Source organism: Harpegnathos saltator, unplaced genomic scaffold, assembly GCF_003227715.2.
Source record: "Harpegnathos saltator strain DR-91 unplaced genomic scaffold, Hsal_v8.6 scaffold344, whole genome shotgun sequence".
NCBI lineage: Eukaryota > Metazoa > Arthropoda > Insecta > Hymenoptera > Formicidae > Harpegnathos > Harpegnathos saltator.
Genome location: NW_020230144.1, coordinates 87,939 through 232,117, shown reverse-complemented (window position 1 = coordinate 232,117; position 144,179 = coordinate 87,939). Strand labels below are relative to the sequence as shown.

Sequence of the window (144,179 nt, the reverse complement as noted above, 5' to 3'; positions counted from 1 at the left end):
TCCTAAACATCAACAACAGACGCGTGCTTTTGAAGCATGTCCTTTCTTCATACGCATTCCAGTGAATGTTTAAAGAGTGAACTCGATCTATTCACCTTGCCGCCTACACAAACCAGCATTGAGAGTTCACAATGGATTCACTACAAACCCGTGTCTTCTCTCACGGACGACGCGCCCATCGAATTCGTCGTACCTGGGCATGGAGAAGAATACATAGATCTTGTTCACACCATGCTGTTGCTACGCATACGAGTAGAAACGAAAACCGGAGCAGGAGCCGCAGGCGCAAAAGTAGGCTCAGTAAACCATATACTGCATTCGATGTTCAATCAAATCGACGTATATTTCAACCAAAAGCTCGTGTCTCCTCCAAACAATGCTTACGCTTACCGCGCTTACATAGAGGCGTTATTAAATTATGCTTCACCAGTAAAAACCTCCCACCTGGCTTCGTGCCTGTGGTACAACGATACGGCGGGGAACATGGACGCTCTACCGGGAGCGACACCATGCAATCACGGACTCGACAAGCGAGCCGCTTTTGTACAAGGAGGACGAACACTGGATCTCATAGGTCATCTTCACTGCGACGTCTTCAATCAAGATAAATTCTTGATCAATGGTGTCGAAGTACGTATGAGGCTTGTTCGTTCGAAAGATTCCTTCTGTCTTATGGAAGGAAATACTATGTCACGGATAAGCGTTTTAGATGCTACACTACTCATCAGAAGAGCTAGAATAAATCCAGGCATATTACTCGCTCATACACAAATGTTGACCAGGACTACTGCTAAATACCCGCTCACGAGAGTCGAAATTAAATCATTCACGATTCATAGCGGCGTCGCGTCGTAGGAGAAACACTGGACAACGTCATTCTTGGACAAATACCGAAGCGTATAATTGTCGGTTTTGTCGATAACAAAGCATTTAACGGCGCCCGCCATTTAAATCCGTTCAATTTCCAGCATTATGGAATAAATTTCTTTTCACTGTATGTCGATGGAACTCAAATCCCTAGCAGGCCGTTACAGCCGAAATTCTCTGGTAACGAGATGCTCTACACCGAGGCGTATCACACCCTTTTCTGGGGAACGGGTATTCACTTTTTGAATGAAACTAATTCTATATCCAGAGAAGATTATCCTACTGGTTATACTCTTTTCGCCTTCGATCTCACTCCTGATTTATCGGCTAATTGCGCAGCTCAATGGAACCTTGTGAAACATGGTAGTTTGCGAATGGAAGTACGATTCGAAAAAGCTCTCACAACAACGATCAACTGCTTAGTTTACGCTGAATTTGAAAGCGTGCTGGAAATAGATTCTTCTCGTCAAGTCATTGTAGATTATAGCGGTTAAAACGAGTCCCCCACTTTTCTTTTCGACGTCATTCCCCTTCCAATGTAAAGATTTTCAACATCAAAGTCCTCCTGAGTAAAAGTTTTGAGAAAAGAGTCTAGTCGCTTTCGAGGCGTGAAAAGTATAGTTTCGGGGGAAGCAGAATTGCGTATACAGAGGGAGCATGGATGTCATTATCGAAGTACAATGTTTCCGCGATAGCAACGATGTCTACGTGCTCAAGGAGGTGGCTATTATCGGTATTAATGAGCCATTCATCGGTCATTGGATCTTAGCTCTAGAGTATTCATTTGCGGGATTGAATGAAAAATCAAGGCGTATAAATAACTGGCTTTCGCGGAATATCATGGTATCGAGTGGTACAACGGGGAAAGTAATCCGAAATATTTTTATCCGCGGTTGCGTGAAATTACGAGTCATATTCGTGACTTCATGACAAAGGGTAAGAAAAAAGCGAGCTACTTGCAAAATTTACTAACCCGAAACGTGTATAATCTGGAGAATATCTCGCCGATGTCCAGTGATCTTTCATCCAGCGAGCGTATAGAAGCTTGCTCATTCCACGCATTTAGAAAACACGGTCGTTATCATTGTGCATTACGCAACGCATACAAATTGAAACACTGGTACATCGAACAAAGCCAAATCAACATCAGGAAATGTGACAACGTCTATGCGACTCAGTGCTTGTCCTCGAAAATTGACGAGGAAAAGAGCGAAAATAGCTATTCCTACAAATCGGGAAGTGAAGAGTCATCGACTGAAGAAGAGGAAAACGAAACAAATACCGAGTTGGAACATTCAGTCGAACCGTCGAGGACTATAATAATCACGTTACCAGAGGTAAAACGAAATTATATAAAATGAATTCGCTCGAAATTCAACATGCTCTGCAACGTCTCAACGCCAGATACACAGGCGTCTATCCAGCCGACAGACTACCGAGGGTGTGGACGAGATCGACGGCAATGGTCGCTAATACGGACAATCACAACCGTCCAGGACTGTACTGGGTCGCATTCTACATCGATCAGAATGGAGCAGCCACGTACTTTGACAGCTACGGAATGGGACTCACGATTTTTCCTGCGTCTTAGAAGAAATTGTGCCACTTACCGATGGAATATCTCTCAGTTACAGGGTCTCTTATCGACGACTTGTGGCCATTATTGTTGTGTTTTTCTTTACTTTATGCGCAGGGGTTATAACCTCAATGCCTTTAAAAATTTGTTTACCAATGATTGCGAACGAAACGATCAACTAATTGTACGAATGTATAAGAAAATCTTTTGTCAATGTAACCGTAAATCACTAGATCATCATCATATCCCTATATACCAGGTTCAATCCTGTATTAGAAAAATGTATAAGAATAAAATGTGAATTTATTCTATAAAAATTTTGTATATTTCTTTCTTTCCGCCTCTTCTCTTTTCCCTGTGATCTCCAATTTGCGGTAACAAGACCTGTTGTAAACTTTTCGAGTTCGAAAACGAATGGACACACACACACACACACACAGGTAAAAATATTGAGATAGACAGAGCGGAGGTATCGTCTTCTAACAATCGCTGAGTAGTTTTTATCTTCGAAATTATCCTTAGCTGCTCGAACATGTGCACGCACGCTCGCACGCCTCAAGAGCTGGGGCTTCAGAGCCACGAATCCGTAGGGCTTAGAATTTTCGAAATTTTTCACGCGTGACGTCAATACTCTACGTATATATACAATATATCTAGTTTTCATCAGAATATAGCAATAACGTAGCGTATAAGACGCTTGACTCAAAAGCCAATGGACTCTTCGAATCCGAGGAGGACCTCTACAGGATTTTTCCAGAGAACACACATGTGGGGATGACCACGCACACACACACACATACACATATACACACACACACGCACGCACATCTCAGCCCGTTATACGACTACGTCGTAAAGACTGTTTCTACCAGAGAGCAGCAGTAGCACGGTGGAAAAACGGTTTGACTTCGAGAGCTAGAGGTCTCCGGTTCGAATCCAGCAGAGGCCCTTACACGGTTTTGAAATTTTGTGACGTCGATACTTTCCATATATAGACGATATAGCTAGTTTCCATCAGGGTATAGCGGTAGCGTAGTGGTAAGACGCGTGACTCAAGAGCCAGAGGTCCCCCAGGTTCGAATCCAGCAAGGCCTATACAGAATTTTTCCAAAACCTGTGACGTCGATACTTTCCGTATGTAGGCTAATATAACTAGTTTCCATCAGGGTATAGTAGTAGTAGCGTAGTGCTAAGACGGCGTGACTCAAGAGCCCAGAGGTCCCAGGTTCGAATCTAGCAGAGGACCTTTTACAGAGCTTTTCCAAAACCTCTGACGTCGATACTTTCCGTATGTAAGCTATATAACAAGTTTCCATTAGGGTATAGCAGTAGCGTAGTAGTAAGACGCGTGACTCAAGAGCCAGAGAGGTTCCAGGTTCTCGAATCCAGCAGAACTCCACAGAGTTTTTCCGCAAATGCAACATGCAAATTAAGTAGTTGATCAAGAGCCAGAATTGCCAACTCCTCTAATAATGTCGGCCATAATTTGCTTATTTCAAAAGTCGCTTAGTTTTTGCCTGTGGGGAGGTATGGCCCGTCAAAACATTCCCTCTCCACTCGACCCGCCGGCGCTGCTAAACCACGCCTATCGGCGCCGGCGGGTCGAGTGGAGGGGGAATGTTTTGACGGGCCATACCTTCCCACATACTACTTAAATGCTTTAGTGTCCTAGATAAAAAATGCAGCATAATTTCCCAGGCTAGTATATATTGTGTATCTAAAATACATGCGGTGCGGCGTTACTTTCTTGCCGTCGTCAAATTGCCGTTGGTCCGCGCGTCACGGTCTCTCACCAAAAGAAAACCGATGTTGGGCGCCAGGTGCAGCGAGCTGCACCATTCATCAACGCGAATGCTCTAAATCAGAGCTGGCCACAATCTGCACATTTCGGGCGAAATTCGTTGCCCTTCGCCGCGCGCGCTTGCCCACCGCCACTCGCTGACTCCGCCTTATCAAATGTTTATGTGCTTACTGCGGCCGCCCTCCGCTCTCTACGCGCTCGTTGGTTCATATGTTTTAATTAATAACTCGATAACTATTGGCAATTTGACATTATGGTACATGACTTTTCTTCTCGGCTACACCCAATCTATCTCCAACTTTCGTCTGCACGATCAGCTATCAAACACCCTGTATATATACAGGGTGTCCGGAATGTGATCATTAATATTTTGTGTACTGGTAGACTGGGTGTAGCCGAGAAGAAAAGTCATGTAACATAATGTCAAATTGGCAATAGTTATCGAGTTATTAATTGGAACATGTGAGCCAATGAGCGCGTAGAGAGCGCTGGGCGGCTGCCTCTTGTCGCTTGCGATCGCTCGCTCTACGTCGCGCGCGCACGCCTCTTGTCGCTTACGGTTGCCTCTCGCCGCGCGAGGTAAGCCATTTTCTTATTCACAGAGCCTGTCCTGTCGCTTTCTCGTACGCTCATTCGTTCACACATTTTAATCAATTACGGAATAAATATTAAAAAAATTGTAAAACGGGACTTTTTTAATTGTTTTAACGAGTTCTACCAGTACACAAAATACACAGCCACACAAAAAAAAAAATGTCTTGATCTGGGGACGAGACATGTGTATTCCTATGTATTTTGACGCGCTGAAACCAAATCCGCTATCAGAAATGGCCCAACGGATCTTGGTTCAACCCTAACCTCAAAAAACACCTAAAAATCACAGAAATATGCGATAAAATTGTGATATACTGCCTGACAGGCAAATTTTCACCTAAAAACCAATGTCTGCAGAGCCTTAACCTTACAATTAACCTGACCTAACCTAACCTAACTTAACCTAGCCTAATCTAATCTAACCTCACCTCACGTAACCCAACCGAACCGATTATACTCTACTGCCGGGCAAGCCAATTTTGACACGAAACCATTGTCTGCGAAGCCTTAACCTACAAAAAATCTAACCTAACCTAACCTTTCTCGGTTGAAGTTGACATGACCGTCCATATGGTCAGCACATTCCTGTACGTTTTCGGGGTATTCGAGTTCAATTTTACGGTTTTGTGAAACTTACTTGTATCCCCAACTTCATGACCATTGAATCTTACTTTAAAAAATACCTCTGATTTCTCAAAATTGCTCATTTTGCAATTAAAAGGACATGTGCTCAAAATATGTATATATATGAGCATGACATATCAAATGTTTCTCGCGTCGCAGTTTATGAACTCGGGGTCACAATTTATATTCTTTTTCATGTTCAAATGAAATCTAACTTGTCATTCATATCAAATTAATTAACAAATTGTCTTCAATCTATTTTATTTCTACTATACCGTGTTCTTTTTTCTTCGAAGGATTTATGCAAAAAGTTTCGCTTACGTTTTTTCCCTTTTACATTCGTTTCTCTTTTCAGCATCCAGCAAAAATTTTTGCTGGATGCTGAAACAGGACAATGGTTAATTGTAAGGTTAAGGCTCCGCAGACATTGGTTTTTAGGTGAAAAATTTGCCTGTCAGGCAGTATATCACAATTTTCTCGCATATTTCTGTGATTTTTAGGTGTTTTTGGAGGTTAGGATTGAACCAAGACCCGTTGGGCCAATTTTGATAGCGGATTTGAATTCAGCGCGTCAAAATACATAGGAATACACATGCCTCGTCCCCAGATCAAGACACTTTTTTTTTGTGTGGCTTTATTGATATTAATGATCACATTCCGGACACCCTGTATATATCAGGTGTAGTAAAAAGAAATCCATTATTTTTGCATGTAATTGAAGGCTTTAATTACCATAGTTAGAATGGTCCGATTTAGGTCAAATATGCGCCATTTTATTCGATAACTTGTTGCCATTTTGAAGGTAATTTCATTATGCCTCTCTCATAGAAGCCCTCGTCCCTATTGGCAAAAAATTGAGACAGTCGATTTTCACAAGCCTCTCTTGAAGCGAATTTTTCACCAGTAAAATTGTTCGCCATGGACAGGAACAGATGGTAATCACTTGGTGCCAGGTCCGGACTATAAGGTGGATGCATAAGAACCTCCCAACCAAGCTCCCGGAGCTTCTGGCGAGTCACTATCGATGTGTGTGGCCTGGCGTTGTCCTGAAGGAACACAATTCCTCTCCTATTGGCCAAAGCTGGCCGCTTCTGGGCGATTGCTTCCTTCAGACGGTCCAATTGTTGACAGTACAGTTCCGAATTAAGAGTTTTGCCGTAGGGGAGCAGCTCATAGTAGATCATTCCCTGCCAATCCCATCAAACACACAGCAAAAACTTCCTGGCCGTCAATCCTGGCTTGGCCACCGTTTCCGCCGGCTCACCGCGATTCGACCACGACCGTTTTCGCTTGACGTTGTCGTAAGTGATCCACTTTTCATCACCAATGACCAACCGCTTCAGAAATGGGTCGATTTTGTTGCGATTCAGCAGCGATTCGCAGATGGAAATTCGGTCCATGAGGTTTTTTTTCGTTAACTCGTGCGGCACCCATACATCGAGCTTCTTTTTGTATCCAGCCTTATTCATATGGTTCCAAACGGTTTTTTGTGCAATCTTTAGCTCTTGGGCAATCGAAACAGTGCTTACATGACAGTCGGACTTGACAATGTCCATGATTTTATCGATATTTTCGACAATTGGCCTTCCAGTGCGTGGTGCATCTTTGACATCGAAATTACCGGAACGGAATCGACAAAACCAAAATTGCGCGTGATTGGCTGTTACAGTATCAGGACCATAAACACTATTCACATTTTCAGCCGCCTAGCTTACGTTTTCGCCTTTATCGAAGAAAAACTGTAAAATATAGCGTATTTTCTCTTTGCTAGTATCCATCTTTGACGCGCGCTCAAACAAAACTGAGTTAACTCATCACAAAACTGTCAGAAAAGTTTTTAGTACGAAATCTCATCTTTCTAACGCCATCTAGTGGAACCCGATCGGACTTATACAACGCGAGATACAGATAACTAAAGCCATCTATTGGAAAAATAATAGATTTCTTTTTACTACACCTGATATATATATATATTGTGACGTGGCAGCCGGAAAGGCGCCCGTCACAGGCCGACCTTTCGGCCCTTAGGCGAGACTCTCGGGGGGGGGTGTCGCCTTGCGCTCTCCCCCGTAATAATTAGCGTTAGTAGTCGGAGCGCGCAGGTGGAACGGTCCCGCGTCCCCGTGCTCTGTGCCCCTGGACCTCCTGCGCCGCACATCAGGAGAGGAGGGATCGGTGGAGGAAGGAAGAGGATGACACCCCCTCGGCAAGACCGCCACCCCAGGTGAATGCACTCCTTTAATAATGCTAGTATCGGTTTCGTATCGTCGTGAAAGGTTCTCGCTGTCGCTTCCGTTGTCCACAGGCCTGCAAGGATATCGCGCCGAACGGTCGGCGTTCCCGTGCTTGGCGCGTGAACGCCGGCTAAACAAAGCCAGCCTGAACACTGAGATCGGGCGAGTGTGAGCAAGAGAGAGAGAGAGTGAGCAAGAGAGTGAGACCGAGCACCCGTCCCGCGGATCGAAAAACAAAGATCCGCGGAAGGATTCCCGTATAGGGAGATTTTACCGAGGAACGGGGGAGAGGCGGGTAGCACGAGACAACACCGACGGACAAGGAAGTCTGTCCGGGGAGAAGGAGATAAAAAGAAGAGACTCCTGTTGTCGCTCTCGAATATCGCAGATCTGCCTCGATATAGTACCGGAGAAAAATCAGTTACCGAAAAAGGGGAGATACAAGCGAGGGGTTTAGTGGGTGGAGTTGTTGGCGTCAGCAAGCGGAGGAGACGTCGGTGGCAGCGTGTGCCAGAGCGAGCGAGAGAGGGAGACGAGAGGAGGACCACGTCGCCGGGAGGTTCCCGATTGTGTAAGACCTTCCACCTGCATTATCGTTTCGGTGTCGTGAGAATAGAAAGTCTCGTTAAAGTTACCGGCGTAGCGGGCAATCTCGAATTCGCGAGAGCCCAAGCGGAGTGTATCGTACCGAGGGGGTCGGACCGTTCCGATTCCCGAAAGAATAAAGCTAACGATAGTCGAAACGCGCCTCGTTATTTTTGTGTTTTCCCGGTCGTTCCCGACTTCCGACGAACCCTTCCCGTCTACCGACTTAAATACCGCAGGGCTACCGGTCCCGTCGACTTCGCGTGTCTCGGCCCTTGGGTGAGGTGTCGCGTAGCATTGGTGAACGGTGCAGCCCGCTGCACCTGGCGCCCAACCAATTTTGGTGAGAGCTAGGTTGGCCGAGGCGCGCGGACCGACGGCAGTTTGCCGACGGCGAGCGATAATCGAGTCGCAATATATATATGTATATATATATGTATATATTAGGTGCGCAACTAAGTTCCCGCTTTTCAAGAGATGGCTCCAGTAGTAAGTGCTGGTCGAATGTGACATAACCAAAACGTCATGAACCAAGCTTAGACATATGGTAAACAAACCGCTTTGACACATTAGTGATTTTGTTTTTGCGTCATATACTTTTGGTTGTGTGAAAATGTCTGATTTTGTGCCAAATAATCGTCATTTGCAGGAAGTGTTGCTTTTCTTCTTTCATTCGAAGAAAACGGCGGCTGAAGCGCATCGAGAACTCCAAAAAGTTTACGGAGATGCTGCTCTAAGTGAAACAACGTGCCATGATTGGTTCCGTCGCTTCAAAGACAGTGATTTCAATGTTGACGACCGTTCGCATAAAGGAAGGCCAAAAACCTTCGAAGACGCTGAATTGGAGGCATTGCTCGATGAGGATCCGCGCCAAACGCAAAAAGAGCTTGCTTCAGCATTAGGAGTTACCCGCCAAGCCATTTTCAAGCGATTGCATGCGTTGGGAATGATTCAAAAACAAGGAACTTGGGTTCCTTATGATTTGAAGCCAAGAGACGTTGAGCGTCGTTTTTTCGCCTGTGAACAACTGCTCCAGCGGCAAAAAAGGAAGGGTTTTCTTCATTGCATCGTTACGGGTGATGAAAAATGGATTCATTACAGCAACCCAAAGAGAACAAAATCATGGGGACTGCTCGGTCATGCTTCTACGTCGTCGGCTCGGCCGAATATTCACGCTGCGAAGGTTTTGCTGTGTATTTGGTGGGACCAGGGCGGTGTTATTTATTATGAGCTGTTGAAACCGAACGAAACCATCACTGGGGAACGGTATCGAACTCAATTGATGCGATTGAGCCGAGCACTGCGCGAAAAGCGGCCACAATACAAGCAGAGGCACGAAAAAGTGATTCTACAGCATGACAACGCTCGGCCTCACGTTGCCAAACCCGTTAAAACCTACTTAGAAACGCTCAAATGGGAAGTCCTACCCCACCCGCCATATTCCCCAGATATTGCGCCGTCCGATTATTACTTGTTCCGTTCGATGGCACATGGTCTGGCTAATCAGCAGTTCCGCTCATATGAAGACATCTCAAAGTGGCTTGATTCGTGGATAGCCTCAAAAGACGAACACTTCTACCGTGACGGTATTCGAGCTCTGCCAGAAAGATGGGAAAAAGTTGTCGCTAGCGATGGGCAATATTTTGAATGATTCATTTGTAACCATTTTTTCACAATAAAGTTGCATTTTCATCAAAAAAACAGCGAGAACTTAGTTGCGCACCTAATATATATATATATATATTTATAAAACACGTAAACATATTTATTTTAAAGTGATTATTAAACGAAGAAACAATTTTAATGATAATATGTTGCAAGGGTACGCCTCAGCCGATTTCTTATACAGCGACGGGCCTGAGCGCATCACGATCGTCGCCCTAGCCACTGAGCGCGGAGTGGTGGGAGGGGGACGGTAGGCGTCACTTACTGAATTTCGCCCGAAATGTGCAGATTGTGGCCAGCTCTGCTCTAAACAAAGAGTTGGCGACCGCGACGCGAGAGCCCGCGGGACCGGTAGCGGGATAAATTTTAGTCGGTAGACGGGAGGGATTCGGTCGGGAATCGGGAAAAACAAAGAGAAACCACCGCGTTTCCGTTACGAGAATCTGAATTTTATTCAGCGGAAGCGGGTACGTTCCGCGACTATTCGAGACGGTACAAGGCTTCCGTTCCGGCGCTTTCCCGCGAGATCGAGGCCGCTCTTTGCCACAAAACGCAAATGTACGACGAGATACGCAAACGATACCGACAGTTACAGCAGGTGGACGGTCTTATAATCTCGGGAACCTCCCGGTGGCGTGGTCCTGGTCGCTGGATGGTCGCGCTCTCTCCTCGGTCGCAGATCCCGGTAGCTAGGTCACGCAACCCTCCTCGCTGTCCTTTTCTCGCTGATTCGCACACGGTAATCCACTTGATCGGTAGTTTTGGAAACGGCCGGAATGCACGAAAACTTATCCCTGCGAGGGCGGGAGGAACACCAAACGTCTCTTCGTCGAGAACGGAACCGACTTTTCGTTCCCGGGAGCGATCAAATGGGACGAATCTCTTCGGCTTCGAGTGAAAAAAACCAATTTTACTTCTTGCGAACGACAGAATGAAAACTCTCCCTCCGAGCGAACAACAAATCTGCTTCTTATTCCAGCGAAAAACGGAATCTGCTCCTTTTCCTCTTTCTTTCTCCCGTCTCTCCGGTTTTTGCGAGGGGTTCCTCTTCTCCCCGTTCCTCGCCTATTCCCACAGTACGGCAATCCTTCCGCGGATCGTTGTTGTCGACCTGCGAAACGAATGCTCTATCTCTCTCTCTCTCTCTCTCTCTCTCTCTCTCTCTCTTTGTCTCGCCAGTGGTTCCGCGCCTTGTCTTCGGCCCGAGTCTGTCTAGCCACTCTTTTGGCTAGCGGGCCATGCGTCGGGAGCGTGCTCGTCGATACCTCTTCTATGTTGCCATTGTAGCCTGCCTGACAACAAACGCGGCAGCGGTAATACCTTTCGGGACGACACATAATTCGGTAATAGAAAAAGAAAATCGAGAACAATCACCTGATGCCGTGCCTGGCAGCGAGCGACGTTCTCTTGATCCTCTGGTCCTAGCGGTCGGCTCGGGAGGTCCAAGGACATAAAACTCGGGAGCGCGAGACCGTCACACCTGCGTGCTCTCAACATCAATTGGTGACCTTAATTTTAATCAATCCGTGGGGAGGCAATTCGAGTTCCCCCCGCAAATCTCGCGCGATAATCTCTTCCCTCCCCGCAAATCTCGCGTCGTGACCGAGGGTTCGCACTGTGACGGGCGCCACGTCACAGCGGTTATTATGAACAACATAGTGTGCATTTTCTATAGTTTCTCATTCTTCATTCTATAATAGTGTCAACGGTCCTGATAGGTAATCAGAATAAAATTGGAGTAAATTCTGAGATTTATACGTCGTAAATATTTCAAAGAATGGTTGCATGTTGTGAACAGCAATATTAGTCTTAAAAGCAGTAACATTTTGGAATTTATTTTGAACGAATGATGCCTTAAGTAAAGCACAATCTACTTCAAGACACGACTTCAATTTGACGCAATTTGAACTATGATGATAATTCAAAGCTTCTGCATGATTCGAACAATAGTTCACGCAATAACACTTCATAAATCCTCCTACAAATTTGAAGGTTACACTGTTCATGACAGATAAAACATGATTTAGCAAATGTTACGTCCTAGAGGAGGAGCGCAACCTTTTCGTTCGCGAGTAAGGCGAACCTCGTTCGTACACGCGTGTCAATGAACGGGTCAGGGACCCGACGGGTCCCTTTACTCGGACACCGACGTACGACGAGCGGTCTGTTTTTCGGTCAAGGACGCGAGTCCCTTTACCGGGGATAGGACCATGAGTTGACTGTTGGAAGGGTGGGTGTGATTTTGAAATTAATTGGTGATAATAACTATTAACAGATTTATTAAAATAAAGATGACAAAATGATATAACGGCACGGTTTGAATTAACAAATTTATTAATAATAGGATATAACGGTGCGGATTGAATTTTTACAGGTTTATTAAGATGAATAGCGACCAAAAATGATGTAATTGAATGGTTCGAACATGACAATTTATACTTAGATGAATGAGTGTATGTGTGTGTGTATGAGTGTATGAAATGGAAAAAGAAAGGGATGGGAAAGGGAACGAATATGAATAGGAAGTTCAAGAGTGGAATAAATAAAATAGAAGTAGGAAGATAAAGTAAAGAAAATGAAACTTGCTACTGATTCAGGATGAGTTGACACAAGCAGAAGTGAGAATGGCGCAAATCTGCGTAGGTGTTCTCGTTTACAATATTCGTATTCCGATTGAGGCACCAGATAGTCGTTCACTTATATAAAGAGGAAGCCCGCACTTTTTCCAAAATCCTTGAATATTTGAATACTAAATATTTGAATGAACTGGAATTCTGAAGATTTGAATCTGAGTACTAATGCTCAAGATCTGAATATCCGAGTTCTGAATATCTCAGTTCTGAATATCTGCGTGAGAGTGCGAGTCTGAGCTTTTTCGTTTCCGTGTTCTTCTGTCTCTCTGAATAGTGTCGCGGAGGCGGATTACCGCGGTTTTTACCGATAATCGGAGGCAGAAGCTATCAGGGTGGGTAGAGAGATGGCCTTTGAGGAAGGGGTGAATTGGTCTTAGTGGGAAAAAGTCTCAGCCATTAGCGAAGTTAAAAGACATCGTGGGAGGAGACAGTTAGTTTTTGGAGATATGAATATGGAAGGGCTAAAGGATGAAGCGTGGGTGTCTCATAGTTTTAGGTGTATATGATATGATTGGCTGAATGAATTAGGCGCGACAAGCGTGGAGGTGGTGGATTCTTGAGATAGAAAAATGTATATAAGTGGCCGGCTGGAAAAATCAAAATGCCGTAAATCAAAGGCTGAGATCAGATTTTACGACTATCAGTGAAGTAAACTTTGTTGGTTAACTGATAGGGCACATATGGTTTTGGATTGGGAAGATGTAAGTTTCAAGTTTTAGAGCAGAAATGCTCTGAGTTGCTTTGTTTTACTGAAAGTTTGTTAGCGCGGAGTTTCAAATTTTTATAACTAGGACGACGGACACATTTGGCGAACACTACCCAGATATAAACTTTAAACGAAGACGTAGATTTTTACAACAGGGCACTGTTTCCTGTTATGGAATTTTCCCGAATCGCCTTTCATTTGGCGTGACGGCTGTTCGCCAGATGGGTCTGTTTCCTAATTTATATTTATATTTATATGTATATATTCCTATTATAGTTATATTAGGAGAATATAAATCCGCGAGAGGAAAGAATTTTTGCTAATTAAATCTACAGGACGTAACACAAACATGATCATCTGTATTTCACACGGCATCATATCACGTTTTAACTCCTCTTTGATTAAACATAAAAAGTTCTTCCTCGAGTCGATCCAGTCCTTCTGAGTGAAACTTTGAGTTTGTCATAATTCCGGATAATTATGTAAAAGTTTTTCTAAAATTTCGCAGATTTCTTTATGAGTCTTTTTATCTTTTAATTCGTCATCGCTGCTACAATCATAAATATTGCACCAATGATAAATATTTGGATTGAAGAAGTTACGATAAGAGTTAATGCTAAATAACTGTTCCTCCATGGTGAGAAAAGCGATGGTATGTCAGACATGCCGATATGGCGATTCTCTTGTTGATAAAACGTAGACTTTTTCTGTCGAATATATATCAATATTTTGATGCAATGGATATTTACAGAAATGCATTATTCGTAATATTAAATTATAAATAAGATGCGGAACTCGTTACCTTTTAGCGGGAATAACAAAATTCTACTTTCACAGTTTACGCGTACATTTAGTGACTGTTCGGAGAACGCCAATGAGATATATCTACATATTACGTATGTTATTATATTTATGTATTATTATTAGGAGTATAAATAAGTTTCCGCCGTTTTCTATCAAAAATTAGAAATTTATTGTGAAAGAACGGTACATTACGTTTTATTCAAAGTATTGTCCATCATTTGCCATTACTTTTTCCTATCTTTCTGCCAGCATTCGGATACCATGTCGGAAGAACTCTTCATCTTTTGAAGCTATCCATGAATCGACTCAATTTTTAGTATCTTCATATGATGTAAAGCGTTGCTTAGACAGGCCATGTGCTATCGACCGGAACAAGTGATAATCGGAAGGGGCAATGTATGGTGAATATGGCGGGTGGGGTAGGACTTCCCAATTAAGTGTTTCCAAATAGGTTTTGACCGGTTTTGCAACATGTGGCCGAGCGTTGTCATGAAGGAGAATAATTTTGTCGTGTCTGGAGTAGTAATGGGCGCGTTTTTCCTTAAGTGCTCGGCTCAATCTCATTGTGTTCGGTAGAGAGCTCCAGTAATGGTTTCACTCGGTTTGAGCAACTCATAATACACGATATCAAGCTGATCCCACCAAATACACAGCATAAGATTTTCCTATGAATATTCGGTTTGGCTGTCGATGTTGAAGCATGGCCAGGTAGTCCCCATGATTTTCTCTTCTTTGGGTTATCGTAGTGGATCCATTTTTCATCACCAGTGACTATACGATGCAGAAAACCCTTTATTTTATGCCTGGCAAGCAGCATTTCACACGTGCAAAATCGGCGTTCAACCTCTCTCGGCTTCAGTTCATATGGAACCCAATTTCCTTGTTTTTGAATCATTCCCAACGATTTTAAACGATGTGAAATTGCTTGTTGAGTCACTTCTAATGTAAATGCAAGTTCTTCTTGCGTTTGGCACGAATCTTCCTCCAATAATGCTTCCAATTCCGTGTCTTCGTACACTTTTGGCCTTCCACTACGTTCTTTGTCTTCCACGTCAAACTCACCGTTTTTAAACTTTTGAAACCACTCACGACAACTTCTCTCACTTAAAGCAGTCTTATCATACGCTTCTACAAGCAATGCGCCTCAGCTGCAGATTTCTTCAAATTAAAGAAGTAAATCGAAAGGTCCAGCAAGGACGCTTATTCGGCACAAAACTTGACACTTTTGCACGAAAAAATTATGTGATGCTGATACGGAGTCACTAATATTTCAAGGCTATGTTGTTACCAGATGTCCAAACTTACGATATTACGTTTTACATCTGACAATTTCAACATAACCTTCTGGTGGGGCCATCTTTTGTCAAACGGCGGTAACTTATTTGTACTCCTAATATATATTTATTTACTTACTTATATGTCTTAGGAATCATCAAACGGAATTGATTTTGAAGATATAACGAACCTATATTTATCTTTTGTTAAATATTATTACATAAATTTCTCTGAACCTTACCATTTGCAATCCCTATTGAAACCCTTCATAAATATCATGATGCGTTTTCTAAACGTGAGCAATACAGGCATACATCTTCTGAGACATATATCAAACTGGCTGCGACTTCCAGTCAATATAAACGTACAGGGTGTAACAGAAACATACAGGTCAGTATGACGGGTTGCTTGCCCTTATTCGGATGATAATGCAGAGGTTTCCGAAAAAAGTCACTCGTTGACTTTGTTGATAATGATATTTACCGTATTCCCAGTTATGACAAATGCAACTAACTTTGCACTGTTTGTTATGACAGTTTATCGACCATTTATCGACAGAAGTCGAGCCTCATTGAATTAGAAAAAATGTTTAAAAAGTGAAACTGAGAAATAAATATTATGGAATAAAGCAAAATAAGTAATAAGTAATAATAAAGAGATAAATAATACAACATATTTCCTGGTTTCGCATAATTTCTTTCTCACGTATTCTCGTTCTCACGTTTTCTGACGTTGGAAAGTTTGATAGAAATTGGAGATTAGGAAGAACGATACAGAAATATTTAAAAGTCTTATATATTGTATTTCATCCATGTTTCTACAAAAAATTGCTGCTGCAAAAGTATAAATAGACTACAAACGCAATACCATATATTAGGTCAATCGGAAAGTTCCGTCCGTTTTCTTGCAAAACGTATGGCTTTATTTAAGAAACAAAATGAAAAAGTATTGCATCAAAGTAATACATCAATCAAAGTATTGTCCATCGTTAGCGATGACTTTTACCCATCTTTTGGTCAGCAAGCGAATTCCGCGGCGAAATAATGACTCATCTTTAGAGGCTATCCAGCCAGAGACCCATTTTTCGACGTTTTGATAAGAATTGAAGCATTCCTCAGCAAGTGCGTGTGCCATCGACCGAAACGAATGGTAGTTGGAAGGGGCACAGTCAGGTGAATAAGCCGCATGGGGTAGCACTTCCCAGCGAAGTGCTTTTAATGTTTCCTTGACAGATTTTGTGATGTGAGGTTGAACGTTGTCATGAAGCAAAATCACTTTATGCTGTCTCATTTCATATTCTCGTCGTTTTTCGTGCAATGCTCGGCTCAAACGGATCATTTGTTCTCTGTAGAGATCCCCTGTGACTGTTTGACCACTTTTCAACAGCTCATGGTACAGCACGCCCTTCTGATCCCACCAAATACAGAGCATTGCCTTCTTTCCGTGGATATTCCGCTTTGGCATCGATGTTGAGAGTTGGCCGGGATCGCAAATAGTTTTTCGACGTTTGGGATTGTCAAAATAAATCAATTTTTCATCCCCAGTGATGATACGATGTGAAAATCCCTTTCTTTGTTGCCTAGCGAGCAGAATTTCGCAGGTGGTTTTTCTCCTTTCAAAGTCTCTTGGCTTCAGTTCATATGGGACCCATTTTTCTTCTTTGTAAACCTTTCTTAAGGCTTTTAAATGGTTGGAAATAACAGATTGAGCATAATTTAATGCTTGTGCAAGTTAATTTTGCGTTTGACATGGATCTTCATCCATCAATGCCTGCAATTCTTCGTCTTCGAATACTCTTGGCCGTCCAGAACGCTCTTTGTCCTCTACATCAAAATCATCAATTTTAAAACGTCGAAACCATTCTCTGCATGTTTTATCGGAAGGAACATCATCACCATAAACTTCTATAAGCATCGATGAGCTTCAACTGCAGTTTCCTTTCAATTGAAGCAAAAGATTAACACTTCGCGCAAATGATGCTTATTTGGCTCAAATTTTGACATTTTCGATGCAATGAAAAACATTGTTATTGATGCAAACGTATACTTTTATGTACTGAATATTATTGACAGATATTAAAACAAACTATTAAGCTTCGTTTAGACATTACAGGTTAACAACAGTTCTAGCTATAGCTACTTATCGCTAAACGGACGGAACTTTCCGATTTACCTAATACATATTGATTGCAATTTAATCGACCGCAACTATCAAGCTGCAAAAAATTTCGAAAAACAGGCCCTATTTTCGATAAAATATACAAGACTATAATGGCCTTATAGATTATAAAAGGCCCTATTTTCGATGCCAAGATACAAGACTATAATGTACCGAAAATATGTCGCTTGATAGCTGCGGTCGATTAAATTGCAACCAATATTTATACTGCGTTTCTAGTCCATTCATATTTTGCAGAAACGATCTTTCGTAGAAACATAGATGAAATACAGTATGTAGACCTTTAAATATTTTTGTTTTTTATATTTGTTTTTTATGTTTATTTGTATCGTCCTTTCTAATCTCCAATTTCTATCGAACTTTTCAACATGAGAAAACAATTAAGAAATTATGCAAAACCAGGAAATATGTTATATTATTTATCTCATTAAGTATTACTCTTGTTTATTCTGCTTTATTCCGTAATATTTATTTCTCAGTTTCATTTTTTAAACATTTTTTCTAATTCAATGAAGCTCGATTCCTGTCGGTAAACGGTCGATAAACTGTTAAAACGATCATAGTGCAAAGTTAGTTGTATTTGTCATAACTGGGAACACTGCAAATATCATTATCAATAAAGTCAACGAGTGACTTTTTCAGTAACCTCTGCATTATCATCCGAATAGGGGCAAGCAACCCGTCATGTTGTACTGACCTGGATGTTGTTGTTACACCCTCTACATATGTATGTTATGCGTGTTATGCGGGCGTATGAGTGCAAATATATATGTATTTGATTTACATTGGACGGCCGAATTCCACGAGTGATTTTTTGGTTTATGAAATACATCAAAGTCGAGCGTATTTACAATGCGAATAATTATTATTCGCTGCTACTCATCCACTCGAACCCCTTCATTAATTCTCCAACAGAACGAACATATTTTCTGACTGAAAAGAAGATTAACGAGCAACAATTTCGCATTGACACTTTCTATATTTCTTGTCTTCTTGAGATAATAGTGTTACAATCATATTTGGAAGAATAATATCTTTCTTGAATACAATAAATCCAGTGATCGTTTTATTATAGAACTCCATAATGAACATTATATGATTTTACATAGTAGATATAATATAATATAAACGATCTTCTCCATCAAGTACGATTGTGGAATAGTTTAAAAATTTTATAATCATTGAAATAGGAGAAACAAGTACGAGAGTTAAAACATTATCTCTTAGTAAAAGAGAGACGGGTGAGAGAGAGAAAGAGAGAGAGAGAGAGGGCGCAAGAGAGAGAGAGAGAGAGAGAGAGAGAGAGAGAGGGAGAGAGAGGGGGGGAAGAGAGAGAGGGGGGCAAGAGAGAGAGAGAGAGAGAGAGAGAGAGAGAGAGAGAGAGAGAGAGAGAGAAAGAGAGAGAGAGAGAGAGGGCAAGAGAGAGAGAGAGAGAGAGAGAGAGAGAGAGAGAGAGAGAGAGAGCGAGAACGGAGCGAAGGAGAAGGAAGAGAAGGAAGTTTTAGGTCGCCGACATTCGCTTGTCAATTTATGATTCCGTAGTCAGCGAAATTGCAAATCGGCGATTGCATTATTGATAGGTTTATGAATGAATTGTAGTTATTTGCAGTATTTTCCACGTCGTGACTACCGTGTTAATCGTAAACATGAGAATTTGGCGGCGCGCGATTCTCGCGTCGGAGATACACTCGTCACTACAATCCATCGATCATGCTGAGATGCTTTCGTTTCGTTACATCGGTCGCATGATGTAACTGAATTTTATTTCTTCGTAAAATACAATGTACAACGGATCGAATACACAATACACAATGACGTTAGTCAGACCGGTGGTACGACCGTGTTGGAGATCACTTGTTACAGTACAATGGACTTCAATAGGTGATAACAGATAATTATAAAAATGGTGATTATGGCAAATAATTGTGACTACTTATTCGCAAATATCTTATGACGCATAGAGTTTTACTTCTGTGAAGACTGTGCTTACACAATGTTCGCCATCTACATCTAAATAGGTACTGTCAAGTGGGATAACTCTCTACCTTTCATAAGATGCCTCATTTTTCTATCGCTTGCCGAAGAATAAAATCCGAGATGTTGATCGATAATTTTCTTTTATGTACTTCAGCTTCTTCGATTATCTTATCATGCGGGAAATGAATCCGTCAATAAACGAGCGATCACGACGAGCGATGGTTCTCGAATTGACTTTCTTATCGTTCCTTTTCCTATGATCAATAAAGTAATGAAATGAAAATTATGTACTCTGCCACCGGCATAAGAAAGAAATAGTAACGATTAAGAAAATAAATAATTTAAGCTTCTGTTGATATGCAATTAAAATTGATTTAGTAAAAGACCCATATATACATACCCATCGAAGTAGTTAATGAAGAGCCCATAAATCTGAATAACTTTATCTTATTTGTGACTTATCCTGTATGGACTTATTTCTTACTAGCCTGATTTTTATTAGCGTGACTTATTATCTTTTATATTATTATCATTTTTTATTAGCCCGAAAATTTTTTAGTGATTGAATATCTGAAAGCCTTGATATTAATCGTAAATTACTTCAAGAGCTAACAAAATCTGTGTGGATAATTTGTGGAAGAGTTTTATAATGTAATAAAAAGCAAAGCACAACAAAAATACTGAGATTAATTAAGACGTATATTTGTGAATATGAGAGTAGATCAATAAGTATTCGTGTTTGAAGACAGGTAACGTTACCGAGAGAAGTTGGCATCGTGTACTACCATCCTTCAAACACGCCATATAAAAATTTCAGATGATTCATGGATTAGTTTTGATTTGACAGCCATTTATATTAAACGTGTTTGGTGGTTTTCGATACAATGGAAAAAGAGCAATATCGATCTATAATTGGCTTTTTATTTTTGGATGGAAAAACGTGCGAAGAAATAAAAGCGAAGTTGGATGTTGTCTATGGGGACCCTCCATCATATTTGATAACCGTGAGATATTGGTTCAACGAATTCAAACGTGGCTGTACATCTGTTTTTGATGAGGAGCACACAGGCCGTCGTGATTACTGAGGCAGACGTGATTGACTGAGGAAATCGTCAAAAAGGTCCACGACATGATTCTCGCTGATCGCTGAACGAAAGTGCGTGAAGTGGCAGAGGCCGTAGGCGTATCGTACGGAATGGCAATTAATATTTTTACACGATAAGTTAAGAATGAGAAAGCTGTAGACCCGATGGGTGCCGCGATTGCTTACGGTGGACAACAAGCGGATACGGCTGTCAATTTCGAAGCAGTGTTTGGACCTCTTTAAGCGAAATCCGTAAGAGGTTTCGCGTCGAGTCGTCACTGTTGATGGAACCTGGATCCGTCACTATATGCCAGAGACTAAGCAACAATGGACTTTTCCGGATGAATCTGCTCCGAAGAAGGCAAAGACGGTCCCATCGGCTGGAAATGTCATGGCTACGATTTTTTAGAATTCGAAGGGAATAATCCTCATGGGCTTTTCGGAGAAAGGAAGCACAATCACGGGATAATACTACAGTGAATTATTGGACCGATTTGATGAGAAATTGAAGGAGACACGACCCCATTTGACAAAGAAAAAGGTTCCACCACGACAATACACCAGCTCACCTAACCAGCTCACTCATTCGGAATCGTCGCGGCCAAATTGCAAGAATTGCTCAACGAATTGCTACCGCACCCACCGTACTTGCCCGACTCCCTCGTCCCTGACTCCCTGCGACTTCTTTCTGTTCCTCAACATGAAAACGTGGCTCGCAGGAAAAAAATTCAGTTAAAACAAAAAGGTCATTATCAAGTCAGAAGCATATTTTGAAAAGTTTAACAAATCGTATTTTTGGGAGGAGTTAAAGAAATGGCAGGGACGTCGGGAAAAGTGTATCGTTTTAAAAGGAAATTACGTTGAAAATAAAAAAATTTTATGAAAAACTTGCGTCTTTATTCCTAACACGGGTACTTATTGATCAACCCTCGTATATATACTAATCGAGATATTTGATATTTAATTTAATTGCATTTAATTATAATTTAATTACATATTTAAAGTTTATACATATATACATTGCTCAAAAGAATTATAGCATAGATAATTTATTGCCGAAAATCGGCCAACTGACTGGCGATTACTTCGCGAAAAATTATTGTAGACTAATGATTTTTTTTCAAAATAAAGCTTGAAGTCTCTACTTTAAGTATATGTTTCTATTTTTTGCATGCGATGCACTTCTAACCCTGTAACCCCTGACATTTGAGGGCATGTTTGGTATATTGAAAATTGTAAAGTTTGACGGAATGCACGGACGTGGGCAATTTTTTTTCGGGGATGCCGTTTACATCGTCATAAAGTTTAAATCTTCCCTTTCAATTTGAAAAAAAATGGAGTCGCTACAATTTTTTTTCGCAATGTTACAGTAATATATAGTATCTAATATATATAGTACCTAAAGTGTACCGCGCGGTACACTTGCATGGTCGGATTTACACCTCGCGTATGTGTGTATGTCACTACAGAGATCAGGACCCTATGGATCGTTATTCTCGCAGTATTTAAAAACTCCAAACCCTCTCCGTAGTGTGTGTGTGTGTGTGTGTATGTAGGTAACATTTTTCAAACTATTGTTTTTTATTTTTTCAATTAATCAAATGTTCAAAATGTCTTCCTTCTACTGTTTGGTAATGAGCTAAACGTTCATAGAAACTATTGATCACATGGCTTATTTGTTCTAAAGTGCAAAGTTCAGAGATGCTTCCTGCATTATTCGATTCTTCAAATCTTCCAAATTACATGGTTTCGTCGCATAAATTTTACTTTTGATGTGTCCCCAAAAAAAGAAATCAAGAGGAGATAGATCAGGTAATCTAGCAGGTCACTCAATGGCACCTCTCCTACCTATCCATCAATTAGGAAAAGAACGGTTTAAAAATTCTCGAATTCGTGCAAAATGAGGTCCTTCTTGTTTTTTTTTTTACGAGGAGGAATTCCATCATGGATACCCCAGACCCTCGGGGAAGGGCCTAGGATTATGCCGGACTTCTACCGGCTAAAACCTCCCCGGGTGGCACTGCGAAGGGACTTCCTCGGGGCCTCGGCGCCGCGTAACTGCAATTGGGGTCCCGAGTCCGAGTCCAGACGGGTATACCGTCGTCTTTCCCTGAGGGATAGAGGGAGGCGAGCCGAAGCTCCTCCTCAACCGCTCCTCCACTCCTCACGCCTCGTCTATGGTGCTGGGAAGGAGAAAGCCGGCCGAAGCCGGTTTCAACCGCCGTTCCCAACCAGACGGGGCGCCGCCATTATGTTGTGCGATTAGGTAGGCCACTGTCACCTAGTTGCTTCTTCGTTTGGAGGGCTGGTTGAGATTTCGGGAACCCTCGCCCGGAACTCCATCCTTCTGCTCGGCGGTTACGGGGGAAAGGAGTAGGAACTCCTTTCCCTAGCCGCCGGGCCACGCTCACCTGTAAAGCATAGGGGGCAGTCAACGACGACACCCTTCTTAAGGCTCACTAGTGGTGGGCTGATCAGGCAGGGGGGAGGTGGTTTGCTGGTGAATTGTCACCTCACCCTCCCCCTTATTTTCACCCAATCCCCGTTCTGGGAGTCGAAGGAAGACCGGGGGGCAGGTGGTCAACTCCCCGTTTTTGTGCTCCCGGTGTTGGCGTCGGAAGTAACGATGAGATTACTCCCGTTCCCACTCATGTGCCTCTTCCGCGTTTCGCTCTCTAGGGTATTTTGACGCGGATAGGAGCCCTCGTAGGGAGTGGTGATGGTGGAAGTGGAGGTGGAGGTGGTCTGATAGCCCCCCTTATAGCTTCCTCCTCAGATGAGTTTGCATTTCTCTCCTGGACCTTGTTCTTTGCCGGCGGCGCTGTCGCGTTTTCTGCCACCTTCCCCGGCCCTCCGCTTGACGGCGGATTTCCTCCGCTGCCTTCTTCTGTGAGATAACCATCTCACAGGAGGAGGCAAAAACCCTCTATTTCTTCTCACTCCCTATTATGATACTGATTACCTTAGGGAGTGAGAAAAATAAATGGGGGGCCTTCCCCGAGAAAGAGGCCCGACTCTCCCTCCATCGGTGAGGAACCGATGAGAGATACCTACCGTGCCGGTCCCAGAAGGGGACCGGCCGTCCCGCCCCAGGGAGTATCCCCGCAGCTGTGCCAAAACAGGACCGCGGATCTCCCCCCAGATTGGGGCTATCCCACCCTAGTGCGGGAGGAAGGTGTTCCCCTTGCAACGAAGTCGGCCCATCTCCTTCCGCTCCCGTTCGGGCTATTTGCTCCCCCGCGCGTGAGTGTCCCGGGAGATAGCTTACTTGGCTTCGACTCCCCGGCTACATCCCACGCGCTTCGGGCTATTTGCCCTCCCGTACAATAGGTGTCCCGGGAGGGAGCTTGTATGGCTCCGACTCCCAGACACATCCCACGTGCTTCGGGGTGAGCGAGTGTACGGGGAAGCTATCCGTACCTATCCCCATAACTTGTCTAACCCCGCCTCTGTGAAGAAGGAGCATGTCGCCGCGACTTCTTGGTTGACTACGTCCTCTGGTACTTCCATCGGTACACTATCCTGCACTGATGGAGGTTCCGGAGCAGGGGGAGCAGCCGGTACTGCTCCCTTTTTCAGGCTTGCCGGTTTTATCGAGGGCGGAGGTGGTGGAAGCATTTACCCCCTTGCCCTCTTCACTGCCTCTATGGCTCTATGGTCGATGAAACTTTTTTCGCTGTCGCGTTGGAGGGCTGAGGTTGCGCGCTTCCTTCACGCGCGACCTCCTCCCTCCTACGCGACGCTCTAGAGCCCGGTTTATGGCGCTGCCGTTTCCGGGGGTTCCTACCTTTTGCAGCCTGGAGGATTGCGGTACATGCCTTGCCACCCATGCGATGGCAAGGGTTTCTCCCTAACTTATCGCACAGAGGGCACCGCGGCTTTGCAGTGCAATGTGAACAGTCCCTCCGCAGTTGAAGCAGCGGCCTCCCAGGCTTTCGTTAGCCTGGCAGTCCGCTGCCATGTGCCCGTAGTCCAGGCATCTAAAGCACTGGAGGGGTCCTAACAAGCGAACCTGGTTCAGCCGATTTACAGCCCCCGGGCTGCTAATAAACTGTGTGCCGCATCGAGTGAGCACCTGATCTATATGGAGTTAAGTCCTCCGACAGACCTCCTGACTTCTCCAGCCTGAATGTTTGTCGGAAGACACTTCGTTGTGGCGCTGATCGCCCCTGGTACCACATCCCAGGAGACGGTGCCGTCCAGGCCGACGATTCGGACCTCAATCCTCTTCGTCGGCCTGGCAACGATCGCGTCTCCGTAGTGCGTCCTCTAGATCCTGAGCGAGGCGGTCGGCTTTCGCCTTACCGCCAACGCCCGGGACCTCGAGTAGTATTACTCCACCATTGCGGGCCTATTTGTATTTAAAATCTCCGGAGGCTAGGCCGAGCTCTCCGAGGTCGATTTTTTGCTTTGTCTTAGTCATTACTTCCGCTAAGGTTTTCCCCGGCAACGCCGTGACTGTAACCACGGTGTTGCGCGAGGGAGGCCTCAGCTTCACCTACCGGGCAGGAGGGGACCTCTATGAAGGGGCCCCCTCCTGCCCGGTTTTCTTAGGAGGGACTGCCTTCTTCGCGTCTTTCGCGGTCGCAGTCGCGGGTCTCGCGTTCGCGGGTTTCGCGGCAGTGGTCGCGGCTGTTTCCCCCACTCCTCTCGACGTCGGCGGCGGTGGTTTCGAGCCCGCGTTGGCTCGATCTCCTTTTTTTCTTACGGATGGACACGGTAGTCCAGCCATCGTTCCCTGTCCCAGCAGGTTGGCCCTGCTGTTGAAGGTGCGGAGAGTGGAGCCCCGCGCCCGCCATAGCGGATACTGGAGGGATTCGAGATCCCTCCAGCAGTCGCCTCAGGCGGGCGATCTCCGCCTTGAGGCCACGGGTTTGGACCTCCATGGCCGCATCGACTCCTCCCTCCGCCATAAATATAAGCTCGGAGAGAGCATACTCAATATCCGCAAGACCCCGAGCAGACTCATCTCCGAGCTTATGTAAGGCAACTCCTTCATATCTCCAATCAGCTCTCCTGCCAACCCGTTTGCTCGGTAGCACATGGAGCGACCGGAGGTGTTGGAGACCGTCAAACGCGGGTGCCGCGATCTGTTCAGCAGTGATGGGATTCGCTACCGGCGGTATCCCCCCACTACTGTCTAACTCCTTTTCCCCGCGGGTTCCGGCGCGGTCCCTCATCGCACCCGTAGAGAGAACCCTCCTCCCCCTCTGAGAAGGCCTCTTCGGCCTCCAGAGGTAACGGGTGGTCCCCTCCGTCCCTCCGCGGTCGAACGGTGGCCGGTGCCTCCACTCTCCTTCTTTTGCGCGTGTCTGCCGAGACCACAGTAGATAAGCCACGGTGGCTTGGTCCTGCCCTCTGTCTCACCAGACACGTCCCTTCGGGCGGTAGTCCGTTCGGGCGGCACGCCTGCCTGGCACGCGCTACTTAGCCCGTCGCAGGATGACGATGAGAGAGGGCCGGGACTGTACATCTCCTCCCGCCGTTTTCCGGGTCCGAAATCCGGAACACCTTCCTTTCTTTTGCTCATACTGCTTCATAATTATCGGGGTTTTACGAGCCCCGACACACTCGGGTTTATAATCGGGGTTTTCTTCCCCTAGACTAGCTGCCTACCCAACGAGCCCACTCTACCTGCGCTGTAGGGACCTTTGGATTGCACAAGTGCGACCCTCCAGTCCCTAAGTAACTCCTGAATGCAGCTATCCATCCAGGAGTGGGTGTTGGACGCTCTTAGTCCCGTCTCTACGTACAGACCAGCATGGTAGAACCTGCCAGGGGTCGAAACCCCCGCCGGTACAGTTCTGTACTTCATTGGGACCCTCAAGCCCCCCCACCACGACAAAGTGGCGTCCACGAGGGGGGGGGGGGCAAAATGAGGTCCTGCTCCATCTTGTTAGAACCAAACGTTTTGCATGTTTGCGTCAAATAAATTTTCAATTTCAGGAATGATGTGATCTCGCAATAAATTTTCATATTTTTCAACATTTAAATCACCATCTATAAAAAATGGACCTATAATACCGCGACTACAGATCCCTGTCCAAACATTCAATTTTTGTGGATATTGTGTGCGAAGATCACTCATCCAATGTGGATTTTCGTCACTCCAATATCTACAATTGTGGCGATTAACAGCACCATTTATTTGAAATGTGGCTTCATCAGAAAAAATAATAAAATTCAAGAAGTTAATATTATCATCATATCGATGCATCAGTTCTTCACAAAACTGAATTCTTCTATCAAAATCATCTTCCATAAGTTCTTGAACGATAATAATTTTATACGGATAATATTAAGCTTTTTTAAAATGTTAGAAACGCTGCGTTCATTGATATCACGGGCTTGTGCTGTTTTTGATACGGATAAATGAGGATTTTTCTGAAATGATTAGAGAACATCCAAAGTCTTCATTAGTCGCGGATTTTGGCCTTCCGCTGCGAGATTGGTCTTTAACTGTTCCCTTTTCAAAAAAACGAGTCACTGTTCTGCAAACGGTGGATTTAGAAATAGGATCGAGATCAGGATGTGTAACATTGAATAGATGAGCTACTTCTTGATATGATCTAATACGGTCACCAAATCCTCGATGAATAAGTAGCAATATTCTTTCTTTTTCGGTCAACATTTTTTAGAGGAAAATGTGATATTATAATCGGAAAAAGAAACAAAAGAGACAAAGAGCGAGATACGAGCGAGCGCAATTCATTTTTAGAATATGTGGATCGAGAAGCATCTTTGATCGCACCTCCGCACGGTATATTTTAGGTAATGCTAATGCCGGCGGTACTGTAACTTTCAAGCGTCATAACTCGGAAAGAACTTAATAAAAAATGACTTCGTTATAGTGTTTCGGAAAGCTCTCGAGATAAGCTACAAGAATTTCCAATAAAAAATAGGGGGTTCCATTTAAAAAAACAAAGTTGACCTTCATATTTGGGGATTCACCCCCGTGGGTAGGAGGTTAGGTTCCCAAAATAAACCTATGCGTATTCTGATATCACAAATACAGAGACTTTATTTCTCATGTGCGTGTGTCAACCATAGAGCACATGATTCACAGATTCCTGTGTCTTGCGCGTGGTATAGTGTGTGTTGCCCGTGTAAAACACGCGTAATATAATTTGCACTCGTAAAGAGAAACAGGCAGATGCTGATATACGTGCTTGTTGCAAATTTCAGAGAATTTGAAATCACTGGCTTACGGTTGAATGATGAGGAAAGGAAAATATGTCCTATCAGTCGGAAGGCTTACAAGGAGATGACGCAACCTGTTTCATCGATTTCAACACGAGTCATAGTACACTCGATAGCGATTAACGGACAAAAACATTTTATTGTAATTAATAAAAAAGTTATGTTCATATTTGAAAGACCTGACTCTCCTAATTAGCCTTGATTAATAGCGTAGAAACAAAAAAAGGAATTATACATAAGAACAATATAAAAATATTTATTACATGTCTTTACATACGAAAAAAAAACGACCCAGTCATCGGCGGGACTCGAACGCCGTCGTCGGCGCAAAAGTGTTCGCGGCGCGGAAGCCTCTGTCTGCTCAGCCACGCCGCCTTCGTGAAAGAGTGTCGTAACTTGCGCCCTATGTGTGGCAGGGCTCCGCGAGCCAAACTTTAACTGCAAATTACTCGTAAACAAAGACGCATTCACGCATATTATGTTAGGGCGTTTATACACAGCACCATAGCTATCGAGTGTGCTATGACTCGTGTTGAAATCGATGAAACAGGTTGCATCAACTCCTTGTTAGTGAACAAGGATGTGTGTGAGCGGCAGCTCGGCGCGAGAGCTGCGCGCTCTTCAGCGCTGCGCAGACAGATGCGCAGATGGTGGGAAACTCAAGGTCCTCACAGTACTCCCCCTTCAGTGCCTCTCTAGAGAGAGGAACGAAACATTTTTTTTCTTGCGTGCGTAAGTTTTGACTTGCGGCGCGGATAATGTGGACGGACGCGAATCATTCGTTTGCGATTATCTGGAGACAAAGTCTTCTATTACCGTAAACGCAAGTTTTAGCGATTCCGTTGAGTGTTTTTTCTTCGCCATTAATATCAATAATAAACACGCGGTCAGTTACGCGTCTGATTATTCGGTGCGGACCCGAGTATGGAGGGTCAACAGAACGACGCACAGAGTCAATACGACGGAAAACGTGTGTACATGTATATAAGTCTCTGAACACGAACGGTTTCGTATTAGTGTGGTGAGCAGTCGGAGTCGGACGGATCTTTCGAATGTACTCGCGGAATTTTTCTAAAAAGATGAATGGATCAGACGGTGGATTCTCGTGAACGAAAATTTCACCCGGTAGTCGTAATGTTGTGCCGAAAAAAAGTTCCGCTGGAGATGTTCGCAGATCTTCCTTCACACATGTCCTTAGTCTCAGAAGAATGGTTGGCAGGATGTCAGGACTTTTTTGTTCCTGTCACTTAGCTCTATGTTCTTACGGAACCCGTGTCCCAAAGTTCTGAGACACCCTGTAAAGCAAGGAATGATAAGGCCATATATATGTCTGTTAATTTTTGCTCTATAAATATAACTATTAAAAATCTTATAGTGGGATATAAAAGATGAGAAAGCAGTTCCCAAGCATTCACATATCCTATGTCATGGAAAGTAGATACTATTATATTGTATGAATCAGATATGTAGATGTAAATGGTTCTATTAGGTACTTAAATTAATTCTCGCTGTTGACTATAATAGAGGTCGTAGTTGTGCTATTTCAACATGGCCTAAAGTGATCGTTGATGTATATGAAAGTATTGTCAATAGGCTTTAATAATCAGTGTGTGACATTAGATCAGAGTGCAAAGAACACAATTTTTTATTGCATTGAAGATGCCAGGTTTTGTACCAAAAAAGAAGATATCCCACATTTGCGGGAAGCATTACTTTTCTGCTTTCATTTCAAGAAATCTGCTACTGAAAATCATCGTTTGCTAGTGGAGGTTTATAGGGAGCATGCTTTATCTGAAACAACTTGCAGGGATTGGTTTAGACGATTCACAGACAACAATTTTGACGTGAATGACAAAGAGTGCCCTGGTCAATCAAAAAAGTTTGAAAATGGTGAATTGGAGGCGTTACTGGAGAAAGATTCATGTCAGACGCTCAAAGAGTTGTCGGAAATATAAATAATACAACATATTTTCTGATTTGGCATAAGAGCATCAGATCCAGGAACATCAGATTTAACATAGAGTGCAAAAATGATCATTTTTGACATATTTTACTTTTTTATTTTCGTAAAGGCAAGAAAGCGACTAAGGCTCACAAAGAGATATGTAAAGTTTATGGTGTTGATTACATGACAGAACGCACGTGTCAGAATTGGTTTAAAAAATTTCATTCTGGAGATTTTTCACTTAAAGATGACTAACGTTCTGGCCGACCTTCTGAAGTTGATGAAGACAAAATGAAAGCCATAATTGAATCAAATCGTCATATAACTGTGCGAGAGATTGCAAAAAGATTAAATGTGTCATACAGAATAATTGAAAATCACATAAAACACCTTGGACTCATTAAGAAGCTGGATATTTGGGTTCCGCATGAATTGAAAGAAATTCACTTAACACAATCAATATTTGCGATACTCATTTGAAACGTAATGCAATCGATCCTTTTTTGAAGCGAATTATCACTGGTGAAAAATGGATCGTCTACAACAACATTAATCGAAGAAGATCATGGTCCAAGCAGGATCAACCGGCACAAACCGTATCGAAAGCTGATTTGTATCAAAAAAAGATCATGCTGTCAATTTGGTGGGATTACAAAGGTGTTGTGTATTTTGAGATGCTTCCAAGCAACCAAACGGTCAACTCAAATGTTTACTGCCAACAACTTATGAAATTGGAGGAAGCAATCAAAGAGAAAAGGCCAGAATTAGCAAATCGTAAAGGAATCGTGTTCCACCACGACAATGTGAGGCCCCATACATCTTTAGCAACACGTACGAAATTATTGGAGCTTGGTTGGGAAGTGATGTCGCATCCTCCATATAGCCCCGACCTTGCACCATCGAATTATCATTTATTTCGAAGTTTACAAAACTTTTTAAACGGTAAAAATTTCAACAATAACGATGATCTCAAATTGCACTTGGTTGAGTTTTTTGCTGATAAGGACCAGCAGTTCTATGAGCGCAGAATCATGAAGCTACTAGAAAGATGGAAAAAGGTCATCGAACAGAATGGAAAATATTTAACCGATTAAAGTTCATTTTTTGTATAGAAAAAATTGAGTTTTATTTCACACTAAAAAACCGAAATTACTTTCTTGCCAACCCAATACTATCCTGGTTGCTGCTCTCCGTTAGAATTATTAAATTTATTATGCCGAATTCGCTAAGAACGCTTCCTTAGCCTATTATTGTGTCGCGTCGTACCTAAATTCGCGGTTGCCGCATTATTGTCTACCCGCGGTTGACTATAAAATTGTAAATATTTTCATTTTAATATAACTGAACTGTTTAGGCGACACTTTGGCGCGGCTTTTATCATTGTAGCATTCGGGTATCGAGTAACTCGCGTCTTACTCCGACACAAAGAAGAAGGACTCCTCGGCCCATCGCTGAGCCGCCCGCTTTTTCACTCTCGTTGAGGCCGTCACACGCGCGTTTCGGACGCGCGCTCACAAGTCTCTCCTTAACTATTGTATTTAGAAAATTTTCAAGTTCCATAATCTCGTGACGGTCTCTTATATTCTCTCATATCTTCCTTTTTTCTTTTCTGGTTCTTTCTCATTACAATTGTTTGCAATCAAGTATCTAGCTCGTAGTTTTGTAGTGTTGATTATTCGTCATTTTAACCAATTTCTCGATTTTCTTAATTAACTCGTAAAAGAAAGGAGAGTCCCGACTTTCGGAAGCCGGGAGTGCGATTATTGCGAGCGTTCGACGTTCCGCCATCTCAGCTGGAAGGAACGCGGGCACGTACAAGGGCTCCTTCTCCCGTTCCATCGGACGCCTAAACAGTGACGTTCCAGCTATCCGATCAAAGTAAGCCTTTCGATACCCAAGTGTATAATCAATATTTACCTTCTTCTATGTTGTTCGATGCGTTTCGCAAATTGTGTTATAGTCTCCGCTCAGAAACGCTTTTCTCATAGTCATATCCACTTTATCAAATAAATTCTTTTGAATCTAATATCTTATATTTCTGTTTATTTAATGTTCCTTCAAGGTTAAAATCGCGTGCGAACCTTACCGTCAGCGGCTCCCTCACGGCGTGGGCGAGTGAGCCACTTGCAATCATAACAAATTTATTTTCTTTTTCTTTTTCTCAAGTGATACGCTCGGCATATTACATTCTGCTTAGTTACGCCCCCAAGAAATCCAAAAAATTTCATACGGGACGTAACAATATATATAGTATAAAGTATAAAGCATTATTGCATACAAATTATATTATAAATGATGCTGCAATGTTACACTGCAATGTTACTGCAATATTTCATTGCAATATTGCTGCAAGCGGACATTTTACCTTTGCTGTAAGATTACAGCAACATTGCAGCAACATTTCGCATCGTTTCTGCAATGTTGTAATTTTGCAAAACAACGTTCCTGCAATGTTGCTGCAACGGTGCTGTGCTATATGGGTTCATTCACAATAAACTTAATAAAAAACTTCGAAGCTCAATCTCTTTGACATGTTTATTGACTATATATCTTAAGCTTCGGATATCTTCGGTCAAATTCGTTCATTAGCCGACGGTATCCTATTGTAGAAAGAGACAATAAGTGAATAAAGAAAGAGAGTGCTCTCACTCCCCTTACCACAAATTTCCCAACCCGCTTGCCCCAAAGCTTACTTTGCGCTCCGTCCATAGATTCTTAGGTCCATGGGGGACCCATATCAATGAGTAGCTCCAATGGGGATGCGATCCCATGAGATCCTTCGATGTGGCTCGGCCCTGTCGGTGTGCCGGTTGCCTGCTCGGGTTCCCTAGACGGAGGAGTGTGATGTAGCGACATTTGTCAACGCACTCGCGAAGAAGGCAGACACGAATGCACGCGGCTCACCCGCGACACTGACACGATTTATATAGTCATCACTAGGTAGCGAGGAGGGTACGAGGGCACATGCGACCCCCGAAACACGAGTCTTTCACCGTTGCGGAACTGCACGTGTCATTCTCGCGATGACTGCATGCGCGGAATCCAGTCTCGGCCAATCAGCGTTCGTCGCGCACGCGCAGTTGGCCGTCACACGCATAGTACAGTGTTCCTGCCTATGAGCAGTTGGCTGTCGTGCACACAGCAGAGCGTCCTCCTCCAATCATGTTTTGACACGGCTCTTCGTTGTGCTGAATTTGCCCGATGATGGCGAAGCAGCCCGAGGTAGACGAGTGTTTAGCGCCCGAGCTGTTTGAATCTCAGCTGACCGGGAAAGTGACCTTAGACAACAGGTCCGTTGAAACGGGCAAGAATGTCTTCCTTCCTTCAAAGCAAGGCAGCCACGACTATCACAAATGCACCTTTCTTTTTACATACACTCACACTTGCGACCACAAAGATCACGTCGGGGTCACCAATTTGGTGTTCACCCCCGTGGATAGGAGGTTAGGTTCTCAAACTAAACCTATACGTGTTCTGATATCAAGAGGTACGGTAGGGCCTCGCGCTAAGTTTCACAAATATAGAGACTTTATTTATTTCTCACGTGCCACAGTGGGTCGAAACCAGTCAAAAGCTGGACAAAAATCAAGAGTTCGTATAAATGAGAAAATACGTTATTATAAAGGGTTTATATGGTTGCTGAATTCGAATTTGATATTAAAAAATGTCTGTTGAATACCCGCTCTTAGCGATACCAAGATCAACGACGTGGATGTGGCGGGCATTTGATCCCTTTGTGTGTGTGTGTATATATATGTTGTGTTCGTGTGCGTGTATGTGTGTGCGTGCGTGTATATGTCAGCAGAGATAAGGACCCCACGGTTCGTCACTGCCGTAGTATTTAATGACTCCAAACCCTCTCTGCTCTGTGTGTGTGTGTGTGCGTGTGTGTGTGTGTGTGCGCCCGTGCGTGTATATATATGCACGGAACAAAATATACATGAAAGTCTTTTAATTTTCATCAGAATTATTTTCATTTTCTACTTCTTCAGACGAACTCTCGTCTGAATTCTCTTGTTTGAATTCTCTCGTCGATTGTTCTTGTAATTTTAAAAGAGCGATAACCTTTTTTGGAATTGAATACTATTGAATACTGCTCTTGAGATATTGAGTTTTACGAAAGTATGCGAGTACTATCAGATATCATCAGACAGAGCTCTTGTTTAGACAAAACAAGATACAACGAGCCGTACTCAGAGCTGCCGGATTCTGACGAATTTACATCAAGTGGAGAGGAGGTTCTCTCGTCACCCAAATGAATCGCGTGCTGTGTACATATGAGCTTTATAGTGAGAAAAAGGTAGTGGGCAGAGACTACTTTGAAGAAAAAAAGACGAGTGGCAATGGAGACCGATAGTCATCCGTTTGTTTTCACCGCTTTCTTAGCCCATTTGAACCTATGGCTAACTCAGCTAGGATATCATCCAAATGATATATGGAATCCTCTAGTATAATAAAAGTAACAAATTCGGCAGAAAAAGTTACAAAAAGAATTTGTTTATAACAAAATTGTTTAAACAATTTATTTAAAAAATCATTGTTTTTGACATAATTCCCAAAGCGGAATCGATTGGCGGCATTAGATTTTCACAACTCATTTTTTAAATAAATTATTTAAACAATTTTGTTATAAACAAATTCTTTTTTCAACTTTTTTCGCCGAATTTGTTATTCTTATCATACTAGAGAATTCCATGTCATTTGCATAATATTCTAGTTGAGTTAGCCATGGGCTCTAATGAATTAATTATCATGTTATTGTTGTTATTTCTAAAAACGCACATAAACGCACGCAACGAAGTCGTGATTTTAAAGTTTAGGTCTCACCTGAAAAAATGCGCATGGTCACTAAATTGAAGGATATTGAATACTCAAAATATATTAAAAGAAAAATGATAAATGTTCTTTTTATTATGTATTACATTAAGAAACTAAAGTTTTTTTTTAATATGACCACATAAGTTATAACTTTGTATATTAAAAATACTTAGTTATATTGAAAATATTGTTAAATATTAATTTCAAGGCATTTAATTATCAAATACACATATATATTGTTGTGCCCACGCCTTTGGGGAATGTATTGTTCCCACGCTCTTGGGAGAAGACTGTGAAGAAGGCATATAGAGAATGTTTGACAGCTGTTCGTATCGTTGTCGTATCGTTGTCAAGGAGTTTGTTTACTAACAACTAGAATAGAGAGTCGCTCTAGTCCTGTCGCGGCGTACGAACGTAAAACGAATTCGTGCGATTATTTTGAGATTGATTAAGATCCATTTTTCTTGGCTGTAAATAAAGCTTTTCTCGTTTAGTTTATCCCGAGTTATTTCTTTCACGCGCGGGTACAACAATATATTCTATATAAGATACTATGTGAAAGTTATAGAATTTGAGTTTTAATCTACGTTGATAGTATTAAATAAAAAGAAAAACATTATAGAAGACGTTATGTTTATACAAATTATTATTTCAAGAAGTAAAGAAAACAAAAATACATTAGAAAACAAATTTGGAAATGAGTGCAAAAATTGATTTTTGTCCTGCACTTGTTTGGCCCACTGTGCGTGCTTGTGTTAACCACAGAGCACGTGATTCACAGATTCCTGTTGCTTGCGCGTGGTACAGTGTTGCCCGTGCAGGCACACATAATACAATTCGCATTCGTAAAGAGAAAAGGCAAATGCCGATTCACGTGCTCGTTATAAATCTCAGAGAATTTGAAATCACTGGCTTACGGTTGAATGACGAGGAAAGGAAAATATGTTCTATCAGTCGGAAGGCTTAGTGAACAAGAAGGATGTGTGTGAGCGGCAGCTCGGCGCGAGAGCTGCGCGCTCTTCAGCGCTGCGCAGACAGATGCGCAGATGGTGGGAAACTCAAGACCCCCACATATATGACCTTAGCAACGCCACCTATGATCAAATTGATATGACTAGTAAATAGATCTTTTTAAGCCCTATAACTTTTGTATCAAAACATTTTTTCATATCTTTCATATTTTTCGAAATATTTTAGCGTTCCTGGACTTTTTGAGGATTCTGTATGTATTAGGTTGTTCGGAAAGTTCGTTTCAAATTTTTGAAATAAATTAAGAGCGCAAGAGCGCATTTACACAAAGAGGAACTTTATTGAAGCAAATATGTACCGTTTTGTTCAACAACCTTGGCCCATCTTTCAGGAAGCTGCATGATGCCTTTGCTCCAAAATAAAGGTTTCTTATTGGCGAAGAATTTATCAAGATGACTTTTGAGGACTTACAAAGACTCGAATTTCTTGTCCCGAAGAAAATTTTTTAAAGAAAGAAATAGATAGTAGTCAGATGGGGCAAGGTCGGGAGAATATGGAGGATGAGGAAGAACGTCCTATTCGAAGTCTAACAGCTTCCTACGGATAGACATTGCGACGTGAGGTCTGGTGTTATCATGATGGAAAACAATTCCACGTCTGTTGGCCAATTCAGGGCACTTCCGTGCGATGGCAGTCTTCAGTTCGTCCAGTTGAAGGCTGTAATTCGCCGCGTTGATGGTTTCGTTTGGTTGAAGAAGCTCATAATATATCACGCCCTTAAAATCCCACCAGATACTCAGAAGAACCTTTTTTGCGTGAAGCCCCGGCTTGACCACTGTTTGCGTAGACGCGTCGCTGGTTCCCCACGACCTCTTGCGGCTAACATAATTGTATAGGATCCAACTTTCATCGCCTGTTATGATCCTCTTCAAGAACGGTTCTTTTTGTTGCCGTTGAAGCAGCATATCGCAGACGTTCACACGTTCCAGCAACTGCCGTTCATTCATTTCGTGTGGCACCCACACATCCAGTCGACTTGAGAATCCTAGCTTCTTCAGATGGTCATGCATGGTGGAACAGACTTGTGCAGAGTGTCGGCGAGTTCTCTAACTGTCACTCGAGGATTTTCGTGCACGAGATCCATAAGAAGCGTTTCATCAACCTCCTGAGGCCGGCCTGAGCGAGCTTGATCTTCCATGTTGAAATCGCCAGCTTCGAATCTTCGATACCATTTTCGAACTGTCTGGTGAGTGACGCAGGCATCTCCATATACTGAGAACATCTCATTCAGGGTCTGCGAAGCCGTGACGCCACGTTTAAAGCAATATAGCATCACAAGACGAAAATGGACTTTTTGGTTCTCCATTTTTCAAACTGATTTCTGACGAAATAGTTGCACTTAGGAAGATCTGCGAAGTTTCCTTAGCGGGCTCATAGATCCGGGAATGTTTGTTGACAAACATGAAATCGTTTAGAGCGCCCTCGTTCTTACTGATTACGTAGAAATGTGGAGCGCGCGAAATTTGAAATGAACTTTCCGAACAACCTAATATGAGGATGTTCCATTTTAAGGGTACACCTAAAATATCTCTCTTATTTTTGATTTTAGAGAAAAATGGTTCAGACACGTTTTGTATGGTTACGAGGGGGCCATAAGATGGTACCATCGATTTGACATTGAAATGTTATTTGAAGGTCACGTGAAGGTTAACTCAATTTTATTAGATGGCAATCCCTATCATTTATTACATATTCTTATAGCAGACCTCAAGAGCTTCCCAAAACACTATAATCAAATGTTTTTTGGTGAAGTGCTTTTCGAGTTATAAAGCTCCAAATTTACAAAATTTTGATAAAAATACAAAATATTTCGTAAAACATTCACTTTCCGATAGTATTATCTTACATGATCCAACCAGCCAAGGCAAGATCCGAGCATGATCCAGCCAGTCAAGGCAAGATCCAAGCATGATCCAGCCAGTCAAGGCAAAATCCGAGCATGATCCAGCCAGTCAAGGCAAGATCCGAGCATAATCCAACCAGTTAAGGCAAGATCCGAACATGATCCAGCCAGTCAAGGCAAGAACCGAGCATGATCCAGCCAGTCAAGGCAAGATCCGAGCATGATCCAGCCAGTCAAGGCAAGATCCGAGCATGATCCATCCAGTCACAGCAAGATCGTCTTTTGTGTACAATTACTTAAAGTGTTCAAAAACTTGGCCATTTACTTGTATGCATAGCTCTAGTCTATGGTGAAAGTCGTCCCTAACTTTTTCAAGAATACCTACATTAATATTTCTGCAAGCCTGTCTGATCCGATTTTTCATATTTTCAATGGTTGTAAGTTTTTGCGAATAAACTATATCTCTAATGTAGCCCCAGAAATAAAAATCTAAGGGTGTCAAGTCGGGTGATCTTGGGGACCATTTGAACTCAGTTGCCTATACCAATCCACCTATTCGGGAATCTATTGTTTAAATATTGTGTATAACAGCTCGAGATCTATGAGCCGGTGCTCCATCTTGTTGGAACCACATTCGTCTGAGTAAATCATTGTCGATATGTCTCAAGAGGTTGGGCAAGTCATCTTGAAGAAATCTTAGATAGATTGCCGCATTAAGATTTTCTTCAAAAAAATATGTACCAACAATAACATCTCCCAGGATGCCTGCCCAAATGTTAATGGACCATTACCGTTGGAACTCTTGGCTTCTCTGCCAATGTGGATTAGCATCTGAATAATAATGGCAGTTACGTATATTAACGCCTCCTCTATTACAAAACGTGGCTTCATCAAAAAAAAGCGTATCAGCAATGAACCGGGGATTTTGTTGGATTTGATCTCGAGCCCAGTTACAAAAACGTACACGGCGTTGGTAGTCCCTCTCTTCCAATTGCTGAGTTAGATGAATGTGATATGGGTGAAACTTGTTGAGCTTGAACACACGATTGGCTGTTGGTTTAGATATACCGTATTGCCTCTCAATTTGTCTCGTAGAGATTTGAGGATTCAAAGCAACGGCACCTATAACAGTCAGTGATATGACTTCATCAGGGCCCGATTTTCGCCGGTTTCTTCTAAGAAAACCCTGTTCAGCTATGTCGCAGAATCTTTTTATTACTTTCCTATCAGGATGGCGTCTGTCTGGAAATCTTTCAGCATAAAGCCTTTCTGCTGCCGAGTAATTATTCCTGGCCTCACCCAAAATGCGAATCATGTCCACAATTTCATTTGGCGGATAAGCAGCCATAATTATAAAGAAAAAAAGCGCCAAAAAACCAAAGATTCCTGTCTTATAAAAAAAAAAGTCAATGGATAATAATATGCGTCTGTCTGAGACTTCGCAAAAATACTGACAGTTGCCCAAGTAAGAAATTTGAAACAAGTCTCTTGATATTTGTTTCATTAAAAGAATTGACAATTGCACTTTCACAATTGTTACAGTTCATTGATTATCAGGCAATACAGGATCTCGCCTTGACTGGTTGGATCATGCTCGGATCTTGCCTTGACTGGTTGGATCATGTAAGATAAGACTATCGAAAAGTGAATGTTTTACGAAATATTTTGTATTTTAATCAAAATTTTGTAAATTTGGAGCTTTATAACTCGAAAAGTATTTCACCAAAAACATTTGATTATAGTGTTTTGGGAAGCTCTCGAGGTCAGCTACAAGAATATGTAATAAAAAATAGGGGGTGTCATCTAAAAAAATTGAGGTAACCTTCACGTGACCTTCAAATGACTCTTCAAGGTCAAGTTAATGGTACCATCTTATGGCCTCCTCGAAACCATACAAAACGTGTCTGAACCATTTTTCTCTAAAATAAAAAATAAGAGAGATATTTGGGGTGGACACTTAAAATGGGACACCCTGTATACATATATACGTATTCCACGCATATACATATATACGCTCCACGAGCGTATACATACATACATATATAGCGTGGAGGGTTATAAGCTTACAACCCGAGATGTGAAAGTAGATTAAGTTAAGACAAACATAAAAGTTCTATACCGTTTTGCGAGATCTATGCCAGCGCGCTTCCACTCCCCAAATTTCTGTCATTAATAACTCGATAATTATTGCGAATCTCGCAATACGGTATGGACTTTTATGTTTGTCTTAACTCAATTTACCTTCATACTTCGGGTTGTAAACTTACAATCCCCTACCTTGTATATACAGGATGTCCCATTTTAACTTTCGCATTAAAAAATCTCGAAATCTTCGAAGTCAACGACAAAATGTTTCAGACAAAAGTCGTATAATTTCAAAGGGGACCTAACCTATACTGTTTTGCTTACAGATGGGGCCACTTTCGAGATATTCACTGATCATTACTTTTCTTAAATGAATACCCCAATTTTTTATTATACCTTCCTTTAATAATTAATTTAAACAACTTTTATCTGAAAATTTTTTTTATTTTTTTTATTTTAAATATTCATTTTAGATATTTAAGGAAGACTTGATAACTTTTTCAATACTTAACTCACGGTATCTCATGAACTACTTGTCGGAAGAAAAAGTACTAGATATTTTTGCACTACTTGGTATTTTTGCTCTCAAGAATATATTGTTACAATATCATCCTGAGTTTTGTTAATTTGATGATTTCGAAATTTCCAAAAGTCAGTAAGTGAACAAAAGTCAGGGCGCTATAAGTACAATGCATTCTTGAGACCAAGTAGAGCAAAAAAGTTTAGTACCACTTTTTCTTCCGATAAATAGTTAACGAGATATGGTGAGTTAAATATTGAAAAAGTTATCAAGTTTCCCTTAAATATCTAAAAAAATATTAGGCAAATAAAAAAAATGTTCCAAACAAAAGTTATTTATTATATATTATTTATTATTATTTATTATTATTTATTATATGTATATATTAAATTAATTGATAGAAAAAGAAGATGTAATAAAAAATTGGGATTTCTATTTAAGAAAAATAATGATCAGTGAATATCTCGAAAGTGTCATTTGTAAACAAAATAGTAGTTGTTTTATGTCCCCCTTGAAATCCTACAACTTTTGTTCGAAACATTTTTTCGTCAACCTCGAAGATTTCGAGATTTTTTAATGCGAAGGTTAAAATGGGACACCCTGTATGTATAGAGTGTTTGAAAGCTTATCATGCAGACGAAAGTAGAAGTAGATTGGGTGTAGCCGAGAAGAAAAGTCATGTACCATAATGTCAAATTGGCAATAGTTACCGAGTTATTAATTAAAACATATGAGTCAACGAGCGCGTAGAGAGCGGAAGGCGACCGCAGTAAGCACGTAGACATTTGATACAGGCGGAGTCAGCGAGTGGGGGTAGGCGAGCGCATGCGGCGAGGGGCAACGTAAACGACAAGAGGCGAGCGCGAGCGACGAGGAGCGAGCGAGCGCGAACGACGAGGAGCGAGCGAGCGCAAGCGACAAGAAGCGAGCGAACGCGACGAAGAGCGAGCGAGCGCGAACGACGAGGAGCGAACGAGCTATAAGGAAAAAGCTATAAAGAAAAAGCTCGCTCGCTCCTCATCGTTCGTGCTCACTCGCTCGCCTCTTGTCGCTTGCGCTAGCTCGCTCCTCGTCGCACGCGCTCGCCTCTTGTCGCTTACGTTGCCCCTTGCCGCGCGTGCTCGTCTAATGCCATTCGCTGACTCCGCCTGTATCAAATGTCTACGTGCTTACTGCGGCCGCCCTCCGCTTTCTACGCACTCGTTGGCTCACATGTTTTAATTAATAAGTCGGTAACTATTGCCAATTTAACATTATGGTACATGACTTTTCTTCTCAGCTACACCCAGTCTATCTCCAACTTTCATCTGCATGATAAGCTTTCAAACACCCTGTATATACAGGATGTCTCAGAACTTTGGCACACGGGCTTCGTAGGGGTATAGAGCTAAGTGAGAGGAACAAAAAAGTCCTGTGCCATAATATGAAAATCGTAATAGTTTTTTAATTATAACAGCGCAAAGTTAAGCGTTTTCCACGCCCAGCGCGGCCTACAGACGCTCCGCGGCAAGCTGTGTGCGTAGGGGCTGAGCGATAACGCGGCTTGCGCTGACCGTCGCGCGGCGTCAAAGCGCCAAGACGCCATCGTGACAGCCCCTACGCACACAGCTTGCCGCGGAGCGTCTATAAGTCGCGACGGGCGTGGAAAACACCAAACTTTACACGGTTATTACTAAAAAACTATTACGATTTTCATATTATGGCACAGGACATTTTTCCTCTCACTTAGCTATATGTCCCTACGGAGCCCGTGTCTCAAAGTTCTGAGACACCCTGTATACAGGGTCTGCCAAAAGTTCTGGAACGGCTAATTATTAAAAAAAATAATGATTGCTTAAAACAATGTTTGAAACAAAAGTTGTAGGGCTTAAAAGAAGCTATCAGATATTGATAATTGTTTAATTTTGGAATGACTTTGAGAAACGTTATCAAGGTCGACATAAAAATCTTAAATAGAAACTCTAATCTTTTATTGCACTGTCTTTTTCTACCAATTACTTTGAACAACTTTTGTCTGAAACATTTTTTTATTTGCCTAATATTTTTTTTAGATATTTAAGGATAACTTGGTAACTTTTTTAATATTTAACTTACGATATCTCGCTAACTGTTTGTCTGGATGAAAATGGTACTAGACTTTTCTATTCTACTTGATCTCAAGAATATATTGTTACAATAGCTCCCTGACTTTTGTTAATTTGATGATTTTGAAATTTCGAAAGATTGATAAATTAACAAAATATAGAGCATTATTGTACTAATATATCCTTGAGATCAAATAGAATAGAAAAGTCTAATACCATTTCTTTATCCCGACAAACAGTTAGCAAGAATAGAAAAGTCTAATACCATTTCTTTATCCCGACAAACAGTTAGCGAGATATCGTAAGTTAATATTAAAAGAGTTACTAAGTTATTCTTAAATACCTCAAAAAAATTAGGCAAATAAAAACATATTTCAGACAAAAATTGTTCAAATTAATTGGTGGAAAAAGACGGTGTAATAAAAAATTAGAGTTTCTATTAAAGATTTTTATGTCGACCTTGATAACGTTTTTTAAGGTCATCCTAAGGTCAAACAATTATTAATATCTGATAGCTTTTTTAAGCCTTACAATTTTTGTTTCAAACATTGTTTTAAACAATCATTATTTTTTCAAATAATTAGCCGTTCCGGAACTTTTAGCAGATCCTGTATATACAGGGTGTTCTAAAAAGATATGTCAAAAATTTAAGGAGATATTCCTCACACCTGAAGGATGAAAAAATGTTATATGGATATAGGTGCGGAAATGCTTATTTCAGAAGTTAAGTAAATAAGCCAAATGTAAATAAGCCTAATTAAACGATTGTCGTCTACAATAATTAATCCTAAATATTTCCTTGTGTAAGTAACATAGCTAGTGTAAGTAATATAACAGTATTTTCAACATAACTCCTGAAATAAGCATTTCCGCACCTACGTCCATATAACATTTTTTCATCCTTCAGGTGTGAGGAATATCTCCTTAAATTTTTGACATATCTTTTTAGAACACCTTGTATATTTATGAATAAATCTGGATATTTGAATAAAAAATTATATATTGGTTTTTAATGCTATAAAATCTACAATGTATAAGCGCTCTTATGGATTCTTTATTAAACCAATTAACGATTGATATTAGGATTGTCAAAAATATTTAATTACCAAAAGATTTTCCGGGTTGATAAGAACTACAGGAGCAGAGAACAATAGTCATGAATAAAATCAATTTATTCTGATTCCTCCGAAACTTTACGACTCCTTTCTCCGGCTTCATCCAGAGTGAGGTATGTGCGTCCTGTGGCGTCTTGCATACCGTACATCGCTGAACAAACGTGTTTCACTGTAGAGATCCGCGTAGGCATTTGGTGCTTGCGCGAAACGCGTCTTCTTTCGAAGGTCTCCTACCGCTGGCGGAAAATCATTTGTAAAGCTTACGAACGCCGTCTCGAGGTGCGACGGGCGACGACTTCTCTTGTCGGCAGACATCATCGATTTCGATTACGGTCGCTGGATTAAAGCCGAACGGAGATGACGCCAGGGGACCATATATACGTATATATCCACGGTGAATTTCTCCAAGTTGCGCTAATCGAGCGATCGTTCAATGTCCATCTCGTTGACAGGATGACACGCGTCCTGTTCCTACCGAAGAGCCGCGTCGCTGGCCGACGTGTATAATGTCATTCACACGTGTGTGCACATATGCATCTCTCTCGTTCCTGCGTGCGCGCGCGCATGTACGCACGTACAGTGACGAGAATATGAGGCGATAAACAGAGGCTTATCGAAAGAATATTTAAAATGTCAACTTGTTCTCTTATGACTAGCGATGCAATATTCATTGCGAATATTTAGCTGCCGATGCGGAACAGCGTGATAGCAATTTTCGTCCGGCGGATCGAATGTTGTCCCTTCGATGGTTCGATGGTACATCAAGTGCGTAAGCTACGCGCGAAATAGACACTTTGTCGTGAGTCTATATGTGTGTATGTGTGTGTACAGTAGTGCATTTTATTCACTAAGCGTTCAGTAAGCTTTCAGATTTAACTAGTCCGGACTTTTCATCTTCGTCAGATGTGAAAGTATGCGTCAATTAAATCAAAACATCTAATGATCTAACACTTGAAGTATAAATCTAACGCTTGAAGCAATGAAAGTAATGATGCACATATATCTAAATCCGAATATTCTTATATCGAAAATTTAAATATTCGAAATTTTTTTTTAAATTGACACAATAAGAATGTCCATAATGTACAGAATCCTTGCTCTTTTTCATTTAACATCATTCTTTTTCTATGTGGACATATATGATTATGTATTAGGTGTACAAATGAATAATCCAAATTATTTTAAGCAGTTATGAAATTAATTTTAAATTGAATAGATTTTCCCGCTCTTTTATGATCATGCAATGTTGACATATAGCTATTAAAAAGAACATATAGTTTGGCGAAAGGCTCAACATAACTTTCAAAAATATTCAGTTCAGTACAGTCGAAAATGGCAACAGATAAGGTGCATATCCAATACTGCATTCTTTACGAATTCCAACAAGGAAAAAATGCTGCAAGAACGTGCGAATCGATTTGTTCCTTTCTCGGCTAAGGTGTTGTATCGTATGATGTGTGCGCATTTTGGTTTAAGCGGTTTAAAAGCAGTAATTTCAGTCTAATCGACAAACAACGCCATGGAGACCTTCCGAAGTGCGATAATGATGATTTGGAACAACTGCTCGCTGAGAATTCGGCACAAACGCATAAAGAGCTTGCAGAACAGTTGGGAGTAACGCAGCAAACGATTTCCAAACGCCTACATGAAATGGGAAAGATCCAGAAAGAAGGAAAATAGGTGCCTAACCGCATGAACTCATTGAAACCAACAAAAATCAACGAGTGGCAGCATGTCTTTCTCTTCTCAATAAGCAGCGTCGAAAGTCTTTCTTGTGGAAAATCGTTACGGGCGATGAGAAATGGATACTCTATGACAATTCGAAACGCAGAATGTCATGGGTAAATCCCGGCGAATCATCAAAATCGGTCGCAAAACCCAATCGCTTCGAAAAGAAGGTTCTTCTCTGCATTTGGGATTGGTGGGATATCAAGGGCGTGCTTTATTATGAGTTGTTGGAACCGGGTGAAACAGTTACTGCGAACTGCTACCAACGTCAATTAATCTGCTTGAGTCAAGAATTGGAACGAAAACGCCCGTATACTGGCAAAGGAGAACGTCCAGTGAAATTGTTGCATGACAACGCCAGGCCACACGTTGCTTCCAATACAAAAGACACCATAATGAGTCTTGGCTGGGACGTCTTGCAGCACCCGGCGTATTCACCAGACATTGCTCCATCCGATTATCATTTGTTCCGGTCGATGCAACACGCCTTGTGCGATATGCACTTCCAATCAGTGGATGAGATCCGAAAATGGCTTGACGACTTTATCGTGTCCAAAGACGTAACGTTTTTCTGAGATGGAATTCATCAGCTGCCTGAAAGATGGCTTAAAGTTATAGAAAGCGATGGCGAATACTTTGATTTTACAATTTAATTTACTTTCATTTAAAATAAACCTTGAATGTAGCTGAAAAGATTGGATTATTCATTTGTACACCTAATATATGATTATATACTCACACTAAAGAAAGCGGTACACTTAAAATGTGGGAAAAATTTGCCAAACTTCAAATGATCGTAACTTGATAAATAAAGAAGATAGAAAGGTCTTTAAAAAATGAAAATGCTTGGAATCTCTAATTAAAGAATCGATTTATTTTAATGTAGCGAGAAAAATTTATTGAAAATGGCGGAGTATGCGCAATTGAAAATATTTGTCCGAGTTTGCCACGGCACGTGGCGAGAGAGAAGTGTCGTAATGCAATCGGATAAAAAGCATGCGATAGTACAAAGTCTCCTATTTAAAATGGTTTTTTCGATACGATGGTTTGTCGCCGAATAATTCGCACTTAAAGTAAACTATTGATTTTTTCTTCAAATGTGAATAATTCGGCGAATAATCATCGTATCGATACGATTAATAAAGCATTTTAAAGAGGAGACTCTGTACTATCACATGTTTATTATTCAATTGGCTTTTTATTTAAATATTGCAAGACTTGACTCTCGCATTGTGACATTGCAAACTCGGATCATTATTTTCCAATTGTGCTTGTCTTCGCTTCATCAACCGCCATTTTGAAGAATGTTGTCGGACATAATTGCAATATAAAATTTTGAAAAGTAGAAATCCGAACCTTTAAAATGGTTTTATAAGACATTGCTAACTGGTTTGTTAGGCACTAAGATATTCCATTTTGAATTTGTAACAACGTCGAATTACAAGAATAAGAATTCCATTGTTCGTTAGTACCGTAATATTTTAAGATTCCAAAACCGTCCTTGTGGTTATGTCCTTATGTGTATATGTGTTGTGACATGGCGGCCGTGGAGGCGCCCGTCACAGTGCGAACCCTCGGTCACGACACGAGATTTGCGGGGGGGGGGAGAGATTATCGCGCAAGATTTGCGGGGGAGGGGAGTCGAATGGCCTCGCTGCATATTAATTTAAATTAAGGACCCCCCCCCCCATTAGAGTTAAGAGCGCGCAGGTGTGACGGTCTCGCGCCCCCGAGCTTTGTGCCCTTGGACCTCCCGAGCCGACCGCCAAGACCAGAGGATCAAGAGGACTTGGAGGGCGTCGCTCGCCGCCAGGCACGGCATCAGGTGATTGCTCTCGATTCTCTTTTTCTATTACCGAATTATGTGTCGTCCCGAAAGATATTACCGCTGCCGTGTTTGTTGTTCAATAGGCCACAAAGACAACACAGAAGAAGGAGGCGAGAGACCGGCGATCACGCTCCCGACGCATGGCACGACAGCCGAAGACAAGGCGCGCAGATCCACGGGCGAGACAAAGAAAGAGAGAGAGAGATAGAGAGCGAGAGCGAGATAAAACATCCGTTCCGCGGACCAACAACAATAGTCACGTTCAGTAGAACAAAGTGATCAGAGAGCGCTTAGTGATTATTGTCTGTGATTGGAGCATTCTTTTAGATTCTTCATAGACCCAGAATTATTTACCAATCAGGAGCGAGATTCAGTGGAAAATTTAGTAATGTTTTCCAACTGTTGAGTCTGCTGAATGCAGCCAAAAATCCGCGGAAGGATTGCTGTACCACGGGAGTAGGCGAGGAACGGGGTGAAGAGAAACCCCTCGTAAAAACGGAGAGAAAGAAAGAGATTCCGTTTTTCGCTGCAAGAAGAAGCAGATTCGTTTTTCGACTCGACGCGAGGAGAGCCGTTTTCGCCGAGGCAGATTATCGTTTTGTAGCTGCGAGAACAAAAGCTCATTTTGATGTTCCGACTGCCTAATAGAAATCATTATCGTACCGCTCCCACATTCCGGACGTGCCGATCTCGATCGGGAAGTAGCGGGTGCAGTGCTGTGCCGTGCTGTGCAGTGCTGTGCCGTGCTGTGCAGTGCCTTGCGGCATCGAGCCAGGCGAGGTCGAGGAGAGGAGCGACATCCGACCTCGCATCAGAACCGACCCGCCCGAGGATCGTCGGAAGCCACGCCGCCGGGAGGTTCCCGATCTTGTAAGACCGTCCACCTGCTCTAATTTTCCGGTGTCTCGTTTACGTGTTGCGTCCCGCAAATTTATTATGTGAGCCGAGCAGTACCGATCTCGCGGAAATAAAGCGGCGTGAATTTGTACCGGCCCGCGGGGTCTCGGAGCGTGTCGATTTCCGAGACAAATAAATCGCAATATTGCTTAGAAGACCGCATTCTTTTGTTTCCTCACACGTTCCCGGATTTCCGACCGAACCTTCCCGTCTACCGACTTAAACTCTCGAGGAGCTGCCGGTCCCGTCGGATTTTCGCGTTGCGGTCATTCGGCTGTTTCTTTTTGTGTTGGTGATCGGTGCGGTTGTTCGCACCTGGCGCTCAACTTAGCGTGTCGCTTGGTGTGTAGAACCGTGACGTGTGGGCCGACGGAAAGTTGCCGGAGCTTAAAAAATAGCGTCGCAGTGTGTGTGTGTGTTTGTATTTGTATGTGTTCATTCCAAGGATAAGGACCGTGGCTCGTCAACTCCACGGTATTTCACGGTTCCAACCCTTCTTGTGGCGTGTACGCGCGCGTGAGTGAGTGAGTGAGGTGAGTAAGGTGAGTGAGGTGAGTGAGATAAGTGAGGTGAGTGAGGTGAGTGAGTGAACGCGTGAGGACGTGAGTGAGTGAGGGCGTGAGGACATGACTGAGTGAGTGAGGACGTGAGGGCGTGAGTGAGTGAGTGAGGGCGTGAGTACATGAGTGAGTGAGTAAGGGTGTGAGGGCGTGAAAGCGTGAGGGAAGGAGAGAGAAGGGGGAGAGAGGGAGGGGGAGGAAGGAAGGGAGAGAGGGAGGGAGGGTGAGAGGGTGAGAGGGAGAGAGGGTGAGAGGGAGAGAGGGAGAGGGGGAGGGAGAGTGAGAGAAAGAGAGAGAGAAAGAATACCGTATTAGTAGCGTGTGTGCCCACCTCTTGCACTAATTACTTCCTCCATGCGACAAGGAATGCTCCTTATGACCGTTTGAATTTCAGCCTGTGTAATGTTACCTCATTCAATTTCAAGAACTCTTCGAAGTTCTGGCAATGATTGTGGAGCAGGTACATGATTGCGTACTTTTCTGCCGAGATTGTCCCAAAGATATTCAAGGGGATTTAAGTCTTGACTCATAGGTGGCTATTCGAGTAAATTGATGTCTACTTCCCTTGTCTACTTATTGGAAATCCAGTATTCCTCTTGCAATGTATGGTCGCGCATTATCTTGAATAAATATGAAAATCTCTCCAATGAAAGGCGCTTACGGAATAACGTGAGATATCAATATTTCCTCTACGTATATATCTGCGGGGTTTTTATCCTTGGAATGAATACACACACATACACACACCACACATGCGAGCGCGCGCGCATGTACGCATACACGCACGCATTCACACACACATACGCACACAACCACAAGGACGGTTTAGTGTCTTAAAATATTGCGGTGCTAGCGTACAACGGAATTCTTATTCTTGTAATTCGTTGTTATTACAAATTCAAAATTGAATATTTTAGTACATAATACAGCTCACAATATTACAAGAGCATTTTAAAGGTTCGGATTTCTATTTTTTTAAATTTTATATAGCAATTATGTCCGATAACTTTCTTCAACATGGCGGTTGATGAAGCGAAAACAAGCACAATTGGAAAATAATGGTCCGAGTTTGTGACGGCACAACGCGAGAGTCAAGTCTCGCAATATTTGAATAAAAAGCCAATTGAATAAAAAGTATGTGATAGTACAGATTCTTCTCTTTAAAATGCTTTTTCAATCATGTCGATATAATGATTTTTCGCCGAATTATTCATATTTGAAGAAAAAAGCAGTGTTTTACTTGAACTTATCTTTACTTGAACACATCACTCAATAAGTTCATAGGATGACATATAGATGGCGCTACTATTGACAAATCCATATGATTTTTAGGAAGTACTAACCTGCAAATGATACATGTCAAAATTTCATGACAACCGGACGTTTAGTTCACAAGTTACAGTGGTTTTAGTGACGCTATTGTTTTAATTTTGAAAACAACGGAAAAATCTGAGTTTCGTGTGTTAATAAAGCATTGCTTTTTAATGGGAAAAAATACCGTTCAAGTCAAGACTTGACAAATGTTGTTCGGACTCTGCTTCATCGAGACAAATGGTAGAGAAGTAGTTTGCTGATTTTAAAGGCGGCCGTACAAATACCGATGACGCTGAACGCTCTGGTCGCTCAAATTCGACAGTTATTCCAGAAAACATAAAAAAAGTTCACAAAATAGTTTTGGCCGATCGTAAATTGAAGTTACATGAGATAGCTGACACCTTAAAGATATCAGAAGGCAGTATATTCACCATTTTGCATGAACATTTGTCCATGAGGAAGCTCTGTCCGAAGTGGATACCGCGTTTGCTCACAGTCAATCAAAAACAGCAACGCGTCGACGATTCAGCGGGTTTGAAGCTGTTTCAGCGCAATAAAAAAGATTTTTTGATGTATGTGACAATGGATGAAACATGGATCCATCACTACACTCCAGAGTCAAATCGGCAGTCAGCTAAGTGGACAGCAATCGGCGAAACCCGCCTAAAGCGACAAAAAATGCAAATGTCAGCTGGTAAGGTTTTGGCCTCCATATTTTGGGATGCACAAGGTATTTTATTTATTGATTACCTTGAGAAAGGAAGAACCATCAATACCGAATATTATATAGCGTTATTGGTGCGTTTGAAGGAAGAAATTGCGAAGAAATGACCCCAAATGAAGAAGAAAAAATGCTCTTTCACCAGGATAATGCACCGTGTCACAAGTCGCTCACAACAATGGCAAAATTGCATGAATTGCACTTTCAATTGCTTCCCCATCCACTGTATTCTCCGGATCTGACTCCCAGCGACTACTATCTGTTTGTAGGCCTAAAAAGAATGCTCCAGGGAAAGAGATTTGGCTCCAATGAAGAAGTGATTGCCGAAACTGAAGCCTATTTTGAGACCAAAGATAAATCGTTCTATAAAAGAGGCATCGAAATGTTAGAGAAGCATTGGAATCAATGTATCACTCTTGAAGGAGACCATGTAGATGAATAAAGTCAAATTTTACCTAAAAGTTATTGTTTTATTAGTCATCCTACGAACTTATTGAGTGATGTGTTAAATGTGAATTATTCGGCGACAAATCATCGTATCGAAACGATTAGAAAAGCATTTTAAAGAGGAGACTTTGTGCTATCACATGCTTTTTATCCGATTGCGTTACGATACTTGATTCTTGCCATGTGCCGTGGCAAACTCGGACAAACATTTTTTAATTTTGCATGCTTTTGCTTTGTCATCCGCCATTTTCGATAAATTTCTCTCGCTACATTGAAATAAATCGATTATTTAATTAGAGATTCCAAGCTTTATTTTCATTTTTAAAGACCTTTCTATCTTTATTATTTACTAAGTTGTGATCATTTGCATTTTGGTAAATTTTTTCTACATTTTAAGTGTTCCACTTTTTTTGGAGTGAATGTATATAAATAAAATTTATATATAATTTAAACATAGTCATATGATTTTATACAATTATATATAGTATGTCCCATGGGAAGTCGTTAAAACAAATCAGCTGTCATTTTCGAATGTATTCAGTTATTGTAAAAACAAAAATTGCATTTGAAAGAGGAAACTCTGCAATTTCTAACAGGTATAAATAAAATTTTTTAAAAATGTCAGTGTATCAATTCATTTTGTTGATGAAAAATGACGAGAAATATGCTAATGATCAAATAAGCTAGTGATAAATATTTTCGAAGTGCGCATTATCTGAATTTGTATAAAACCTAATTTTTTTACGAAAATTCCTAAAAACATATCGTCATATCAGGTGTAGTAAAAAGAAATCCATTATTTTTGCATAAAATTGAAGGCTTTAATTACCATAGTTAGAATGATCCGATTTAGGTCAAATATGCGCCGTTTTGTTCGATAACTTGTTGCCATTTTGAAGGTAATTTCATTATGCCTCTCTCATAGAAGCCCTCGTCCCTATTGGCAAAAAATTGAGACAGTCGATTTTCACAAGCCTCTCTTGAAGCGAATTTTTCACCAGCAAAATTGTTCGCCATGGACAGGAACAGATGGTAATCACTTGGTGCCAGGTTCGGACTATAAGGTGGATGCATAAGAACCTCCCAACCAAGCTCCCGGAGCTTCTGGCGAGTCACTATCGATGTGTGTGGCCTGGCGTTGTCCTGATGGAACACAATTCCTCTCCTATTGGCCCAAAGCTGGCCGCTTCTGGGCGATTGCTTCCTTCAGACGGTTCAATTGTTGACAGTACAGTTCCGAGTTAAGAGTTTTGCCGTAGGGGAGCAGCTCATAGTAGATAATTCCCTGCCAATCCCACCAAAAACACAGCAAAACCTTCCTGGCCGTCAATCCTGGCTTGGCCACCGTTTCCGCCGGCTCACCGCGATTCGACCACGACCGTTTTCGCTTGACGTTGTCGTAAGTGATCCACTTTTCATCACCAATGACCAACCGCTTCAGAAATGGGTCGATTTTGTTGCGATTCAGCAGCGATTCGCAGATGGAAATTCGGTCCATGAGGTTTTTTTGCGTTAACTCGTGTGGCACCCATACATCGAGCTTCTTTTTGTATTCAGCCTTATTCAAATGGTTCCAAACGGTTTTTTGTGCAATCTTTAGCTCTTGGGCAATCGAAACAGTGCTTGCATGACGGTCGGACTCGACAATGTCCATGATTTTATCGATATTTTCGACAATTGGCCTTCCAGTGCGTGGTGCATCTTTGACATCGAAATTACCGGAACGGAATCGACGAAACCAAAATTGCGCGTGATTGGCTGTTACAGTATCAGGACCATAAACACTATTCACATTTTCAGCCGCCTGGCTTGCGTTTTCGCCTTTATCGAAGAAAAACTGTAAAATATAGCGTATTTTCTCTTTGCTAGTGTCCATCTTTGACGCGCGCTCAAACAAAACTGAGTCAACTAATTACAAAATTGTCAAAAAAGTTTTTTTAGTACGAAATCTCATCTTTCTAGCGCCATCTAGTGGAACCCGATCGGACTTATACAACGCGAGATACAGATAACTAAAGCCATCTATTGGAAAAAATAATGGATTTCTTTTTACTACACCTGATATATATATATATATATATATAGTTGCCATATTGAAATTACTAAATTGCAAAAAATTTCAGAACTACATATATTTTAAGTACAAATCTTGAGGACATGATTGAAATACTTTTCAATAATTTTCAACATTTTTATCAAGATGAAATCCATGGTTTAAGAAAAAATTGACGAGATAAAATCGCATTTTTTGGAAAAAACCGTTATAAATCGGTAGAAACACTCATTTTTTATGATTCTCGCAGTGGATTCGGAAAGAGCGATCTCGAAAACTTTTAATAATGTACTTCGAATTAAAATTTTCTAGCATTTTCATAAAAATTCATAACATTGAAATCAACGCGAAATTTCTGTTCCAGAGGGCATTAATGGGTTAATACAGCTCTGAATGTGACGAAGCACAAAACTACGGGATCAATAATAAATCTTCTTCTTGTAACATAAATTCGTAGAAATAAAAATGTTTTAATTTAAAAACATATGAAATTGTGTTCACTTTTTATGAATTCATATTGATGGAAAAAATTCACGATTGCTTTGCAATAGATTCTATCCAAATTGAAATGACTGCAACTATTGTTTTCAAACAACGAGATTTAAATATATTGGATGAGGATGAAAGTTCGTACCCGATTTCAATAGATGTCATTATTGTGGTTGCACAGTAGCCATATTGTTCAATAAAATTTACTTATTATATATTACTGAAAAGATGACGTTCTTAGCTGTAATAGAAATGTAGAATTTGTTTTCTTTGATTTCATTTCATTTGTGAGAAAAATGATCGAGTACTAGTGAAAAAAGACTTCAGCATATTGTGCTTTATAACTTTAGGAAAAAATATTTAGTAAATTTATTAAGACTGTGCGTTATCCATATAAAAACAATAAAGAAATGGTTTCTAAAATTTCGACATGGTAATTTTAATTCAGAAGATGAGTCACGATTCTAAACAGCTTTTAACCATGATAACGATATTCTAATTTTAATGATATTCTAGTAATTTAATGGATAATAATCTATAAATTTCAATAGAAGAAGTTACATAGAAGTTAAACATCGATAAATCGACAGTACTTTGACATCTAACCAAGATCGGGAAACAATCTAAAGCTCGGTGCTTGAGTATCACATGTTTTCACTAAAAAGAACAAAATTAGCTGAGTTTCTTTCCTCAAGAGTTTCTTTCCTCAGCTGACTAAAGAAGGATTCATTTCTAAATCAATTAGTGACTGACAATGAGAAGTGGGGTCTATATAATAATGTTTAAAATAAACGAACTTGGAAAAAAATAAACCCGATTAGCCAATGCCAAAATTTGGCACAACCTGAGAAGATAAAGTTATTTATTTGGTAGGGTTATAAGGATGTAATCTCTTTTGTATATTACTTCCCCTTGGTGAAATTTCTACTCTCTGTTGGTGATTAATTCTGCCAACATGCGCAATTTAAAAAGGCAACCTAAGAAAGTATTGATCGGAAAAATATTATTCAGTCAGATGTTACTATGACAACGCTAGACTTTACGTTTCTCGATCTTTCATATTGCATCCCTATGCACGTAACGAGCATATTTCTTTATGTATTGATAAATATAATTGTAGTTACAATGTATTAACTTATCGACATTTGGAAATTTCAAAATTATTAAATTAACAAAAGTTAGGGCACTATTATACTAGGTGTGTAACCAAGTTTCCGGGTTTCACACATGGATGGCGCTAATGACACATGTAGTCGACATACATGTCTGAAGTTGTGTTTTTTTATAGCTTCGAGATCTGTTAATAATAACCAGTCGTAATACCAACACATATCGTAACACAAAAATATATTTTCTAACAACGAAGATGTCGAGTTTTGTGCCAAATAAATAGCATTTGCGGGAAGCTTTGCTTTTCTGCTTTTACTTGAAAAAAAAATGCAGCTGAAGCACGTTGTTTGCTTGAGGAGGTCTACAGCGAACATGCACCATCGAAAACTACCTGTGAAGATTGGTTTAAACGTTTCAGAAGTGACAATTTTGACACTGAGAACAAGGAGTGCTCCGGAAGACCAAAAACAATTGAGGACGCCGATCTGCAAGCGTTATTGGATGAAGATGATATGCAAATACAAGATCAACTTGCGGAGGCATTAAATATGACTCGCCAAAGTATTTCCAAACGTTTACATGCCATGGGAAAAATTCAAAAGGAAAGAAAATGGGTGCCGCATGAGTTGACTGAGAGACAGATGGAAAATCGAAGAGCCACTTCCGAAATTTTACTTTTGCGGCATGAAAGAAAGCGTTTCCTGCATCGAATTGTTACTGGCGATGAGAAGTGAATATATTTCGAGAATACCAAACGTAAAAAATCGTGGCTTTCACCTGGCGAAGCATCAACATCAACGGCACGGCCAAATCGCTTCGAAAAGAAGACAATGCTCTGCATTTGGTGGGACCAGAAAGGAATCGTGTACTATGAGCTGCTGAATCCGGGGGAAACTGTTAATGGGCATCGTTATCGACAACAACTGATTAATTTAAACTATGCATTGCTCGAAAAACGGCCAGAATGGGACACGAGACACGAAAGAGTGATATTGCACGACAACGCTGCGTGCCATCGCACTTCCATCATTCAGGACACCATCAAAACGCTGAAATGGGATCTAATACCGCACCCGCCGTATTCGCCAGACCTGGCCCCTTCCGATTATCACTTGTTCCGGTCGATGGCGCATGGCTTGGCTGGGCAACACTTGGCCAATTTCGAAAAAGTGCAAAATTGGTTCGATGAATGGTTTCGGTCCAAAGACGCGTCGTTTATCGTCGCGGTATTCATGTATTGCTAGAGAGATGGCAAAAATGTATAGCTAGCGAGGGACGATACTTTGAATAAACCATTTTTTGTATTTCTCTTGAAATTTTCCATTTTTCATTGATCAAAAAAACCCGGAAACTTAGTTGCGCACGTAGTAGTAATATATTCTTGATAATAAGTAAAGTAAAAAAGTCTAATACTATTTTTTCTTTTGACGAATAGTTAGCGAGATATCGTAAGTTAAATGTTGAAAAAGTTACCAAGATTTCCTTAAATATTTCAAAAATTATTAGGCAAGTAAAAAAATATTTCAGACAAAAGTTGTTAAAATTAATTGGAAAAGAAAGAAGATATAATAAAAAGTTGGGCTTTCTATTTAAAAAAATTAAGTTTGCCTTCAACTGACCTTGAAAATGCCCTCTAAATAAAAAACTGATAATGTCATTCTCTTTCCCTTTTAAAATCATGGAACACGTGTTTTAGCCTTTTTTAATATCTTTCATAGTTTTCGAGATAATTAGCTGGAAAGTTTTCAAATGAACACCCTGTATAGTATACACATATTTAATTTATAAATTTATGAATTACATATGTGTATTAATTTATATAATTATAAATTACATATATCGATAAACACAAATAATATGATAAACACTTTAATAAGTCATACAAAACTATTAACATTTTATTTAGAAATTAATGAGATGGTTGCGCTTGCTTGCGTTTGCATAGTTCATCAATAGCTGGGTTTATCTTATTAAGGTAGAATCGCAAATTATCTTCAACATTTAGTTTGTTCCTGTATCTATTTCTTGAAGTAGCTAAAAATGAAAAACCAACTTCGGATAAACGCGCTTTGTTATTTATTTTTGAGAAATTAATTAGTAGCTATGTTATCAAGTTAACGATTTTTGAAATTTCGTGACGTATCCCCAAAAGTTTTGCCGTATATCTCCGGAAGTATGCGTATCCCAAGTTGAGAACTGTTGCATTATAGATTATCATCTCCGATTATAATAGAATAGTTTGAATAGAAATAACTTTTCATCTTTCGAAGCCTTAGAAAGTCACGTTTCGACGTTCTTCAATGAGAAACCACATACATTCCGTGATTGTGACATTTATATGTTATCAGGATGTTGACTACATAGAAATATTAAAAGGAATCATGACAGGATATTACTTCGAATTATGTCACATATAAGAACAAATGTTACCGAATCTTCATGAGCATTATACCAAGATTGTTAGCATATTTTGTGCAACTAGCAAGAGAATGTTTGAAAGTACTCTCTCATCAACTAGACTGGAAAAGGATTATAGAGAATAATGGAAAGTATTTTGTGAATTTGATAGATATTTACATATCAAATCACTAAATGACTTTTATTAAAAAAGCGGACACAAATTTTGCACTTACTCAATATTTTTTTTAACGTATTATGTTTTGATTAGGCTGTAGAGAGCAAAACGAGAATGATGATCTCGAATTATACAAGTGCAAAATAAGGATATTTCCAACTGATAAGCTTAGCTGCCTTGTACGTAGTCTATTCAGAATAAATTTTATCGTACAAACGTGTACGATATTCGACGTCAGAGTCATGACATTAACTCAATCGAAATGTGTACGGTTTTCGTTGATCAATTGTAGTTGATGAGAGAGTACTTTCAAACATTCTCTTGCTAGTTGCACAAAATATGCTAACAATCTTGATATAATGCTCATGAAGGTTCGGTAACATTTGTTCTTATATGTGACATAATTCGAAGTAATATCCTGTCATGATTCCTTTTAATATTTCTATGTAGTCAAAAATAAAATATTTTCGTTTCTCGTAGCAGATGTTATAAAACTATTTGGAACGATTTCCGATTGGAATAATCTTATTTTCATTAGAAAACGCAATAAAAAGCGTGAATCGATAAAAACGTTACTGACTGTAAATAAAAGTGTTTCATTGAAAATCAGTGAATATCCATACATTGATTTTCAATGGAGATATTCTTCTCTTATTTCACTTACAGTATTGTACTTAGATAATCTTAGGATAAATTAAATAAAATGAAATATGTAAATTCTCTTTAATAATTAGCTAGATTATAAATACATTTCAATGCAATTTCAATCTTAACGCTATTTGATATATGCAGTACTAACGTCATAAATATCGTAAAAATGTGAAAACGATATAGAAACAAATATTTCAATATTTTTCATATTTGCAGCAAATACTAGTATATTAAATTATTTATGAACATCATTTTAGATCATTTTTGAAAAATAACATTTTTTATATAAGATGCAGAGAAACATAATACATATTTATTTAAGTAAAGATATGTTAGGATACCAAAACTTTATTTGAGTTATCATTTATATAATTTTTTATCTAGATAAGAAAAAACTAAGCAATAGAAACATTGCTCATTGATTTTGATTAATAAAGATAAAATTTATATTGTAAAATCCGTAATACTCCGTAAATAATCCGTAAAATTATCCGTAAAATTCGTTACGCGCTGTACTAAGTCCAATCTTTTGCGTTTTCAACGATATAATTAACAGATTCTACGTGCTTTACGTGTAATGCAATTGTTTGTGTTTGCAATCAATAATGGCAACAATCTTTATTATCAACTGATCTTTTCAACGAAATTTTATTCTGATTATAGTTTTATACTTATAACCGAATTATTAGTTATAAAAATAGTTTCAGTGTAAAATATACTAATTGTATTTTAGAAACTAAGAAAAATAAATGGAATGTTTTCAATCAAAACCTTCTCCGAATAGTTTCATAACATCTGCCCACGCACAGAAGGTTTGAAACTCTTGGATGAATGCAAAAATGCAAATTCTTCAATAAAAGTACAATTTTTTAATAAAAGTCACTTAATAATTTGACGTATACGTAAATACATCTATATCTAATTGATCAAATATTTTTCATTATTTTCTATGTATAACCTTTTCCAATGTTCTTACAATATGGATACCACAATCACAGAATGTACCTTTTAAAGCTTTAAAAGATGAGAAGCTCATCCATTTAAACTGTTCTGCAATGTTCTGGAACAAGTGATAGTCTGATGATGCGATGTCAAGAAAATAAAAAAGGAATGTAACAATAAAAAACTTCGAGTTTAGCTGTCTGAGTTAAATATGCATTGAACCGTGAGATCCTGCGTTAAAATCGTAGTTAAAAACAACATCTTTACAATTGGCCGAAATTGGACATTTTTTTTTAACTACAGCTTAAAAATTATGCTAATTTTGACAGTACTTGCCGAGTTAATCGTTTTGCCAACGGAGACAATTTAAAAAAAATTATTCCTGTGCAATGTCTTCGGACAACATCACTTTCTGAGAATATAAATCAGCTTTTGACATAGGCTGATCGAGTTTATTTTTTTCCAAGTTGCATTAAACATTATTATATAGAATCCATTTTTTATTTCTCGTCACTAATCGATCCAAAAACGTATCTTTATTTAGCCGAGCAAAGAATTAGCTGCAGCAACTTGGTCAATTTTTTTCTTTTCAGTAAGTACATGTGGCACCTAAACATTTTTAGATTAATTGTAGATTAAAGATTGGAATTTTAAATTATGCACAATCTCTTTTAAGTAACGAAATGCGATTGATTTATCAATCTTCAACTTCTGTTGAACTTCGTTGATTTATTAAGTTATTCATAATATTATTGTCATCTTTTGCAGACCGTCTAAAGCAAATTGATCTCCGAGATTCAAAATCACCATGTCGAAATTTTGAAAATTGACTCTTTGCAGTTTTTATGGATTTCGCATGATCTTAATAAATTTCCTTGTTGTTTTTTTATGGCAATTCCAACTTTTACATTTTTTTTTATTTATAAAGTTTAATATAGCAAAAATAAACTTTTTCATTACTCATTTTCAATAACTATTCTCAGAATTTAAATGCAGTCAAAACAAATTCCACGTTTATATAACAGTTGAGAATATCATTCTGTAAGGGATATATAATATGTAAGCTTTACAAACGGAGAGTCACTGTGCAACATCAATACGATATCTAATAAAATTACGATGGCACGAGCTTTTACATTCAGCCAATATTTCGTCTGTCATGAATCTCTGAATCATGATTATAAATATTTGCTCTAACGTGAATTAGTAAAAGGTGAGAATGTCCTAATTTGAAAACATTAGAAGATTATTTTTTACGAATTCACACTAAGAGGAAAAGATTCATAATCGCCTGTCTGCCTTGGATATGCAAATTTCATCCTTGGTCAACCTGCTCTGCTGTCTAAGGCAACTCTAGCTTACGCAGTGTCGCGACGCTTAACAATGATGGTCGGGGTGCGCAGCCCCGGGACGAAACGAGGTTGTGTGAGGCGTGGACTACCAGCTATAAGAGGGACGCCGTGCGTCGCGACGCCAGAACATCTCTGATACTTGGCCGAAGCTCGTACAGCTCTGACGATCTCGCGCAACTTTGATTCTCGCTGCAGTCGTAGATAGAAGGACTAGAGAGGCAAATCGTGGTCGATTCCGCAGGATCAAAGTTCTTTCTGACTTGTTCTCGTACGCGCGCTTTTGGTTTCCCTTTTCCTCATCGCTTTTCTGTATGTTTCTTTTACGGTTTTTCGGCCAAACTCGTCACCTTCAACTGCTCATCGCTGAGAAGATGTTCTCTAAGTCGACCTCGGCGCCAATTTTTCTGCTCGTTGTCGCCAGTGTGTTTCATGCCGCAAAAGCAGCAATCAGCAGCGGCCATCACCGTCAGCAACAGGTAAATACACCATGAAAACGTATACTTTTTCCGCGATTTAAACACGCGATTGGTATAAGATATTTTGTATTTTTTGAGAAATTACAAAATTGCAGATTTCACATTTAGATATATATGTACGCTTACTGCTATATATAAAAAGACACATTACAGTAAAAAAGGATATTTAGAACGAAGAAATATTTCGAGATACATATAATAAAGTACAAAGAGAGAAAGGTAGTGAGAAAGAGAGGTAATGGGAAGGAGAGAGGGAGGGAAAGAGAGAGAGAAAGATCTTATAATTAGGAGTAAAAATAGAATAAAAAGATAGAGTGAAAAGATATTGTGAGACACACCTAACAAATTATAAACAAATTACAGACATTTTAGAGTAAAAAAACATTAAAGTAGAAAAATATTCAGAATGAAAGGATATTATAAGGAAATAGGTGGTTATATGAGATATAATTAATTTAATTAGTTTTCCCTTATAGATGTATTATATTTTAAATGTTATTATAGGATTTACGATTTGGATGATTTATTTCGACGGCCATGCAATTAATAAATATAAATAATTCTGTATCATTCCTTATGCTTCTTTCAACTCGCTCGACTTTATTTCTCGCTCGATTCTACGATTTCTCAATTATCAATTCAACTATCGACTCTCTTTTATTCCCCCTTCTTTCTCTCCCTCTCTCTTTCTTAATGCGCTCGTTATATGCGTTTCTTCTTCGATTCTCTTCTGTACGTTAATTATTTGTTACAATTTAATCAATTTCCTTGTTATATCTGAAGAAGCATATATAAGTACATATAAATATAAAAATAAGCGTAACAAAAGAAGTCTAACAACAATTCCCACATTTGAAGCAATGATTTTATAATTTGGAAATAAAGAATATTACAATAAAAGAGTATTTAAAACACAAAAAACATACATAACAATAAATATGTACACAATTTGAATAAATGGATCCTTTTCGATCATGATAAAATTATAAGAACATAAAATCAAGATATAAAGTATATACAAATATTTCACGTTTTTTTCCTTAATTAAACTTAATTAAGATGATTTTGTGGGGAATGATTGGGGAATCAATACGATACAGGAATAAGAGGGATGTATCTATTCAGAAATAAACGTGGTAAGTCTTGGCTAATCAATGAAAGTCAATTAAGAGCGAGCTACTTTATTCTTTAGTGCTCTCAACCGTCGTCCTCGCTTTGTCTTTCATCTTCTTTTCTTCGATCGGGAGCAGTGATATTCCATCCAAGAATTTTCTTAGCATAATAGGCACTCTCTCTCTCTCTCCCTCTGTCTGTCTGTCTCTCTCTCTCTCTCTCTCTCTCTCTCTCTCTCTCTCTCTCTCTTTTCTCCCTTCCTCTCTCTCTCGATGAAAATAAAGTTGCTGTTATAAAGATGACGGGCCTGTAGCTACTTCTTTCCGCTTGCGACCGAGCTAAAAAAGTTTTTTCCTAAAGGAATTAACCGCTTAATTAACTTGTTTTTTTTCGCTGTATTTTCCGTTAGAATAATTTAAGTAATAGCTGACGCATTGTGTTTCCAGTGACTGTCGGGAGTGTGCAATAATTATGTTTGTGTAATATAAAGATTAATAAGAATATGAATAAGAGAAATATTTCTGTCGTCTTCGTTTTATATTTTCTCGTTTAATAAATATTACGGCCCACATGTATTTTGGCTTAAATTTGGTTATTGGATGCTTGATGCTAAAATGTGTTTTATCATGTGCATGACATTTTTAACATGTATTTTGATGGGGCGAGAAGAAAAATTTTTTTCTACATTATTTTGTCATATGAAAAAGTCCATATAACGAACTAACAGTTTTGAGAAATAATACATTAGGCACGTATCTCTCAGAATTTTCCCACGAATGAAATTTCTTCAGACTTTAGAACAAAAATGTCCGTCAAATTGTAAACAATATACTTATTCAATATTGGTAACAATGATTTTAGTTAATATTGGAGTTATTAAATGAAAAAAGACTAATTCAAAATTCTTTTTTAGATTATTAAAATTTTTATAACGATACATTTTTTTATTTTTAATAAATGTTATATGAAATTAAAAGAAATAAATTAATATTTCAGTTCAGCATAACATGTTTTTTCTCTTTTCAAAAAACCTGTCATTTTGACTGTTTCAATAGAAATATATATAAAGAGATCGTGTTAATCGTTGATAATTTTAGTGTTAAATAAATAAATACTTGTTTGTGTGCTTTAAACAACGATTATGTGTAAGAAATCTTGTACAGCAGGAGCTTTTAAATAAAGGCAGACATGTTGCGATGTATCTTGTTCTTATTTCTTCTGCAATAAACTCAATGGTAGTAATAATCGAGTATACGAATTCTGACGGTTCGTTTCTGAGTTTTGGTAATTTCGTGAACGTAAACAGTCGAATTGGAAAGAAAAACTTCGCGAAATTTTTGTTTATTGGGAGTACAAATTAGTTGTTTTTTGTGTTAAAAGATGTATTTATTTCAAAACAAAATGAATGAACAGATCAATTAAAGTATTTTCCATCGCTGGCTATTACTTTCTCCCATTTCTCAGACAATTTTCGAATTCCATCTCGAAAAAATGACTCGTCTTTTGAGGTGATCCAAGTTTAGAGTCAATTTTCGATATCTCAAAGAAGTGAACCGGTGACCTGCCAAATCGTGCTGCATCCTTCGGAACAACCAGTAATCAGAAGGAGCAATGTCTGGAGAATACGGCGGGTTCGGTAAAACATCCCATTTGAGCGTTTCCAAATATTTTTTGTACGACTTTTGCGACATGAGGCCGAGCGTTGTAATGAAGAACGCCTTTCAACGTCTCTCGGTTTCAATTCATAAGGCACCCAATTTCCTTGTTTTTGAATAATTCCCATGTCTCAATCGTACGGAAACGGCTTATTAAGTCACTCCCAATGATTCTGCAAACTCCTCTTGCGTTTGACTTTGATCTTCTTCGAGTAATGCCTCTAATTCTTTGTCCTCGAATTTTTTTGGCTGTTCAGAGCGAGGCTTGTCTTCGACGTTGAAATTCCTATCCTTGAAACATCGAAACTATTCCCCACATGATTTATCAGTTGGAGCAGCGTCACCATAAACTTCAACAAGCATTCGATAGGCTTCAACTGCACTTTTCTTCCAATTAAAGTAGAAAATTAAAACCTCCCGCAAATGCTTGGTTACCACAAAATTCGACATTTTCAACACTGTAAAAAGCAAGGTTTTTATATGAAACTCAAAGCGATATAAACTGAATATTATTGGCAGACGTCTAACTTCTCTGAAATCGCCAAAATCGGCAGTCATTATGAACCATTCATAACTTGAAAATGGACCGAACTAATTTATACACCCAATAAAAAATAAAGAACGAGGTATATTCTGTTTAGTATCACTTTTGCCGCTTGATGTAATAAAGCAGTCCAATTAATTAGAGTACATTGCTTCAGTATTTCCGACCAGACCATTTTCATTTACTTTTAGACGTATAATCATGGTAAAATTTATTCTTACACATGTATATTTCGTAAATCCTGAAATATGAGTCACGTACGTGCCAATTCAACACACACGAATATAAATCAGATTTTCCAGGTTTCCTTTCTCAAGAAAAGCGGGAAGTCAATTTTAAATTGATTTTTCAATTTTCTTCTCGCATGTGATGTATAGAGTGCCATAAGCGAGCTTCCTGTATAGATGTTTTGTGATTTCGTTGTGTCTCATTGTAATAAAAATCTATCAATTTTTATGGTGTTTCTCACCATAGATATTTTCATAGATATTTTTTTATGATATCATTAACATGCTATATATATATGCGTTCTCCTCTCGAGTTGTAATATATTTATATTAGAGAAAAGACATTTAAAAATTAAAAATATATCTATTTAGTAATTACTTCAATGAAGTATATATTTTCTTACTTTTTTCATCAAAAATAATTTTTCTTAATATAAATTACTTTATTTAGAATATTTTCCTTCACATACATACACACATACACATACATGTATATATATAATATATTAATATAAGCAAATATGTTGTTAGTACTGTATTGTACAATACAGTAGTATTGAACAATACATGATATTATTGATTGAATAAAGATTTTTTAGATATTCCTTTTCTCAATGCGAAGATAATAAAAGAAAGAGACACAGAATATACAGAATGTTTAAAAAAAGGGTTTTTAAGACTTTAAAAGCAGATCGTTGTCACAAAATGGAGTTAAAAAAATCCTAATAGACATAAGTTAATTAATTAATCGAAAAATTAATGTTGTCGTTATGAATAATGTCGTGGACAATGGACGTGGAGTTATGAGCAATTATTTGTTTTAATTAAAATAAGTGGTTTATTCGCTTTTAATGTACGACCATATATAAAATTCATTTCTGCCATTTCTTGATTACAGTAATATGTTGTTATTTCTACTATATAATGAAAATTTGTAATATCTCTTGTAACTGTTCACTGTTCACGAAAATATCTGACTAATGAAGCGTGTGTATAAGTGGGAAGAAAATAGATGTTTGTTTACATTCTGAGCAAGAGCGAAGAGATTTTTTTAGGAATTTATTTAACGCATACTTTTACTTTACTTTTTGGCCATCATACTTTGAAGCGTACTCTTCATCGATAAATGACAAATTATATCAGAAAATACAAAAGCACCAAAAGTGAGTAAGAGTCACTTGCTTTAATTAAAATAAATAATTCATAATTCTGACAATATTAAATTTTCAACTCATGTTTGTTAGAATTTTTTTCTACTATTATCTTATGAATACTATCTACCCTTCAATTCCTCTTTTCTTTAAACACTTTGTACAATAAAATATAAAATATAAGATGTAAAAATAATTAAATACAATCCTATCACGTATGGCGTCGCGGGATTAAGGATAGCCGCATACCAAGTAAACCTATATTAAACTGAAAATAAATTAGAGGACAAGAAGAAAGTTTCGCGATGGAGCTTCAAGGAAAGCTCGAAGAACTTCAAATTTCAAATTGTAATACAAACTAGCTCAAGAGAATTAGAATGACATCATTTGTTAACTTTTAATGAGTTTTGCTTCCCTGCTTCTGAACAAATAACTCGTCGTTAATTAGCTCGGTTTGGATTACACCCTTTTTTGTCACTCTCACAAAGAAGCAGAGGAAAGCTGTATTATTATGTCGTTTGAAATTATCATGTTAAGAAGCTTAATTACTTAAGTTTCTTCTTGCAGTGCTTTATGGCAAGAATAATGTCACAATCATTTTTTCGTTTTTGCGATAATTTTTATAAAGATAAATGACATGCAGGCAGATTGTAGAAACTTCTTTGATTTGCAGTTTCTTCTTTGATGTGCAGTTCCGTTGCTCAAAACATTTGGTATTTATAGTTTTATACATATTCTAGATTCCAGTGTGCACTCTTCTAAATTGTTATTGATCACAGCAACATATCGTGACAACAAACCACAGACTACACCTATTGTTAGATCACATTTGACGTTTTTTTATTTTATTGCTTATATTTATTATATTCAGAAGCTGAAAACGGTTGAATAGAAACTCCGAATTATTCGGCATCAAATGATTGATAGGGACGTTTCAATGCATGTGATAATTATCGTACATAACGATGGGTGTACGATCTTGCTGAGGTTACTGTTCAAGCATGACATTCGGTCAATTATTTTCGAGACAGATTTGGCAGATAGGTATGTGATTTATTTAACGATATGTCCGCAAAGTATCCAAGCCGTAATCAATGTTACAAAAAGATCAAGAGAGTAATGCGTGAATTATAATATTGTTGTCGTGACGTTACTTTTTTGTAACGGCTTGATAAGAATGTTATTTTTTTTATTAATAATAATAGCGATAACGCAATTATATTTTATAAGTGACATACTAAAGAAACATATTATTGGTTTTAAACAAATAATATAACATATTATTATATAATATATTATTGGTTATTTATACGCGACAACGAACAAATCAAACATGTTTTGATTGAAAACAGAATTTATGATTTTTAGAACCGAATTTGGTTTATAAGAATCAAAAGTTCTGTTTTCTTAAATCAAGACACGTTTGGTTTGTTAATTATTGTATCATTTTGGTCTTCTTTTTCACATATTATCCAAAAAATATTATTGCGTTGCCGTTACAAATAAAAAAAATAATCTTGCGTATTGTAACAAATATAATTGTTAGTTTCATCATGTGGTACATGTATAAAATATATAAATGAAATGAACAGAAACGAATTTAAAAAAAAACCTCAAAATTTAATAAAACTTAATGAAAACAACTTAATAAAAAAAAATAATTGTAACATTTGTTACTTTTTGGAAAACAATTATGAGTTCTTTTTTAATGGGTAAGTAACAAGTAATAATAATATATTACCTCTTAGAAGTAACTATTTTAACGTTAAAAATAATTGTTAATTGAACATCGCATATTATTCAAAGCGATGTATTAAGATGTGTAGCTCTTAGATGCTGTGTGGTCTCACGTGGATTAAATAAATAAGTAAATAATGCGATAAATTATACTTTACGATGTACTATCCAAGTGGAAATTTTGAGTCTAAATTATATTGAGCTCGAGACTAATCAAGAAGCTTGAAGAGTAACATACGAGAGCGGTCCGACAAGTACTTAGCCTCACCGCCCGATGGCGCTACTATCGCAAGAGAAATTTACTATCGTGTAGTACATTCTCGTAGACGGCTACTGTCGAAATTTCAGCCGAATCGGACTCGTAGTTTTGTTTTGACCGTGTGTGGAAGCGGGCGTGTCCGCGGATTTTAGAAAAATGGAAAAAGAGCAATATCGGTCGGTGATTCGATTCTTGTTTTTGGAAGGGAAATCGTGCAGCGAAATCAAAGAGCGCTTGGATGCTGTGTACGGTGACTCTTCTCCTTCGATGGCGACCGTCAAAAATTGGTTTAACGAGTTTCAACGTGATCGCACGTCGGTTTTTGATGAGCCACGCCCAGGTGCCCCGAAAACGGCTACCATGGAGGATAACATGACAAAAATCCACGATCTCGTATTGGCAGACCGCCGATTGAAGGTGCGCGAGATAGCTGAGACAGTAGGCATCTCAAAAGACCGCGTGGGTCATATCCTGCATGAAATTTTGGGTATGAGAAAGCTGTCGGCGCGATGGGTGCCGCGTTTGCTCACTCCGGACAACAAGCGCAACCGTGAGACCACTTCAGAGCAGTGTTTGACGCTGTTTAAGCGCAATCCGAAGGAGTTTCTGCGTCGTTTCGTGACCGTCGACGAAACATGGATCCACTGGTACACACCAGAGACCAAGGAACAGTCGAAACAGTGGACTTCACCCGGCGAACGTGCTCCGAAGAAGGCGAAGACTGTCCTATCGGCCGGAAAGGTGATGGCCACCGTTTTCTGGGATTCACAAGGTGTGATCTACATCGACTACCTGGAGAAGGGCAAAACGGTCACAGGGCTGTACTATGCCGAATTATTGGGCCTATTCGACGCCGAATTGCAGAAAAAACGGCCCCATTTGGCGAAGAAAAAAGTGCTCTTCCACCATGACAACGCACCGGCTCACACCTCCGCCCTCGCCACGGTCAAATTGGTCGAATTGGGCTACGAACTGCTGCCCCATCCACCGTATTCTCCAGATTTGGCCCCGTGCGACTTCTTTTTGTTTCCAAACTTGAAAAAGTCACTCGCCGGGCAGAAATTTGAGTCGAATGAGGAGGTCATCGCCGCCACGGAGGCCTACTTTGCAGACCTCGAGAAAACGTATTTTTCAGACGGGTTAAAGAAGTTGGAGCATCGCTGGGTCAAGTGTATCGAGCTAAAAGGAGACTATGTTGAGAAATAAATCGCCGCTTTTCCAAAATTTTCGTTTTTCTTTTGTAGGCTAAGTACTTATCGGACCACCCTCGTACATGGTTTTATCATCAAAATTATTATAGAATTTAGCAATCGAATAACGCATGTCGATATTCTGTTTTAGTTTATTATCCTTTTGTTTCATATGTGTTATACATTAGGAATTGTACTATGTTTAGCATAATAACCTCTATTGGTAATTTATTCCCCGCGAGAAACAGTTAAATGTTAAACATGTTTTAAATATAATTTATATTAGTTCTTTATATAGACTAAGTCAAATAAAAACCACTTAATAATTTAAAAAGTGATTTAATTCAAATATGTTCTTAATCCAAATTAAACTTAAATATGATCCTGCTATTAGATTAACTTATCCAAGCGCATATATAGATCATATTTATATTTAATATGCATCTAACTAAAATTGAGTTTGAATTTGATTTTATATTTGGAACAAATAAAAATTTAATTAATACTTATCTTGATTTTTATATGTTTAACTTAGTCCATATAAAAGACAAATACGATGCTACATTTCGATTCGATTCGACATAAAAATTCTTGATTCGCACATCTCTAGTATACAAAACTTATTTATATATATTGTATTATTTATATTGTAAAACTTTGTATGCAAATTACTATTTTTTGATGCTACAGATAGTTATACAGATAGGAGTACGATTTAGTTTTGAGTTTTTTTTTCTCAAAAACAGATTTACTTAAAAATGATGAAAGAATATCTTAATCAAAATATTTTTGTTTATTTTCTACAATTTTTTTCCATCATTTCGGAGATAGATGGATTCCGCGAGAATAAAAAGATTCTTCTTTGGAGTTGATCCAATTTTCAACAAATTTTCGCACTTGTTCGAAGTTCTGAGTGTGTATCCTCTAGAGCATGTTGCATCGATCGGAACAAGTGATAATCGGATGGAACAATATCTGGAGAATACGCGAGATACGGTAAGATTTCCTATTCCAGCTCTAATAGCATTTGCTTTACTGATAATGCAACATAAGGTTAGGTCGAGCATTGTCGTGAAAAAGGATTACTTTGTATCATTTACTCGCAATTGATGATCGGTTTTGGTCCAATGCTTGCTTCAATTTGTACAATTGTTATTGATAACGATCGGCGGTGACAGTTTCATTCGGATTTAACAGTTCATAGTACACAACACCTTGATCTCATTAAATATAGCAATACTTTTAAACCGTGAACAGTTTGCGCCTCGAAGTGGATGTTGTTAGTTGGCCTAGATTAGAGCTGGACATGATCTGCACATTTCGGACGAAATTCAGTAGGTGATGCCTACCGTCATGTATGTATGTATGTGTTTATATATATATATATATAAAATATATATATATATGTATTAAACACGTAAACATATATATTTAAAAGTGATTATTAAACAAGGAAACAATTTTAATGATAATGTGATGCCCTAGCTGATTTCTTATACAGTGACGAGCCTGAGTGCACCGCGATCGTCGCTCCGGTCGCTAAGCGCGGAGCGGTGCGAGGGGGATGGTAGGCGTCACCTATTGAATTTCAATCGAAGTGCAGATCGTGTCCAGCTCTGGCCTAGATCAACCCATGATTTTTTTCATTTGGAATTATCGAAATAGATCCATTTTTCATTCCCAGTAACAATTCGATACAAAAAAATTTTTTATTTTATTTTAGCGAAATTGCAAATATTTAACCGATTCGCAATAGCATTTTCCGATAATTGATATGAAACTCATTTCCCTTCTTTGTGAATCTTCCCCATATCATGTAAACGTTTAGCAATTGTTGTACGATTAATATTTAATGCTTTGACAAGTTCTAAAGCGGATTATGCTGGATTTTCGTCCAATAATGCTTGCAAATTTGTATTTTTAAGCTTTTTTAGATGTCCTGAGCAATCTTTGTCGTTAACATTGAAATCGCCACTTTTGAATCGTTTCCATTTTAAATCAATATTCACATGTCTTAATTGATAACATCACCATAAGTTTCGATCAGAATTTTATGACCTTCCACCGTTATGAAGCCGCCGTTTTCATCTCATTTGTAGTAATTCTCCCTTCGGGATAAATTCACACAGAAGGCTCTGCGCTAAGGAATCGTTCTTTATTGCTTCTCTCTCGAAGCATTGACAAAAACTGACACCCCTGATCGGTTTTCGACAGACTGTCCTTTCTTCGTCCCAAAACAGACGAAACCCTCGCCTGAAACAAGCGGGTCAGAGAGGGCAGGGTGCGCTATTGCCACGACGCGACATTTTCAAGTGCACGAGATATGTTATATTCCTACAACTCGTCTATCCTGACGAGTTGGTTGTCCCGACCGACTTTATAACAGAAATTGAACTTAAAATGGAATACTATCCGATAACATGTAAAACTGAACAGATGATATCATAGTATAACGCGGAGTACAATTCTAAAATAAAACGTAGGTTACATCTATTAGGTACATTAGGAAATATCAGAATATGTAACTGAAATTAAAATATAATTAAAGGTAATGTTAGCTATAAGCTTTTATCCACGGTTTCATATGATCTGCAGACACTACGCCATTATATGGTAGTTGTGTGATTTGAAATCCCGGGACGTCACGCACGACGTATCGATCGGAACCTAATATTTTATGTATAATGTACGGGCCTTTGTACTTTGGAATGAACTTCTTATTCACCCCGGGAGTGGTATCCACATTCGCGATCACAATGTCGTCGCCTATAGTGTAGACAGTTGCTTCTTTGCGAATGTGATCGTACGCTTTTCGGTTTCGTTATCATGGAAAATTTGGGAATAAACTTCCTAAAATAGCTAGCCAGTTCTATAAAGTATTGGACTTCTTTCGTATTACGCGGCACAGGATAATTAATAATCGATTCAATATTTGTTGCACTCGGTTGAACGCCATTTTGATCGACAGAATAGCCTAGGTAAATGATTTTATCATATAAGAAAGAACATTTGTCCAATCGAAATTGAAGTTTATGTCGTCGCACTATTTTAAATACTTCGCGTAAAATATCGAAATGCTCTTCCAAATTCTCCGTGGCAATCAATATATCATCCATATATATTAAAATTCTGTTTTTCTCTATCAGCGGTTTAAATATAGTATAAATGTACCTTTGAAATACTCGGGGCGCATTTGCTAAGCTAAACGGCATTCTTAGATATTCAAACTGCCCTAGAGGCGTAATAAAAGCAGTGTATTTAACTGAAGATTCAGCCATTCTTACATGGTGAAATCCATTTTTTAAGTCTAGACTACTATAAATCCTTTTATCTTTCAATTGATCTAATTGATCTTCTATAATGGGGGTAGGGAAATTGTCCTTAATCGTAATGTTGTTCAACTACCTAAAATCAATGCATAGTCTTAAATCTCCCGTCTTTTTCCGAACTAGAACTATGGGACTAGCATACGGAGATGTACTTTCTTGAATTATCCCCTCCTCAGTTAAATCGTCTAAATTAATCGTAAGTTTTAATTTTTCCACGTGTGCTAATTGTCGTGCTCGGAAACTTATTGGTTGTTCATGTTTCAAACATATCATTTCAGGCTCGCATACAGGTGGAGATGACTCTTTTCCAGTAAGATACTCATCGGTATATATTTCTTTTACTTTCATTGCCGCGTCGCCAGGAGCATTTGGATTAACATTTACTTCGAATTGATCTTTCACTTGGTCTACGACATAGTCGATATGTAATATCTGTTTAGTGAAATTATCTTCTTTTGAAAAATTGAACGTGTTCCGCGAGATCTGTCGTGTCTCATCGATTTCTACTTTTATTGCGGAGTTCGAAAGAAAATCTCTCCCTAATAACGTGTCAGCATTCATGGTAGTATCAGGTACAACGAAAAACTTAATACGCACATATATATCGTTTATGCTAACATCTTTCTCAAAAGTGCTTAGTAATTTTAACTGCGAATTGTTAATGCCATTGTAACGATAATCATTTGTCGCAGATGGCAAGACAACAATTAATCGGTGCATGTTTAGGCTTTATCAAATTAATCAGCGATCCGGTATCTACAATAGCTTTAAAACAATAAACGTGTGTCACTTTCGTCATCGGATACTTCAAAACAGACAGATATTACATACGATTCGATATCGGAGGACCTCTGAATCAAATTTGTCTCTACTGACAGACTCGTCCTTCGAGTCGTTGATTTGATCGTTCGCTTTTCCAGGGACTATGACTCGTGGTTTTTTGCAGTCGGCTGCGCGATGACCCTTTCCTTTGCAATTAAAACATCTCATGGTTCCTCGTTGCGCTGGATGGGTCTCGGTACGTTCAGGTATTGTTGTCTTAACATCCTTCCTCGGTTTTATCGGATCCTTACTTGTAGTGCTTCGTTCGGGTTTTGGATGACTCCTCAGTGTGACTTTTTCAAAGGCTTTCATAAGCTTCGACGTGCTCTCGAAATACTGCAACCTCGCTTGGTCTTGTAGTCTAGAATCCTGTATACCATCTATAACATAGTCAATAATTTCGCTAGATTCGATCGGTACTTGGTTTACTAAAATTATCTTGTCATGACAATATTCATTAAACGTTTCGCTCGTTCGCCATACTCGCCGTTCAAACTCTTTCCTCAACGTGAGTTTGCTTGGGCGATGATGAAACATTTGTTTTAGCTCATTCATAAGATCCGTGGCACTTAGCCTTATGTTTTCAGGCTTCAAATGAATCCACTTCAAAGCTTTTCCCCTGAGCTTTGAGGTTATCAGCAGTCTCGTTACACTGTCGTCTAAATTGTACGAGTCGCGCAATAATTCGACCTGCTGTTCCCATTTCCAGTACTCATTACCGGTATTGTCGAATTCACTCAACATGTCTTTGATCATTCGTATGTTGTAGCTGCCATACTCGCTAGTAACAGGGCTTCTGACATCGCTCGTGTTTGCTCGGCCTCCCAGTTCAGTTTCGCGTCTCACTAACTCGAGCTCCCGTCGCAACAAGTCTCTCTTGCGCTGGATGAACTGAAATTCATAATCATCCTCGCGAGTTCTTACCTGATGAGGATTCGGGTGGACCTCATCATTCCCAGCTTCTGTTCCCGAAATTGTTCTACGTGAACCGATATCCTCTCCCGTGTCAGTCTCCTCGTCAGATACCTGACACGCTTCATCCAACACACCGGGAGTTCTCCCGTAACCGTAAGATCAAGTCGGTTTTATTGCCCGCCGTCGGAAGATCCTTTTCCCGCAATAGTTCCTTTACAAGGAGATGACGCAACCTGTTTCATCGATTTCAACACGAGTCATAGCACACTCGATAGCTATGATGCCGTGCATAAACGCACTAACATAATATGCGTGAATGCGTTTTTGTTTACGAGTAATTTGCAGTTAAAGTTTGGCTCGCGGAGCCGTGTCACACATAGGGTACAAGTTACGACACTCTTTCACGAAGCCGGCGTGACTGAGCAGACAGAGGCTCCCGCGCCGCGAACACTTTTGCGCCGACGACGGCGTTCGAGTCCCGCCGACGAATGGTTCGTTTTTTTTCGTATATAAAGACATGTAATAAATATTTTTATATTGTTCTTATGTATAATTACTTTTTTTGTTTCTACGCTATTAATCAAGGCTAATTAGGAGAGTCAGATCTTTCAAATATGAACACAACTTTTTTATTAATTAGAATAAAATGTTTTTGTCCGTATCAAAACACATACATACACACACATAAGACAAATATAAGGCACACAAATGAAAGTTAAGTATTATAAAATGTGGTCGTGCTGTCGCAACTCTGCGGATGGAATGCCGTATAGAAGCATATAAAACATAATAGTTTTTTGCACCAACTGCACGTAATGAACGCATAATTTTTGCACAAATACACTTTTGACTATGTATAGTTGGTGGAAAACATATTTTATTAACGTTGTAAAATACCTCGCGACTATCAACAAGACTAGACGGAAATTGGATCAGGACATCTACAAATATGAATTCAATGTAATTGCTATTGTATGCAAGGCCAATAACAATACGTACAAATATATATTTCCATTGCTCACACATTCAATATATTTACCTCGAAGATATTATATTGCGTCCGTCAACTCTTCTTTCGTAATATCACATTTTGCTAGATTTTGCACATAGCTGATCGTTGCTTCATCTACAAACGTGGTTCCCACTTTTAACACGAGTTTTTCACTGTTCACGTTACGAAGACTGCCCAGAGAATGAAACGAGCACGTCACAAAACATGAGAATCCCTCTGCGAGAAGGGGAAAGGGAAGAGGGTTCCTTCCCACTTGTAACGGTTCTAACGGCTCTCGGATTTCTCTCACACAAAATAATCACTGTCTGGCCATTTCTTTCTCATACCATACGAAATATTTATGCGAAATAGATTTACACGAAGAAAACATTTTATTGTGATTAATAAAAAAGTTGTGTTCATATTTGAAAGACCTGACTCTCCTAATTAGCCTTGATTAATAGCGTAGAAACAAAAAAAGGAATTATACATAAAAACAATATAAAAATATTACATGTCTTTACATACGAAAAAAAACGAACCAGTCGTCGGCGGGACTCGAACGCCGTCGTCGGCGCAAAAGTGTTCGCGGCGCGGGAGCCTCTGTCTGCTCAGCCACACCGGCTTCGTGAAAGAGTGTCGTAACTTGCGCCCTATGTGTGGCACGGCTTCACGAGCCAAACTTTAACTGCAAATTACTCGTAAACAAAGACGCATTCAGGCATATTATGTTAGGGCGTTTATACACGGCATCATAGCTATCGAATGTGCTATGACTCGTGTTGAAATCGATGAAACAGGTTGCGTCATCTCCTTGTTAGTTGGGCGATAGTGTATTTTTTACTCGCCATCTTGGTGGTGACAAACGCAATAATTAGCACTCGCAACACGGCAGCGTATTCTACCGGCACACACCCTTCTTTACGCTTCTGCACACAGCAACAATCGCTATTGTATCAATAATGCGTGAATCTAGTCACGAGAATCACGCGAGTTATCCCACTTCTGAATTCTGTAGTAATTCTCCCTTCGGAATAAATTCACACAGAAGGCTCTGCGCTAAGGAATCGTTCTTTATTGCTTCTCTCTCGAAGCATTGACAAAAACTGACTCCCCTGATCGATCGACAAACTGTCCTTTCTTCGTCCCAAAACAAACGAAACCCTCGCCTGAAACAAGCGGGTCAGAGAGGGCAGGGTGCACTATTGCCACGACGCGACATTTTCAAGTGCACGAGATATGTTATATTCTTACACATTAAAAAACAAAAGCAGCGCAATATCAAAAATACTCTTTGGGAAACTTCATTTTTAAAATTATATTAACAGGATTTTTACTGCGTCTATTGTTAGTAAACGACTAAATATCATGGATTAATATTAAAGCATTAAGAAACAATAGCTATGATTAGAATCTTCGACAAAACTGACATTAACGCCATCTCTTATAAAACCCATAAAACTAAATCACACTCCTAATATTTATTGAATATGCACTCATCTTTGAAGCAGTTCTTCTTTAGGTATCAGCGTAGAAAACATGACAATAAATACTCATTTATAACATCAAGATAGAATAATAGTTTATATAGCATCACTCTCCAAGTGTTTTCAGAGTAAAACTTCATTTAAGACAAATGAGGATTTATTCAAAGTAAAAGTAAAAATACTATTTCAGGATGATAATATTTCGTTCAAATTTTGAATGGATTCTAACTTTATATGAGTAAATATGAATAATTTGACTTTATACGTATAAAGTTTGACTTTATACGATTGATTACAGTGAATTTGTATCACTGACGGTGAGATATATCTGATTTGAGATTAATTTTCCTAAGTTCTATTTAAAATAATTGACAATTAATAAATTTATTCAGTCGACGGAATAGTTATTATGAAAAAAAAAATTTTTTTCATTAATTGTCATCATGAAAATAAAAAATAATTTGTTGTTATTTGTAATCTGATCGAAAGTAAATGTTTGTTATTTATTAAATAAGAAATTTTCGTATTTTCTCCCTATAACTTTGTTTAATATTTGTTGTTTGATATTTATATTAGTCAAGTATTAATAATTCTATCTTGCTAATTTATGCAAAATTATTTTTTCGTTACTATCAAGGTAGAAATAACAGTTACAAATTGGTAATAATATTTTTGACTTAATCGTCAATTAAATTAATCAAAATTTGGAGAAAGTTATCTTCATTTTTTAATTTGGGACAAAAATATTCATTTGACGATTCGGGACGAAGAAAAATCAGATATCGAGCAATTCAGTTGTTACTATATCTTCAGAGTCAAATTTTATTCTGAAAAATTTAGAAAGTACACCTCGAGTTTCGCGAATATGGTATAATGCTTCAACTTCAACGACGTTTGCATTGGTTATTCCGAATATTCGGACTTGGGTATTCCACTACAGTAATACGAATTCGTAATCGTAATACGAAATACCATGTTATTTTTTCGTTTTATCCCTCTTTCTCCATGATAATAACAATGATGTAACATAAGTAATATTATTGTAAAACGAACAGCTTAAAAATATATCTTTGAGCGTTGCACATTTACATATAAAATTTTTTATATTTGGGTATTAACGTGACGCCTACATATATAGGGTGTCCTATTTTTTAAATGCACTCGATAATTTCGGATAAAAGTTGTATGATTTCAAGGAGGAAATAAAACAACTTATTTTGTTTACAAATGGCACCACTTTCGAGATATTTACTGATCATTACTTTTCTTAAATAGAAATCCCATTTTTTGTTACATCATCTTATTTTACCAATTAATTTAAACAACTTTTGTCTAAAACATTTTTTTATTTGCCTAATATTTTTTGAGATATTTAAGGAAAACTTGATAACTTTTTCAATGTTTAATTCACGATATCTTGCTATTTATCGGAAAAAAATGGTACTAGACCTTTTTGTTCTACTTCATCTCAAAAATATATTGTTACAACAGCGCTCTAACTTTTGTTAATTTGATGATTTTGAAATTTTCAGAAGTCAGTAAGTTAATAAAAGTCAGGGCGCTATTATAACAATATATTCTTGAGATTAAATAGAGCAAGAAAATCTAGTGCCACTTTTTCTTCCGACAAATAGTTAGCGAGATATCGTGAGTTAAATATTAAAAAATTTATCAAGTTTTTCTTGAATATCTCAAAAAATATTAGGCAAATAAAAAAAATGTTTCAGACAAAAGTTATTTAAATTAATTGGTAGAAAAAGACGGTGTAATAAAAAATTGGGGTTTCCATTTAAGAAAAGTAATGATCAGTGAATATCTCGAAAGTGATGCCATTTGTAAATAGAATAATTGTTTTATTTCCCCCTTGAAATCGTATTAGGTGTACAAATGAATAATTCAATTTTTCAGCTACATTCAAGGTTTATTTTAAAAGAAAGTAAATTAAATTGTTCAATCAAAGTATTCGTCGTTGCTTTCTATAACTTTAAGCCATCTTTCAAGCAGCTGATGAATTCCATCTCGGAAAAATGTTACGTCTTTGGACACGATAAAGTCGTTAAGCCATTTTCGGATCTCATCCACTGATTGGAAGTGCATATCGGACAAGGCGTGTTGCATCGACCGGAACAAGTGATAATCGAATGGAGCAATGTCTCGTGAATACGCCGGGTGTTGCAAGATGTCCCAGCCAAGACTCATTATGGTGTCTTTTATATTGGAAGCAATGTGTGACCTGGCGTTGTTGTGCAACAATTTCACTGGACGTTCTCCTTTGCCAGTATACGGGCGTTTTCGTTCCAATTCTTGACTCAAGCAGATTAATTGACGTTGGTAGCAGTTCGCAGTAACTGTTTCACCCGGTTCCAACAACTCATAATAAAGCACGCCCTTGATATCCTACCAATCCCAAATGCAGAGAAGAACCTTCTTTTCGAAGCGATTGGGTTTTGCAACCGATTTTGATGATTCGCTGGGATTTACCCATGACATTCTGCGTTTCGAATTGTCATAGAGTATCCATTTCTCATCGCCCGTATCGATTTTCCACAAGAAAGACTTTCGACGCTGCTTATTGAGAAGAGAAAGACACGCTGCCTCTCGTTGATTTTTGTTGGTTACAGTGAGTTCATGCGGAACCCATTTTCCTTCTTTCTGGATCTTTCCCATCTCATGTAGGCGTTTGGAAATTGTTTGCTGCGTTACTCCCAACTATTCTGCAAGCTCTTTTTGCGTTTGTGCCGAATTCTCAGCGAGCAGTTGTTCCAAATCATCATTATCGCACTTCGGAGGGTCTCCATGGCGTTGTTTGTCGATTAGATTGAAATTACCGCTTTTAAACCGCTTAAACCAAAATGCGCACACATCGTATGATACAACACCTTAGCCGAGAAAGGAACAAATCGATTCGCACGCTCTTGCGGCATTTTTTCCTTGTTGGAATTCGTAAAAAATGCAGTGTCGGATATGCACCTTATCTGTTGCCATTTTCGACTATACTGAACTGAATACTTTTGAAAGTTATGTTGGGCCTTTCGCTAAACTATATGTTCTTTTTAATAGCTATATGTCAACATTGCATAATCACAAAAGAGCGGGAAAATCTATTCAATTTAAAATTGATTTCATAACTGCTTAAAATAATTTGGATTATTCATTTGTACACCTAATAATATACCACTCACCGAGTACATCGGATGATGATTTTATAAGATTTTTAGAAGAAATAGTTGAATTAGTTATAGTAAAAGGAGAATATATATTGGTAGGCGACTTTAACATAGATATGATGGTAGATTCATTCTATGCAAGAAAACTAAGAACGACATTGTTAAGCTAAGGGATGAAGCAATTTGTTGACAAGCCAACAAGAATTACAAAAGATAGTCAAACAATCATTGACTTAGTTTTTGCCAATAATGAGGTAACAGTTGACGTGCGTGATAAGCCTAAAATAACGGATCACACATGGCTAGAAATTGAAATGGCATCAATTAAATCAAATGACAATTACAGATTAATTAGCGGTAGGGTCTATAGCAAATTTAATATGAGCAATTTCCTTAAGTTATTAGAAAGGAATATAATACAGGGTCAGGGCTTAACTGTGAATACGACGGCAGAAATATTGTTTGGCAAAATAGTTGACACACTGGATAAAACAGCTTCTAAAGAAATATTTAGAATCCCAAACATATGGTATGGGAAAAAATGGTTTTCGAATGAAATAAGAATTGCAGCGTCAGAAAGGGATAATGCATATCGGAAAGTTATGTCTACAGGCACGGAGCAGAACTGGTTAAAATATATAAAGGTATAAAATAGTATATAAACCAGTATATATATACTGGTTAATATATATATAAAGTTGAAAGAAATAAGGTAGTTAAACTTATTAAAATTAAAAAGAAAGAATATAGTGAAAATGATAGATCAGAATAAAAATGATCCTGCGACAATGTGGAAAACTTTGAAAGAAATAATTAGAGAAGAACCAATGGAACAAAAAATTATTATAGAAGATATAGACTTCAAGATAGATAATAACATAGTGGATAATTGCAATATAGCGGATAAGTTTAATGTATTTTACATAGAAAGTATTAATAAGATAGTTAAATCAATAGAAGGAGAAAGGAGGAAATCACCAAAAGAACTTATTTATGTTGTAGAAATGAAAGACACAATAGAAAGTTTTGAAATGATTGAGACAAAGTATTTAGAGAATATTGTTATGAATCTAGCTAATAAAGAAGAAACGAAAGAGGGAATATCAAGTGACTTATTGAAAGCAATATTTTATGTGATAAAAAATGAATTTGTAAGTGTAATTAATGATTCGTTGAGGACGGGCCAATGTCCTGATGGATGGAAAACATCCACGATTATTCCTATACCAAAAGTAAACAAACCTAAGAAGGCTAGTGAATATAGACCTATTAATATACTTCCAATCTACGAAAAAGTCTTAGAGCTCGCAGTTAAAGAACGAATTGAAAGGTATTTAGAGAGAAACGATATAATCACAGAACATCAATCAGGATTCAAGAAACGACACTCGTGTGAAACTGCGCTTCAGATGATCATAGATGAATGGAAATTGATAATTAGTGAGGGCAAACTGATAGCTATAATATTCATGGACTTGAAGTGAGCATTTGAAACAATAAATAGAGAAAGACTAGTTGGAAAATTGGATCAATATGGAGTTAGAGGATCAGTTCTGAAATTGTTTAAATCATACTTGTGTAATAGAAGACAGCAAGTACGCTGTGGTGATATTGGGTGGCTGTATTGGGACCTTTGTTATTTAATATATAAACGATATAGTTAATAGTTGTCCAGAAGGACGTATAAAAATGTTCGCAGATGATATTATATATTTTTTAGAGTAAGTTGTGAGGAAATTGAAAGGAAAATGAATATGATGTTTAATATAGCTGAAGAATGGATGAATGTGAATGGTCTAAAATTAAACACGGGCAAAACAAAATATATGGTTGTGAGAAGTGTAAGAAAAGAATTAAAAGCGAACATTACAGTAAAATGTATGGATGGGTCGTCAATAGAGCAAGTAGAAAATATAAAATATCTAGGAGTAATCATTGACAGCAAGCTAAGACTAGAAGAACATTGTTGAATCGTATCATATGTTCGTATCATATGTCGTATCATATATTATATCATATATCGTATGAACATCATATGTTGAAAAAAAAAGATAAAAAAACAAGCTTCTTAAATAGGATAGGTAGCAATTTAACGATGTACCATAGATGTACTATATATAAGTATATACTAGTAGATATTATAATAATAGATAGTATAATACTAGTAGATGTACTATATATAAAGCAATTATCGCATTTTGAATATTGTGCGACGCTGTTGATTAATGGGGGAGAAACACAGCTGGACAGATTGCAAGTAGCGCAGAATCGGGCTATGCGAGTTATTTTGCAGTATAAGCGTGATACCAAAGTCGAGCATATGCGGAACGTGCTGTGTTTTATGTCAATAAGATAGAGGCTATATTATAATACGTGCATATTTATTTTTAAAGCGGTGAAAAGGTTTATTGCCTGATTATTTGACAAATAATTTACAAATAGTAGGTGTTACTAACGGACGACAAAAACGCTAGGCGAATAATATTGCTATCCAATTTCGTCGGACTAGCACTGCACAAAAAAGCTTGTTCTACATAGGAATAAAGATGTATAATGAGTTATTTTTAGAAATAAGGAGCAGTCAGAGATTAGAGCATTATAAAAGGAAACTCAAAGAATATATATCAGGTGTAAATTATTATTATTAGGTAAATCGGAAAGTTTCGTCCGTTTAGAGACAAGTAGCTATAGCTAGAACTGTCGTTAACCTGTAATGTCTAAACGAAGCTTAATATTATAGTTTGTTTTGACATCTGTCAATAACATTTAGTACATAAAAGTATACATTTGCATCAATAACATTGTTTTTCACTGCATCGAAAATGTCGAAATTTGAGCCAAATAAGCGTCATTTGCGCGAAGTGTTAATCTTTTGCTTCAATTGAAAGAAAACTGCAGCTGAAGCTTAACGAATACTTGTAGAAGTTTATGGTGATAATGCTCCTTCCGATAAAACATGCAGAGAATGGTTTCGACGCTTTAAAATTGGTGATTTTGACGTAGAGGACAAAGAGCGTTCTGGACGGCCAAGAGTATTCGAAGATGAAGAATTGCAGGCATTGGTGGACGAAGACCCATGTCAAACGCAAAAGCAACTTGCAGAAGCATTAAATTATTCTTAATCATCTAAATCATTTCCGACCGTTTGAAAGCCTTAGGAAAGGTTTACAAGGAAGGGAAATGAGTCCCATATGAACTGAAGCCAAGAGACATTGAAAGGCGAAAAACCACCTACGAAATTCTGTCGCTAGGCAACAAAGAAAGGGGTTTTCACATCGTATCATCACTGGGGATGAAAAATGGATTTATTTTGACAATCCCAAACGTCGAAAAACTATTTGCGATCCCAGCCAACCCTTAACATCGAAGTCAAAGCGGAATATCCACGGAAAGAAGGCAATGCTTTGTATTTGGTGGGATCAGAAGGGTATGCTGAACCATGAGCTGTTCAAAAGTGGTCAAACAGTCACAGGGGATCTGTACAGAGAGCAAATGATCCGTTTGAACCGAGCATTGCACAAAAAAAGACTAGAATATGAAACGAGACAGCATAAAGAGATTTTTCTTCATGACAACGCTCGGCCTCACGTCACAAAATCTGTCAAGGAAACGCTAGAAGCACTTTACTGGGAAGTGTTACACCATGCGGCTTATTCACCAGACTATGCCCCTTCCGATTACCACTTGTTTGGGTCGATGGCACACGCACTTGCTGAGGAATTCTTCAATTCTTATGAAAACGTCGAAAAATGGGTCTCTGACTGGATAGCCTCCAAAGATAAGTCATTCTTTCGCCGCGGATGTCACTTGCTGACCGAAAGATGGGAAAAAGTTAGCGCTAACGATGGACAATACTTTGATTAATGTACTTCTTCATTTTGTTACTTAAATAAAGCCATACGTTTTGCAAGAAAACGGACGGAACTTTCCGATTGACCTAATAAGTTAGTTATATTATTAAATGTATGCAAATAGTCGAGAAAGCTAATAAAGGCAATCAATCAATCAATCAATCTCCCCCTTCTTCTTCCTCCTTACCCTCTCTCTCACTCTACTCTTCTCTCTCTCCCTCCTCTCTCTTCCTCCTTCTTCTCTCTCGCCCTCTCTCTCACTCTACTCTCTCTCTCACTCCTGTTTCTCTCTTTCTCTCTCACTCCTCTCCCTCCCTCTCAGCCCCCCCCTCTCTCCTCTCTCCTCTCTCTCTCTCTCTCTCTCTCTCTCTCTCTCTCTCTCTCTCTCTCTCTCTCTCTCTCTCTCTCTCTCTCTCTCTCTCTCATTCTACTCTTTCTCCTTACCCTCTCTCTCCCTCTCTCTCTCCCCCTCTCCCTCTCCCTCTTCCTCTCCCTCTCTCGCCTCCACTCCCACTCCCTCTCCCTCTCCCTCTCTCACTCTCTCATTCTCTCACTCACTCTCTCTCTCTCTCTCTCTCTCTCTCTTTCTCTCTCACTCTCTCACTCTCTCACTCTCTCACTCTCTCACTCTTTCACTCTCTCACTCTCTCACTCTCTCACTCTCTCTCTCTCCCTCTCTCTCTCTCTCTCTCTCTCTCTCTCTCTCTCTCTCTCTCTCTCTCTCTTCCGTACATTTTCTCATATACTGTATTCTAGCATATCTCTCGCTTCCTCGCTCGCATTTGCTGCTGTCTGCTTCTTCAGTGCTCTCGTAGCGCCCCTGGAAGAGCGAGATGCACGCATATCCCTACTCCTGTGCGTTCGAAGTTTCTCACTTTCTTACTGAATCGAAATTTTCCGTGATTCGCACTTTATGTTAATGTACCTCCGCTTACAAGGAGATGACGCAACCTGTTTCATCGATTTTAATACGAGTCATAACACACTCGATAGCTATGATGCCGTGTATAGACGCCCTAACATAATATGCGTGAATGCGTCTTTGTTTGCGAGTAATTTGCAGTTAAAGTTTGGCTCGCAGAGCCGTGCCACACATAGGGCGCGAGTTACGACACTCTTTCACGAAGCCGGCGTGACTGAGCAGACAGAGGCTCCCGCGCCGCGAACACTTTTGCGCCGACGACGGCGTTCGAGTCCCGCTGACGACTGGTTCGTTTTTTTTCGTATGTAAAGACATGTAATATTTTTATATTGTTTTTATGTATAATTCCTTTTTTTGTTTCTACGCTATTAATCAAGGCTAATTAGGAGAGTCAGGTCTTTCAAATATGAACACAACTTTTTTATTAATCACAATAAAATGTTTTCTTCGTGTAAATCTATTTCGCATAAATATTTCGTATGGTATGGGAAAGAAATGGCCAGACAGTGATTATTTTGTGTGAGAGAAATCCGAGAGCCGTTAGAACCGTTACAAGTGGAAAGGAACCCTCTTCCCTTTCCCCTTCTCGCAGAGGGATTCTCATGTTTTGTGACGTGCTCGTTTCATTCTCTGGGCAGTCTTCGTAACGTGAACAGTGAAAAACTCGTGTTAAAAGTGGGAACCACGTTTGTAGATGAAGCAACGATCAGCTATGTGCAAAATCTAGCAAAATGTGATATTACGAAAGAAGAGTTGACGGACGCAATATAATATCTTCGAGGTAAATATATTGAATGTGTGAGCAATGGAAATATATATTTGTACGTATTGTTATTGGCCTTGCATACAATAGCAATTATATTGAATTCATATTTGTAGATGTCCTGATCCAATTTCCGTCCAGTCTTGTTGATAGTCGCGAGGTATTTTACAACGTCAATAAAATATGTTTTCCACCAACTATACATAGTCAAAAGTGTATTTGTGCAAAAATTATGCGTTCATTACGTGCAGTTGGTGCAAAAAACTATTATGTTTTATATGCTTCTATACGGCATTCCATCCGCAGAGTTGCGACAGCACGACCACATTTTATAATACGTAACTTTCATTTGTGTGCCTTATATTTGTCTTATGTGTGTGTATGTATGTGTTTTGATACGGACAAAAACATTTTATTGTAATTAATAAAAAAGTTGTGTTCATATTTGAAAGACCTGACTCTCCTAATTAGCCTTGATTAATAGCGTAGAAACAAAAAAAGTAATTATACATAAGAACAATATAAAAATATTTATTACATGTCTTTACATACGAAAAAAAACGAACCATTCGTCGGCGGGACTCGAACGCCGTCGTCGGCGCAAAAGTGTTCGCGGCGCGGGCCTCTGTCTGCTCAGTCACGCTGGCTTCGTGAAAGAATGTCGTAACTTGCGCCCTATGTGTGACACGGCTCCGCGAGCCAAACTTTAACTGCAAATTACTCGTAAACAAAAACGCATTCACGCATATTATGTTAGTGCGTTTATACACGGCATCATAGCTATCGAGTGTGCTATGACTCGTGTTGAAATCGATGAAACAGATTGCGTCATCTCCTTGTTAGAGACAACGTACACAAAAATCACAAGAACATTTTGCTTCCTATTTTTTAAAGCCGAATCGATTGGGACTAAAAAGCTTCGACCGGCTCAGTCATTGCTGAGATATGAATATCTCACCTCGTTTGAACTCGCAGTTTCGCGTAATATAGGCACGGTGTGCCTCACGCCGTTCGGGCGCAACTTCGTTGCGCTTGAACTTGGTGCGAGGCATTACCATGCCTCGTGATGAAGAAGCACATGTTGGAAAAATACTTTTTGTGTTCCACATTACGTTCACTCTTTATCACCTTTTCCACTTTTATACAAAAATGACCTTTGTTGGTTGGATGTTGTTGGGCTGGACAAATGACGAGATGTATAATCTCTAAAACTTAACAGTTACGGCATGAACTAAAGTAAACATCCAGAATCATCTATTCCCAGCGGCACTCTAGCAGTATTCCAGCAAATTAATGCAACTTCCTAATCATACAGACTTACCTTTATATGTATATGTATAATATGTCTTTTATTTATTTATTTCAGATATCAAATGACGCGGTCGCTAATATTTGGGCTTACGAAATGGGATCAAAAGTTTTATACGACGCATCTCGCGAACATTACAGAACGATTACAGGTGAGTCGTTTGAAGGGGTAATAACATCGATATTTATTTTTACGCTCCGGAGACCGAGCACGATCGATATGTTCTGTTGAGTTGTGCTGCCGACATTTAACTAGTGACTTTGCAATCACTCACGTAATGCAAAGTAGTTGTAACGTGGCTGGCTGATGAAATGAACCGGATGGAAAGGGTTGTTTAGTATCTATTACAGGGCAATTTATATGACATCCGTTTTTCTCCTTTTTGATAATTGCTGGAAAACAATTTATGTGTATAACAGAATAACTGCATTTCATATCTTTTTGTACTAATCACTAATAATTTTTTCACGAATGACAGCAACATGTAAACGATAGAAACGATGGAATGTTCGACATTTGTAAGGCTATTTAAATATATTTTTTCGGAGGCGGATTTGGTAAAAAAATCGATCGAAAATGGAAGCAACACGACGGAGAGAAGGAGGAAAGACACGAACCTTTTATTATAGTTTTTCCTTCTTTCTTAAAACCTTATTGTGTGGTAATTTGTTTTTTGAATTATGCAACTCCGATATACTAGGTGCGCAACTAAGTTTCCGGGTTTCACACATGGATGGCGCTAACGACACATGTAGTCGACATACATGTCTGAAATTGTATTTTTTTATAGCTTGGACATCTGTTAACAATAACCAGTCGTAATACCAACACATATCGCAACGCAAAAATATTTTTTCTAACAACGAAGATGTCGAGTTTTGTGCCAAATAAACAGCATTTGCGGGAAGCTTTGCTTTTCTGCTTTAATTTGAAAAAAGTGCAGCTGAAGCACGTTGTTTGCTTCAGGAGGCCTACGGCCAACACGCACCATCGAAAACTACCTGTGAAGATTGGTTTAAACGCTTCAGAAGTTGCGATTTCGACACTGAGGACAAGGAGTGCTCCGGAAGACCAAAAACAGTTGAGGACGCCGATCTGCAAGCGTTATTGGATGAAGATGATACGCAAATATAAGATCAACTTGCGGAGGCATTAAACATGACTCGCCAAGGTATTTCCAAACGTTTACATACCATGGGAAAAATTCAAAAGGAAGGAAAATGGGTGCCGCATGAGTTGACTGAGAGACAGATGGAAAATTGAAGAGCCACTTCCGAAATTTTGCTTTTGCGGCATGAAAGAAAGCGTTTCCTGCATCGAATTGTTACTGGCGATGAGAAGTGGATATATTTCGAGAATACCAAATGCAAAAAATTGTGGCTTTTACCTGGCGAAGCATCAACATCAACGGCACGGCCAAATCGCTTCGGAAAGAAGACAATGCTCTGCATTTGGTGGGATCAGAAAGGAATCGTGTACTATGAGCTGCTGAATCCGGGGGAAACTGTTAATGGGCATCGTTATCGACAACAACTGATCAATTTGAACCATGCATTGCTCGAAAAACGGCCAGAATGGGACACGAGACACGAGCGAGTGATATTGCACGACAACGCTCCGTGCCATCGCACTTCCATCATCCAGGACACCATCAAAACGCTGAAATGGGATCTAATACCACACTCGCCGTCTTCGCCAGACCTGGCCCCTTCCGATTATCACTTGTCCCGCTCGATGGCGCATGGCTTGGCTGGGCAACACTTGGCCAATTTAGAAAAAGTACAAAATTGGTTCGATGAATGGTTTCGGTCCAAAGACGCGTCGTTTATCGTCGCGGTATTCATGTATTGCCAGAGAGATGGCAAAAATGTGTAGCTAGCGAGGGACGATACTTTGAATAAACCATTTTTTGTATTTCTCTTGAAATTTTCCATTTTTCATTGATCAAAAAACCCGGAAACTTAGTTGCACACCTAGTACATATTAGAAAAAGCAACATCCACTTTATGTTTCTTCGGAAGTATCTGGGATGCCTGCTATATGTGTCTTTCGTAATCTTTATTTGGATGAGCCGATTACACGCAATCACATTAAGCCATCATAAGACATATAAAAGTAGACATGCATATGAAGCATGTGTTTTAGTTGCGGTTAACGTGCATCATGTGCACCGATATAAGCCACCGATATAATTGAAGCGTGATACGGTAATTGTGTCGCTCAGCAAATTGTGGCCCCACGTTAGCGAATGAGCTTCTGCGGCAATGGCCAAATTAGTATATTTTCCACATATTATGTACATTACGAGGGTGGTCTGATAAGTACTTAGCCTACAAAAGAAAAACGAAAATTTTGGAAAAGTGGCGATTTATTTCTCAACATAGTCTCCTTTTAGCTCGATACACTTGACCCAGCGATGCTCCAACTTCTTTAACCCGTCTGAAAAATACGTTTTCTCGAGGTCTGCAAAGTAGGCCTCCGTGGCGGCGATGACCTCCTCATTCGACTCAAATTTCTGCCCGGCGAGTGACTTTTTCAAGTTTGGAAACAAAAAGAAGTCGCACGGGGCCAAATCTGGAGAATACGGTGGATGGGGCAGCAGTTCGTAGCCCAATTCGACCAATTTGACCGTGGCGAGGGCGGAGGTGTGAACCGGTGCGTTGTCATGGTGGAAGAGCACTTTTTTCTTCGCCAAATGGGGCCGTTTTTTCTACAATTCGGCGTCGAATCGGCACAATAATTCGGCCATCACCTTTCCGGCCGATAGGACAGTCTTCGCCTTCTTCGGAGCATGTTCGCCGGGTGAAGTCCACTGTTTCGACTGTTCCTTGGTCTCTGGTGTGTACCAGTGGATCCATGTTTCGTCGACGGTCACGAAACGACGCAGAAACTCCTTCGGATTGCGCTTAAACAGCGTCAAACACTGCTCTGAAGTGGTCTCACGGTTGCGCTTGTTGTCCGGAGTGAGCAAACGCGGCACCCATCGCGCCGACAGCTTTCTCATACCCAAAATTTCATGCAGGATATGACCCACGCGGTCTTTTGAGATGCCTACTGTCTCAGCTATCTCGCGCACCTTCAATCGGCGGTCTGCCAATACGAGATCGTGGATTTTTGTCATGTTATCCTCCATGGTAGCCGTTTTCGGGGTACCTGGGCGTGGCTCATCAAAAACCGACGTGCGACCACGTTGAAACTCGTTAAACCAATTTTTGACGGTCGCCATCGAAGGAGAAGAGTCACCGTACATAGCATCCAAGCGCTCTTTGATTTCGCTGCGCGATTTCCCTTCCAAAAACAAGAATCGAATCACCGATCGATATTGCTCTTTTTCCATTTTTCTAAAATCCGCGGACACGCCCGCTTCCACACGCGGTCAAAACAAAACTACGAGTCCGATTCGGCTGAAATTTCGACAGTAGCCGTCTACGAGAATGTACTACACGATAGTAAATTTCTCTTGCGATAGTAGCGCCATCGGGCGGTGAGGCTAAGTACTTATCGGACCGCCCTCGTACATATATTGTATTCGTTTACTGTTTTTCTATGAGTATGTTTCGAACTGCGACCGCAAGCAAGTCACATTTAAATTCAAGCTCTTTTCTATTACAATCGCTTCATATAGTATTGTCAAAGTCGTTATGTGTGTTTATATGTTTGTGTATGTTTATAATTTTTAATGATAACTTATTAACTATTAGGCGAGTAATTAATTTTTTGCGACTATTCGGCAAAATTAGATATTTGCTACATTTATTAAGAATTACTTACGATTCAACTCAACATTTCTTGAATCAATTATTGACTTATCATTTATATAGTGTCCCATTTTAAAAAACGCACTTCGATAATTCTTCAACGAACTATTTTCAGTAAAAATATTTCGGACGAAAGTTGTACGATTTCAATGGGGACATAAAACAACTATACTATAATATTTTATTTACAAATGGTACTACTTTCGAGATATTCACTGATCATTACTTTTCTTAAATGGAAACCCCAGTTTTTTATTACATCGTATTTTTCTACCAATTAATTTTAACAACTTTTGTCTGAAATATTTTTTTCATTGCCTAATAGTTTTTGAGATATTTAAGAAAACTTGATAACTTTTTCAATATTTAATTCACGATATCTCACTAACTATTTGTCGGAAGAAAAAGTGGTACCAGACTTTTCTGCCCTATTTAATCTCAAGAATATATTGTTTTAATATAATAGTGCCCTGACTTTTGTTAACTTACTGATTTTTGGAAATTTCAAAATCATCAAATTAACAAAAGTCAGGGCATTATTGTAACAATATATTGGGTATTGGGTATCTTTTGAAGAAAAGTGCTGCGGAAACGTGCCATTTGCTTGTGGATGTTTACGGCGACCATGCTCCATCGGAGCCAACTTGCAGATATTGGTTCCAACGCTTCAAAAGTGGTGATTTCGATATCAACGACAAAGAACGCGATGGTGCCTCAAAAAAGTTAAAAAATGAGGAACTTGAGAAATTGATATTGATATTGATCCATATCAGACACTTGAAGAATTGTCTGCAGCATTGAATGTTGATCAATCCACCGTTGGAAAACGCCTACATGCGCTGGGAATGGTTCAGAAGGCAGGAAATTGGGTACCACACGAGTTGAAGGAAAGGGACATTGAAAGGCGCTTGGTCACGTGCGAAATGTTGCTTCAACGACAAGAAAGAAAGAGTTTTTTTTGCATCGGATCATCACTGGCGATGAAAAATGAATTCATTACGACAATCCTAAACGCAAACTAGCATGGGTGAAGCCAGGTGAACCAGGTCCATCAACGCCAAAGCGCAATATTCACGGGTCAAAGGTCATGCTCTGTATCTGGTGGGATATATGGGGTGTAGTCTACTATGAGCTGCTGAAACCGTCCGAAACTATCAATTTCCAACGTTACCAACTTCAACTAATGCGTTTCAAACAAGCTATTCAAGAAAAACGGCCGGAATGGCGCGATAGACACGAGAAGCTGATTTTGCAGCACGACAATGCTAGGCCACATGTTGATCAACCCGTCCGGACATACCTAGAAGGGGTAAAATGGGAGGTCCTACCCCACCCGCCGTATTCACCAGACATTGCCCCTTCAGACTATCATTTGTTCCGGTCGATGTAGTCGGCACTTACTGGAGAGCGCTTCACCTCATATGACAGCATACAAAAATGGGTCGATGACTGGATCGCCTCGAAAGAAATAGAATTTTTCACTGGAGGAATCCGTTTATTGCCCGAAAGATGGGCGAGGGTTGTCGCTTCAGATGGAAAATATTTTGAATAAAATCATTTAATATTTTTATATTCAAACTATGTTTTTTGTCTACATAAAAAACGATTAAAACTTATTCCCATACTCAATATTCTTGTGACCAAGTAAAGCAAAAAAGTCTAGTACCACTTTTTCTTCCGACAAATAGTTAGCGAGATATCGTGAGTTCAATATTAAAAAAGTTATCAAGTTTTCCTGAAATATCTCAAAAAATATTAAGCAAATAAAAAATGTTTCAGACAAAAGTTGTTTAAATTAATTGGTAGAAAAAGATGGTGTAATAAAAAATTGGGGTTTCCGTTTAAGAAAAGTAATGATCAGTGAATATCTCGAAAGAGGTGCTATTTATAAACAATATAGTTGTTTTATATCCCCCTTGAAATCATACAACTTTTGTCCAAATCATTTTTGCTGAAAATGCTTCGTTGAAGAATTAGAGGTGCGTTTTTTAAAATGGAGCGCCCTATAATAATTATAATATTATAAATTTATAATGATTTCCATTTTGATCTGATAATTGTTGAGAGAGAGAGAGAGAGAGAGAGAGAGAGAGAGAGAGAGAGAGAGAGAGAGAAATCTATCTTCAATTAATTTATATAATTATTGGTGTCTTGTTACAGACTGTATGTTTGTTACTTCAGAAAGTGGGCCATTCATTTATATATCGCAGTCCGACGACAAAATCGTTTGTGGTATATATTTTTTAACTGATCCAGATCGCATAGTGGAGATATATTTTCACAATTTCGACGTGCCTTGCGATCATCGTGGACTTCTGGCGGTATGTAATTGTCAGTTATCAATCTTTGTCGATTACTTAATTTTGATCTGTGATATTATAAATTAAATGTAATGTCATTCGATATTTGAAGCTTCGATGTTTCGGTAAAATCCGACATTTGAATTTAACAGTTTGAATAATTCAAAATTTCATATCTTCGAAGATTTCTCGAAACTGCTCAAAGATTTGAAATATCGAAGCTATCAACAGAACTAATTTTAAGGAAACTAACAACTTCTAACTTGTGTACACTTAATATCGTTCAAATATTCGAATGTTTAAATATTTACACTTCGAAAAATTCTATTATTGATTGAATAATAACTAGTTGATCAATTAAAAGTTAAGTTAAAAGGTTAACTTTTAACTTAATTTAATTAAGTTTAGAAAATTTTTTATTCATTTTAATATAAACTAGTTATTTTAAAATGCATTAACATTCATTTATTAACTTTTTCCTATAATTTAAAATAATTCATTAATATTATAATCATTGTAAATTATTCATAATATAGAATAAGAAAAATAGAAAAATAATATTAGTAACATTTATTTCCTCTTTCTCTAATTATTAGTACTTTTTTCTCATATAGAATCCGAGTATAAAACAATCGGTATTCTTATAAAAGGCCTTTTATAGTTATTTCATATAAATTCAAAATATGATTAAAAATTATTTATATAAAAACATATAACTATTTATTTGTATAATTAACATTTGATTTTAATATTATATTATAATTTAATATTATAATACATTAATTTAATTTCTACTTAATTTTTAATTGTCTTTATTTGATCTTAAATCTAACTAAGTTAATTTTATAAATACTTAACTTTTTAAGCTAAAGTTAGTCAAGAAAATATATTAACTTATTTATTTCTTTATTCTAATATAATAATATAATAATATAAAGTTATAACAATTTTAAGCTCTCTTTGAAGTTTTGAAATTTCGAATATAATTTATAATTTTATTATAAATTATTATTCGCTTATGTTCAGCAATAATGAAACTTGATATTTAAAAGAAATTACTTTGAGATTTCATACCACTTAAACAAATTATCTTTATGTGTACGACAATTTTGCGCGAAAATCAAATTGCGAAATTTTATCCGACTCTCGTACGTTCGCCTTGTTATTATTAGAAAACCCCTATAAGGTAAACTCGAAGTAAAATTGTACAGCGGTAGTGTATCACGTGCCATGAATATACAGGGTGCCTCATAATGTAGAATTCGTGCAGACAGAGTGGGTTAAGACAAACATAAATATCCTATACCGCTTTGCGAGATTTGCAATAATTATTGAGTTATTAACGACAGAAATTTCACGAGTTAGTGCGTGCCAAAATGGATGATTGGAGAAGCGTCGCAGCCTCTCGGGCCATAGCGCGGCGCGATCGACCTAGCAACTATTGACGGCGTGCGGCGAGACATCTCGTAGATGCGGCGAAATAAAATGAATAGCGGCCCGTTCTCTTTCCTCTCACCGCGCACCGGCAACAATTGCTGGATCGACTGGGCCGTGCTCTTGTTGAAATGGCTGTAATGCTTCTCCAATCATCTATATCGGCGCGCTCCCACTCCTTAGATTTCTGTAATTAATAATTCGATAATTATTGCGAATCTTGCAAAACGGTATAGGACTTTTATGTTTGCCTTAACCCTTTGAGCCACGTAGTTTTCAGAAAATCCGAATCACATGAAAAATTACAGGGAAAAATACAAGGATTTCTGGGATCGCTGATGACGAATCCGTTAACAGATTATCGAAATTCAAGATGGCGGACGCAAAAATTAAAAATCGCGATAATTTCGGTGACAATAGGTATTGTGGGGTTTTTGGAGTCGCCGATTACGAATCCGTTATCAGATTTTCGAAATTCAAGATGGCGGATTCAATATGACGGCCATAAATATGAAAAATCGCGATAATCTGGAACCACCATCTTGGAAAATGAATTTAGAATGTGGACCTCAGATTCGTAATCAGCGACCTCAAAAACTAACCAGAGTACAATTTTAGCTAATTTAATAAAAACCACCATCTTGGAAAATGAATTTTAGAATGTGGACCTCAGATTCGTAATCAGCGACCTCAAAAACTAACCAGAGTACAATTTTAGCTAATTTAATAAAAATCCTATGATCCGCCATCTTGAATCCGTCATTTTGGAAAATTAATTTTAGAATCTGGACTTCAGATTCACAACGGCCCAAAGGCCCCCAAATCTTGATTTCGAGCAAAAAATTCACTCATAGTTCGTGGAAAATTATTTTTTTCTGTAAAAATGTGTATTTTTTACACTTTGTTTATTGACAACTTATGCAAAACACTTCAACCTTTCATGTATGTTCTCATATCATATAAGAAGCTAAAAAACGCAAATAACAGACAAGAATCCTTCAAATATGAAATATTTCATGAAAATATGAGAATAAATAGGTGGTAAGCATACTTACCTCAAAGGGTTAACCCGCTCTATGTCTCCACGAGCAACGTTAGTTATGAGATACCCTGTATGGAAATCAACCTTCCGCAGGAGTCTATCGACGCGGAATGAATTTCGTGAATTCGATATGTATGTTTGTAGCATGCTGCGAGTGTAACTTTCTCACATTCTTCCCAGTAAATACAAAATTAATCAATGTTATCAATATAATCAAAGTTATCAATGTTATAATGTCAGCTAAATTATATGGTATGTTAAGTAACTGTTATTTTGTTATACAGGGTGTCCGGTGACTAGCTGCTAACCCGAAGTTTGAAAGTAGATTGGGTTAAGACAAACATAAAAGTCCCATATCATTTTACGAAATTTGCAATAATTATCAAGTTATTATGACAGAAATTTGAGGAGTGGGAGCGTGCCGACATAGATGATTGGAGAAACTCAGTTGCAGTTGCTTAGGCCACAGTGCAGCCCAGTTGATCCTGAAACTGTTACCGGTGCGTGGCGAGAGGAAGGACAACGCGCCACTATTCGTTGTTTTGTTCTCGCACCTACGTCTTACCGTACGCTGCCAACAGTTTTTCGGTCGACTGGGCCGCGCTGTAATCCGAGAGGCTACAACACTTCTGACTTCTCCAATCATCCATTTCAGTGCGCGCTCATTCGTCAGATTTCTGTAATTAATAACTCGATAATTATTGCGAATCTCACAAAACGGTATGGGCCATTTATGTTTGTCTTAACCCAATCTACCTTCACATTTCGGGTTGGCAGCTAATTACCGGACACTCTGTATAACAACAGCTGACAGCTGTATAACAAACAACTGTTATGTAACATACTATATGATTCAGCTGACATTGTAACATCGATGATACTTTGTGTTTACTGGGTTGTAACAACATTACAACTGTAATTTAAAGTTCGTCAATTATTTTTTCAATCCCTAATTGTACGATATCGGCTTCATTTTCCTTTCAAATCACGTTCGCGCTCTCATCGTTAACAACTTCGCATAGAGAACGGAACAACTGAGCAACGTAAGTTATTAATTGTCCGTCATTTAAACAGGTAATCGACGGCTGGGAAATGGACGGCGAAATATTCCCAAGCGAGGCCGACCATCCATTACCCATGAAAGAGAGGATAAACGAATTCTGTGGCAAGAGCAAATGGTATAAGAGGACTTTTAAAAGTTCGCAGAACGCGGCGATTCTTCAGTATAGAATACCGATGCGCGGGAAAGGCTTCGTCATATCTGCGAGATATCCGAGAAATGCGAGGCGTGAGTAAAACAAGAATTGAATGTATACACTAAAAAATATATACATACTGCACATTTAAATGAATATATACATATACACAGAGCGTATAAAAAGGACCGAGACAGCGAAATATCTCGAATATTATATAAGCAAACGAACTCACCAAGTGAAGTTCGCTTGGAATTATGCTTGTAATCTCGTCCGGATGGATATTGTCTTCTATACACGCACTCCCCAACAGTTCATATTCCAGCTAAAGCGAAAAGGGGGTGCGCCCGCCACCGCTATCCCGCGCGTTCGTGCAGGATCATCTCATTTTTCAGAACGAAACAGCAAATCGCCCAATGTGAAGACCGCGAGTGGGAAGCGCGGAAGCTGTGGGAGGGAAGGTCCATCCGGACGAGACCACAAGCATAATTCCAAGCGAACTTCACTCGGTGAGTTCGTTTGCTTATATAATTATGCTCTGTGGTCTCGTCCGGATGGATATTGTAGATGTTCAGAAGGCGATTTGCAGAGCGCAACTGACCGCAAAAGTGTATATTAAACGGAGTGTATTAAATTGTAAGGAGGCAGTCAAAAAACAAAGAAAACGTGAACTTAAGCGCGAAAGATGGAGTTCGTAAAATCCTCAAGGTGGAGGATAGGACGATTATAGAAACGAGCGAAAACTTAGGAGAAGTCTGACCAACTGGCCGCACCTTTGATTAAGTCTAAAGCTACCCCGTTCCGTGCCGCCAATGAGGTGGATGCATGACGGGTACTATGCGGTGTGAACAAATCAGTGCGGACACCGCATTCGCTAAGGCTTGTTCGCAGCCAGCGACTGATTGTTTGCGTGCCGACGGCACGATGCGAGCATACATAAAAAAGGGAATCGCCCAAGGAACTACACAGATTGTGACTTCTAAATAATGCTTAACTAAGGAGTAAATACCTAAGCACGAGTTATCTGGGAACGGAGGAAAAGGAAAGAAAGGCTGGGAATGTCCGGGCGCAGAAGTCTTGAGGTGTTCCGGGACTTTTATAATAAGTTTATCTGAAAAGATTATCTGAGAAAAGCGGAATGAGGCGAGCGTTTGCGCACGCTGACCTGTGCCAGGAGTTAGGCGCAAAGCCAACTTTCTGGATAAGAGCGACAGGAGAAGCGAGTCGGACGGATACATACGAAGGGAGTCCCAAAAGTACCTGACCTGATGTATAAATAGAGGTTGTTGTTTGAAAAGAATGACTATGGTAGAAAGTACCAACTTTATAAAGCTTAAGTTTGAAGTTTGACGACGCTACGTTGTTTAATATTTGTTTGGCAGCCATCAATAGTGAACGCTCTCAGTGAATTTGTAAACATAGAAAAAATTGATCATCGTTATATGATACAATATTTTCATTTGAAATGCCTTAGTTCAACCAATATCAAAGCGGAGCTAGATTATACTCTGGGGGAGTCTACTCCTTCGTTTACAACAGTAAAATATTGGGTGGCAGAGTTTAAACGAGGCGGTACGAGCTGCCAAGACATCGCAGTGGTCGACCAAATGAGGTGACCACGCCAGAAATGGTGAAGAAAATCCACAAAATGGTATTGGATGACCGTCGACTGAAGTGAGCGAGTTAGCAGACATGGTAGGCATTTCAAAAAGTGCTGTACATCGCATATTGACTGAAAATTTGGACATGAGAAAGCTGTGTACAAGATGGGTGCCGCGATTCTCACAATGGAACAAAAACAGTCGTAAGGATGTGTCAATCGAGTGTTTGGCGAAGTTTTACAGCAATAAAGCCGAGTTTTTGTGTCGATTCATAACGATGGATGAAACATGGGTCCATCACTTCATACCTGAGACGAAGAAACAGTCAAAACAATGGACTAAGGTGGCTTGATGGCTATTTTGAGGAGCTCGACGATTCCCACTATAAACAGGGTATCGAAGCTATTGAACATCGCTGGGAAAAGTGTATTGAGCTAAAAGGAGACTATGTAGAGAAATAAAGATATTTTTACCCAAATATTTTGTGTTTTCTTTGTTAGGTCAGGTACTTTTAGGACAACCCTCGTAGTAGCGAAGTGAGCAATAATAGGTTCTGGATTCCAGACGAAATCGCAGCGAAGGCGCAGAGGCCTGTGTACTCCCGCCCCCCATAAAAAAACGCTTAACAAGCGCATGGATACCAATCTCGCTATGTGTGATAAGAGAGACAGCGCTATGAATCGTATTGAGTGTCGAATACGAACGAACACGCGTGAATTCGCGAGCAAGAAAATTTAGAAATTGCTCTAGAGCTGGTCATAACAGAGGGACGTCAGAGGAGTGACAATAAAAACCACCAGTCTCGAAGAAGGCGAGAATACTGACGGATCGTAGCGTCCCTGAGCGAAGCGACAGTAGTTTCCGCACTAGGTGGTACCTGGCGGTCAAGGAAAGCTAGCCGGATAAGCGCCCGACGACCAGGAAAAAATGTCCGCCAAGCCGGATGACGATCCCTAAAAGGAGAATAAAGCAAATCAGGAGATGGCGTAAGGATGAGAGGCGTCCCCACAAGAAGACGATTGGATAGGGGAAACTACGCTTGAGATGGCCATGAAGAGGCGACGACGACCCTCTCTACGCGGTCGTTAATAATTTTACGAAGAACGCGCGGTAAAAGAATGAATGGAGAAAAGCTAAAAAATTTGATATCTGCCCCGGAGAATGTAAACGTGTCCACCGCCAGAGAGCTATGGTCGAGAAACCAAGAGACATAAGAGGCGGAACATTTTGCATTGATAATAGATGTAAACAGGTCTATATTAAATGGTCCAAATGTAGTCAAGATCTTCGAAAAAACGGCGTGCGACAATGGACATTCAGTGTCTGAGCTGAGGACTCGTGATTCGCTATCAGTGATGGTATTGTGAATAGAGACAGTATAAGAAGCAAAGACGAAAACATTACAGTCTTTGCATCAGGTCCAGATTTGCCGCGCTAACGATGTAAGGCGCGGGTATTGCACCGAGCCGAAACGGTTGATATACGCAATAGCTGTAGTATTGTCGACGCGGAGGAGAATGTCGCAGTTTTGAAGATCTGCAGCAAAACACTGCAAAGCATAAAAAATAGCTTTGAGTTCAAGAAAATTTATATGACGGGACCGTTCAGACGCCGACCACTAACCACGGGTATGACGCGATCCACACGATGCCCCCCAATCAGAGAGAGGTGTCCGAAAAAATTTCGCGGGCAGCGACCCCAGAACGTATGGTCTTAGCCTGACGGGGTTTAGAAAGAATAGAAAACCACCATCGGAAGTCGCGTTGTAGCTACATAACTGCCACCAGAACGCGCTAAGGTTAGAGACTTTTCACGCTCGAAATCTTTGATGTGTAAAAGGCCATATTCTACCGCAGGACAGATGGATACAAAAGAGCTTATCATGCTGGTGAAGTGTCACGTGTGCGACAGCAGGATTTCGTGAAAAAATCGAAAGATAGTGGCAATGTTGTGCATATACTAGTTGAGATTTCTTATAATTAAAGAGAAAAACCGAGCGACATAAGTAAAGACAGGGATGCAGTCAGGTTACGAAGGCAGTCGACTCTCGAAGCGCCAAAAAGAGGAAATCATCAAGATAAATAACCGAGCAAAAAACCCTGGTCGCGTAAACGGACCATGACGGGGCGTAAGAGCTTGATGAAAATATATGGCGCCATGCCCAAAATGCGATAAATTCATAAGTAACCGAACGCCACTGGAAGAGCAGGAAACAATGCGCCGTAATGGACACTAAGAGATATGTATCTTCTAAATTGAGAGTCGACAGCCACGAGTCCTGAGTCATCAACTGCACAACGGTACGCCAGTCTTCTAACTGAAAATGCGGTGACAGGTAAATATTTAATTGTTTGAGGTTTAGTAAACTCATGCCTCCCGACGCTTTCTTGACAAGGAAAAAACTCGACAAGAATTGGTCGGGGGAAGGAGAGGTGATAACTATAGCTCCCTTGGAGAGTAGACACGAAATTTTGGTATTGCAAGCCGCCACAACAATCGGAGAAAAAGTGGATTCCGATAATGATACCTGAGGTGGTGATGAAGACACGAACGGGATATCGTATCCACACCCGACACCCTGGACTTTCGAGTTGTTGGTCACCTCCTTCCACGTAGACTGAAAAACGATGATTGAGAAACGATGACTGAAACCAATCGGCTCGCAGTTCTTACATCCTCGCCGTTAACGGCGAGACCGGGAGCGGGAGCGAGGGCGAAAACCCCGGGAGCGCTTCAGCTTTGGCACGGCCCCTGACCTGCGAACCGCAGTCATTACCCGTGGAACAGAGGCTCGCAAGTTTCCTTGACGTGCTGGAAGCGGCTGAAGAGGATGGTGAGCAGCCACCGTCGAGGAGGTCATCGGCGGCTTCGAGAGGTCCCGTTCCACTTTCTCGCAGACTTGCGTAGACCTGAGGTGTTCGGCGAGTGACAAGCCAAACAGTCACTCGCGTCAATAACCGCGTAGTCAACAGCTGGTTTGCCGACAAAAGTGAGGCACGGTTTGATAAAAAAACTTGCCTGACTAATGAGAGGCGGAATCGATGGTCCGCCAAAAAATGAGTCACCTCTACTATTTTGCGAGGGCATTCTTTACAGGAGTATCTAGCGATAGGCCACGAAAATGGCGTAGGTCAGAAAATCCTGAGCCAATCGCGTTAAGACAAGCGCCAACCTGCTATTGTTCCCACGCCTGATGCTCGTCTCGTTTCAGAACGCTTAAGCGTTTCCCAAGTACTGAAACAAGCTCCTCGTTGAGCTTGGGGCGATCTAGCTGCAGAAGCTCGCCCTGAAGCTGGTACTTGGACAGTAAAGCCTAGTGTCCTCCTTCAGGCCGGAGTGAACCTCACTGCAAGTAGAGGCGAGGCTGAGTGAATTCCACGAAATTTCAGCCACGGCAGGAGGGGAGCCGAAGAGCTCATTCGCCAACTACGACGTATTCTCCTTCTCGGAGTCGTTTAGCTCCAAAGGGAGTGGAGAAAACTCGGCGAAGGAGACGGTGGCTAGCGGAGGCTGGCCCGCGAAAAAGCATGGTCAGATAGAGCAATCGAATACGTGCCTTCGGGTAACGAAGGCAACGCACCTGGTACGCCGCCCCGGTTCTCAAGAACCGGATGCTCATCTGCCTGCTAGTCCTCTGGAACGGCGATGAGAATATCGTCTGCCAGGGTTGCGCTAGCATCTTACACCGCAGAGACAGGAACATACCGGACGTCATCGACAGGCAGAGAAGTGGAAGCCCGTTGGGTCTTCATAAAAGTCAAAAATATTCTGCAGAATAGTGGTGAGGCCCGCCCGCGACGATTGAGAAGCATCGTGCGAGGAAGTGCGCGACCTGACCTCCAAATCGCACTTGCGCGAGCGATTGCCTAAGTTTCGTTCACGCGGTCTATCGTGAGAACTATGCCGACGCTTTCTGGATTGATGGCTCCTATGCTTAGAGATCCTGGAGACCAACCTGGAAAAGAGCGGATGATGAAAAAACACAGCACACACAGCACACAAAAAATGACGAACTGTGAGTTGCGCGCAACAGAAATACAATGAGATGGTCCTGTGCGAGCGCGCGGGAGAGCGGTGGCGCGCGCGCCCCCTTTTCGCTCTGGCTGGAATATGAACTGTTGGGGAGTGCGTGTACAAAAGATACTATTGGGTTGGCAACTAAATGATTGCGGATTTTGTCGACAGATGGATTTTACACTTTCTTTTGTTTCGTTAACGTGTTCAAAGTACCTAACCTATATTTTTTTCTTATTGTTTGGACTTCTACCTTTCATTTAGTACAAAAATTATATCGATTAGTTCTTTAGTTTTGTTTTTATCCCAATTTAAAAATGGAAGAACAAGACGTGCACTTCAGACATATTTTATTGTATTATTTCCGAAAAGGCAAGGACGCATCGCAAGCACACAAGAAATTATGTGCCGTATATGGGAATGAAGCCTTGAAAAAAAGACAGTGTCAAAATTGGTTTGCCAGATTTCGTTCTGGTGATTTTTCATTGAAAAATGCTCAACGATCTGGCCGTCCAGTTGAAGTCGATGAGATCCATATCAAGGCCATTATCGATTCATCGTCATAGCACAACATGTGATATTGCAGAGAAGCTCAATGTATCGCATACATGCATTGAACAAAATTGAAAAAAGCAAATTAAAAATTTTGAATTTTCATTCTTATTTAAAATCCGCAATCACTTAGTTGCCAACCCAATACTACAATATCCATCCGGACGAGACTACAGAGCATAACTAAGCATTTTAGAAGAAAATGTTTCAGACGAAAGTTATATGATTTCAAATAGGACATAAAATACTATATCATTTTATTTACAGATGGCGCCACTTTCGAGATATTTACTGATCATTACTCTTCTTAAACAAAAATCTGAATTTTTTATTATATTATCTTTTTCTACCAATTAATTTTAACAACTTTTGTCTGAAACATTTTTTTATTTGCCTAATATTTTTTTAGATATTTAAGGAAAACTTGATTATTTTTTCAACATTTAACTTGCAATATCTCGCTATTTGTCGAAAGAAAAAATAGTATTAGATTTTTTTACTCTGTTCGGTCTCAAGAATATATTGTTACAATAGCGTTCTGACTTTTGTTAATTTGATGGTTTTGAAATTTCTGAAGGTCGATAAGTTAAGAAAAGTTAAGGCATTATTAAAACATTAAAATAAGTTAATAAAAGTTAGGGCATTATTGTAACAATATATTTTTGAGATTAAATAGAGTAAAATAGTCTAGTACTATTTTTCATTTCGACAAATAGTTAGTGAAATATCGTAAGTTAAATGTTGAAAAAGTTATCAAATTTTCCTTAAGTATCTCAACGTCGCTATAATATTGTAACATTGTTACAACGTTGTAACAATGTTGCTGCAACTTTCTATGTTGCATGGGAATGCTACTTTCCGACATGCAGACATTTCGAAAAATAGATAGGAATACTTCTATCGGGTTGGCAACAAAATCATGTCGTTTTCCACGGGTAGATAGCTGTATTTCTTATTAAATGTCACTAAGTTCACTCCAAATCCTATAACCTTTATATCATTTGACATTTTATGCTTCTTTAAAAAAAAAAAATGCATCATTCGGTAAAGAATAACCTATTTGACATTAACTTAAAAATTAAAACGAGCATTCTCACCATATGCATATTTTACGTTTTTATTTCCAAAAAGGAAAAAATGCTGTGCAAACCCGTCAAAAGTTATGTACTGTATTGTGAGGAATCCTTAACAGAACACCAGCGTTGTGTCAGTGTTGGTTTGCTCGTCTTCGTCCAGGAAATCTTTTAGTGAAGGATGCATCATTATCAGGCCAGTCAATTGAGGTCAATGGCGAAAAAATAAAAGTATTGCTTGAATCCAAACACCATTATACGACACGGGAAATCACTGAGAAGCTAAATACATATGAGCATCACATTTGAGCATATCACATACCAGCATTGAAAACCATTTAACCCTTTCGTGCCTAGTGGAATATATATGTCCCAGAATTTTAAAAATTCATATCTCCCATAAAAATAGCGACTTCTTGAACTGATTTTAAAGAGGAAAGATAGAACTCTTCACACAAAAATCAACACCCTTGTTAGTTTCATGCTCCAATCTGTATATCTCGTCAAATACTCGTAAAATAGGTAAAAGTGAAAAATATATACAGTTTGGATGGTTATAAGTTTACAACTCGAAGTGTGAAGTTAGATTGGGTTAAGACAAACATAAAAGTCCCATACCGTTTTGCGAGATTCGCAATAATTATCGAGTTATTAATGATAGAAATCTGAGGAGTGGGAGCGCGCCGACATAAATGATTGGAGAAGCGTTGCAGCTGCTCATGCTAATGTTTTTCCTTTCTGAAGATAATCAATGAAAATAATCCCACGCGCATCTTAAAAAACTGACACCATGACCTTGCCAGCAGATGGAACTGTCTTCGCCTTCTTTGGAGCCGATTTTCCCCTTTCAGTCCATTGTTTTGACTGTTCCTTCGTCTCAGGTGTGAAGTGATGGACTCATGTTTCATCCATCGTTATGAATCGACGCAAAACTCAGCTTTATTGCTGTGAAACTTCGCCAAACACTCGATTGAAACATCCTCACGAAGCTGCTTTTGTTCCATTGTGAGTAATCGCGGCACCCATCTTGCGCACAGCTTTCTCATGTCCAAATATTCAGTCAATATGCGATGTACAGCACTTTTTGAAATGCCTACCATGTCTGATAACTCAAGCACTTTCAGTCGACGGTCATCCAATATCATTTTGTGGATTTTCTTCACTATTTCTGGCGTGGTCACCTCATTTGGTAGACCACTGCGATGTTCGTCTTGGCAGTTCGTACGGCCTCGTTTAAACTCTGCCACCCAATATTTTACTGTTGTAAACGAAAGAGCAGACTCCTCTAGAGTAGAATCTAGCTCCGCTTTGATATTGGTTGGACTGAGGCCTTTCAAATGAAAGTATTGTATCATATAATGATGACGAATTTTTTCCATGTTTACAAATTCACTGAGAGCGTTCACTATTGGTGGCTGCCAAACAAATACTAAACATATCGTCGTCAAACTTCAAACTTAAGCTTTATAAGGTTGATATTTTCTACCATATTTGTTCTTTTCAAACAACAACTGCCATCTATACGTCAGATCGAGTATTTCTGGGACTATCCTCATAGGTGTGTGAATTAATTTGGTCCATCTAGCAGTAATTGCTGTACTATGAAATTTTCTAACCTCTAATGTCTGCAAAAGGCTTTATTTTTTAGTTTTAATATCTGGCAATAGTATTCAGTTGATAAACGTTTGGGTTTGTAACAATAACATCGTGTTTATTTGATTCGAAAATGTCGAAATTCGAGTCAAAAAAGCATAATTTCCGGGAAGTTCTCATTTTCTGTTTTCATTTGAAGAAAATAGCCGCTGAAGCTCATCGAATGCTCGTAGAAGCTTATAGTGAAAGTGCTCCCACCGATAAATCATACAGAGAATGGTTTCGACGTTTCAAAAGTGACGATTTCAGTGTTGATGACAAATCTCGTCCAGGTAAGCCGAAGAAGTTCGAGGACGAGGAATTGCAGGCGCTAATTGATGAAAATCCGTGTCAATCGCAACATGAGCTCGCACAATTGTTGAATGTTGATTGGTCAACAATTTCTGTGCGTTTGGCAGCCATGGGAAAGATTTACAAAGAAGGAAGATAGGTGTCATTCGAAAGAATTGAAAGAAAGAGATATCGAGAGGCGAAAAGCCATGTCTGAAATCTTGTTTGCCAGGCAGAAAAGAGAAGGTTTTTTGTATCGTATTGTGACTGGAGACGAAAAGTGGATATATTTCGATAATCCCAAACGAAGGAATTCCATTAGCGACCCAGGAAAACCATCCACATCGATACCAAAGCGGAATATTCATGGCAAGAAAGTAATATTCTGTATATGATATCATGTGTATCATGAACTATTAAAACAGAGCCAAACCATCATTGCCGAACTTTACCAAAAACAATTGATTCGTTTAAACAACGCATTGAAGAATAAGCGGCCGGAATATGCAGAGACACGACAAAGTGATCTTCCAGCACGATAACGCTCGGCCACATGTTGGAAAGATTGTGAAGACCACTTTGGAAGCACTTGATTGGAACGTTTTACCTCACCCGCCGTATTCACTAGACATTGCTCCATCCGATCATCACTTGTTCAGATCGATGGTACACGGGCTTTCGGACAAGCACTTCAAGAATTATGAAGAAATAGAGGAATGGCTCAATGAATGGATCGCTTCGAAGGATGAGTCGTTTTTCTGTCACGGAATGCAACAATTGCCAGACAGATGGGAAAACATAATAGCAAGCGATGGCAAATACTTTGATTTGATTGAGTGTACTTTTTCATGTTTTTTTCATACTAAAGTCCTTTTTTGGAAGAAAAACGGACCAAATTAATTCACACACTTAATATAATAGTGTATACAGGGTATCAGATAATTAACTGCCAACCCGAAGTATGAAGGTAGATTGGGTTAAGACAAACATAAAAGTTCCATGCCGTTTTGCGAGATTCGCAACAATTATCGAGTTATTAATGACAGAAATCTGAGGAGTGGGAGCGCGCCGACATAAATGATTGGAGAAGCGTTGCAGCTGCTTAGGCCGCAGCGCGGCCCAATCGATCCAGAAGTTATTGTCGGTGCGCGGCAAGGGGAAGGACAACGCGCCGCTATTCGTTGTTTTATCCCGCTACACCTACGTCTCTGTAATCCAAGAGACTACGACGCTTCTCTAATCATCCATCTCAGCGCGCGCTTATTCATCACATTTCTGTAATTAATAACTCGATAATTATTGCGAATCTCGCAAAACGGTATGGGACTTTTATGTTTGTCTTAACCCAATCTATCTTCACATTTCGGGTTGGCAGCTAATTACCGGGCATCCTGTATAGGATGTCCCAGAATAATTTTACTGAGCTCATGGAGACATAGACCTAATTAAGATAAACGTAAAAGTCCCATACTTCTTTGCGATATTCGCAATAATTATCGAGTTATTAATTTACTAATAATTAATTTACTAATAATTACTAATAATTACAGAAATCTGATGAGTGAACGCTCCACGAGATGTATCATTAGAGAAGCGTTGCAGCCATCCGGATCGCAACGCAGCCTAGTCGATTTGGCAATTATGCTATGCGTTTCGTCCGGATAGAATACATGTAGTCATGTCGCATGACTCCCGAAATAAACAAGCATCTTCAAAGATGAGTGCCAAACAAAACAACTTGGCGCTCCGTTCGGTGCTGCGCGCGGCGTTGTCCGCTGCGCGCGCACACGTCTTCATTTTGTTACTTGTTCTTCCGAACAATAGCATCGGGTGTTCTCCTCTCTTAGTGATTATGGAAAAGCGTTCTCACTTGAAGTCCTGGAAACGTTCTCGTGAACGTTCTCCGGACACCGATTTATCGCGCGAATACAGAGGTGATAAACTTTTCAGATCAAAACGTGCGCGTGACGAAACTTGGGGACAACGACACCGCTTGTCCAGTGAGCATTCTCGTTCCGCGGAACGTTCAGCGTCAATTTCCTTGGAGGAAAAACAGGATACGCTCATCAACATACTTATACACTCGGGTTCAACCCGCACAGATCGGCAGGAGGCCGATCGTGCCGAACATAACCTCTCAGTAGGGGAGGAAGGTCAGAAAGCTTGCTTGGCAGAACAAGATCCCTCGCTTGAGGATATGGGAAATTCTATCATTGAAGGTGAGCCCGAGTTAATGTCTTGAGGCTGTCCGTCGAGGTAAGCCCAGTGACATCTTTTTTCTGGACTGCGAACCATTACCTTAGAGTTTGGTCTTGTCCACTAGATTCTTTTACAGCGAGGCTGTCCTTCGAGACATGCCCAGTGACACCTTTTTTACTGGACTGCGAACCATTACCTTAGAGTTTGATCTTGTCCGCTAGATTCTTTCACAGCGAGGCTGTCCTTCGAGGCATACACAGAGCCACACATTGTGCTCTCCCTGAAAATAACGTTTTCTGGCTCTTTATTTACTTGCAATTACACTGGCAACGACTGGCCAGCAAGAGGAAACAGAGGAGATAACTCATCCTTCTGTGACCTTTGTGGAATCCTCTCTTCCGGACTACGGTGTCATACTTTCTAAGCAAGATGAAGTTGCTGAATTTAAGAAAGAATTATTGGGAGGCGATCCGAATGATGCGGCCCTAGGACCGCCAGTCCACGACCTGATACCTGCAATATGGTCCTCCATCTTTATCAACGGCCTCTCGAAAGATTTGAGCTTAGCTTTGCATAAAAAATACGCGACTCCCCAAAAAATTTATCTCTCGCTAAGGCTCCGGTCCTTAATATCAAGGCACGCCGAGCTATTCCTGTCACAACGGTCAGGCGTGATATTCATCAAGTTGCCACTCAAAGCGTTGTTGAAGCAGCAATTACAGCGCAAACATATCTTTTGTCCGAATTGTTGAAGCCAGAGAATCAGTGGGATGCCAAACGTATTTTTGAGATTGCAAGCGATGCTGGCCGATTAATCTCTCAGGTCCAGCATCATATATCTAAGGCTAAACGCGGCCTGGTTATTATGCCTATGTTAACTTCATCTGCTAGAAACGCTCTTGATGAGTCACTTATTGACAGTCAGCTTTTTGGTGAACAATACTCAACGAAAATGAAAGAAGCAGTAGCAGCGGCCAAGAGCCTCGGCAAGCCCCATGCAAAAAATGCCCGTTTTCGGTACCTCGATTTTTGAAACTTTTTTATGCCAAATAGTTACTTATGATGGCCCAAAAATCCCTGCAAAATTTCAAGATGAGCATATGCCCCGTTTAAGAAATATAGGGGGTCAAAGTTGACCATGTCCAATTAAAAAATATAGCAGCTTCACATTTATGCTCCAATAATAATGTCCAAAAAATTCAGCCGAAATGGTTCTTTTAAGATTTATGGCTGCTAATTACGAATCTGAAATCAGATTTTAAAAATTCAAAATGGCGGATCCAATATGGCGGACAAATTTTTCTTAAATTCATCAGATTCACTTGAAACTCGTTACTCAGGGGTTTTTGGAATCGCTGATTACGAATCTAATGGTTAACTAACTTTTAACCAACACATAATCTTCTTTGTCACTACATTAAACCTACTTTGACCCTATATAGAACCTATTTTGTCCTATAATGGACCTATTTTTCCTCACATTGGACCTACATTCTACCTAGAAGCGGTGAGCGTCGAGCGGATTGAGTCTCGTTTTAAAGAGTTCGGCCTAGAGTTACGAAACCTTGAAAACAAAAGACGATCAGCAGATCATCATTTCATTAACATTACATTCCATCCTACATCTTATTTGTATCGTACGCTTGACATGAAAATGTGCATCGATTGTGAGAACTAAGACCTTTACGGTAAATCGATAAATCTGGTTCATTAAGATCAGTTGAAAGATTTGAACTTTTCCATAATACATAGCAACCTCTGCAGAGTTTAGCATCTGATGAAATATCACTTATTTCACTCAGCTTACGTTTTTTTGAGTTGCCCAATTGTCTTATATTATTAATAACTGTTAATGGGCCTTGAATATTGTTAACAGAAAAAAACTTGTCATCTTTACTTCTTTTTTGCTTATCACAGCTAACGCATTTAACGAAAGGCATTTTTACTAGAAAATCGAACTTTTTGCAGTAGCGCATATAAAAACTTTTTAAACAACGAAAAAGCATAGATTTAAGTCATTAGCATAAAAAAACAAAGAGTATAAAAAAATCTTACCATTTATCATTAATAATATTTTTCAAACAACAATATTTCCAGATTTTCGAAACTGAAACTTTTATTTTATTACATTCGCAAGCGTACGATACAAAAAAGATGTAGGATGGAATGTAATGTTAATAAAATGATGATCTGCTGATCGTCTTTTGTTTTCAAGGTTTCGTAACTCTAGGCCGAACTCTTTAAAACGAGACTCAATCCGCTCGACACTCACCGCTTCTAGGTAGAATGTAGGTCTAATGTGAGGAAAAATAGGTCCATTGTAGGACAAAATAGGTTCTATATAGGGTCAAAGTAGGTTTAATGTAGTGACAAAGAAGATTTAGTGTTGGTTAAAAGTTAGTTAACCGTTAGATTCGTAACCAGCGATTCCAAAAACCCCCGAGTAACGAGTTTCAAGTGAATCTGATGAATTTAAGAAAAATTCGTCCGCCATATTGGATCCGCCATTTTGAATTTTTAAAATCTGATTTCAGATTCGTAATCAGCAGCCATAAATCTTAAAAGAATCATTTCGGCTGAATTTTTTGGACATTATTATTGGAACATAAATGTGAAGCTGCTATATTTTTTAATTAGACATGGTCAACTTTGACCCCTTATATTTCTTAAACGGGGCATATGCTCATCTTGAAATGTTGCAGGGATTTTTGGGTCATCATAAGTAACCATTTGGCATAAAAAAAAGTTTCAAAAATCGAGATACCGAAAACGGGCATTTTTTGCCGATGCTTTTAGTTCGCAGTTTTACCACTCTAGCGCAGGCGCCCGCGAAGCCGAATACTGCAATTAAGAACCGACCTTCCTTTACTCACAAACCTTCATCACAGGGAAATGTGAGAACCCTTGCCAGCAAGTCAATGTCTCGTCGCCAAGCAAGGGTTATATCTCAGTTGACGAGACAGCAGTCGAACTCTCAGACCAGGAGCCAGCGCCCCCGCATATCGAGGTAAGCATTGCGGGCAGGGCTTGCTCAATTTTTAGAGAACTGGTCAGATCTCACTAATGACTCTGTCGTTTTAAGCGCAATCAGGCTATAAAATACCTTTTATTATAACTCTTCCTCCCCGCCCATATCTGCGGAAACCGGGGTTGAGTCCATTAAAACAGACGCTGTGTACAGAGGAAATAAGGCGCCTCATCTGCAAGGGCGCCATCGCCGAGACCACCTTGGTAACAGACCAATTTCTCTCTTCATATTTTCTCATTGAAAAATCCTCGGGTCAAAAAAGATTCATTTTGAATCTAAAAACCCTCAGCAAATACATTCTTCCACCTCATTCTAAGATGGAGCATCTTGGGACTGCTACCCGTCTACTGTCTAAAAACTGTTTTATGGCAACATTAGACTTAGAAGATTTTTATTTTCTAATGCCAATTCATGCAGATTATCGTAAATATCTTCGTTTCTCTTTCCAAAGACGTCTCTTTGAGTTCTGTGTATTACCTTTTGGCCTTGCCACAGCTCCGTATATTTTGACAAAAATATTACGACCTATTGCAGCTCACCTATGTGAACGAGGGTTCTTATCGGTTATCTACCTTGATGACTTCCTGCTTTTCGGGGACTCGTTGAAACAATGCGCTACTAATGTGAAGGCCACTCTAGAATTATTTAATAGGCTCGGTTTTGTTATTAATTCTCAAAAATGTAAACTTCTCCCGGTGCAAGAACAAAGATTTCTTGGGTTCTTGTTGAATTCATCTACTATGAATATAACATTACCCGAAGATAAACGCTTAGCCATTCTGGAACGCCTCGAGGAGTATTCCAAGAAACATTCCTGCAAAATTCGGAATTTTGCTAGTTTGATAGGCACATTGCATTCTATATGTTGTACGGTTCCCTACGGCCGGGTATACCTTCGCGATTTTGAACGAGAGAAGCTTCTTGCATATGTGAACTCCAATAATGACTGCGACGCACGGATGATGATCCATCCCTCCCTTTCATCTGATTTTTCATGGTGGAAAGCTAAATTACGCCTTTCGTTTGTGTCGTGATCGTTACAAAAACAGAATTTCTCTATAGAAATTTTTTCAAATGCCTCCCTCACAAGTAGGGGTGCATCTGTCAGTACGAATAAAACTCATGATTGGTGGTCATACTTGGAACGCAGAGAGCATATAAATTTTTTAGAATTAAAAGCTGTGGAGTATGCTCTCAGGTCTTTTGCGAGTCATTTACGCTCCCCACATATCTTATTACGTATCGACAATACAACCGCTATAGCGTATACTAATAAAGGAGGCTCCTGTCGTTTTCCCAAGTTCTCAGCACTCGCCAAGTCAATCTAGCAATGGTGTGAAGCACGGGATTTATATATCTTTGCTTCTTATATTCGTTCTGCTGACAACGTTGTGGCGGAAACAGAGTCTCGCTCGGTGTCCATAGGCACCGAATGAGAGCTTGCTTTCTCCCCTTTTGCAAAGATTAAGAAACGATTCGGACCATTTGACATCGACTTATTTGCCACGTATAATAATGCAAAATGTGATATCTTTGCCTCGAGGTTCCAGGATCCCTTTGCTTTTGCAGTAGATACTTTTATTTTAGACTGGAGGGAATTTTATTTTTACGTCTTTCCTCCTTTTGCACTTGTTACTAGAAGCTTGCGGAAGGTCATAGATGATCGGGCGGAGGGTATTCTAGTTGTTCCCCGATGGCCAGCTCAACTTTGGTTTCCCCTCTTCCGCCAATTATGTATATCGAATCCAATTCACTTCCGGCCACATCCTAATTTATTACTTTCTTCCTTCAGGACTCCACATCCAATCTGGTACACCATTTCCCTGGTAGTAGGGAAATTATCAGGCAAGCGTTTAGCCGGAAAGAATTCCTGGACGACGCCATAGAAATAGTCCTCGCATCGCTTGCAGCCTTGACGCTATCGCAATATGCTAAGCCCATTCGATTGTGGTGGAATTTCTGCATTTAGCATCAACTCGACTGGTTTCGCCCGGCAATAATACTGGTTCTCTCCTTCTTATCTTCGCAGCTGCGTAATGTTAACACTTATGGAACCCTTAATTCATATCGCTCAGCGCTCTCGCTCATCACGGATGTTAATATTGTTTCAGACGACAAAGTACGACGGTTTTTCAGAGGAGTTTCGGTGTTAAAACCCTCTAAACCCAAGTATGCACTGACATGGGATCTATCGCTTGTCATCGCATATGTGGCCTCTCTCTGGCCCCATGAAGGTTTGTCTTTAGGACTTCTTACGCGCAAACTTGCCACTTTGCTAATTTTAGCCTCTGTGCAGCGAGTACAGACTCTGGCATTAATTAAGAGAGATAATATTCAGTTCCTCGAAACTACCGTTATTATTAAAATACCTGATCGTATAAAGACCTCTGATCCGAACCGACCTCAACCGGTCATAGTTTTTCATCACGTTGATGATCAGCCTGCCTTGTCAATTTTTCATTATTGCGTTTATATATTAGTAAGACAGCGCATAATTCTTCGTCGGAATCCTCCTCAGCCTTATTTCTTAGTTTTAAGAAGCCCGTCCATAAAGCATCTGCTCAGACGATTAGTCGTTGGGTGCGACTAACACTGTCTGAAGGAAGAGTTGATATCTCAATCTTTATAACTCATTCTACTCGTCACGCCGGCTCTTCGGCCGCGCTTTGGAAAGGTATTTCAGTTGACGATATTCGAAAAGCGGCAGGCTGGTCGTCCACTTCGTCAACTTTTCCGAATTTTTATAACCGACCATTATTACGTACATCTAATGTGGCTGAAGCAATTATCTTGAATCGTTAACTACGAGCTTAATCCTTTTTTTTATAAATTATACTAGAAGTTGTGATAATAATAGTAATTGTACCTATGTATATTTCACCTCGTTTGGCTGCCTAACAAAGGCACTGAGGCCGTTTTCTTTTTGTTCTCTGTAAGGTCCTTTCAAAAAATAAAACATCTCAGGGTTACAAATCGTGGCTTTGAACAGCTACATGTATTCTACTCGGACGAAACGCATAGCATAATTGTATGATCAAACGAACTCCTGAGTAAAGTTCGATCATAATTATGCGTATGCTTTCGTCCGAGTAGAGTCCCTCTCTTTCTTTGGAACTTCGTTCGTCGTTCCCTCCCACCTTCGATTTGTGACGGCTTTGAACTATGAAGACGTGTGCACGCGCAGTGGACAGCGCCGCGCGCGACACCGAACGGGGCGCCAAGTTGTTTTGTTTTGGCGCTCATCTTTGAAGATGCTTGTTCATTTCGAGAGTCATGCGACATGACTACATGTATTCTACTCGGACGAAAGCATACGCATAATTATGATCGAACTTCACTCAGGAGTTCGTTTGATCATACAATTATTGTCGGCGTGCGGCGAAACGTAGGAGCAGCGATATAAAAGACGAATAGTGGCACATTGTCCTTCCCTTTGCCACATGCCAGCTATAGTTGCTATATTAACTGGGCTTTTGTCAAAGAGTGACTATTCTGCAATTATCCATCCCGGCGCACACTCATTATTCAGTTTCTGTCATCAATAATTCGATAATTATTTCGAATATCGCAAAACGATATGGGTCTTTTATTTTTGTATTTTTTTTTATGTTTGTCTTAATTCGTTCTGTCTTCACAAATTTCTCGTTCTAATTTATAAGACACTCTGTATATATGTATATGTATACGTTGTCGTGGGATCGGTAAACGAAGCAGTGGTGGCGGGAGAGGTTTTAAATAAAAAGCTTGGTTGTATTTAAGAAAGGAGTCTTATTGACTTGACCCTCTGGCTAACGCGCTACAGATGTAGACTTAGAGATAGATATGCGTCTGGCTCGGTCAGCCGGTGGTTAAACTCTGCTGTTCCTTCGGCGACGGCAGTCGGTTTATAGACGCGTCGCTGACGAGGAATCTGCAAACTTGTGGAAACCTCATGACACTTGATGCGACCTTCGTTCATGCAGACAATGTATCGTTTGTCTATTGCCTTTTATGGACATTTCCACTGTGTGGTGTGATGACTAGCTTGCAGCACGTGCGGCGCAAGTGGATGTGCTTGCACGGAACTACTAATATACGGCCAATATAATTAATGCATATTAATTATAGGTAACTTGTCATGTTTACGTAGGGCATGACAACGTCTTTTGCAGTCAAATGATTAATACAGATTTCAGCTAAATTTATATTAATATATTTTGTGCTAATATAGAACATATAATACTAATATGCAATATATACTTTAATTGTAATCAATAATTTTTGTTTTACTTGCAATAAATGCATTTTATCTGCCAATTCTTGATAATAACAGCAAGAGTGCTAGCTATTAAGTTAAGTTTGAATCGGCTACTAAGATTTAACTAACAGTATTAAGTTATTAGGTAAATCGGAAAGTTCCGTCCGTTTAGCGACAAGTAGCTATAGCTAGAACTGTCGTTAATCTGTAATGTTTAAACTAAGCTTAATAGTTTGTTTTGACATCTGTAAATAACATTCAGTACATACCAGGTATGTCGGTAATTACTTTCCGGTTTTTGTAACAGATGTCACTAGCCATAAGTATGCAATGTTATGATTTGATACATATGTCATTTTATTCTACTAACATTAACCTCAAAACTACACAAGTTACGTTCCGCCAAAATAACAGCGTTATAGATTAATAATTTTTTGAAAATGTCGAGTTTTGTGCCTGAAAACGTGCATTTGCGGCACGCGTTACTTTTCTTGTTTAATCAAAAGAAAAAAGCCGCTGAAAGTCATCGTTTGCTGGTAGAGACTTATGGTTAGCATGCTCCAACCATAAGAACATGTGAAACGTGGTTTCGACAATTCAAATGTGGTGATTTCAACGTTCAAGACAAAAAACGTCCTGGTAGGCCGAAAACGTTTGAAGATGCGGAATTGCAGGAGTTATTGGATGAAGACCCAACACAAACTCAAAAACAATTGGCAGAAAAGTTGAATGTGAGCCGAGTAGCAATTTGTGAACGATTACAAACGATGGGAAAGATCCAAAAGATGGGAAGATGGGTGCCACATGAATTGAATGACAGGCAATTGGAAAATCGAAAAATCGTCAGTGAAATGCTGCTTCAAAAGTATGAAAGGAAGTCATTTCTGCATCGAATAGTAACGGGTGATGAAAAATGGATTTATTTCGAAAATCCCAAGCGAAAAAAATCATGGTTATCACCTGGCGAAGGCGGCCCATCGACTGCAAGGCTAAATCGCTTTGGTCGCAAGACCATGCTCTGTGTCTGGTGGGACCAGGTTGGTGTCGTATATTATGAACTGTTGAAACCTGGAGAAACAGTTAATACTGATCGCTACCAACAACAAATGATCAATTTGAACTGTGCATTGATCGAAAAACGTCCACAATACGCTCAAAGACATGATAAGGTGATTTTGCAGCATGACAACGCGCCGTCTCATACAGCAAAACCAGTCAAAGAAGTGTTGAAATCACTTGGATGGGAAATTTTATCGCACCCGCCGTACTCTCCAGACCTGGCTCCATCCGACTACCACCTCTTCGCATCGATGGGGCACGCGCTTGCAGAGCAGTACTTCGCCGATTTCGAAGAAGTTAAAAAATGGCTCGATGAATGGTTTAGCTCAAAGGAGAAACAGTTCTTTTGGAATGGCATCCATAAATTGCCTGAGAGATGGGCAAAATGTATAGAATCAAATGGCCAATACTTTGAATAAATATATTTTAACTATCCATTGTAAATAACCTGTTTTCTTTAGCGAAAAAACCGGAAAGGAATTACCGACACACCTGGTAAAAGTATACGTTTGCATCAATAACATTGTTTTTTACTGCATCGAAAATATCGAAATTTGAGCCAAATAAGCGTCATTTGCGCGAAGTGTTAATCAATTGGAAGAAAACTGCAGCTGAAGCTTAACGAATGCTTGTAGAAGTTTATGGTGATAATGCTCCTTCCGATAAAACATGCAGAGAATGGTTTCGACGCTTTAAAATTGGTGATTTTGACGTAGAGGACAAAGAGCATTCTGGACGGCCAAGAGTACTCGAAGACGAAGAATTGCAGGCATTGGTGGACGAAGACCCATGTCAAACGCAAAAGCAACTTGCAGAAGCATTAAATTGTTCTTAATCATCTAAGTCATTTCCGATCGTTTGAAAGCTTTAGGAAAGGTTTACAAGAAAGGAAAATGAGTCCCATATGAACTGAAGCCAAGAGACCTTGAAAGGCGAAAAACCACCTGCGAAATTCTGCTCGCTAGGCAACAAAGAAAGGGGTTTTCACATCGTATCATCACTGGGGATGAAAAATTGATTTATTTTGACAATCCCAAACGTCGAAAAACTATTTGCGATCCCGGCCAACTCTCAACATCGATGCCAAAGCGGAATATCCACGGAAAGAAGGCAATGCTCTAAATTTGGTGGGATCAGAAGGGTGTGCTGTATCATGAACTGTTGAAAAGTGGTCAAACAGTCACAAGGGATCTCTACAGAGAACAAATGATTCGTTTGAGCCGAGCATTGCACGAAAAACGACTAGAATATGAAACGAAACAGCATAAAGTGATTTTCCTTCATGACAACGCTCGGCCTCCCGTCACAAAATCTGTCAAGGAAACGTTAGAAGCACTTCGCTGGGAAGTGTTACCCCATGCGGCTTATTTACCAGACTGTACCCCTTCCGACTACCACTTGTTTCGGTCGATGGCACACGCACTTGCTGAGGAATGCTTCAATTCTTAGGAAAACGTCGAAAAGTGGGTCTTTGACTGGATAGTCCTCCAAAGATGAGTCATTCTTTCGCCACGGAATTTGCTTGCTGACCGAAAGATGGGAAAAAGTCATCGCTAACGATGGACAATACTTTAATTAATGTACTTTTTCATTTTGTTTCTTAAATAAAGCCATACATTTTGCAAGAAAACGGACGGAACTTTCCGATTGACCTAATATTTCCTTTTTACGCAAGTCTGAGCTATTTCAAGGTTGGCTGTCGGCTAGTAACGGATATGAATATTATAATTGGATTTTTACGCTCTCTTTTTTTCGCAGCCTGCAACATCTTATCAGTCAGTACGACGGATCCGTTTATACTCCGCAATTATGGTAGACAGGTTAATTGCACCCTCATGGCAGTATATCCCGGCGTTGTACAAATAATTGCACTTGGAGTCGGCGGTAGTAGTTTGCAGAGCGTTGCTCACACGACCGAAACCGGCACTTTACATAAAGTACGTTGTAAAATATTTTCTTCGGTTGCGATTCAGGGCTCAGTTTCGTGTCTTTCTGCTACGTTTTATCTCCCAGTCGCGGTAGAATCTCAAAGAAATTTCTTGTATCTTTGTGTTTGTGCAAGCATTATTTACGTAGCGTTTTGTATGGAAATTTTAAATAATTTTTCTCCAACAAAAATGTCGAAGACGGTCATTCTTTATAGTGATTTTTTCAATACAGTATATTTGAAGTTGTTTCAGATTAAAATTTTGTTAAAATTTTCGAAAATGACCCAAAAATAATAGTGTTATTCATTTGATCACTCGAAGATTAGTTCATAAAAAGCTTCAATCACTTATATCTCAGAAAGGATTGATGTCTTGAGATTCTTCTCAAGAAAACGATGATATATTTTCATGAAAGTTATACAGAATGTCCTATAACGTATTACGAAAAATTCATGGAAATATAGAGCGGATTAAGATAAACATAAAAGTCCCATATCGTTTTGCGATATTCGCAATAGTTATCGAGTTATTAATTATAGAAACCTAATGAATAAGCGCGTGCCAAGGTAGTATTAGAAAAGCATTTCAGTTGCTAAACGCGGCTTAGTCGATCCAGCAATTATTACCAGCGCGCGGCAAGAGAAAGGACAACACATCGCCATTCGTGTCTTATCTCGCCGTGTGTCCTGTTGCTTGATCGACTAGGCCGCGCTATAGCCCGAATGGCTGTAATAGCATTTCGGCGTGCGCGCTTATTCGTCAAATTTCTATAATTAATGACTTGATAGTTATTGTGAATGTATTATTGCGAATGTATGATTGTGATTGTGAAATTATTGTGAATGTCGCAAAACAGTAGGGGACTTTTATGCTTGTCTTAATTCACTTTATGTATTCTCGAATTCCTAGTAGTGAATTATGGGATATCCTGTATAATGGTTGCAAATTATGGGGCACCACTATATCAATTAACTCTAGCAAATTGATAACTTTCTTTTGCACTTCTTTTTTCTTGCACATTCCTTTTATAGAAGTTACTGAAATTGAAATTTATTGAAAGAGTCAAAGTATTAAGAAATAAGACGAGAATAAGATTTGTATTTAAATTTGACTCTCTCGCATTAATATTCAGAAACTCATGTATTGATTCTCTATTAGTTTGTTGAATGTAGTGCATTGAAAAGATGCAATTCCTTTATTGATATACAACATTTATACACAAATAATTCTTTTTAGTGCGATACGAAGAATCTGCGAGATCGATTGGAAATCGGAGGTAGTCGCGGTCTGGATACAGCAAAGCTCGACGTGTTTGATTCCATTTGCGGTATTGATTCCAAACCAGGTAATAAATCTTTCATACGTCGAATTAACAAGTTAAAGTAAAGCAATAATTTTAAATTTGCGGAGTAAAGCAATAATTTTAAATTTGCACGGTCCTTCTATTATTTTCGCAATGTCAACGTTTATTAGGAGGTTGAATTAGTTCTGATCCTTAGCAATAGATAGCTTTAGTAACAAGTTAATGGTTACTAAGAATATTCAAATCTGGCAACTGAAAGACTTGACACTTCTCTATAACATATGATAGTTTGCGCGTTATTATTACTGATAGTTTAATTGTTTATACGCGTCTAAAATGAGCCGTACAAAATTGCATTTTTGACATTCATTACTTTTTTTGGTTGATTTGAAAAGATCGGCAACTGAAGCTCATGAAATGCTTGTTATAATTTATAGTGATCAAACTCCGTCGTATTTCAACTATAAATTTTGGTTTCAACGATTCAAAACTGGTGATTTCGATTTGAGTGATAAAAAACGTACTGGTCAACCAAAAAAATTTGTAGATTCTGAATTGCAAGCATTTTTGAACGAAAACATTGTTCAAACGGAAAAACAATTGATTGAACAACTCAATGTTGATAAATCAACAATTTCTAAATGCCTATATGCCATGGGAAAAATTCAAAAGGAATGTAAATTGCAAAAAAATATAAAAAAATTCAAAAGGAATGCAAAGAAGGAGGCAAATAGGTTCTATATGAATTGAATAAAAGTGTTATTGCAAATCGTTTGAATATTGCCATATCTTTGTTTGCTAAACAGAAAAAAGAGTTTTTTGTGAGTTTTTTGTAGTGAATTATAACTGGAAATGAAAAGTGGATTTATTTTGATAATCTAAAGCGGAAAAATAATAGATTGATCCAGGACAACCATCAACATCGACACCAAAACGGAACATTCACAAAGCAATGTTCTGTGCGAGCATGGGTGTATGGAAGGTGTGGTGTACTATGAGCTTCTAAAACTGAATGAAATAGTTACGGGGGAGCGATACTAACAGCAATCGAACAAATTGAATGATGAATTGATGCAAAAAAGACCAATGATAGCTAGCAATAGACGCAAAATGATTCTTGTACGATAATGCTTGTCCACATATTGCTTCAATCATTAAACAAAGATTGTTAGAGCTCGAGAAGGAAATCCCTCCACACCCAGCGTATTCTCCAGACAAACACTATCTAATTACCATCTATTCCAATCGATATAATATGCTTTGATAGGTACGGTTGGGGACATAAAGGTTGTCACTTTTTTTCTAATAACTTTCGGGACGCATTCCGACTCGAGAAGGATGAGAGGTGTTGCTCCGCTTGCGGAGCATGCCTGCGCAGTGACTCACAACGAAAGGCGGGAAATGAAATATATGTGGTATGACATAAGTATGTAAACAATTCTTACATTTTGCTTGTAATATCTATCCTTAATTCTTTTCCGCTATAGACAAATATGAAAATAATTTCCAACATAAATAATGTTGAACATATTATGTTGAAATTAATGTTGAACATATTAATGTTGAATACTATGTATATTTCATTTCTCGCCTTTCGTTGTGAGTCATTGCGCAGGCATGCTCCGCAGGCGGAGCAGCACTTCTCATCCTTCTCGAATCGGGATGTGTCCCGAAAGTTATTAAAAAAAAGTGACAACCTTTATGTCCACGACCGTACACACTTCGATAATTACGAATATATTAAAAAATAGGTATATGATTGGAATGGTATATGATTGCTTCGAAAGACAGATCGTTCTATCTTCGCGGAATTTCTATGTTGCCAGAGAGCTGGGAAAAAGTCACAGCTAACGATGGCAAATATCTTGATTGATGTAAATTTAACTATTTCTTTAAGATAAAAATAAAAGATTGACAAAATAAGACTAGAATTAGTTCAATTTCTTAATATATTAGCCATTATCCGATGTGTAAAATAATGTACAATTTATTTAAAGTATCCATATATAATATATGTTTGTCTTCGTCAGAAGTTTGAATTAAGGATTTGAATTTATTTAACTTCTAAATTTAATTGAGTCAGGAGTTTATCTTTTCATTTTAGATGTAAAAGAGCTCGTGCCGTACGAAGTAACATCGGTACGATTGATATCGAGCGGTTACTACGATAACTCAGCGACGGTGATAATAAATCCAATCATAAGCGACGATCTGCTGGATTCCGCTGCTGGTCTCTGAAGTGATTGCTTCGAACATCTTCCTCATCGTTTGCTGCGTTTGCTACTCGTCAACATTTGACGTTTATTTTTTAACGAACAATTGCATTCATATTAGGTTGTATAAATATTTCTCTTTCGCCGTCTTTCTCTTTCTTGTCATAGCTTAGAGCTTATACAAATACTTATACAAATCGTTTATACATTTTATGTAGTATATTAAATAACAGCGTAGAAAGTGGATGACAAGGCGAGAAGTTTATCAAGACTGATTGTAATTATTCTAATTGCTTTTCTTCATATTCTTTTAACAACTATACATATATACTGATTACATATTGCATTATATTATATTCATGAAAAATAATTAATCACGTCGCCGCAAATTCATTTATTATATAATGATAGATTTTATCTGATTATTATAAGACTGTACCTGAATTAAAATTTTGGTTCCATATTAAGTCCATAAATACCAGGAAATTTGTAGATTAATGAAAAATATCGAGATATAGCATTGTATAAACTATTGTACTCTTTTGCTAGAAATGATAATTTATTGCCATTTTCGCCATGTTAAATCTTAAGGAAAGTTGCTAATATGCACAAAGAAAACTGAATTTAATAAATTTAATAAATTTCTTTGAATTTTATTAAATTTAATAAATTTGCTTGAATTTAAACAAATTTAATTATCGAGATGGTAAAAAAATTAATGTGTAATGCAAAAAGATATATTAAATCTTTTTTTTTCATTTTATTCTGTCTTCCAACTGCTAGCAACCGAAAATTGTTAAAATGCGTCATGTACCTCTGTAGTTTTGTCTTGTCCCTCTGTAGTTTCGATTACGTCTTGTCCCTCTGTAGTTTCGATTACGAGCAGTGACCAATATCAATATCGTTTACTAGTCACAGTCTTCTTTTGCTTGACTTAGATGATCGAATGGGAAGCTATGATTAGATTGACAATGCTCTCTGATGATATTCTTATGATTCATGTGACTTACTATAATTTACGTATATAATATATCCTTATAGTGCTTACAAAGCGTTTCATTTATGACACATTTATTTGCAGATGTTGAAAACAACATAACGTTTTCAATAATTATTTTGACAAAAATTATTTTTGGCGTTATTTTCAAAAATTTCGGTTATAATGTTCGAAATCTTTTCAACGTTGATTAACAAATAATTTAACATTAAGAGCTATCATACCGTTTAGATGTTTTGTCTTCAAATAAAATAACAGGTGCCAATACGATGTTTTGTCAAATCAAAGTTGGACACGTAGCCATAGATGTTCATCACGTCCGAAATAAATATAAAATTTAATTACAAAATGTCTATTAGATTATTGTTTATCAAAGTAGGAAAAGATTATAATAATTAACAAAGAAACGTCGTCGGCAAATGTTATAGTAATATTTATAGTCAAAGACTTCTATGTACTAACTAGAATGCAATTTTCTGGACGATGAAATGGTGACAAAAGATAGGCGTTGTATCATTGCTTTAAGACTATTCTAATGAGGAAATTAGTATGTCATATATATATATATGTATGACATATATATATATATATATGTAAAAAAAAAAAATATATATACTATATATATATATGTTTCATTTTTCATTAAAAATATAAATATTTGTTTTTCACACCTTTTGATACTTATTTTCTGCTTTTATGTATCTTACAAGAAAAAATATGGAAATATCTCCCTCTGCTTTTGATGAACTTGAAATATGTTGTAATCCAAATCAAAATAAGGGACACGATTTTTTGTGTTCAATTGACTTTTTAAGTCAATTGAAACACTTTTTTGAAAAGAATCGGTACGTTTTTTCGGAACATGTATATCGTTAAAAATATAAGAAATAGAAAAACTTCCTAAATAAAAATTTAATGGTTTAAAGAGTATTTTAATGGCTTTTCATTTTTTCTCATTTTTCATTTTTCACTTTTCATTTTTTAATCTTAAATTTTTAAACGTACCCTTCACCATTTATTATTTTTTTTATAATCTAAAAAATGTGTTTCTACCAAATAAAAGGATATTTTATGCCGCATCTAACCATATGTAATAATGCTACTTTTCAACATACGGACATTGCGAAAAATAGATAGAAATACTTCAATGTACCTGTAACGTTATACATAGATACCTTTCCACTCGATACGTATACACAACACGTTCTCCTCAAGGTCCTTATAACAGAGATGATTAGCATTGATAAGCAGAATACATATGTAATCATAAAAAAATTCAATATGTAACAATAACAACAATAATAACAATAATAATGATAATACTAATTATTTCATACACAATAGTTATACAGGGTGTTCGGTAGTTAACTGCCAACCCGAAGTGAAAGTAGATTAGTGAAAGTAGATTAAGACAAACATAAAAATCCTATACCGTTTTGCGAGATTCGCAATAATTATCGAGTTATTAAGAATCTACAGGAACAAGAGACAAATCCAGCGTTGACTTTGGAGGCCTCGTGCGGCGAGATCGCGAACAAACACCGTGCGCGCGAGCGTAAGAGCAAGAAGGTTGGGTCAAGTCAGTTTGACAAGGATAATTGATCGCGCTGTCCTTGTCTTACTCACTCTGGCATTTCGTTGGCCGATACTCGGCAAGAAAATGCTTTCCAGGCTTTTGGACGAGTGAGCCAAGCGTCGCAGCGATTTACGTGCAATACTATTTTACAAATTGATGTATTTTGTCTAGCTGACGTTATATATTACCGCCAAATTATTATAGCATGTTCCTTATATTATTCCCGAGATCCCCACAAAGCCAGATTTTGCAATTTATCAATTTAAACCTCGCGAGAAAATCCATCTCGAGGATGGCCGGCATAGCGAAAGTTGGTAATAAGCCGATATCGAACGTTTCTTTGCGTCCCTGCAACTCTAATTCAACGCCCACTGACCTGCCTAGCGTGGCCAGCATCCCGTCCGTCAGACGGATCCGGGAAGAATCGGAACGCGAAATCGGTATCCCCAGCTCGTGGATTAAGTCGATACCTCAACACCAAAAGGGGTTCTATCCGAACCGGTATCGACTAATCCGCGCGCGTATAGCTCCCTCAAAATCGCGCTACGAAACCCAGTGAGATCTTTTAATACGGTACCATTATAGCGTGATACCTGTAAGAAAGAACGGGAGGCATTTAAAAAGGTCCTTGTCCGCGATCGGTACGACTTTCTGTCCCTCTGCTATTCTCATGAGGAACGTCTCGACGTCGCTACCTTGAGTTTCCGAGAAACTAATGTTCCAGCGACGCATGATGTTATAAGCGTCGTTGGCCGTCATCACGCGGTTGGTCGCGCGCGTCTCTGGCACACGGGTGGCCGCGGAATCGCTTGCGGTACAGGGGTGGTATTTCCCCCGGCAGTAGCGAGAACGACGGAGGCGGTACACCCCGAAACAGCGACGGCACCCGCACGGTCGATGGCTTCAACGTGTCGGGAGCCGGTCTCCCCTGTTCGAAGATCGCTCATTCCGCGAACTTCCTCGAGTTTCCCGCCGACGTCATTGCCCGGAAGCGGCGGGCGCATCGCATCCTCCGCCGGTGACGGAGGCGGAGAGTCCCGGCGCCCTGCCCGCTCGTAGCGGAGCAATCGCGCGCGGAGCGTCGACGCATTCCCGGTACTGTTAAGACCGCGTGCGGCCGCCTGATCTCGCAGCTGTTCGAGAAACAGCTCGTATACCCAAGCCTCACGGTCCGCGTTTTCCAGCATTGTTCCCCCGATATCCTTCCCAGATACGTAGAAACGATATAATATGCACGCAGAAATAATTGAACAAAAATTAAATTTAGTGGAGAGGCGACAACTTTGACGGGAGCCTTAATAGCGATAATCAACGATAACAAAACTGTTCACAAACCATAATACTGTCACTAACACACACAGGACGAGACACCACTAACAACGAGAGCAGTTGCAACGCCCGGAGCAGAGCGCGAACAAAACCCCAAAAAAACAAAAACAAAAAGAAACGAGAAATCGCGCGAGAAATATATCCACAAAAGAAAAACCGGCAGCGACTTGATATTCGACGATTTTCTCGTCCCGACTTCCTGTGTTGCTCAAGTTTAATCTCTTTTTTTTCCGTTTGAATAGCGAACCTTAGTTATCCTATAATCAGCCGTTAAAAGGGCGGCCCCACGTTAGGTGTCAAAAATTTGCGACGAGATTTTCCTTACGCCCGCAAATTTTCGCTGGTCCTCGCGTCACGGTCTCTCACACGCTAAAAATGTTGGGCACCAGATGCGGACATCCGCACCACTCACTAACTCCAACAACCAAAAAAAAAAATCCGCGACCGCAACGCGGGAGTCCGACGGGACCGGTAGCTCGCTGTGATTTTAAGTCGGGAGACGGGAGGGCCGTAATAGGGTTCGGCCGGAAATAGGGAAAGCGGGAAGAAAGAAAAAGAACGGTGCGATTGATACGGAAATTCGATTTATTCTTCGGGAGCCGGCGCGCTCCGAGATTTTCGCGGGACAGTACAATTTTTCTTCGCACGCCTACTCGTGAGTTTACTACTGCTCTGCGCACCACGACAAAATTAGACATGACAACGGAACACCGAAAATTTGCAAGTGGACGGTCTTACAATTTCGGGAACCTCCCGGCGACATGGTCCTGGTCGGTCGTCGGACGGGTCGCTCTCCCCCTTCGAGTGTCTCGGTGCAGAGCAACCAGCGCAGCATGAATCTCTCTTCGCTATCCTATCCGGTCACCGGTTCGCTGACGATAGCCCTTTCGATATTGTTTCTCGGCAACGGTCAGGACACAAAACTTATTCTCTCGATAGCGAGCGGAACACCAGTATCTTTTCTCCGTAGAGAGCGGAACACGAATCTGATCTCTTTTCTTTCTTTCTTTTCCTTGTCTCCCTTTTTCGGGTGGTTCCTCTCTCCCTCCGTTCCTCTCTCCTTTGATTAGTCGGGAATTCTTTCGCGAATCGGTATTGACGATCCGCGTAACGGATGTTCTCTCTCTCTCTCTCTCTCTCTCTCTCTCTCTCTCTCTCTTTCTCTCTCTCTCTCTCTCTCTCTCTGTCCCTCGCTCCTTGCCTCCGTGTTTGTCTCGCCGCTGTTTTCTTCGGCGAGCGGGCCACGCGTCGTGGTCGTATTCGGCGGTATCACGCCTCGCTCCTTCCGTCTCCTTCAGCGTCGTCGTCTAGGCTTGTCTAATAACAAACACGGCAGCCGGTAGTCTATTTCGGAACGATACATATTTTCTAATGAGAGACGAGAATTGAGAGCAATCACCTGATTGGCACGTGTCCGGCGGTGAGCGAAGTCCTCCAAATCCCTCCTGCTCCTCTTGTCCTGCTGGTCGGCTCGGGAGGTTCAGGGGCACAAAATTGCGGGACGCGAGATCGTCTCACCTGTGCGCTCCTAACACTAATGAGTGTTACACAAATTATGATGGTTTTTCGGGGAGTCAGTTTAAACTCCCCATTGACCGCGCGATAATTTCTTCCTCCAGCGTAGTTTTTCCTTGTTTTTTGTTAACGATGGGAAAAATCCCTAACGGATACCCCCCTCCTTTTCAGGGGGAGCGGGCGGTTATATAGGGGTTGCACCCACTAAAAACCCCACCGGAATGTCCTCATGGTTCTTTTGGGGAGCCGAAGGAACTAGGCCACCATTACTTTTCCGATCCCCCAACCTAACTAGCCTGAAGGGCTGTATTATCTACTAAGGGGAAAGGAGATTCACCCTTTCCCCCATCACCACCAACCTGCTGGTTAATGCAGGAGAGAGCGGGACCCGTCCCTGTACCGGGCTAACCCGCTCTCCTTTAACGCGAAGGTCCTCACTCCCAGGCGTAAATCCGACCGTGCAACTTCCACGCGGTACACCTTGGGTAATACGAATACCGGCAATATGTCAACTTTAAAGCTTCATATCTTGGAAATGGCTTGCGCAAGAAACAAAAATAGGTAGTGTTTTGAAAACGCCTTGACAAGGGCTATAATAACGTGTAATAAGAAATAGGAGGTTCCATTTAAAAAAACATCGATTACATTGACTTGGCCTTGATAAAGTTACTCAAGGTCAAGTCCATGTCTTTATCATATGTCCTTCTCAATATCCTTCAACTTTTGTTTGAAATATTTTTCCATATTTAAAGCCGTTTCCGAGATCCAGGGGTGAGGTTGGACTTTATAGATACACTGTATATATCTTAAAAGAAAAATAATTTGATAGTTTTACTTGTAAAAACTTATATATATAATATTGGGTTAAGTAAAAATTTTGAGCGTTTTCCGCTAGATGGCTTTAGTGAGGTCATATCTCACGATGTAACGTCGCATCTGGTCATTCTATACTGCGACTTAAAGGTGACATAACGCTTTAAAAGAAGTTCTTTGACAGTTTTGTGTTTGGTGAAGCCAGTTGTGTGTTAGAGCGTTCCAAAATGGAGGTAAAAATAGAGAAAATTTGATACATTCTTCAGTACCACTATGACCAAAGGGAAAAAGCGGAGCAGGCGACCAAAAAAATTTGTGCTGTTTATGGACCCAATACAGTATTGAATGCAACAGCAAAGCGGTGGGTCCAACGATTCCGTTCTGATAATATGAACGTCGAAGATGAGACACGCTCTGGTAGGCCAATCGTCGAAAATGTAGATAAAATCATGGAAATCGACGAGTCGGACCGGCATGCGAGCACTTATTCTACTTCTCAGGAACTGAAGATTAGCCAGAAAACCGTTTGGAACCATTTGCATAAGGCTGGTCTCAAGAAGAAGCTCGATGTATGGGTGCCACACGAATTGACGCAAAAGAACCTTTTGGACCGAATTCATGCCTGCGATTCTTTGCTGAAGCGTAACGAACTTGCTAAAACACCCATGGCCCGTCAGTAGTTGCACCAGATGGAAGGACAATCCGCATCCCCTCCTGCCCTCCAACTCTGGCAGGACAGGGGCGGACAGCATCTGCCGTCTCGCACCCTCGTGGATCAGACAGTGTATCCCTCCACTTCTCCTGGGTACGGGCCACGGCTTGGGTCTATATGGCCCGCAGGTCCCTGGCCGTTAGCTCCCCCTCCCAGCGGAGCTCCTTGATTCTCCAATAAAGGATACGTCGTTCTTCGGCGAGGAGCTCCATAGGAGGGAAGCCGGCCAGGATGGTCGCCGCCATGTACGACAGAATGCTGTATCCCCTAACCGTCCTATTATACATTGGCTTCAGCGCCTGCCTCATGCGACGTATACCGTCACGACAGGCGCTCAGCTGGGGCGCCCAAATCGGCGCCCCGTACAGGGCGATGGATAGGACAGCACTCGCCTACAGGCGGTGAGCTCTCCATCCCGGACCCCCAAGGTTGCGCAGGAGACTGGCCACAGCCAGTCCAGCCCCGCGCACCCTGGGGGCCAGATTCTTGAAGTATGGGCCAAACTACCAGCGGCTGTCCAACGTCAAGCCGAGATATTTTATCGTCGGCCCAACGCGGATGCGGACGCCATCGACCAGGACCTGAGTCTCGGGCGGCGCCCCTCGAATGTCATCGTGAAAGTACATGGCCTCAGTCTTTTGGGGCGCCACCTTCAGACCCAGGTCCTCGATGGTCCTCACCACCGATGCCATTGCAGCCTCCGCGCAGAGGCGAACCTCCCCCCAGCTCCTCCCCCTGGCCGCCACTAACGTGTCGTCTGCGCAACAGACAACGTGGCAGCCTGGAGGGAGTGGAGTACGCAACATCCGGTCGAACGCGATGTTCCATAGGGGGCCGAGAACCGACCCCTGCGGAACACCGGGCTCCATCGCGCGCCGGCCTTGAACCCCGTCTTCCTTAGGGAAGGCCAGCTCTCTGTCCTCGAAGTAGGCTGCCAATATGCGCCGGAGATAGACGGGCACCCCGTGGTGTTCGAAGGCCTGTCCAATCTCCGGCAGGATGTTGAAAGCGTTCTTGATGTCCAAGGACACCGCCAACAACACCCCGCCCTCCATCTCCACGACCGTCGCGGTCAGGTCCCGGAGGTGTTGGACGGCGTCCAACGTTGACCTCCCGGGCCTGAATCCGTACTGACGGCCGTGGAGATCCGGCCCATCCGAGGACATGTGCTGGACGAGGCGGTCGGCAATGATGCGTTCAAGCACCTTGCCCGCCTCGTCCAACAGGCATATCGGCCTATAGGCCGACGCGCTCCCGGGCGGCTTATCCTCCTTGGGGAGGAGGACCAATTTAGCCCTCCTCAAAGCCGGGAGGAACACTCCTTCCCTGAGGCACCCACTCAAAACCCTACGTAAGGCCGCGGATAGGTTCTCGTCACCGAGGGCGAGAGCCCAGGCTCGGCCAGGGTCCCGTCGGGGCCGGGGCTTTCCCCTTGCCCCCGAGTTTACCCCTGGCCTTGACGAGCTCCTCTGGTCCCACAGCCAGGTCCTCCTCCCAGTCCCTCTCCTCCATTTCGGGGGCGGGGATCCTGTGGGGGTTCCCTCCACCCTCGGGAAGAGGATGTCGAGGAGCCACTCGAGGACCTGGCAGTCCAACGACTCCGTCGGCGGAGGCGCCTAAGGGCGGGTCTTGCCCATTACCCTTTTGCGCTCCCATGGGTCGTCGCCCCAGGGAGCTCGTCATTTGTTCCCAGGCTGCTCGCTTAGCCTCGGCGATGGCGACTCGGAGGGCCTTCCTGGCTGCCAGGTAGTCCTCCCTCGCCCTCGTGACATCCCCGCCTCTTCGCCGGGTCCGGTATATGCACCGCCTGGCCTGGACGGAGGAGTCACGGAGTTCCGCGATCTCCTCCGTCCACCAGTATGCAACCCGGCGACGGCGGGTGTGGGCTTGGGGCATCGTGGCGTCGCAAGCCGACGCCACGATACCCACTAATTCCTCAGCCCTCTTCTGGGGGCTGAGGGTCCACTCACCCGGCTCCTTCTCGAAGTGCCAAGTGGGCACGAGGACGGCCGCCTTGAACCTATCCGCGTCAAGTCGACTGAGAGCCCATCTCTTGGGGAGGGGAAAGTCCCCCTCCCCGGGGCAGGGGGGCCCGCACCCGTGGAGGTCTGGGGAGGCGGAGGGCCCACACTATGTACCTATGATCCGATAGTGTCTCGCCCTCCACCTTCACCATCCACTCCCGGAATAACCGGGCGGCTGAAGGGGTCACCCAGGTCAAATCGATGACCGACTCCCCGTTCAGCCGCACACAGGTGCTGGCCGACCCCTTGTTCATAAGCAAGAGGTCAAGCCCTGCTGCCCAATCTATCAGAGCCTCGCCCTGAGGGTCCCTTTGCCGGGGACTGCACCCCCACCTTTCCGAGTGGGCGTTGAAGTTCCCGGCAATAACGACGGGTTGGGGATGGCACCCACGTACCACCTCCCCGATCCCGTCTAGGGCCCTCTTAATGCGGGCGAGGTCTCCCAGACCTTGTTTATTTTTTCGGTGGTGGAGGTAAACCCCCACCACCGTGATGGGCCCGCAGTCGACCGCCACAAACGAAGACCACTTCTTCCTGAGTTCACAGGGAGGGGTCCCCACCGCGGGGTTTGCCACCATGGCCACTGAGCCGTCACTACTGCCGAACCAGCCAGGGCTGCTCGGCGGCACGTAGTGCGGCTCGGTGGCCACCCCCAGCCCGGCACCCAGCTCTAGGATCCTGTTCGAAAACAGGTCCTGAGCTCGGGTACCGGTGCCGATGTTAGCCTGTAGGACCCGGAGGAGAATGAAGGCTAAGCCTTCGTCGCCTCCTCCGGGCTACCTACTTCCACCCCCTCCTGGGAGACCTCTGTGGGCTGAGCCGTTTCGGTCTCCCCCGAGGGGGCGTTGGCCTCGATGTCGGTGGCCTCGGTCGTTGGTTCCTCGTTACGCACGGAAGCTAGGGGGTCCCTGCCTAAACTATCCCCTCCCCTGGGGAGTATGGGGGGGCTGTTTCTAGGGGAATCGGGAGTGACACTCCCACCGACTCCCCTCCTAGGTTTGTTGGGAGCTTTCATCGAGGTCCACCCTCCTCACCTTTCCCTTTCTGTTGGAGTCCGGGTCCTCTTCTGACTCCTCGCTCAGATGGTCCCGTTCTCCAGTCCCCGGCCTTTTTCTCGTCAGGGCTGCTGTCTCCATTGGTTCCTGGGAGGAGTCCCATTCCTGTCCCTCCTCCGGCCATTCCTGGGACATGATTACTGTTGAGACTGCCTCCTCGTCCTTCCGGTCCCTTTCCGGTGGTCTGGTCTCCTCGGGTCCCTTCTCCACCGGATCTCTCGTTGGGGAGATGCCGGGTCCAGCACCTCCCGCCTGCAACAGCTGTTCAGGGGGATCTCTGCGGGGGTTCGGGCATCCCCCGCTTCGACCCCTCCCTTCCCAGCCTGTTTATCTAGCTCCTTCCCCTTCTTGCCCCTCCTTTTCCTTTTGGGAGGGGGTTTGCAGGCAGGCCCTCCAATCTTATGACCGGAGGGCCTGCCCGCCTCGGCGCAGACAGGGCATTTAGTCGCTGCCGTGCATCTCTTGGCGCGGTGGCCGGGGCTACCGCAACGGTGACAAAGACCGCTGCGGTCGACGGCGCTGGTACACCGCTCGCGTACGTGCCCCGGCTCTAAACACCGGAAGTACAAAAGTGCGCGAGCGGGCAGCGCCGCCACCTCGACACGGGTCCATTCAACCCGAACCCGCTCTGCGGCAGCGACTTTCGCGGCCGCCATCGGACACCGCGCCACAACCGCCCCTATGCCCCGCTGGGAGACGCTTATACCTCCCACGGACACTTCCACGGAAGTGCATCCCCCAACGCGGGCTACGGCGGCCGCCATCTCGTGGGCCTCGATTGTCGCGTCCAGGCCAGAGAGTCGTACCGCTTCGAGTTTCTCCGGCCTTTGGATGCGAAAATCCGGAGTTCCCCCGCAAGCTGGTCGGCGGAAGGCCCGGCCTCGAGGACAGGCACCTCAACCATCATGGCCCCGCTCAGGGCCTTGCGGACCCTCAGGGATCCATTGATCCCCAGGTCCTTCGGTTGAATCCTGTGCCTGGCCTCTACCATAAATTCTTGGTAACGGCCTTCTGGGCACTTGATGGTGACGGCCGCCGATCTTGGCTGCTTCAGCCTGCCCTGTCTTGCCATCTGCTGCCCCCTCCCAGGACCTACCTTAGGGGAAGGATTTGCGGCTCCTCCCTTAGCCTTACCTTCTCCCTGGATCTTCTTCTTCCCACTTCTAGTTACCTGTGCCCAGGTCTCTTCCTCCTTGGCCTGCGTCTGTCCCCTTCCCGGACTGTGGGTCTTCTGCAGCTCCTTCTCGACAGGGGCCCGCTCCTTCAACATTTTCGCCGGGACTCCCATTCCCGGCTCCTTTCCTTGGGAGCCCGGCTTCTCAACCTGAGAACCAGAGGGTAGACCCTTTCTACCACCATTCTGGATCCCCTCCAACTTCTCCTTCAGCTTCCTCCTCCTCTTTCTCCTCTTCTCCTGCTCCTTCTTCTTCCTGGCTTTCTCCTTTCTCCTTTGTTCCAGCCCCGCTGGTGGTGGCGGAGCCTGAATCCTTCCAGGCACCCGAACCTCCTTCTTACTGGAAGCCGGTGTTGGCATCGAGGCCTCCACCATCTTGGGCACACGGCTGCCTCTTCTCTCGACGTCAAGGCGGGCGGCCACAACCCTAAGGTTGTCCATCCCCGCACCGACGCCGCGAGAAGGGCCCGGCGCGCCCAAGGTGGCATCTAGGGCCTCTCTTGCCCCCAACAGTCTCTGCACTGGGGGAAGAGGCTCCTCCGGGAGATTGTCGTTGAATGATGGCGTCTCCTCAGAGGAATCCCCCTTTCCCGCCTTCTCTGCCTCCTCTCTCGAGAGGAGGGACGGGGAAGATTTCACCACCTTCCTCTTCTTCCTCCTCTTCCTTTCCAAAGTACGGGCATCCCTAAGCTCATCCTCTGTGGACGTGCCCCTCCCCCCCGTCACGTCCGCATATGTCTTTCTCCTGCAATCAGACTTGGAGGGGAGAGAGGGGGATTGTCGGGGGTCGAGGCCCGACGGGGCGGCGGCCTGGAGAATTCTCAATTCCTCCCCCAGCCGCCTCGTATCGTTCCTCAGCCTCCTGTTTTCCCCTCTCAACCCCTCCATTTCCCTCCTAATGGAAGAGACTTCCTCCCCACTTCCCTCCTGCTCGGCCACCCTGGAGATCAGTGTCCTTAACCGCCTCGGAGGTGGCCAGGGCGCGGTAGACCAGTCCCACAAAGGTACTCTTAAGGGTCTTGGACCTTTGTGCGACTAGTCTCACCGCGCCCAGTGTACGGCCAACCTCCGAGGCTAATTCGGAGGTTCTTGCTTCTCTCAGGAGCTCTACCGTGGCAGGATCCCTATATATCTGCTCGGCAGGGCGTATATCCCCCAGGGAGCAAAACAGCCCTTTGTCGAGGAGGTCCCGGACCTCCTCCTCCAGCCTTGTCTGCTCCTGCACCTTCTTCTCCTGTGCTTCCCTCTCCTTCCTTTCCCTGATCTCCACCCCCAGAAAAGTGGTCGCTGGTCTCCCTCGTTTCTTCGGGGCAGGGATCAGGGCAGGAGTGGAAGAAGTGGTTACTTCCACTATTGTCGAGTCCCCACTGCTGCTGTTGTTGGCGGTGGCATCCCTCGCCCTCTTCCTGCAGTTGGTGCTCACCGCCGCTCCTTCCGTCCTAGGCGCCGCTGTTGTTGCGCTGTTCTTGGCGGCCCTCAATGTCGCGGCCCGGTTAGCTCCTTCAGCCTCCCCCGGAGTCGCGACCCGAACGACCTCCACCCGGAGCTCCGTTGCTCTTGATGTTGAGGGCTGGTCTGTCCTCGGCTCCAGGATTTGAGCGGTCCTCCTCCGAACGGGTATCCTGGATCCCTTATTGTTATCGCTGTGGTAACCCCGGCCACCGCGCCAGAGGATGCCAAGGGGCGGCTCGCTGCCCGGTCTGCGCCGAGGCGGGCAGGCCCTCCGATCATAAGATCGGAGGGCCTGCCTGCAAACCTTCCTCCTTCAGAAAGAGGAGGGGGGTTAGAGGCGCGAGAGCAGGGAAAAGGGAAGGCGGAGGGAGTGCTGCTGACCGTGGTCGAGGGAGCCGAAGAGGGGGAGGCCCCTCTGGAGGACCCCGTGGACCGGACCCTGCAGCCAGAGGAGGCCAGTCCGGCCCCCTCTGCAACGAGGGACCAGAAGGATGCTCCGGGAGGGGACCACGAGGAGGGGGACTTCTCTCTGGCGTCATGGGGGCTCCCGGAGAGGACCTCAACACCCGTTCAGATGGAGACCGAGCCGCTGTCTCAGAGGAAGAGAAGAGGGGACGAGCGGAAGGACAAGGACGGGACCAGCGGATCTTCAGAGGAGGACCAGACGAAAAGGGTAAGGCGGGTGTAGTCCGCGGACTCTCCCCCAACCACCCTAGTAGAAGGGGAAATGGAGGGTGATCCATCCCTGTCTCCCCTCGTGGTCGTAGACGACTCCCCCTCATACCCTCCAGAGGAAGGAGTGGTCCAGGCAGGGACTCCCGAGAGGCAATCGCCCTCCGCACAAGAGGAGGCACAGGAGGTCATAGCCACCAAGGCCGAAGCCCCCTCTGGGGAGACAGTGGTGGTCCAGCCGCCAGAAGTCTCCCAAGAGGGGGTGAAGGTAGACAGCCCGGAGGAAGCGTGTAAGGCCTAACCTTCACGCCACTCCGGGTGCTACAGGCTAACCTCGGCCGCGGCGCCCGGGCCCAGGACCTGTGGGTACACAAGATCCGGGAACTGGGCGCTGGGCTGGGGGTTGCCATCGAGCCGAACAGCATTCGCTGCTGATCGGCACCCAGTTCGGCAGCCCTGACGGCTCGGTGGCCATGGTGGCTGACCTTGCAGCGGGGACCCCTCCCTGTGTTTTAAGGAAAAAGGGGTCCTCGTACGTGGCGCCTTCTTTGGTGAAGGCGAGGTCTCTGTCCCCGAAGTAGGCGGACATTATCCGCCGGAGATAGGCGGGCACCTCGAAGTGCTCGAGGGCCCGTCCTATCTGCGGCCAGGGCAGAGTGTTGAAGGCATTTGATATGTCTAGCGACACAGCCAGCAACACCCCGCTCCTTATCTCCACGACCGTCCGGGTCAGATCCCGGACCCACTGGATCGCATCCAGTGTGGATCGTCCGGGCTTGAACCCGTATTGGCGGTCGTGGAGGTACAGCCCACTCGAGGACATGTGCTGGACGAGGCGGTCGGCAATGATGCGCTCCAGCATCTTGCCCGCCTCGTCCAGCAGGCAAATCGGCCTGTAGGCTGACGCACTACCGGGCTCCTTGCCCTCCTTCGGAAGGAGGGCCAACTTGGCCCTCCTCCACTCTGGGGGGAAGACCCCCTCCCTTAGGCATCCGGTCATGACTCTGCACATGGCCGTGGACAGGTCCCCCTCGGCCAGCGCAAGAGCCCAGGCACGGCCCGGAATTGCGTCGGGGCCAGGGGCAAAGCCCCTGTCCCCGAGCTTTCTCCGGGCCTTGGCAAGCTCCTCTAGAGTGACCTCCAGGCCCTCGTCCCAGTCTCCCTCCCCTATCTCTGGGGGAGGGATCACCGGGGCGCCCCCTTCCGCCCTTGGAAAAAGGGCTTCCAGGAGCCTATCGAGGGCCTGGTGGTCTAACGTTTCCGAATGCGGGGGCGCCCAAGGACGAATCTTTCCCATCGTCCTTTTGTATGGGCGCCCCCACGGATCGTCATCCAGGGAGCTTACCAATTGCTTCCAGGCTTCGCGCTTGGCCTTCTTGATGGCCGCTTTGAGGACTACCCTGGCTGCAAGGTAGTCCTCCTTTGCCCTTGCGGCATCTCCGTCTCATCGCCGGGCACGCGTATACGCCCTTCTGGCGCAGTCGGAGGCACCGCGGAGTACCGCGATGTCCTCCGACCACCAATACGCTGCCCGGCGCCGACGGAGGTGGGAACGGGGAATCTCGGCGTCGCACGCCCACTATCCCCGTTATCTCCCCGGCCCCTTCCTGGGCGCCGGGGTCCCACTCAACTGGCTCTATGTGCCAGGTGGCAGACGTTATCTGACCATAGATACATAGTCTGGGCCCTCCACCTCCCCAAACCAAAACAGGTGTCGGCTCGCCTCCCAGGGGAGAGGAACTTTCCTCTCCCCAAAAGATGGGCCCTCAGTCGACTAGATGTCGTGGAAATAAGGGGCGGGGTGCTGTTGGCGGTGTCATTGGACATATCCAACGCCTTCAACATCCTGCCCTGGCCGGAGATAGGACGGGCCCTCGAGCATTTCGAGGTGCCCGCCTATCTCCGGCGGATAATGTCCGCCTACTTCGGGGACAGAGACCTCGCCTTCACGAAGGAAGGCGGGGTTCTAGGCTGGCGCACCATGGAGCGCGGTGTCCCGCAGGGGTCGGTGCTCGGCCCCCTGCTATGGGACATCGGCTTCGACCGGGTTCTTCGCACTCCGCTCCCCGACGGCTGCCACGTCGTCTGCTACGCAGACGACACGTTAGTGATGGCCGAAGGAAAGAACTGGGAGGAGGCCCGCTTCCGCGCGGAGGTGGCAGTGGCATCGGTGGTGGGAACCATCGGAGACCTGGGTCTCAAGGTGGCGCCTCAGAAGACTCAGGCTATGTTCTTTCACGGCCGGCGTCGGGCGCCGCCGGAGACCCGGGTCCTAGTCGATGGCGTCCACGTCCGCGTCGGGCCGACGATGAAATATTTTGGCCTGACAGCCGTTGGACAGCCGGTGGTCATTCGGCCCACATTTCAGGCAGCTGGCCCCCAGGGTGCGCAAAGCCAGACTGGCCGTGGCCAGGCTGATGCGTGCCCAAGGGGGCCCAGGATGGCAGGCTCGCCGCTTGTATGTCGGTGCGGTTCTCTCGGTCGCCCTGTACGAGGCGCCTATCTTGGCTCCTCAGCTGCTGGCCACCGCGGTGGGCAAGCGGCAAATGAGGCAGGCCCTTAGGCCCCTTATGATCAGGGCGATCTGGGGGTTCCGCACCGTGTCATACATGGTGGCGACCACCCTAGCCGGCTCCCCTCCTGTGGAGCTCCTCGCCGAGGAGAGGAGGATCCTCTACTGGCGAGTGAAGGAGCTCCGCGAGGGGGGAGAGCTGACGGCCAGGAGCCTGAAGGCCCTGATGAGCCAGGCCAGAAACCGGACCCTGGAGCGGTGGGAAGGCTTGCTAACCGACACCCGAGGATCCGGTCTCGCAACGGCCGAGGCTGTCCGACCATGTCTGTCAGAAATGACAGACAGGAGGGAGCGTGGAATGTCCTTCCACCTGGTGCAGGTATTGACCGGGCATGGGTGCTTCGGGAGATACCTGCACCGGATAAGGAAGGAACCCACCGCTCGGTGCCACCACTGCCCCGAGCAAGAGGACACGGCGCTGCATACCCTAGCTGCCTGCGCAGCAGGGACGGGCAGCGTCGGGTCCTGCTCGGGGTGGTGGGATGCCGCGACGGGGAGCTCTCGCTCCCGCATCTGGTGCGAGCCATATGCGGGAGCGAGAGAGCGTGGGACGCGGCGGCCTCCTTCTGCGGGGAGGTAATCTCCCAGAAGGAGGCGAATGGAGGCGCCGGTCTGGCAAACGCCGTCGCAGAGGACGGTGGGGCCGGCGCTCCCCTGGAGGGGGGTATTAACAGCGGGCCTGAGGTGGCATCGGACGAGGAGAGGCCGTTGGCCTACACGGGCCGGCGGCTCTTTCGGCCACCTCGTGCCCGGCTCCGCCACTCGGAGGGGAGCGGAGTGGAGACCTCCCGCTCTCCCGAGTGATCGGATAGGGAGGAGAAGGGGAGGTGGGGAACCCGATTGGGGTCGGGCCCACCTCCCCAAAAAATCCCCCCTCTCCCTTTGGGAAGGGGGATAAGGAGGAAGGGTGGATGTCCCCTTCCTCTAAGGTGACACCAGAAGGCCAACCGGCGGGGTTACCCGCCGGGGACTACACCTCTCCCACTAATTCCCCGAAAGGGGAAGGGGGGGGTGCGGTACAAGAAGGCGAGGGGCTCTTGGATTAGAGCCCTGGGGCCGGGGTGTTGGGGAGGGAATGCGGGGGCAGTTCCCCTAACTCCCCTCCTCACGGTCCGACATGTAGACATCCCGCAGGAGTTTTAGTCGGTAAGAGTCCGACATAACCCCCGCCCCTCCCCAAGGGGGCGGGTGTATCCATGATGGATTTCCCCTGCGTGAAAAAAAAGGGAGGGAAAAGGGGAGGTAGACAATCCGATTGGGGTCGGGCCCACCTCCCCAATCCCCCCCCGAATCATTCAGGAAGGGGGGGTAAGAAGGAAGGGTGGATGTCCTCTTCCTCCTAGGATACACCAGAAGGCCAACCGGCGGGGTGACCCGCCGGGAACTACACCTCTCCCACTAATTCCCCGAAAGGGGAAGGGGGGTGCGGTACAAGAAGACGAGGGGCTCTTAGTTAAGAGCCTTGGGGACGGGGAGTTGGGGAGGTAATGCGGGAGCAGTTCCCCTAACTCCCCTCCTCACGGTCCGACAGGTAGACATCCCGCAGGGGTTTTAGTCGGTAAGAGTCCGACATAACCCCCGCTCCCCCCAAGGGGCGGTGGTATCCATGATGGATTTCCCCTGCGTGAACAAAAAAGAAGAAAAAGATCAACCCGATCCATACTCGGCCTCAGCCGATCCGCAAGAGCCTCCCTTCGGGCGATAACATTTTCCGATGATGTGCCCGCCTGGCACACATCACCCAGCCCGTAGCATGATGACGACGGGGGAGAGGGTGCCGGGACGATACGCCCCCTCCCGCCGTGTCCCGGCTCCGAGTACCGGAGTGCTTTTCTCCTTTGTCTCCATTACTTCGTAAAATGTGGGGGTTTTACGTGCCCCCACACACACGGGTTTGATTTCGGGGTTTTCCTTCCCCTAAACCGGTTGCCTTCATCAGGTTGATGAGCCCGTTCTGTCCGCTCTGTAGAGTCCTTTGGGCCCCACGAATGAAACCCTCCAGCCCCTGGATAAAACCTGGAGGCAGCTGCCCATCCAGAAGTATTAGGATGCTCTTAGTCTGGCCCCACCGTACAGACCACTCCGGCATGGTAAAACCTGCCAGGGGCCAAAACCCCCGCCGGCACAGCTCTATACATCATTGGGACACGCAAGCTCCCCTACCACGACAAGGTGGCATCTACGGGGGAATCATAATTTTAACCTGCCATGTTGGGTCCGCCATTTTGAATTTCAAAATTTTGATATCAAATTCGGATTCAGCGACCCCAAAAACATAGTTACCCACTTTCATAAAAATCCGATTATTTTTATAATTTTGACTCGCCATGTTGGATCCGCCATTTTGTATTTCGAAATTTTGATATCAAATTCAGATTCAGCGACTCCAAAAACATATAGATACCCATCTGTATGCAAAAAAAATTATAACTTTACTATTTTTTTTCTTCGATGCGTATATACATGTCATCCACACTGGTGGCACGACTTTTTCATGCGGCTATACATGTCATCCACAGTCAAGGAGTTAAATATATAATAATATCACTTCTTTTGTACAGTAGAATAGTGTTGTAGAGTTTTATTATAGTTATAAGTTTTACTTGTACTAGGTGCGCAACTAAGTTTCCGGGTTTTCTTGATCAATGAAAAATGGAAAATTTCAAGAGAAATACAAGAAATGGTTTATTCAAAGTATCGTCCTTCGCTAGATATACATTTTTGCCATCTTTCTGGCAATATATGAATAGTGCGACGATAAAACGACGCGTCTTTGGACCGAAACCATTCATCCAACCAATTTTACACTTCTTCGAAATTGGCCAAGTGTTGCCCAGCCAAGCCATGTGCCATCGTGAACAAGTGATAATCGGAAGCAGCCAGGTCTGACGAATACGGCGGGTGCGGTATTAGATCCCATTTCAGCGTCTTGATGGTGTCCTGGACGATGGAATTGCGATGACACGAAAAGTTGTCGTGCTGCAATATCACTCGTTCGTGTCTCGTGTCCCATTCTGGCCGTTTTTCAAGCAATGCATGGTTCAAATTGATCAGTTGTCGGTAGCGATGCCCATTGACAATTTCTCCGACAGTTTCAGCAGCTCATAGTACACGATTCCTTTCTGGTCTCACCAAACGCAGAGCATTGTCTTCTTTCCGAAGCGATTTGGCCGTGCCGTCGATGTTGATGCTTCGCCAGGTGAAAGCCACGATTTTTTGCGTTTGGGATTCTCGAAATATATCTACTTCTCATCGCCAGTAACAATTCGATGCAGGAAACTCTTCCTTTCATGCCGCAAAAGCAAAATTTCCGAAGTGACTCTTCGATTTTCCATCTGTCTCTCAGTCAACTCATGCGTCACCCATTTTCCTTCCTTTTGAATTTTTCCCATGGCATGTAAACGTTTGGAAATACCTTGGCGAGTCATGTTTAATGCCTCCGCAAGTTGATCTTGTATTTGCGTATCATCTTCATCCAACAATGCTTGCAGATCGGCGTCCTCCGGCTTGTTTTTGGTCTTCCGGAGCGCTCCTTGTTATCAGTGTCGAAATCGCCACTTGTGAAGCGTTCAAACCAATCTTCACAGGTAGTTTTTGATGATGCATGTTCGCCGTAGACCTCCTCAAGCAAACAACGTGCTTCATCTGCATTTTTTTTCAAGTTAAAGCAGAAAAGCAAAGCTTCCCGCAAATGCTGTTTATTTGGCATAAAACTCGACATCTTCGTTGTTAGAAAAAATATTTTTGCGTTGCGATATGTGTTGGTATTACGACTGGTTATTGTTAACAGATGTCCAAGCTATAAAAAAATACAACTTCAGACATATATGTCGACTATATGTGTCGTTAGCGTCATCCATATGTGAAACCCGGAAACTTAGTTGCGCACCTAGTAAGAACTTATGTTATGTACACATATACCTTAAACGAAAATAATATGAGTTTGACATTTCTAAAAATAACACAATACATGTTGCGCTTGTACTTGGCGCTTTTTTTTATTTTTTTGTTTAAAAAGGTCAATTTTATAAATTTTACATGTAAAAAGTTATTTTACGTACATTTTTTGTCGTTAGGTTTTTCTTGAATTAAGTATACAATAATCATATACATATGTGTTAGATTTTTCACAAGTAAACCGTCGGAACTGTCCCTCACCGATTTGGATAGGCTTTGGATATGTGTGGTGCAGCAAAAATAATTAGGTCATATTTTTTACCTGCGTATTTCGACGTTTAGGAGTTGAAAACACCCCTCGAAAATAACGGATTTTTTCGTTTTTTGGGAATATGTTCTAAACCAGAGCTCGGCAAAATGTGCACGCGACGGCCAATTTTCGACTATCTCCGCCCACCGCTATTCCCTTTACCTCGCCGCTCCGCGCTGCCCACAAGCCGCTCGAGTCTCAGGAGCGTGTTTCAAATAGTTTTTCACGTCACTCATGAAGTACTATTGTTGACGTATTTTTTTTAAGTGGTATCCCCAGTAAGCCTAATTCACTGATGACTGTAACAACCCGTAACTAATTGAACAGAAGCGAAATAAAATATGTTAAATGAAAAATATTCAATTCGATTTTCGGCGTCTTTTAGTGGTAAGAGTGGAAACGTCAATTTGGATATTGTAGCGAGCCGCATAAGACGTGGTAATGAATCGTCGCTTAAAAAAGAACATTTCTCATTTTTTATAAACTTCATTTTTAAAAAATGAAGAGGCCTACTGGGGATATCACTTAAAAAGAAACGCGTCAACAATAGTACCTTATGGGTGACGTGAAAACTATTGGAAATACGCTCCTGAGGCTCGAGCGGCTTGTGGGCAGCGCGCGGAGCGGCGAGGTAAAGGAAATAGCGGTGGGCGGAGATAATAAAAAATCGGCCGTCGCGTGCATATTTTGCCGAGCTCTGTCCTAAACTAATAAGATGTATGGAAAAATGATTAGATGAAAGTTTAATAGTATTTTATACTTTGTGTAATGGTATATTTAGATTTTCGAAAAATATCAAATTTTTAATTTACTCCCCCCTCCATTATAACTTTTGCCAATTTCAAAATTTTTGTAAGGACAAAAATTAAAGAGCTTAGAAAGACAAATTCCATGCATCCATATATAATAATATTGTTGTGTCCGAGCCACAAAGGTTTGTGGCAGCGTCCGTTGTCCGTGAGCCTTAGGCATCTAATGCTGATTTTGACAACTGAACGAAGATTGTCTGGACGACGGAAAATCGATAAGAAGAAAACAAGAACAGCTGACAGAGAGTCTCCAGCAAGCTGTCATCGTAGACAGACGCGAGAATTGTAGATCAGAGAATTATTCTTGTTTAAAGCTTGAGTGAGCTGTTCTGTTAATAGAAAGTTCCTTTTTCTTTCACGAGTGTTTTCATTTACCCGTGTGCAAGTATGAGTGTTGGCGTGAGTACAACAATATTATATTTGACCGATTACATTTTTAGAGAAACGCATTAAAAACTTCGTATTATAGGAGTTGCGCTGCGTTACATTGCGCTATAGGCTTACATACTATGTTATTTCTTTTCTGCAACATGATATTTATACAAACAATAACTGCATCTTCTGCGTATTGTAAATGAGCAAAAATTATTATTAATTACGTCATATGCAACGTATTATGTAACATTATATGGCATTTGATAAATTATGCTGCGTGAGAATGGAAACATATTTGGTGTCGCTATTGCATGAGTGAGTTTTGGAATAAGAAATACATACAGATATACACACAAAAACATACAGAATTTATACAGAACACACGCAGTTGTTTAACCAGATTTAAAATGAGTCTCGATATAACTCATCAAGATTGACTCAATTCTTATATATTTATTTTCATATATTTGGGGGGGACGAGCCCCACTCCTCCGCTCCCCTCGACCGGTGTATACACTGGGGGGGGAGAGGGAGGGAGAGTGGATGTCCTTTCTCTCCCGGAATTGGGAACCAGAAAGCCAATCCGATCGGTCTGACCGATCGGGGCACAGCGCTCTGACCCCCTCCCTGTGGAGGGGGGCTTGGGAGCGCGGTACTTAGGGCGTGGGGCTTCCGGAGAGCCCTGGGGCCGGGGTGTTGGGGAGGGAATGCGGGAACAGTTTCCCTAACTCCTCTCACAACGGTCCGATCGGTAGACATCCCGCAGGAGTTTTAGTCGGCAAGAGTCCGACATAACCCCCCCAAGGGTCGAGGGTACCCATGATGGGTTTCTCCTGCGTGAACAAAAAAAAAAGTATAGGGTTAGGCCTCCGCCGGCAGGTGGGATCCGGATCTTCCTCTGCATAGAGAAAGATGGATCCCCTTTGCCGCGAACAAGTAGGGAAAGGGGGGAATGGTGCCCCGTTTGGGGACGGGCCCACTCCCCCAGAAACCCTCCTTCCCTTACTAACGTACGGAGGTGCACAGTTGTCCTTGAGTTGAGGGTGGTCCAACCCTCAGAATCAAGGGCGACCAGCGAGGGAAGTATGGCAGCCCAGACGTATACCCAGGAGAGGACTAGGAGGGTTGTAAGGCCCAATAAGACCTCTACCCTGAGGGCTACTCGGGCGGTGGCAGCTGCTGGAGCAGCCACTACAAAGGGGGAAATAGAAGCCTCCAGGAGCAAGGGAAGAAGGAAGCGGGCCAGGGTGGTGAACATCACCACCAGTAGCGGCGGATCAGTTGCTGAGGTAACAGAAAAATCTCCCTCCCTGATGCCCGCCCCCAAGAAACGGGGCAACCGGCCACCACATTTAAGGGGGTGGGTATCAGCGAGAGAAAGGAGAAGGAGGCTGAGGAGAGAAAGGAGAGGGAGTTGCTCAGGTTGGAGAGGGAGGTCTGGGACCTCCACGACAGGGGGATATATCGGTCCATGGACGATACTCGCCCTGCCGAGGAGGTCTATAGGGACCCCGCCTCCGCCGAGCTCCTGAGGGGGGCCAGGACATCAGAGCTGGCCTTGGAGGTGGGCCGCGCGTTAGGCGCGGTTAAGGTGATAGCGCGGAGGTCCCGGACCCTGAAGAGCACGTTCGTAGGCCTCATCAACCGCGCAGTGGTCACCTCCGAGGCGGCGATGGCCACCCTGATCGCGAGGGTGGCGGTACAAGAGGGCGAGGACGACGAGTCCTCTGCTCTCAAAAGAGAAATGGAGGGGCTGAGGGGGGAGAATCGAAGGATGGGGGTCGAGATGAGGCGGCAGGCCGAGGAGTTGAAGGCTTTGAGGACTGCTGTCCCTTCGGCCCTCAGCCTCCGGGAGTACCCCCCTCATCCCTCCAGTTTAAGTTCCAGGAGGAGAAGGACGTACGCGGATGCCACGGGGGGCTCTACGTCAACAGAAGACGAGCTCAGGGATGTCCGGACGTTGGAGAGGAAGAGGAGGAAGAAGAGGAGGACGACGAAACCCTCTCCACCTCTCCTCTTGCGAGAGGAGGGGAGGAAGGTAGGGAGAGGGGCTTCCTCCGAGGAGACGCCGTTGTACAACGACAATCTCCCGAAAGAGGCCCCTCCCACATCGTGGAGACCGGCGGGGGCAGAAGGGACCCTTGATGCCGCCCTGGGCGCGTCGGGCCCTTCTCGCGGCGTCGGTGCGAGGATGGATGACCTTAGGGTGGTGGCTGCCCG

At 41.5% G+C, this 144,179-nt stretch overlaps 2 protein-coding genes across 2 annotated transcripts; both read left to right on the top strand.

Moving 5' to 3' along the window:
• The first annotated feature begins 36 nt into the window (after positions 1-36).
• On the top strand, positions 37-1,361 carry LOC112588918 (uncharacterized). Its single transcript, XM_025300277.1, has 2 exons — positions 37-630; positions 840-1,361. Exons 1-2 carry the CDS (start codon positions 37-39, stop codon positions 1,359-1,361), a joined length of 1,116 nt encoding a protein of 371 aa, XP_025156062.1.
• A 58,652-nt stretch (positions 1,362-60,013) lies between these two features.
• On the top strand, positions 60,014-120,948 carry crh-BP (corticotropin releasing hormone binding protein). The gene is made up of 7 exons (XM_025300278.1): positions 60,014-60,385; positions 85,875-85,968; positions 91,736-91,896; positions 95,426-95,639; positions 116,992-117,170; positions 118,398-118,506; positions 120,569-120,948. Exons 1-7 carry the CDS (start codon positions 60,221-60,223, stop codon positions 120,700-120,702), a joined length of 1,056 nt encoding a protein of 351 aa, XP_025156063.1. The 5' UTR covers positions 60,014-60,220; the 3' UTR covers positions 120,703-120,948.
• Positions 120,949-144,179: the final 23,231 nt, after the last annotated feature.

Coding starts and splice junctions, on each gene's coding strand:
- LOC112588918 (XM_025300277.1), top strand. CDS start 37: ATGTCCTTTCTTCATACGCATTCCAGTGAATGTTTAAAGAGTGAACTC. Junction 631..839: donor TCTTGATCAATGGTGTCGAA/GTACGTATGAGG, acceptor CACGATTCATAG/CGGCGTCGCGTCGTAGGAGA.
- crh-BP (XM_025300278.1), top strand. CDS start 60,221: ATGTTTCTTTTACGGTTTTTCGGCCAAACTCGTCACCTTCAACTGCTC. Junction 117,171..118,397: donor AAACCGGCACTTTACATAAA/GTACGTTGTAAA, acceptor AATTCTTTTTAG/TGCGATACGAAGAATCTGCG. Junction 118,507..120,568: donor CGGTATTGATTCCAAACCAG/GTAATAAATCTT, acceptor TTTTCATTTTAG/ATGTAAAAGAGCTCGTGCCG.